This window comes from Bubalus bubalis, chromosome 17 (assembly GCF_019923935.1).
Source record: "Bubalus bubalis isolate 160015118507 breed Murrah chromosome 17, NDDB_SH_1, whole genome shotgun sequence".
In the NCBI taxonomy this organism is placed as follows: Eukaryota; Metazoa; Chordata; class Mammalia; order Artiodactyla; family Bovidae; genus Bubalus; species Bubalus bubalis.
Window position 1 is genome coordinate 47,403,405 of NC_059173.1, and position 144,179 is coordinate 47,547,583.

Sequence of the window (144,179 nt, forward strand, 5' to 3'; positions counted from 1 at the left end):
AATTATTATATTGATTCAAGATAAGTAACTATGAACATACTAAAAAGAAATAATTATCTAGTATATTGAAAAGGTATCTGTAAATGAAAGCTTTATTGATATAACAAGAAAATAATTTCCTACCCAAAAATTATACACTGAAACATATAATTTTATACACATATACATTTAGAAATATACAATATTATATATGAATTATATATTTTTATTTTATAAAAATATATATCTTATATGCTATAAAAATATAAACATGTTTATAAATATACAAATCTATTCTAAACAAATAGCTGGAGTTTGGTGTTCAAACTCATTGTTTTCAAAATTATTAAAAAAGATACACTGTAAGCATTTACTATACATTGACAATGTAGTAATAAGCATAATAAAATTTTACTACTAAGCTATTAACTTTGAAGAATGTGCCATGGACTGGAATTCCATAAAGGAGCAAAGTCTTAGCCCTTCTCTACCACAGATGAGTTTAAAGACTTCTAGTTCTTTAAAGATGTTCTAAAACTGTATTATTATGCCACCTTCTATGAAAATTCTTAGAGAAATTCCTCAGGATTTCATTGGGAGAATAAAGCTATAATTCAGCTAAAATCCACCACTTTATGCTATTTAGGACTATACACAAGGAAATCTGGGCACTCTGTGACTACACTCTGAACACAAAAGCAGCATAAGGAATTAATTACAAAGAGATGTGCATATATACACACTCTGTAGATGCACATATAAATATATGTAAGTATCGTGTTCATAATGTTAAAAATGTTTTACAGTATTAGGGCTCAAATTATATTTATAGGTGGAAATTGTTGCAAATATGTTACTGAATTATCAGGTAGACTCTGCAGTGTAAAGAGAAAAGGTCCATTTAGAACATCATTATCAACACACTTCTGAAAAAAGTCAAACTGAAGTGTGTATGTATATATGTGTGTGTGTGTGTGTGTGTGTATATCAGATCAGATCAGTCGCTCAGTCATGTCCGACTCTGCGACCCCATGAATCGCAGTACGCCAGGCCTCCCTGTCCATCACCAACTCCCGGAGTTCACTCAGACTCACATCCATCGAGTCAGTGATGCCATCCAGCCATCTCATCCTCTGGCGTCCCCTTCTCCTCCTGCCCCCAATCCCTCCCAGCATCAGAGTCTTTTCCAATGAGTCAACTCTTCGCATGAGGTGGCCAAAGTATTGGAGTTTCAGCTTTAGCATCATCCCTTCCAAAGAAATCCCAGGACTGATCTCCTTCAGAATGGACTGGTTGGATCTCCTTGCAGTCCAAGGGAGTCTCAAGAGTCTTCTCCAACACCACAGTTCAAAAGCATCAATTCTTCGGCACTCAGCCTTCTTCACAGTCCAACTCTCACATCCATACATGACCACAGGAAAAACCATAGCCTTGACTAGACGAACCTCTGTTGGCAAAGTAATGTCTCTGCTTTTGAATATGCTATCTAGGTTGGTCATAACTTTCCTTCCAAGAAGTAAGCGTCTTTTAATTTCATGGCTGCAGTCACCATCTGTAGTGACTTTGGAGCCCAGAAAAATAAAGTCTGACACTGTTTCCACTGTTTCCCCATCTATTTCCCATGAAGTGGTGGGACCGGATGCCATGATCTTCGTTTTCTGAATGTTGAGCTTTAAGCCAACTTTTTCACTCTCCACTTTCACTTTCATCAAGAGGCTTCTGAGTTCCTCTTCACTTTCTGCCATAGGGGTGGTGTCATCTGCATATCTGAGGTTATTGATATTTCTCTTGGCAATCTTGATTCCAGCTTGTGTTTCTTCCAGCCCAGTGTTTCTCATGATGTACTCTGCATATAAGTTGAATAAACAGGGTGACAATATACAGCCTTGACTTCTTTTGCTATTTGGAACCAGTCTGTTGGTCCATGTCCAGTTCTAACTGTGGCTTCCTGACCTGCATACAAATTTCTCAAGAGGCAGGTCAGGTGGTCTGGTATTCCCATCTCTTTCAGAATTTTCCACAGTTTATTGTAATCCACACAGTCAAAGGCTTTGGCATGGTCAATGAAGGAGAAATAGATGTTTTTCTGGAACTCTCTTGCTTTTTCGATGATCCAGCGGATGTTGGCAGTTTGATCTCTGGTTCCTCTGCCTTTTCTAAAACCAGCTTGAACATCAGGAAGTTCACGGTTCACATATTGCTGAAGCCTGGCTTGGAGACTTTTGAGCATTACTTTCCTAGCGTGTGAGATGAGTGCAATTGTGTGGTAGTTTGAGCATTCTTTGGCATTGCCTTTCTTTGAGATTGGAATGAAAACTGACCTCTTCCAGTCCTGTGGCCACTGATGACTTTTCCAAATTTGCTGGCATATTGAGTGCAGCACTTTCACAGCATCATCTTTCAGGATTTGGAATAGCTCAACTGGAATTCCATCACCTCCACTAGCTTTGTTCGTACTGATGCCTTCTAAGGCCCACTTGACTTCACATTCCAGGATGTCTGGCTCTAGGTCAGTGATCACACCATTGTGATTATCTGGGTCGTGAAGATCTTTTTTGTACAGTTCTTCTGTGTATTCTTGCCATCTCTTCTTAATATCTTCTGCTTCTGTTAGGTCCATATATCTTTATCGAGCTCATCTTTGCATGAAATGTTCCTTTGGTATCTCTGATTTTCTTGAAGAGATCCCTAGTCTTTCCCATTCTGTTGTTTTCCTCTATTTCTTTGCATTGATCGCTGAAGAAGGCTTTCTTATCTCTCCTTGCTATTCTTTGGAACTCTGCATTCAGATGTTTATATCTTTCCTTTTCTCCTTTGCTTTTTGCTTCTCTTCTTTTCACAGCTATTTGTAAGGCCTCCCCAGACAGCCATTTTGCTTTTTTGCATTTTTTTTCCATGGGAATGGTCTTGATCCCTGTCTCCGGTACAATGTCACGAACCTCATTCCATAGTTCATCAGGCACTCTGTCTATCAGATCTAGGCCCTTAAATCTATTTCTCACTTCCACTGTATAATCATAAGGGATTTGATTTAGGTCATACCTGAATGGTCTAGTGGTTTTCCCTACTTTCTTCAATTTCAGTCTGAATTTGGCAATAAGGAGTTCATGGTCTGAGCCGCAGTCAGCTCCTGGTCTTGTTTTTGCTGACTGTATAGAGCTTTTCCATCTTTGGCTGCAAATATGTATGTACATATACACATATGCATATAAATTCTTAAAAAGGTTCCAGCATGCACGCATGTGTAGTCATTCAATCATGTCCTACTCTTGCAACTCCATGGACTGTAGCCCACCAGGCTCCTCTGTCCATGGAACTTTCCAAGCAAGAATACTGGAGTCGGCTGCTATATCCTTCTCCAGGTATCTAATCTCCTACATTGGCAGGCAGATTCTTTATCACTGTGCCACCTGGAAAGTTCCTCAAAGGTTTCAGAGGTCCTCCTTATTTGGATTTCATTACTTAGAAACTCTCATCTAAACAGGACAATGATAGGAGCCAAGAAACCAAGGTTCTAATTGCCATTTTACCATTATTTCACTTTGTCACTTGAAACTAATCAATTAAACCTGTCTGAATCTCAGCTACCTCCTTTTAAAATTAGGAACTAGATTAGATGATTTCTATGGTTGCCTCATGCTTTAACAGTCTGTGATGCTGATTACATTCTGGCTTGAGACCAAAAATCTTTAGTATAAGATAAGAGATACCGCTTAATGACACTGTGACCTTTATAAATGATATTCCCACAAATGTAAGAGGGGCAAAAGCTTGAAGGCATAGGATGAAAGGCTTATACTTCTCCAGGGAGCTATATAGTTCATCTCCTCACTTTATTCAGGGCTCTGTTGAAATATCCTCTCATCATAAAGGCCTTTTTTGTTCCCTGAACATCCCATGTAACCAGTCACCTACTGTTCTCTGCACAGTACAATTTTTTATTTTTCTTTCTAACATCCCTGGCCACAAAGTATTTTACATTTTTAATATTTTGGATGTTTATAATCTTGTCACCAATGTTAACTCCATGAAAGCAGTTTTGTTTTGTCTTGGTTTAATTCACAGCGCTTCGAATAGAATAGTGCCAAAGGTGCTCAAAGTTTGCTGACTGAATGATTGATGCTTTCAACCATAAGTTCATGGACATAACTGGATCACAGAGGTGTGCTGACACTGAGTAGAAGAAAATGATGCTGGAAAAGTAACTTGCAACATGGCTATAGAAGGGTTGGTATAACATTCAAAAGCAGATCTAACAGAACTTTTTATGATGATGGAAATACTCTAGATTGGTGATGTCATGTCCTATTCAGTAATCACTATCAATTCAGTAGTATGTCATCTCAGTGCTTAAAACGAGGCTGTGATTGAGGAACTCAATTTCTTTTATTACTTTTTAAATTAATTTTAAACTTAAATATAAATAGCCACATGGAACTAGTGGCTACTGTATTGACTTATGAAGTTTCTTAGGAATTTGAAATTTAAGACAACAGGAATCTATACAAGGTCTTCTAAAAGAAAAAATAATGGGAAAGGAACTATATTTTTGAAAAATGATAGTGAAAGTAACATTTAGAATGAATTGGAGTAGAGAGAAACTGGAAAGAAAAATGGCCACATAAAAACTTTAAAAAATCTGAATGTTAGGAACTGAGATCAGTTGAACGGAAGGAAAAGATATGACTGGGAAACATCAAACAGGCAGAATCAATAGGACTTCAGTGTTTTTAACTATGACCTCATGTTTGCTGCTATAGGTGATTAGATGGATAACAATATAACCAACAAAAGAATCCAGGTAGTGGAGAAAAACCATACTTGTGCTAAGTGACATTTACTTAGGAAAAAAAAAAAAGTCAGGTCATTTTGAATATGTTTTAAATCCAGATACCTACATCTCAATTATGGCCCAGAAAACACTGTAAATTTAAAAAAGAAAAATATTTGCTTGCTTTCCTAGTTTGTCAAAAACAGAAAACAAGTCCAAAAAAGTTTGTATTCAATTTAACATTGACATTAAGTTAACATTGACATTAAGTTAAAACTGTTTCTACTTAAACTCCAATACTTTGGCCACCTCATGCGAAGAGTTGACTCATTGGAAAAGACCCTGATGCCAGGAGGGATTGGAGGCAGGAGGAGAAGGGGACGACAGAGGATGAGATGGGTGGATGGCATCACCGACTTGATGAACATGTGTTTGTGTGAACTCCGGGAGTTGGTAATGGACAGGGAGGCCTGGTGAGCCGCGATTCATGGGGTCGCAAAGAGTCTGACAGGATTGAGCGACTGAAATGAACTGAACTGAACATTGAATGTATATGTATGTGTGTTTGCATGTATGTGCATATACATATATACATGCACACACAAACATATTCAAGTTTTGTAAGTACATGTAGTTCGAAAAATAATTTAAGATCTAAGATGTCATCAAATAATCCATTTTGTTCCTCTTTCTTGTAAAAAGCCACCTAGGACAAGCAGCCATGTTTTTTGTTGTCTTTTTAATGGAGGAATATGTTTTTATTTTAGGCTCACATCTCAACAGTGAAACCCTTTCTATCACAACACAAGAAAAATTTCTCCCATATTGGCAACTATTTTTATATGGTTGGCAGGTTTCAATGAATCTGAGCATGAATAAAACCCAACGACTCCACCGGATGAAAAGCTCATGAACTTCTGCTTTTAAAGATGAAGTAGAAAACAACTGTCAGATGTAAGAAAACCAAAGAATGATTTAATATTTCAGCAACAAAGAATGCTTGACCCTTATGTGCACTATTAAAATCTTCATATAACAAACTCATATAATGGGCCAGTCAGAATTTAGAAGCAAATAAAGTTTCTTGGCAGACTGAGGATTTTTGCCATCTGTATCTCAAAGCAGAAGGAAACATATCCTGCGTTCAGGCTTTGTAATAAGCATATGAAAGTCAAAGGTGCGTCTGTATATCCCAAGTGAAGTAAAAATGAAAAGAAATGCCTGCAGGGCTCATGTTCTGAATAAAACTATCTATATTTTGAGAAATTTCACTCTCTATGGACTTCTAATGATTACAACAGCAGGAGATGGAGCCAAAGAGACTCAAAGCAAATTGAAAAGCATGATTTTAAGAGAAACCCCCCAACACCCAGTAGAATGATAATATAGATTTACCCAGATTTCAATCTATATCCACTAGTAAGACATATATTGAGACAATAGCAGCATGATAGAATATAATTCATCTGAGAAACTGATACATAATGGCCACCTTTTCTATTTTTCTTCTTCTGAAAGAGATGTGATTATAATTATAAAGCACAAAAATTATTTTAAAGAAGCATATGTACACTAGGATTGTAAATCTGGAAGCTACTAAAAATCTTCAAAATGAGATATAATACTAAAATATGACCATAGGTAGGAGAATGTGCAGAAGAGAGTTTACCACTTACTAGGTTAATACAGGTCTGACAGATTCAATCTTATTTTGAGTAACTAAATTTTCATTAAAATTCTGTTTTATATGGATATTAGAGTTCTTAAGAATTAATTAAGGCATAAATTGTTCATAGCCTTAGCTAGAAGGGAAATGGAAATTAGAAAATCTCACAACTGTGAGCATATTTATCTGAAGGTACTCTATTAGTACAGATCTTGTATTTTCTTCAGAATTTATCAGTTCATTACTGTATTTCATCTTTTTGTGAAAAAAATATATCTTTAGTCAAAAGATCGATATTCTCACTTTTTTAACACTACCCTTTCCCATCCCATAAGCTGAGAGGTGAAGCTTTCCTCATTGGCTTGGGTTGAGTATGAAAATTTGAAATCTGAGACTGTTTTTAAAGAATTATAAATGCAATAAAACTATGAAACTATTTTCAATATTGTTGGTAATTCAGGATATTTAAGTGAATACTTCAGGGAATATACATGCACACCTATGGAATTATCAGATAACTAAAATTTTATCCAGCACTATGAGCTATTAAATATGTGAAAGCAATGTGAACTCAACATGAACTGCTGATGAGAGCTACATTGCTACAATGGCTTTGAAAAACTGTCACCATCTAATAAGCATATATCTCACATAAACCTGCAGCTATACTAGAATATATAAAAAAATTACTAAGACTATTTATGATAGTCAAATACATATATATAACACACATATGCACCAAAAGAAAAATGAATAGCTTACGTTGTAAAGAAAATTAATGATAACCAGTCAGTAATATATATGATTCTTGTTGCTGTTGTTTAGTCACTAAGCCATATTCAACTCTTTTAGACCCCATGGACAGTAGCCCACTAGGCTCCTCTGTCCATGCCATTTCCGAGGCAAGACTGGGGTGGGCTGCCAGTTTCGTCTCCAAGAGATCTTCCTGACCCAGGGATCGAACCCATGTCTCTTGCATTGACAGGCAGATTCTTTACCACTCTGCACTGAGCCACTCTGCCTGCTAATGTGTATGATTCTTACAGGTATGATGTTAATTAAAGGAAGCATAACACAAAATAAGATATACAATTGTTTCATTTACATAAAATTCACAAATATATAAAACTGTATTATTTTACTACATGAGTAAAATTTTAAAGGAAAGTGAGGAAGTGATTCTCATAAAGTTCTAATAATCTTAGGGATAGGGAGATGATTACTAAAGGAAACAGTGCATTTTCAAAGTGCTTAAAATGTTCTATGTCTCCATACCAGGGGTGGCTACTCAGCTTATCACTTTATTATTATTAATTATAGTGTATTTCATGTATCACGTATTTCTCCATATTTTTGTTATATTTTACAATTTTAAAATGTTCTTAAAAATTCAGCCTTGATCACTGTTATTGGTTAAACAGTGGTTCCCCCAAAACATGTCCACCCAGAAGCCCATAATGTGGTCTTATTTGGAAGATGGGATTTTGTAAATGTAACTAAGATAAGGATCTTGACAGAAAATCACCCTGGATGAGGATGGGTCCTAAGACCAATGAGAAATGTCTTTATAAGAAACAAAAAAAGGAAAAGAGACACAAACACAGTGAAGGTGACCATGCAAAGTGGAGTTGCCAACCCCAGTTCTGTTGGCAAAAGCCAAGGAAAATTGTGAGCCACTAGAAGCTAGAAAAGGTCAGAAGGATTCTTCCCTGGAGCCTTCAGAAGGAGTCAACACCTTGACTTTGGACTTATGGCCTTCACAACTGTTGAGAAAACAAATTTTTGTTATTTTAAGCTACTAAATTTGTGGTCATTTGTTACAGCAGCCCTAGCAAATGAATGCAGGCATTCTGTAGACAGTATTATAGAGTGAGTCCTATAGATCTGAGGCTGTGGAATTGGCCTTGGTTACAATTCTGAATCAAGCATTTACAAACCTTGGACAATTCATAGTACCTTTTACTTCTAGTTTTCCCATGTATAGAATGAGAATAACATTATCGACTGGAAAATGTTGCAGTAAAGGGAAAATTAAGTAATTTAAAAACCTTGATACACTGCTGCATATGAAGGGCCCAGATAATTACACACACTTATACCTTCTCCTCACAATGAGCTACAAATAATGAACTGTTCTTGAGGTAAGACCATCGTATGAGATGAATGTGTTAGATAACTGTTATGATACTATAAATTTAAATTAAATTAACTTGCCTTGGACTCATTTCAGGAACACCAAGCAGTTGGTCCCAGCAGAGGCTTAATTCCATGAAGTAAAGGTACTTCTCTAGTCTAGTTTACACCTCTGGTCTCTGTTACTTATTTATATTTGGACTTATTCTGCTAGTATACATCAGGTTTCCCTGGTGGCTCAGTGGTAAAGAAACTGCCTGCCAATGCAGAAGACCCAGGTTTGATCCCTGGTCCAGGAAGATTTCCTGGAGAAGGAAATGGCAACCCACTCCAGTATTCTTGGAGTGAATATTCTCCAGTATTCTGGAGAATCCCATGGACAGAGGAGTCTGGCAGACTATAGTCGGACACGATTTGGTGACTAAACAACAAGAACAAAATATACATCCGTCTTTCACTACTAGTCAGTGAGAAATGATACCAGAGAAACAGAAATAATCTCAATACATTCAAAGAATCAGGCTTTTAAGCTAAACTTTATACCATGAAAAATCCATTTAAATGAAGATTTTAGGGAGAAACAAACTGTTGGTCCTTCCCTAAGAAGAAACCACCCTTTTTTTTTTCTTCTTCTTCTATTCTGTACACTTATTTTAACATCTAGTGTAATAACATAGTTCTAAAGAATAAAACCATCTGACAATATAGTCACCAACTACACAGACATCTAGGGCACCTTCTTCATATAGACAAAATTAACTGCAAGAAAACATTACCATAGGGTTTCCCTGGTGGTTCAGACGGTAAAGAATCTGCCTACAATGAGGGAGACCTGGGTTCAATCCCTGGGTTGGGAAGATCCCCTGGAGGAGGGCATGGCAACCCACTCCATTATCCCTGCCTGGAGAATCCCCATAGACAGAGGAGCCTGGAGGGCTACAGTCCATGGGGTCACAGAGTTGGACATGACTGAGCACACACAAAACATTACCATAGTCATTATAAGTGAACTTTTATTTAAAATTTTAAATGATCGTATACAAAATAAAGCTAAATATATTGAAATGTAAAGCCCTCCCCTTTGAAGCAGTGTTTAAAAAGTTTTTCTCCACTGAAACCTTACAAATATACTGTCCTTTCTGACTAAAACCATCTATTAACCTTCACTGAGCTCCTTAACTTCTTTTTTTTAAAGAGAAAGTAGTAAGTTGGATGGCAGTTCAAAGTTGAGATGCTTCATAAATAAGATAGTAAGGTGGGTTGGGGTTATAAGTTGACATAGAGGCTTAGAGTAAAATTCTCAGCTTTGGAATTTAGCAACTCTGTGTCTCAGTTTAAGTTATTTAATCTTCCAGGCCTAAGTTAATTCACTTAAAAAATTAAGATGGTAATAACACCTATAGCAAATAGTGCATATAAAAGCATTCAGTTCAGTATCAACAGCATCACTTAATAAATATTAATTGGTCATCAGTCTTACCATGTCCTTCTTTTTTTTTTTAACTCACCTCTTTCTGAATTCACTTTAGTGTCCTCTCCCACAAAACCTAAACTTCTGGACTACTGTCCCTACCACTCTCACCTTTCAGGCAAGCTTCTTGAAGGATTGGTCTCTCTTTTTAGAGCCTCATCTGCCATTCATTGCTCAATCCACAAAAATCTGACTTAAAAATAAGGTTTTTAATATACATACTGTGATTCACACATATCCATATTTGCAAATGCAATCTATACGCCAGTGACTTAATTTAGGACTGTTAGATGCATACTCCATCCTCCATTCCCTCACTTTTATTTAAATATAGTAAGTTATTTTTAGCCTGCCATGATACCACACAGAATAAAGGACCACAAATACAATCAAATTGTGGTAAAAGAGATGAAAAAGGAATGTGTTGGAAGTTGACAAGGTCTTTTTCTAAGGGAGGAGGTATGCTATCCTCCTCTCTTCCTTTGTTTTACTACCAGAGACACCACTGTGATTAAGTGTCTACATCAGAAATTTTGGACCCTGTAGAGGACTGCACAACCTGGGATGGCAGAATAGAGATGCAGAAGGAGCCTCAATGACATTTTAGAACTCATTTCAGGCAATGTTGCCTTCCATCATGCTCTTCCACAAGATTGAAATAAATTTATTTAAGCACATGTGGTAAGAGAATATTACTGTTCTGTGCAGTTGGGTGAATCCAATCAATTCTATATATTTAAACCAGAAAGTGAAAGAGGAGAGTGAAAAAGTTAGCTTAAAGCTCAACATTCAGAAACTAAGATCATGGCATCTGGTCCCATCACTTCATGGCAAATAGATGGGGAAACAGTGAAAACAGTGGCAGACTTTATTTTGGGGCGCTTGAAAATCACTGCAGATGGTGACAGCAGCCATGAAATTAAAAGACACTTACTCCTTGGAAGAAAAGTTATGACCAATCTAAACAGCATATTAAAAAACAGAGACATTAATTTGCCAACAAAGGTCTGTCTAGTCAAAGCTTTGGTTTTTCCAGTAGTCATGTATGGATGTGAGAACTGGACTATAAAGAAAACTGAGCACCGAAGAATTGATGCTTTTGAACTGTGCAGTTGGAGAAGACTCTTGAGGTTCCCTTGGACTGCAAGAAGATCCAACCAGTCCATCCTAAAGGAAATCCATTCTGGGTGTTCATCGGAAGGACTGATGTTGAAGCTGAAACTCCAATACTGTGGCCACCTGATGCAAAGAGCTGACTCATTTGAAAAGACCCTGATGCTGAGAAAGATTGAGGGTGGGAGAAGGGGACAACAGAGGATGAGATGGTTGGATGGCATCACCGACTCAAAAGGCATGAGTTTGAGTAAACTCCGGGAGTTGGTGATGGACAGGGAGGCCTGGTGTGCTGCAGTCCATGGGGTCGCAAAGAGTCAGACACGACTGAGTGACTGAACTGAACTCAAGCCAGATCTCTCTGAGGAGCTCCAGTCCTATATATAGGTTGCTATTTAGTATTTCAAAAGAACCTCAAGGTTAATACATTTGAACATGTGTCTTCTCCAAACTTTTTGCTTATATTTCCTTTCTCAATTAACCATGCAAAGACCTGCCCACTTATTCAAAGTGTGCATAGTCAAAAGCGAAATTCCCCTGGCCCATTTGACTGTAAGAGATTAGAGGATTCTGCTCTATGAAAATTAGCCCAAAATAAATGATCTCTAGACACTGATATTTAAGAATCCCCAATTAAATGACTCTCCCTAACATAAGGGATGTGCTGCATTCTCATGCTGACCTTGCACACACAGCATCCAATCAACCCTTTTATTTTGAGCATTAAATCAACATTTTAATTCTGCATTTAAACTGACTGGATGAGCACCACACATAAATAATTCTCGAAATGAAAAGAGTGAATAAAATCAATAAAGAGAAAAGCAAAGGGAATTGGGGGATGATGCGATGATGATGAAAGAAAGCTCTCCATTGATAGTCACTGCAGAATGGAATAAGATGCTAAAGTTGGAAGTAAAAAAGAAGAAAGCAAGAAAGAAACTAGATTACCTGATTTACATGATGTATTTGTACTGAAAGAATTTTTGGCACTTCTGAGAATTTGGAGTGATAAGGATATACAAACTAAACACATAATAAGGCAAGTGATTAACTCCAGATAAAGTATCATATAAGAAACCAATTATATTCATAATATATAGTATTTAGCTCAGATAGAAATACTTACAAACACATATTAATGTAACGACTGAATAACATTTTAACCAAAAGTTATGATAAACCTCTAATGAAACAATGGAGGTAGAGAAAATGTGTTTTCATATGAATGAACAGACTGCTAAAAAAAAAAAAAAGCTTCTACTCTGGGACATTAATGGATACGTAGAATGTAAAACTGAGAAATCCATGAATAGAAATAGAAACAAGCCATTTAGATATATATGTACAAATACCAAAAGAAAAATCCTCTAAAGTTCAAATACTTGCCCCTGATGATTGGGTATCTTGAGTGAGGAGAATAGGAGCAGAAAAACTCAAATTTTTGCACAGTGTACTATTTGGTTAAGATGTATAGGTGGCTCAGACAGTAAAGAATCAGCCTGCTGTGCAGGTGACCCAAGTTTGATCCTTGGGCTGGGAAGGGAATAGCAACCCAGTCCAGCATTTTTGCCTGAGAATTCCATAGAAAGACGAGCCTGGCAGGCTAAAGTCCATGGGGTCGCAGAGAGTTGGACACAGCTGAGTCACTAACACATACACACATACACACGCTAATTCATTACAACTGAAAAAATTAAAAAATAGTTATTTTTAAGAAACTATAATAACTTGAAATATGTTATCTAAAAGACAACTATTTCTTAGGAAGATAAATGCTATAATTAATAAGTGAGTTGAAACTGTCATATCAAAGTGATTGAAAAATAATGCTTTGAACATTTTCAACTATTAAAACTTTGAAAACTGCTTGATCTTGAAGTATTTATACTTTTCCTCTCTAATTTTTTATGCTATCTATTTGCTTGGCATGCTTTTTTCCACTGTGCCAAAATAGTTCAATGTTAGATTCACATTTTCAGAAATTCTAAATTAATCAAATGTGAATTACTACATAATACATGCTAAACAGCAAAATTCCAAATGCTGGCAAAAATTCTGCCTTTGAATCAATCTCAACTGTAAAGGAGCAAAACTGAAAATAATCTCCATAAAAGTCCAATATTTTATGACAAAAACAAAAAAAATTCACTATAAGACCAAAAAATATCTTCAGTATCTATCTCCGCTGAGGTAAGAAACGCAAAACACGCTAACAAAATGTTCCCTCACTCTATCACTTATGCATTATCAAGAGATTTCAAATCTGCAATTTATATCCCTCCTGTCATGTGTTAATTTTAAAAACAGTTACTCTGCTTTTTTACTAGAGTGAAAGGGAAATGAAAACCTTTTCGCAACTGGCCTAGTATAATGCATTTGCAAAGGTGAAATCTTAAAGTGAAATGGAATGGGGCACAGGAAATCAAAAGAGTTTAAGGATGTAACTATAACCAGGGATTAAAAGGTCATTCATTTTTGCAAAAAATCAAAGCAGTCTCTGACGCATCTAATTAATGAATAAAATTCTTATTTCTTTTACAATAGACCTTTAAACTATTTCCACTCAGCAGTCTCGAAATGATTTCACTAGGAGGTACTGGAGTTACTGAGCTGAAATGGCAGCTGCTGTTTTTCTCGGTTTCCTTTATTTAGTAAAAGGACTGGTAACTTTACATTTGGTTTCCACACACTTCTCCACTGGCAACTCCCCTCTGTTTTGTCTCTCCCAAAAAAGTTTAATCTAATTTAGAGTATTCAAAGGGGAAAGAATTAACTTTTCTAAAAGTAATTAAAAGCATGATGCCTTTTATTCACTTGCTTCTAAATTAGGACTGCCCTTTCAAAGAAATATTAAGCTGAAACAGATAAAGTTCATCTTAGTAAATACTACAATTATCTAGGGAAGGAAGGATCTATATGTGAGACAAGCTCTTATACCTGTGGTTTAGCAATATCCACATGAAAAGAAGATTAAGCAGCTCTCAAACTGCATTTGAACTGTTCAGTAGATGTCAGCATATTAAATTCCTTACTCTTAAAGATCAACGAGATATATTTTCATATTTGAATACCTTCTTATCATAAAAATACATTCGGTGCCTTCCTGGTAACAAAACAGGATTGATATTGATCCTAGATTTGACCATAGATTTACAGGCTTCAACAAAATATTACTCAGAAGAAAAAATACACTCTGGAATTTTTTTTAGTGAGTCATTGTGGAGAACATAACGAAATCAAATAAAGTGGAGAGACATGAAAAAAGTAAAAAATGCTCTGATTCAATTAACTAAGGGCAAGCTCCCTTAGACTTTTCACAACTAAAGATTCTTCTGAGGATACAACTACGCTAATTAAATAGGTACCTTTGTGCTTCTTAATTACTTTCATCTCTCCCAGAAAGGTATTATATGAAATTTCACAACCATTCTACAGAAGCTAAAATACAATACTGAAAAAAACTAAAACACAGTTTCAACTCTATGGATGAAATTAAGTTAGAAACTAGACATCCACAGGTAAGTATGTATAAGATAATTCTACATATGCTGTAATAAAATAGAACTCATTGTGTGTAGGTGGAAGAGTGATTTACACATCAATATTTGAATGTTTAGAAGGATTAGAAATGCATTCACTAATTGCATTGCAAATCTATAAAGTGTAAGAAATTCTTTACAGAAAGAAAACAGGTTGTTGCAGCAAACCAGTAAGACAGAAATAATACAACTAAAAAAATAGAGTGAATAAAATATATAATGGTATAACTGATGCATTCATGTTTAAAAATAAAATCATCCCTACAAAGTAATTTTATTTACAAAAGAACCTTAAAAATTTCACAAACTACTTAAATATATCAATGTGAACAATTGTTATTAATAATGCAATTTGTTATTAACTCCATATAAAGGACTACAGAGCTGAAATAATTCTGAAATGTATTAAAATGTCTCTGTCTTATTAAGAGGAATATAGGCAACAACATGTAACATTTTCTCTGTCATCATTATGAATATCACATATGTAGCACCTAACTGAATTAATCCAGTTTGTGTCTCTGCTTCCAAACCTAGTGAGACTTCTATGTATGTCTTCACAATTATCCATTTCCCCTTTCCTATATACAGCTGTAATCCAGAAAGAACTAGTTATTCTCAAATTAGGTATCAAGACTAACCATATCACAGTTCCACTTTTCATACGAAAACATTTTTATCCAGGACTTTATAAGTATTTAGCACAATGTCCCAAACATAAAGGAGTTCATTTCATATTAATATTTTTTAATATGTGAGTACATGAATGTATGTAGTTAATAAGCAAATAAATAAGCAAGCGTGGGAGACAGGCATACTGATAAAATCAAACAATGAAATTTTAGCAAGAAAAAAACCATCCAGAGCACTACAAGCATGAGCATTTTATACTTACAGATTTTGTATGAACAGAGGACATAACTTGTTCTAAGACCACTGCTCGTCTAGGTACATACCTGAATGAATTGAGAGAAACCTTAGGAAACCTTATAGGCAACACACCCTATACTATTGGCAGACAGCACATTCTAGAAGAGTCTATCATATTGACATTTAGCTTGTTGATGCATTTTTCATTACAACTTGAAGGCAAGTCATATTTTTGTAAAGGTCAATGGAGGTAGGCACTTAAAGCACTCAAGTTTGACAAAGTTATTCATCATCAGTTTTTCTAGGAAACGTACTTGCTCAAATGACAGTCACTAGACATTGCTTTGCTTTTAATTTCCTTTGTTATTATTGTTTAACTATTCCCCATGGAAGATAAAGGTTTTGTTGAGGCAACCAAGAAATTCTTCTAAAGTCTCCTGCTGGGGACTTAATATCCTAAACCCAATTTTCCCCTCCACCAACACATCTTTAAATACTACCTTTTGTTGCTGGTGGGGGGAAAAAAAAGCAACTTTCAAAAAATTGAAACCTACTCTACATCCCATGTAGACATCCCTTTATTTTTAAAACCTCCTCGTCATTAAATGACAGAGTTGTTTTAGTGGTTCTCCCCCTAATTTAGTGTTAGGGGCAAATTGCCTAGTGGGAAAACATTCAATTTAGTGGGTAATGAGAAATCTACTTTAAAGCAACTCCTAAAGGAAACCTTAGAAAAGAACATCTCAAGTTGTGTTTGTTTTCTCTTGTCATGACAAAACAACCATAGCCAGTTACTAAGAACTCAATCTATTTCATGTCTGAGTTCTATTACCCTCACAAATTTGAGAAGGAAAAATTGATCTCCTTAATTTTAAATTAAGAGATACTCTTAACTTGTTCTTCTTTTCCTATTCTCCATGGCACTTTTCACTTTCCAACATACTGGTTTATTTATTTATTACACACACACACACACACACACAAAAGCAGTTGCGAACACCTGTCTATTTTATTCATAATGTATTCCAAACACCCTAGTACATCATGGTGGTGGTGAGTTGCCAAGTAGTATCCGACTCTTTGCGACCCCATGGACTGTAGCCGCCAGGCTCCTCTGTCCGTGGGGAATTCCAGCCAAGAATACTGGAGTGGGTTTCTATTTCCTTCCCCAGGGGATCTTCCTGGACCAGGGATCAAAACCGCATCTCCTGCACTGGCAGGCGATTCTTCACCACTGAGCCACCAGAGAAGCCCCGAGTACACAGTAGGTGCTCCATATGTATTTCCTGAATGAATAAATGAATTAATCAACCAACCAAAATGTTTTGCCATTTTTCATTTCAAATTCAAGTCATATGGCACATTACATGCTATTAACTTTGGAAGGACCCTATATTTGATAAATTTGAGTTCACAAAAGAAAAGATCTAAAATCTAGATTATAATACAGCTCTATGTAAGCACTATGTAAAGAAACAACCTAAAGAAATGATCTTTTTGTTTTGTCTTAGGCTCTAGCTAAATATGCAAAATAAGTCAGCTGTACTTATATTGCAATATCTGCATCTTAAAGATATTTATTTATTTTTTATTAAACCTAAGCATCAATAGTGAGAAGGATTGAGATCTCAACCAAAACTTTCTTAGGGAGACATATCCAGTGGGACTAGGTTAGCACTAAGCATATCTGTTTCAAGTGAAAAGATACTCGTACTTAACTTGCTATTTCACTCAGAAGCTATCCAGGAAAGTAACTTAATCAAAAACAGGCAAGACAAAACCTGGGGCCCATTTCATTTCTCCAGCCCAAAAAGGAGACTATGGGTTCACCTCCTATTTTAGCAGATGTTCATGCCTTCATTTTATTTTAAAAATGAACTTAACTCAATACATTTAGCCAACGTCTCCTTGGGTTTCTAGAGGTTTGTTTCTGTTTCAAACTCCAAATGCCTAAGAGCACTCAGACTTCAGAATGCTGGAGAACTTACACCTCATCAAAAAAACAATAAATTTCATTGGAAAGTACTTTGAAAATACTCAAGTTTAGAGAATTTATCTTACTGACTTGGAAAAGGGCAGGGAAAAAAAATTTGAAGAAACAGTTTCTGAATTTCTTTGTCTGATTATTTCATTTTGTAATTCATCATGCTTATACATCAGCTTGAGAGAACCAAATGATCCTAAAACAACTGGCCAGCAGTAAAGTGAGCATTTGCAAGTAAGCACATCTTCTTGAAAATTATAAGCTACATATGGGCCAATAATTGCACAGTAATTGAGTGCATTAAGATAAACAAATTGTGGCAGAGAGGACAAAGCCAACAAACAAATAGGAAATACTGGAGAAAACATAAATCCAAAGTTAGGATTGCTTACTTCTCCATGTAGTAGTGTGTAATGTCAACCCTACACTGATAATTACTGTCTTGATCCTGGGTAAGTATCCCATCTACTCAGCTCTCAATGTTCTTCTCTATACATGAACAATTTGAATTAGATAAAAAGATTTTAGTTTAAAAGGGAAAGGGGTGTGGTATTTCACAAAGTTCAGTAAGTAAATTAAAACAACAGGAAAACTGCAAGACACCAGGTCAGACCTGCTTACCTCTTAGGCTCTCAATTCCACTATCCCTGCCCTCCCCCTGCCACTCCTACCCCATCTGTCTGTGGGTAACTTTCAGGAAACCCTAGATGCACTTTGTGAAAATCTCTGAAAGAAATGGTTTCAATGGACGGCTAACTTTCTTATTCTCCATGAGGTGCCACAGTATGGCTGTAGATCATCAATTTAAGCTTATTCTGTTTTGCTACATCATTCATAATTGTATTATTGTTCTCATGAATATAATGCATTTAGAGTGGATAGCAGGCATAAAGAATAGCAATTGTGTACTTAACATGCTCAAAGATAGCTATCCCACCTCAGGACAGTAAATCAAGAAAGTATTGCATTTTTACAACTTAGCAATCAAATCGTATTTGCCTATAACTTTTATAACAGAAAATGTAAAGAGACAATAAAAATTTATCTGTCTTTGGTTTGATATATAATTCTGAAAAATGCTTTCAGCATTAAAATTCTGATTTTAATATTAAATCAACTGCTAGGTGAATATTATACTCTTTCTAGTGTATCTTTATTTGATAACATTAAAAATAAACTTCTTAAAAATGTTTCAGAATAAACCTGATACTTAAAACACTTTTTTTTTAATCTAATGGAGTTTATTTCATGCTCTTATAGTGACAAAAAAAAGGAAGGAGGGGTTTAAAATGGGGCTAAAGAGACAAAAAGCTAAAAAATAAATTTGTTAACCAACTGAAATATCTTCTATATACGTGCAATAAAACATGGAATTTAGCTGTGTATACTGCCACCTATAATTCACCAAACTATAACACATTTCTCTCAAATAAAAGAAGGAAATGCACAAATGCTCTTGAACACAAGAAAAATTCTGCAGTGACTATGTGACCATCAGCAATTTAAGACAACACCATATTAAAATAATGTCCTTAAATGCCATAGCCTTTTTTTCTCTATCCATTTTATTCTTAATTATTACAGTTGAAATAAAACTCTAACAGTAATAACATTTCTGCCTTTACATCTAAGACTCATCTTCATATGTGGGCAAAATTTAAGAGCATAGAAATAAAAAGAAGAATTCCTATTACAATTTCCATCTATGAATCAGATCTCATGTTCCCATGCATGTATATCCTTATTTTAAACACAAAAACATTACATAGTTATGAGAATGCCAGCTAAATCCAAACTACTCACTTAAGGAGGAAGAAGAGCAGGTTTTCAGAGGGGCCTTTATTTTTAAATTGTAATTAAAATGTCCCATCTCAACAGAGCTTATTTCATAAGTGTTATTAAAAAGAATCATGGTAAAGAATAGATCTTTAAAATAAATAAATCATATGTTCTAGGATGATATCTACTCATTCCTGCCTTTCCGAGATAAACACAGTCTTAAATTATTTCAGTTCTATTGACAGAAGAAATATAGTTAATCTGACAAGGAATAATACACTAAAATACAAATAAATGAAGAAACAGAAACTTTTAGAAAAATACAAATGTGAATTCAGTAAGAAATAACCATACAACAACCAGTAACTTAGTTTTTTCTATCAGAAGAAATTGTCAAAACTATCTATGCATGTTAGAAGCATTCTCAGCATTAGGAATCTGAAAAACAGGTCATTAAGGATTCTCCCACTGAGAGAGGGCTTCCCAGGTGGCCTAGTGGTAAAGTATCTGCCTGCCAATGCAGAAGACACAGGAGACACCAGTTAGATCCCTGGATTTCTGGATTGGGAAGATCCCCTGGAGAAGGAAATGGCAACCCACTCAAATATTCCTGTCTGGAGAATCCCATGGACAGAGGAGCCTGGTGAGCTCCAGTCCATGTTGTCGAAGAGTCAAACACGATGAGCACACAACTGGAAGAAGCCTCTTCCTAGAGTTTCTAGAACCTCAGTATCAAAAACTGGGATTTTTTTTTTTTTTTTTTTATCCAGCTAGTGAAGAATATATATAAAGGTTAACAGTCCTAATTCCTTCTCTTTCCAACGTCAAAAGGGACCCACCATGCTGTTAACAGACATGTCTGACCTGTGAATCCTTGAATTCCCCTTCCAGAATCTGCCTGTGTTGTGACCATCAGCAGTTCCGGTGAAGACAGGCTACTGAGCAGCAGCTTCCAGCAAAGGATGACATCTCTGCTCTAGGAGCGCTTCCTGCTTCTGCTGTCCCTTAGATACTGAGGTTTCTTTTGTCTTTGTTTTTGTTTTTTCTTTTCTGCTTTCTGGAATAAATTTGAACAACAGGACATTAAACACTTTTAAGAAACTTAACTGGAGGGATGTAAATCCTCTATATGTGAACGGTGGTTTTCAATTCTAAATGAAAAAGCGGTATAAAAAGGATCACCTCACCAACTTCCCTCAGGAAAACAAAACTTGGGTACTGCGAGACTGAGTTCCCGTAAATGCATGATTTACATAAGACAGAAACTGACCAATGAACAGCTGCCATCAATCCTGCTCAAGCCAATGAACTTACCGCTTGGACTGCGGCTGGGCTCCCGCTGCGGACTCTCTACAGACTTGAGCCTGGGTTGGTGCAGTTGGCATTTCCCAATTATAATTCTTCTGCTGTTCTGGAATGAACTCAATTTCTGGTAATTCAAGCTTGACTCAGTTTACTTCATTATTCAGGCTGATAGATACTACTGTAGATCTAGTTATTCCGTGGTTTTATATTTGAATTAATGCTCAAATCCACCCGGAGTTCATTTTTGTATATTGCATAAGATGAAAAAGTCAATCTTTCCGTTCATCACAGACATGGAACTTTTCCATTGTAAATCAAGCAAACATATAGTATCCTCCAACTCTGATCCATCCTGTTTCACTGATACATTTTTATATTTTCTTATATGGAAAAATACAGTTGTATCTACTGTGCCCTTTTTCTTTCTTATGTGTGTGTACTTTATATTTACACTTAAACCCTTTCATTCTGGTCAGCTAATCCTGGTTTTATTAGCCTGTGAAAAACCTCTCAGATTATTCTTAATCCTTCATGTATAAAATAATTCTGACCTAATTACAGAATTGTTTCTAAAGTCCATCATATCTAAGCCATAAACAATACAGGTCTGTCAGTTATGAAAAAGGAAACTGGGGAATAAGAAAAGGAAAAAAAATACACATACTATGGTAATCAACAGTTCTTTTTGGAACTGACATCCCTTCATTTGAAGAGACTTGAAGAACAGAAGCTAAAAGCAAGACAGTGTCCTCTCTGACTTAAAATTCAGGACATTCATTGCTTTGAATCTAGCAAGTCAATCACCCTTTCTTTTAAACTTAACTCCAAAACATTTATAAATTATAATATCTCCTGATTCTACCTATGGCAGCAAATGTCCTCCTATCTCAGTCATATTTACTTTTAACATCTTAACATTCTAATCCTGGGGGACTGCTTCTTAGCTTGCCATTCTGACCTTATAAAAACAATAAAACAATTCAGAATACTAGCCATTGTACTTATTCTAGTTATAGTTATACAGTCAACATAGTAGATACGAAATAAGATGAAAACTAGAAAACAAAGAACATTGTAAGTTGATAACATCACTTTTGAGTAGTAGCAGTTCTGAGAGAGAAGGAATGCATTTCATGAGTTGTAAATGAGAGATCAAATGTTTTGAACACACTTGTACAGTGAATTTTCCATTTTAATTTGGGTTTCTTCTGAAATAACCCACTTCAAAGACCTTTCTCAAATACAGATGATTAAGAATATAGCCTGTGGAATTGAGTATAACATCTTAGATATATTTTAAAGATGAATAAAGTGGAAAGTTAAAACGTCAAGCATTCATTCATTTAGTCAGCACATCTTTATTAAGCATTGGTAATGCAGCCAACAACACTATCAAAAGTGGGACCGTTCAGCTGAGTGTTTGTTAGCTTCCTTGGGCTTATGCAACACATTTCTCCCTTATTCACCTAGCAGAATGAAAATATGTTTTTGTTAAATTAGATACTTGGTTAGGTAGTCTAACCAGACAAGGTTTTTAAAGTATTTTGAGAAAAGCAGCCATCATCACGTCACTATTAAATTACAAGCAGCAGCCAGGATTCTCAAATATATATGCTAATGAATAAGCAATAATATTAGGTTTTATTATAATTCTAAGGCTGAGCACTGGCTATTAGCCCAATCCATACCAAAAGCATTACTCAAGTGTGAAAGCTAAATGAGGCTCTCACCCAACTCTGCTGACCTTAAATTTGGCCAAATTCTTGTGGGTGGGGATAAGGAGGAATAAATCCAATGAAACAAAATTGAAGCTGCCTTGAGATTCATGGGGTCGCAAAGAGTCAGACACTACTGAGCGACTGAACTGAACTGAACTGGCATCATAGATGTAAGTAACTGGGTCCAAAGTCAGGATGTTGGCCTCAAATTGAAAAGCTCAATTTGCTGTTTTTATGATCTCCATAGAAAAGCTTTTTGCTATCACTATTTTCACTTCTTTACTGTGCAAGTCCCTCTCACCTGCTTTAGATATGTTTTTTCGGCTAATCTGTATAGTACTGCTGCCTTTAAAATCATAACACAAACTGCCCTTTTCTATAAATCTTTGCTTAATTGTTTTTATTCTAGTCTTTTCTATATTTCCCATGCACTCAGCATTCATAGTCATTAGATGTTTAAATGTATTTTTATGCCATTTAATGAATTTATCTAAACATTTTATATGCATTCTTTATTTATCAAATAGATGAGGAATCCTGGAGAAATATATCCATGATTTACATTTATTTTCTATTCTTTAGGTATTCATATGGCTCTACTCCTATCACACCAGCACCAATGCATTTTTTTTCTAAAAGTATAATGAGTTACTAAGGAGAATACTAATAACAGCAATGCTAGACACAGATATAGCAAAAGAGGAGAATGATAAAGAGAAAGGCTTGAGGCTCAAAACTGGTCATTCTAATAAATTCATTCTATCTTAAGTGATTTTTAGCAATTTGTTTTTAATCTGGAGAATTTTTGTACCCATTGACATGATATCAGTTCAGTTCAGTTCAGTCGCTCACATGACTATAGTAGTATATACTGTATTAAGGAATTAGAGGGAAAATAGTGACTATATCAAATTAGAGTTTTTTAATCCTAAAATGTGGACTTTCTGGTGGCTCAGACAGTAAAGAATCTGCCCGCAATGCAGGAGACATCCTCAGTCTGGAGGATTCCCTACAGAACGGTATAGCAACCCATTCCAGTATTCTTGCCTGGAAAATCCCATGGACAGAGGAGCCTGGCAGGGTACAGTCCATGGGGTCACAAAGAGTCAGACACGACTGAGCAACAAACACTTTCACACAATCCTAAAATGTTGATAATTATAGAATTAAAACAACAGTATTTTATAATGAAACACCATGTTTTCATTTAAATGATTTTCCGAATCTACACGTATGTTTTTATCATATAAACTAAAACATATAGAAAATTCAAACTTATCTAGAAGAAAATTAAAGTGTTAAAACAACGCGATTATGAAGAGAAGCTCATTGATTTTTTATATTTTGATGTTTAATTAACATTTAGCTAGTTTGATCTTCACTTACGATTTGTGTTCTCTTTAAAATTATAATATCCTGCAAAATAAGGACAATGTAAAATTGTCCTCAAAGTAAATACTTTAGTATGGATTCCATGAAGAACAAAAAACACCAAGAAAATCAATATTAATTATTCTCAATAAATATTTAAGGACTATCTCATTCAAAACATCCTTGCTATAATATTAATTAACATTTATTAAAAGTCTACTATGGGCTAAGAGTTTTACATATTATCATTTCAATTTAAGCCTCACAATGACTTAACAAGGTCAATTTTTGTCATATTTTAACAGATGTTTAGGATGTTTAACACACTTTGATAATGTTTCAAAGGAGTTAAGTAATTTGACCAAGCTCAGATATTTGCAGAAGCAGGGATTTGAGCCCAATTTGGTTTAATTCTTCATAATTTACTGTATCATCACCCACCACAGTTAGGTGCCTTCAGAAATAAGTAACATATAGAACCTTTCTTAGAGGGCCTACATTACACATACTCTGAGTTATTGGGCACATTTCTAAAAGAAATATGATATTTTTCTTCTATCAGTACTTATTACCAAAATAATAATACATATTTTATACTTACAGTAAGTAAATAAGACTCCATCATCTTCTTCCTTTGGTGATTTCTTCCTATATTTAAAATTGTTTTTAAGTCATTTCCTTTCATTTCCTGCAGGCACAGATTATCAAATAAATTTCATTGTTTGATTTTCAGAAATTTCAAATTTAAACAGTCTTTTTGGAGTAACATTGAAGAAATGAATATGAAAATGATGGTTGAAATTTTGCTTAACAAAACACTCTTTCCCTTTTAAAAATCAATTCACAGATACATACAAAAAAAAAGAATATTTGTGCTGTGTAAAATGGGTACATGTCTTAGTTCTTCCTAGCTTTTAACAATCTCTAATAAACTAAGTGAACAAGCCAGTACTTCTTGGACCATTGATCAACTTAGTATATGTTTCAGGAATGGATGAAGTAGAAGTGCCTTCCTTTTGGATATGGTTGTATTATCAGTTTCTATTTTCAGTCACTAAAATCCATGATTCCCATGCCACACACTTCAAATGTGAGAAAGAGATGGATGCTTCATAACCTCACTTGTAAGAAAATGTATTCAAGTTTTGGTCTCCTAATAAATCTCAAAAAATAAAAGCCTCCTCAAATATGTTTATGAACTTCTCCTTGGCTCAACTCAGTGAAGTACTAGCCATTTTGACTGGTCTAAAATCAGTACTTCTATTTTACAAAATCTGGATTAAAGATGAACTTTAAAGATTGAACTCCATCTTTAATCTGTAAATTAATTCATTTTTTGTTTTACCTCCAAAGTAAATCCAATCAGATAGACCAGAGGAACATCATAGTGGAACCTCAACCTGAGAGCATCAGAAGGCCTGGATTTGAATTTTGTGCTAATCTGCTGAGTTACTTAAATGCTGAACATCCTGAGTATCATTTATCTATAATGTTGGGATGATATTACTTGTAGACATGGGCGAAAATACTACAACTTATCTAAGAATGCTTGACATATACTGGCTGTTTAAAAACCACTTTGACCTAAAAAACAAAAACAAAAACAAGAAATTGCAATCAAATAAAGCATTTTACAGTATCGCATAGACAAGCCTATTTAAATAAGACATCATGGAAATCAGGTTTCTTATAGAAAGAATTATAGTAACCAGCCAAACTGAAAAAGATACTTTTCTTAAACTGAAATATCTGTTCTACTATTTGGTCTGTTTACTATTATAATTCTAATTACCAATGTAATTCTCACTCTACATGTGATAGTGTCTCTGTGGTGCCTGTCTCCAGTAACATTTTCAAATCCTTTAGAAAAGAATACTATGACTTGTAACCCTAATTACAATTTGAGTAATCTCATTCTGTATTCATAAAAATCAAGGGGCTTCCCCTTGATGAAAACAATTAATACTTGCCAGGCAAACACTAGTATTTTGCTGACTGTATCAGTGTCAAAAAAGAAGCAAACTCACTGGGGAAGAAAACAGAATCCTAGACATCTTTTCTCCTACTCATATAAACTTAATCAGGGCTTGCAATTAAATTTTTGAAATTGTTCTATATCATCCTTAATGTTTAAAGCTTCATTTCTACCTCTGGGCCCCATCAGTAAGTAAAACCCACATATCATCCCTGTTAGCTGGTTTTTTAAAATGTGATGTCTTATAGTTTTATTTACAATCCTAATCACATCATTGATTTCAGTAATCTTCAGTAAGAGTAATTATTACTGCTGTCAAAAGCAGAGGCTTGGATTCAAGTTTTTTCTTTTCCTTTTAAAAAAAAATAAACCTGGATAATTAAGATAAAGCTTAATAATGTGACTCTAGAGGAAACTCATTTCCTATGATTGACTGTGTAATACAGCAAAGATAATGTCTTCACTTAAACTTCTACACATACCCCAAAATACTTATATGAGCCACAAATGTTTAAAAAAATGCTAGGAGTAGTCACTCATCATAACACAGAAGTAACTAATTTTCTTTTTCATATAGGCACCCCCACCAAATTCTATCTGATTGAGTATTTTTCTGTAATTTAAGACAACAATAAATCTATCTTGTCTACTTAATGCCCCCCAAACTAAGGCACATGACACTTTTACTAACTGAGGTGTGTCTTAAGGACACTAAGAAAAATTTAAAAATAAACAACAGGATAAACCAATATAAAGAGATGAGACATTTTGAAGAAATCAGATTTTTCAATATCTAAGGCAATTTTTTATAGAAGGATAAGATGAGGTAATGCATTTTGATTTTCAGAAGAACAGGTCATGATGTAATAAAGATTGTCATTCCATATCAGATCTCTTTATTTACATTCTGAAAGAAGGTGTGGAGCAAAGCATAAGTTTCCAAAGGTTTACCTATTTTTCACTAGAAGACACAGTATGTGAAGGAGCTGACAAGTATGTGAGTGTACTCAATGTTGATCACCCACCCCATACTCAGGAAATATATTTGGAAACAGTATCAAACACTATTGCCTGATTTTAAAATACTCCTGGACTTCTTACTGATCAATACCTCTTAGAGAAAGGATAAGAGTATAGCATCTGAACTGAAACAGTATTATTAGAAAATGATATTTTGAGCATTAGGATATATAATTCATGTTGCTTTCATTTGCTCAGACTATTGTAAAAAATCCATAAATCATTTTCTTGTTCATGTATTGCTTAAGTGCAATTTGTCATTTTGCATTAAAGGGCTGCTTCAGCTCATCAGTGCTTTTAATTCACTGTTTAGAGTTTAACAAAATGCTGGCCCTGTCTGATAACGGAAAAGACACTGAAATGTGAATCCCCATCAATATTAACAAGGTTAAACAAAATGGAGAAAACGTTTCTACATTGAATATCAAGTAACATTTAATAGCTAGTATTCTCAGCCCCCCAAACAGGTTGGTTTGGTCTCCATTGGGTTCCAAGCATTAGAACACAGTAACTAAAGAGTTACCTGAATGCTTATAACATATAGCATGTATATGCTATAAATCTTTTCCAGCCAACTCTCATCAACACTCACTCTCCTGGAATGAACCAAAACAAACAGTATGGCATTGGTTCCAAAGCCTTGCCTTCACACCTCTGAAGTTAGGTTACACTGCTACAAATAAACGGATTTCATGGTTACCCATAAGAGCTGCCATACAGTCCAGATCCTTTGCGTTTGCTCTCTGCACTGTGCTTGCTGGGAGTAATATAAGTGCAGTGAACCACCCAGCTCAACCCTGGCAGGGGTTTGGCATTTGAAAGCCTCCTTATTGACAATTTAAATTTTATTTCTTCTATTTCTTTAAAAAAAAATTCTCTCAAAGCTCTGGGCACACTGCAATAATAAGAGGATTTAGAAACAAATTGCTTTCAAGTCAAGTTAAATCACTGCAAACACTCATTCATCCAAATGCTAGTTAACAAACTTGTTTCCCTTCCGCCTTTCCCTGAAAAGGGCAGGGAGGAAAGCAGCCCCGTTAGTTTCAAAGTTTGTAACTACTGTGTACAGAAAACGTGACTGTGAGATTCTTAGCGCCCACCCTCGCCTGCTGCCCTTAGAGGACAATGAAATTAACAAGGATGGTTTATCACTCACACACCAACAAGGACTTCTATGAAGACTGATTTTGATAACCAACCCTCCAAATAATAGTAATAGCTGCTTTCCCCCATCTGTTTTAGGATACAGTTTCCGTTGGCCCGGAGAGTTGGCGCTCCTGGAGGGGACGTGGGGAGGGAGGAGGGTTATGTTAAAGATTGCTTCTCCCCGCCGGTTTCAGTTATGAGGGGGGAGGGGGTGAAGGACGCTGCATATAAGATATTCTGTACTTCAAAGAGATTGTCAGCCCCACCACCCGGGCTGTTATTTATGTAATCACGGCCTCACTAAATTCTGGGGTCCGCCGAGTGAAAAAGCAAAGGGGGAAATCTGCTCCATTGACACAGCAAGGAAGAAAGTACACGGGTTTTAAGAAGGCATTTTTTAAAGATAGATTTAAAGTGTTGTTTTGTTCCTTGGGTGATGGGGTGGGGCTGTTTAATGGTTCCAGGGTAACGAGGCAGAGAAGGTTGCTAACGCCAATGTCTGAATCGTGGCCCGGGACAACATGCTCTTGCAATTACCCTTGGCTGGAGCGACGTAGAGGGAGGCGGACCGAGGGCTCGTGCTTGTTCTCACAAGAGGAAGACCCCGTCGTCACCCCGCCGATTCCAGGGCGCCTCGGAGACTAGAAGTCAGAGAGGCGAGACCTCTAGAGGACCTCGGCCGGCTTCACCGGCGCGGATCCTAGCCTCTGCGACCCAAGAAATCCTGCAGAGCCCCCAACAGGCCGGCCCAGCCGAACCAGAGCCCCAAAGCAAAATTCACTGGCTTGTCCTGTGCGGCTTTCGCCGCTAGGAGACGCCTGTAACCCACGTTTGTGGAGAGAGTTTCCCTTTCAAACACAACTGCTTTCAAAAAAAAAAAAAAAATGCAGCTCAAGTATTACAGTGGATGTAGTGATTATTTACAGGCAAATCTGGCCATCTCTCCACGTTCTCATCTCCACCTCTGGAAGCTCTCTGGCTCTAAGCGAATGTCCAAAGTCTGCTCAAACTTCATCTACGTTTTGAGAACACAATCCCCCTCCCGCAGTTTCTGGATCTGCATTGTCATTCAGCCGCATGCTTCTCACACGCAAACACGCGCGCACACACAAGTGTTTCCGTACGTACAAATGAAATATTAGAAAATTACCGTCATTTTAAAAATGTTCCAGGATTATTCTGATGAGTCAGCTTGAAGACCTCAAAACATTTCATTTCAATCCTGCAGATCTAAGGAAAAATCAAAAGGGGGGGGGGGGGGGAGAGAAAGTACAGATGCAATGCCATTATTAATATTCAGATACACTATAATCTCCTTTTCATTGATCCACAGGTCCTTTTAAAAACTGACGCTCCATTCTCAGCTGCAGACGTGACGCTAAAATCATTTTAACTGCGGCGGTTTTCGCTTGGCTTTGGCCAATCGTCAGTTTACTGCAGCTGGAAAAGGATTAGCCATTTTTGCTGGCATCCTTTCCTTCCAACCGCTCAAAGGCTGGACCTATCTCCATGAAAGAGCCAATGGGGGCGGGGGGGGGGGGGGGGGGCTGGAGCCGCAGACAGGCACTCAAGGGACTCGCAGAGACAAGCCTCAGTCTATGTTCCCGGCCATGGCCACTCGCCCTTCTTAATTCCCTGCCAGGAGGGAATGACAACATACCTCAGGATCGGGTAAATGACTCTCCTTTTCCCCGCAGGTTGTGGCGGTGTTACTCCCGGGTCATTCATTACCAGGAAGCCGCAAGGGATCTTTCTATCTTGTAGCATAAGAAGGCAACTCAACAAGGGCTGCATTGGTTGAATAAACAACCCCCTACAGCCCATTAATTAATACACAATTACGCTTTAAAAAATCTTTTTTGGAGAATTAACATTGAATCCACTCTAGCATTGAAGAGTTCACGCTGTATTTTAACTTCACAAGAACTGGGTGCGTTTACGCGCCGCTTTGCCCCGGCGCTTCGCCGAGAGTGAGCACTCGGAGCTCTTCAAGCGCATCCTTCGGGGCCCCGGAGGTGTTGGAGGGATGCTACGTTGGGGCTTATACAGAGCGGTGAGCGGAACCAGGCAGGATGGATGCGAGCGCCGTGGATGGATGTGCAAGCGCGTTTGCAGATACTCGCAGCCTCACACACACTGGGGCCCCGCGTGTGCACGGCCCCAGCCCACGCACCTACCCTCAACCCCGCCCCCACACGCGTTCACAGCCGTCCCTCTGCCCTCATCCTGCGGTCTTGCTCCAGGCTGGGCAAGAATCGGTGCTCGGGTCTAGTGTAGGGAGGAGGGGGAGATCGCCAATTGTCAGAAAAAGCAGAAAAAAGCCTGTGCGCGCCGCCGCTGCGTCGCACTTGGCAGGGGGAGGCGCAGGGATATTCGAGGCGCCTTGCAACGAACGGCAGAGCTCCGTGCCCGAGGCCAGAGAGTCAGCGCTAGGCTGGCGGGCTGGAAAGCAGAGCTCAAATGAAACTCTTCAGTCGTTGATCAAAGGGCTCACAGCTCAAACCAGGTCTGTAAGCCAATTAAATTTTGGTAAGATACTGTGGATGTACGTTTAGGAAGGGAAGAGGCGAGTATAAAGCGTCTGCACGTCTATAGGAGCCGCCAGCGTTCATCCCTGGGCTTGCATCCCCTGGCTGTTTGGGACCCACCTCCCCTCCACACTCCAGCTGTCTAACCCCTTTTCCCCGCAGCCCCTTCAGACCTTCACACTTAGTTTGACACAGCCTACGCCATATCTGTTTTTAAATGTCCTGCTAATCTCCGCCAGGGTCCCTTAAATTGGTAACCCCAGCCAATTAGTGGCCCCTCTGCAACTTTTTCCTGTTTTTCTCGGTGACTTATTTTCACGATCAGCAGCAAGGAAAACACCTTAAAGGAAAAAGAATGTTAGCGTCATTGGAAACCCCGCTCCTGGGAGAGGATACCGCTGCTGCTATTATGTTTTCGCATTTGCTGATGCAAACAGGGAAACCTCTCTATTCCCTCTCCGTTACCTGCGGCTGGGGACTGGGAACTTTCCGAGGCAGAGTCCCCAGCTAGCACCTGGGGACCTGCCGGGCTGTTCTCGCTCTCACACTCACACTCACCCCGGCAGCTCAGACGCGGGTTCCATCCCGCCCGGCCCGGTTACTGCGTGACGCGCCTTCTTGACGGCCAGTTTGTCCAATTAGTTCTGACTCGGTGGGTGGTGCTCCTCGGCGATTGGTTGGCAGAATGAGGGCGCTGCGCAAAAACAGAGAAGCGGAGCGCTCGGAGCTCAGAAACTGCCAGCCGAGATCGCAGGCTTAGGGCTGAGGCAGGAGGAGGAGGGAGGAACTGAAAAGCAGAGAGACAGGTTAGAGGAAAGAAGAGGCTTGGGAAGGAAACAGCAAAAAAGAAACTGCTCCTCACAGTTACTGAGAGGCAAACGACGGTGGAGATGAGGACAGAAAGAGGCAAGACTATGACAGCCAAAACAGACAAATAGAGCGAAAGAGGAAAAAATGCCAAGAACATCCATCCGGAGAAATGAAGAGAATGAAAGTTTTATGCTGCAGAGCCATTCTATGCTTTTCCGGCACAAAATTCCCTCGCTGTTTTTAAGCCCTTTTGCATTTGCCAGCCGTTGACAGTAAGAGGCATGTTCAGCGGTGCCAACAGCATCTCCTCTTCCTTCTCCTCTTCCTCTTCATCTTCCTCCTCCTCCTTCTCCTTTTCCTCCTCCTTCTTCTCCTCCCATCAGCGAGAAGACAAACCGAGGACAGTCTTGAAATACCGAAATTTCCTCCTTGGGATTTGCCAGCGCCGCGTTGCGCCAAGACTGTCGGAATAAAGGACGCTGACTATTGTATTATTATTTTATTAATTGGTCAGTGAGAAGATTACAGATGAGGAAAGGGGACGCCTGTCACCCTTCCTGTTCTAAGATTTAAAAATGAGGTTGAATTGGGGGAAACCCTAAAATGAAGCAAAAGAAATAAGATTTGTAAGGACAGAAAGCCACAGGAGCCCCCCCCCCCCCCCCACAGCGCACTTTTATTTGTATTTTTTATTTGAGATTTTTTTTTTTTCCCGTGGTGGTGGGGGAGGTGATTGGGTGGCTGACTGGCTGCGGGAAGCTGCTTCCTTTCCGTTTGGAGATGATTGTGCTATTATTCTTTGCCTTGCTCTGGATGGTGGAAGGAGTCTTTTCCCAGCTTCACTACACGGTGCAGGAGGAGCAGGAACATGGCACTTTCGTGGGGAATATCGCTGAAGATCTGGGCTTGGACATTACAAAACTTTCGGCTCGCGGCTTTCAAACGGCTCCCAACTCTCGGACCCCTTACTTGGACCTCAACCTGGAGACCGGGGTGTTGTACGTGAATGAGAAGATTGACCGCGAGCAAATCTGCAAGCAGAGCCCCTCCTGCGTCCTGCACCTGGAGGTCTTCCTGGAGAACCCCTTGGAGCTGTTCCGGGTGGAGATCGAGGTGCTGGACATCAACGACAATCCCCCCTCCTTCCCGGAGCCGGACCTGACCGTAGAGATCTCTGAGAGCGCCACGCCGGGCACCCGCTTCCCCTTGGAGAGCGCATTCGACCCAGACGTGGGTACCAACTCCTTGCGCGACTACGAGATCACCCCTAACAGCTACTTCTCCCTGGACGTGCAGACCCAGGGGGATGGCAACCGATTCGCCGAGCTGGTGCTGGAGAAGCCTCTGGACCGAGAGCAGCAAGCGGTGCACCGCTACGTGCTGACCGCGGTGGACGGGGGAGGAGGGGGAGGCGGAGAAGGAGGAGGAGGCGGCGGCGGGGGAGGGGGCCTGCTCCCCCAGCAGCAGCGCACCGGCACGGCCCTACTCACCATCCGAGTGCTGGACTCAAACGACAATGTGCCCGCCTTCGACCAACCCGTCTACACTGTGTCCCTACCAGAGAACTCGCCGCCTGGTACGCTCGTGATCCAGCTTAACGCCACAGACCCAGATGAGGGCCAGAATGGAGAGGTCGTGTACTCCTTCAGTAGCCACATTTCGCCCCGGGCACGCGAGCTCTTCGGACTCTCCCCTCGCACCGGCCGGTTGGAGGTGAGCGGCGAGCTGGACTACGAAGAGAGCCCGGTGTACCAAGTGTACGTTCAAGCCAAGGACCTGGGCCCCAACGCCGTGCCTGCGCACTGCAAGGTGATAGTGAGGGTGCTGGATGCTAACGACAACGCGCCGGAGATCAGCTTCAGCACCGTGAAGGAGGCGGTGAGCGAGGGCGCGGCGCCCGGCACGGTGGTGGCCTTGTTCAGCGTAACCGACCGCGACTCAGAGGAGAATGGGCAGGTGCAGTGCGAGCTGCTGGGGGATGTGCCGTTCCGCCTCAAGTCTTCCTTCAAGAACTACTATACCATCGTGACCGAGGCCCCTCTGGACCGAGAGGCGGGGGACTCCTACACCCTGACCGTGGTGGCTCGCGACCGGGGCGAGCCTGCACTCTCCACCAGTAAGTCCATCCAGGTGCAAGTGTCAGATGTGAACGACAACGCACCGCGCTTCAGCCAGCCGGTCTACGACGTGTATGTGACCGAAAACAACGTGCCAGGCGCCTACATCTACGCGGTGAGCGCCACAGACCGTGATGAGGGCGCCAACGCCCAGCTAGCCTACTCTATCCTGGAGTGCCAGATCCAGGGCATGAGCGTCTTCACTTACGTGTCCATCAACTCCGAGAACGGCTACCTGTATGCCCTGCGCTCCTTCGACTATGAACAGCTCAAGGACTTCAGCTTCCAAGTGGAAGCGCGGGACGCCGGTAGCCCCCAGGCACTGGCTGGCAACGCCACGGTCAACATCCTCATCGTGGATCAGAACGACAACGCTCCTGCCATCGTAGCCCCCCTTCCGGGGCGCAACGGGACTCCGGCGCGCGAGGTGCTGCCCCGCTCGGCTGAACCCGGTTACCTGCTGACCCGCGTGGCCGCGGTGGACGCAGATGACGGCGAGAACGCCCGGCTCACCTACAGCATTGTGAGGGGTAACGAAATGAACCTCTTCCGCATGGATTGGCGCACCGGGGAGCTCCGTACAGCGCGCCGGGTGCCAGCCAAGCGCGACCCCCAGCGGCCTTACGAACTGGTGATCGAGGTGCGCGACCACGGGCAACCTCCCCTGTCCTCCACCGCCACCTTGGTGGTGCAGCTGGTGGATGGCGCTGTAGAGCCCCAGGGCGGGGGAGGGGGCGGGGGCGGGGGGTCAGGAGAGCACCAGCGCCCCAGCCGCTCCGGCGGCGGGGAGACGTCGCTAGACCTCACCCTTATCCTCATCATCGCGCTGGGCTCGGTATCCTTCATCTTCCTTCTGGCCATGATCGTGCTTGCCGTGCGTTGCCAGAAAGAGAAAAAGCTGAATATTTACACGTGTCTGGCCAGCGACTGCTGCCTCTGCTGCTGCTGTGGCAGCGGGGGGTCGACCTGCTGTGGCCGCCAAGCCCGGGCGCGCAAGAAGAAACTCAGCAAGTCGGACATCATGCTGGTTCAAAGCTCCAACGTACCCAGTAACCCGGCCCAGGTGCCGGTGGAGGAGTCCGGGAGCTTTGGCTCCCATCACCACAACCAGAATTACTGCTACCAGGTCTGCCTGACCCCCGAGTCCGCCAAAACCGACCTGATGTTCCTTAAGCCCTGCAGCCCATCGCGGAGTACGGACACTGAGCACAACCCCTGCGGGGCCATAGTCACCGGTTACACAGACCAGCAGCCCGACATCATCTCCAACGGAAGCATTTTGTCCAACGAGGTAAGGCTGAAGCGAAAGGACCACCATCTCTCATCTCCTCCATCCGAAAGCCTCCTCTAGCCCGGCCCTTGTATCTATGGTGCACTGTGTATTTATTTTTAGGATATTAGCTTATTTGTATCTTTGTGGGGGCAGGAATGGAAAGCCGCCTCTCCCACCCCTTCCTGTGTATCTTAAACTTCTTGTCGTCCCTAATTTTCTGCGCTCCACCCTTCCACATTTATTTTCATTCCCCTCCTTTGGTGCTTTGCCACCTTGGATCCTCCTTCTTCCCTCTGGCATCTTTCCTTTAAAATCCTAGTCCCCCTCACCCCACCCTACCCCACCCCAGTCCTTTCCCTTCTTAGAAAGCTGGGGGTAAAGGAGAAAGTGCCCGAGGGGAGAGGGAAATGCAGGGAGGGACCTTCTGGCACTGGCAAAGGTCTTTTTTTCTCTTTGCATTTGTCCCAAGCATAATAAAGTTAATTGTTTGGCTTTGTTTATCGATGCCTTCAGTCGCGTGTAAAAGTAAGCTACAGATTGTTTAACTTTGCATAGTTGTCTAAACTCGAATGCATGTTTTAGTGAATGAGTTATCAGATCCTTGTTCTCTGAACTCGGGTTGCAAAAAAAAAAAAGCCTTCAGTTCTACTCTGGACAGCATTTACAGACGTTCTTGAAGCCCAACGCCCACACAGTGTGAATTTGAATGAAGTTGCTTTGGCACAAACCCCTGTAAGCGTAAACTCACGGAAAGGCTTCAACAGTTCTTGTCTTACATATTCCTTTTAGCTAATAATCACCTTCTTGCCATCGTTTTTGATGAATTACTGCTGTTGGCTTTCTTTATCAAAGAATTTGGCATGTCAATTCCGATTTCCTTTTTTAAGTTGGAGAAGTGGCAAAGTTGAAAGGAGGGAGGGAGAGGGAGAACAGAGTTGATTTCTGTAAAAGAAAGTTTGGACCGGAAAAGGTGTGTGTGGGGTGGTGGAGGCGGGGAGGAGAATGCAGAGTGTGTTTGGAGGGGGAAGAATTGGGGCCAGGAGGGAAGCGGGTATTATGAACTCCTTTCTTGGCAGGTTATTTTATTTATTTTGAGTCTTAGATATTATTCATTGACTTTCATGAATATTTGTACAGCTCATTTGTATCTTAAGCACATTTTGAAAATAAACAACAAAATAATTCCATAAAATATCCAACCTTTTTGCTTATTGAGCGTGCTGTTTTTCTTGTGTCAACCAGTATGCACCTAAACACTTTTTTTAGGCCACTGAAAGAAAGACTGCAGCGTATATCTAGGTTGACTATTGGAGACAATAGTTTATGAGGGCCAGCTATGAGGTTATTTGCATTCTCTCTTTAAAACACACACACACACACTTAAAATTGGCCTTTTATTTGTGTATTTTTTTAACCTTTACTGAAAATCTAGATATGCAAAATCTGCATATCTTCTTGTCTTTACTAGCACTAGTCTTTATAAAAACTAGTCTGAGGTCTTAGAACAGCTTAGAAATTCCTTAAAAATGTACACAATTCCTTAAGCTAGAAATAGTTCCTAGCCTCAAAATCAGACTGTTAAACCCATAGCGTTCGAATGCTCTTGATTTATTTATTTTTTTTCTAGACTAAACACCAGAGAGCAGAGCTCAGCTATCTAGTTGACAGACCTCGCCGAGTTAACAGGTATGGACTCCTTTTTTTTTTCCTAGCTTCGTGTATAGACAAATTAGGACCTACTAAAAGTAGGAATTAGGTATATTATTCAATATCAAAATAGAAAATGATAAAATATTTCCAATTAGGACAGGATATAAATATTGATTATATTAGGTTTTCTAGACAATAAATTAAAAAATATTGGTGTGTTTCTTTTATATACAACCACTAAATATATTTGAATATTTTGTCAGTTTACACTCCTACGCTGCTTCTGATAATCTTTCTAACTATTCCAGACATATACATATATATCTGTCCTATGAAAATGATATAAGCATATGCTTAGCTCCAATCATAGAATAATGATTGAACTTTACATGCCTTAAGGGCTCAAACTGACTGCTGATGCTCAGTGTTGGAGAGTTAGGCTTAAGGTTTTAAAAACTAGCTTTAAGCAGAAATCAAGAGCTATAAGCATCTGCAGCACCATAGGTGACCATGTGGTGGCAGAAGAATGTTTTCTGTGTTTCTTCAATCTTTTTTATTCTAATATTCACATTTTTGTACTTCTAGTTCTGCATTCCAGGAAGCCGACATAGTAAGCTCTAAGGACAGTGGTCATGGAGACAGTGAACAGGGAGATAGTGATCATGACGCCACCAACCGCGGCCAGTCAGCTGGTAAGTGTGATTAAAGGGCAATGCTGACTTTTATAGTGGATTTTTTAAAAATAAATCCTGAGAGGATGATGTTATAGGTAGTTTTTAGTGTTAGTAAACCTACAGAAAACTGGTGTCATCCTATGTTGACAATTGTATACTCAAAGGGACTTGTAATACCGTCTAATGTTCCTTTAGAGAATGAAAGTTAGAAATTCATTGTGGAATACGTGAGATCATGAAACTTTTCTTTTTTATGTCATATTCTTTCTGGGAATTATATTGCATACAAAGGACATAGATTTCTCACCTGGTCCAGTCCCCAGTCTTCAATCAATTAAGCTATTATTAGACTTGCTTATGGATGAAATAACAGAAGATGAATGAAATTGGTCTCAAGAAGATAAGTGGATGACTGGGAACCAAAATCCAAATTTTCTCATTTCCAGAGCAATGCATTTTACATTCCACTGAATATTGAATGAAAAAAGGAATGGTGATTAAAAGTCATGAATAGATTGAAAGCCGGATTTCCAAATCTGGGTTCTTAGGCTTCAGGACATTAGTAAACATTTGATAATGTCCATTTTCTGAAGCATTCTTCATATTTTCAACAGGATCCATGTTCAAAAGTTGACCTCTGGGTGTATTTGCATGTAAGCTTGAAGGTATTCCCTGATAGGAGTTACAATGTGATACATATTTTTTACTTTGTTTTACTTTATTTTACTTTACTTTTCTCCTGTATACATGTCCCCTTCAAGTTTTATAGAATCCTGATAACTCTAGTTACTAATAATTAAAGAAGACACTGAAAAGAAATAAAATATGTACCTTAATGAAAACAGTTTCACAAGGTTTGGATTTTCTTTCTACTTTGTTTGCATATCAGTTATGAAGGATGCTTTTTGAATTTTTTTTAAAACTTTTTCTCTTTCAACTGAGTTTTGTGTTTTATCTGACACATAAAGCAATGCAAAGGCAAGCTAGCTTGTGTCACTTCTAAAAAACGCCCATCATTGGACTGTTTGGAGGTTCAACTTCATTCACTTGAGCTTTTAAGGTTTATTTTGGTTAGTGATTAAGCCATAGGGAGATAGGGTTCTCATTTTCAAGGTAACATTGATCCTCGAGAGCACCCATTCCTTAACACACTCCCTGGACCTCTGAAAGGTGTTGAGGCAGCGTGTCAAAGGGCAGTACCCGCCCCACCGTCGCCTGGCAGCAGTTGGTGGCTGCAGGCCTCTCACTTGGCTCATGTGTGGTGTGTCTGAGGCTGCCTCGGCCTTGGGAAACGCAGGCAAGAGGAGGGGGAGAAAAGACTGCTCAAGGGTCTCTTTATATTGCTGCAAGTCATTAATATGCAGACCTAATGAGACTTGAGAACTGCCAAGAATCCCCGGAGGTCCCTGCCCCTTGCGGGCCTTCACGCTAAGTGAACAGAGCATCTATTTAGTGTCTGGGAACCTGACAACAAACCAGATCCTGCCAGAAGTTTATATTTGAGTACAAAGTCCCTTTCATTTTTGGCCTATATATGACATATGATTTATTGTTATCTTTTAAAAGGTGTACGTTTGGAATTGCTCATTCCTATTCTTTTTCAGTTTCTGATTTCATAGTCAGCCTTTTAAAGCTTTTGAAACAAAATGTTTAACATTAAAAAAAAGAAAATCCCCCGCTGCATGTTTCCTTGTGGGTATATTTTATTCCTTTCCCACTCCCCCTTACTTTTCTTTTTTTTTTTTTTTTCTGTAGCACTCCAGTCTCAATGAACATTTCAATTAGTTTAGTTCCTCAGACATAATGAGCCATAATAACTTAACTGAAGAAAGAGAAAGGAATAAACATCTGCAAAAAGTGCTAAATTTGGAAGATGGATGGGAATATGTTCTTATCAATGTGCCTTCCCAGCGGTTCTTTTATTTCGCAAGCACTCAATGTTGCCATTTTGGTAACATTACTTACAAATTATTTGAGATGTCAAAACATTTGAAAATGTTAAATGCTAAATTGTGTTTGGAAAACATGTTTAAAAGCAGGGTAGTTTTCATTTTTCTTATTAAAATGGAAAATTCTTTTTTTCTGTCTTTAGGTTTTTAACATGTAAAAGTATGACAGAATTAACAATCTGTGGATCTATTTCATTAGCATTTATAGGGTTACCACAACCTATTGGGCATAATGATAGTTGTTTTTGAATTGTATTAACACACTTGTATTAAGAAATAATTACACATTTATGAGCTGAATTGCAGTCAGATTTAATATATCTAGTTTTATTGTTAAAATGATTTTACATTGTTTACCTTTTAAAGTATAAAACCCTAAATGCAGAGAATTAGGATGCCTTTATTTAATGACTTTTTTCCAGTCCATTCTTTGTTGTGTACTATAAACTTCACACCAAGTAGCTAGAGTTAATTTCCTAAAAGTTAAGCCTATCTCAGGCAAACAGGTACATCTGCTTTATTTCCTTATACAACCAGGAAATAAAGGATGATCTTCCAACCAGGATGATCTTCCAAGTTTGCAATATTTAGAGAATATTCTTCATAGCACATCTGTTTCCAGGGTTAGGATATGAAAAACTTTTGAGCTAATAAGCAAATCCCACTCAGCTTTAGGTTTTAAAGGGGAGAGTTAGACTATCAGGGGAAAACAACACTGAAAAGATATGAATTCTGAATTCTCTAGTTTATACCTCATTTCATGTTACATAGTATACACTGTTTAGCTTAGTTCTTCACCTGTTTAAGCTTCCTAAGTCTTTATTTATTCCCATTTTCATTTTCCGTGTTAACATTAATTTGTATTTATTTATTTGGATATGCCTTCCGTTTATTCTTCTATGAACAGTTTTCTTTTTTGTTCTTTCTCCCTCCTCCCCACTTGCTTTTCTCCTCTCTAAGCCATTTGCAGTCACCAATCTTGTTCATAGAAGGGCTTTAAACACGGAGGCAGCTGCACAGAGAATCACATAAGCTTTTTCAGTTTTCCACTGCACCTGGCTCCATGTGTGGAATTCTTCGACTTGACCACGGGTCTGTGGCACTTTCTTTCTATAGCCTTGTCAAGGTGCTTTCCGTTTTTTTCAGTACACTATTGATGTATTGGTTAGGTATGGCAGAAGTCCAAGGAGATGTGGTAAATGCTTGCATAAACCATCACAAGGGGAGAAACTGATTAATCACAGCTTAAATAGCCAAAAAAAAAGGCCAAAGTGAACTTAAAACTAGTATATGTTCAACTTTATAATACCATTAGATTAAAAGATAGATTTTTTTGTCTGATTTAAATACTGATACAACATTTTTAGCTGTAGAGTCTTAAACATTTTAGTATTATCCGAGGTAGATCTAAGGAGATCTGTTTAGCTGTAAGTAGTTGTTTCCACCCCACCCCCATTTATTAAGTACACAATGTGCACACTAAGATTAAATTTGAATTTATTTTTAATAATTGACCTTCTTAAAATGTATATTGAAGAAGAAAACCCTCATAAGTTAATGTTACTTGTTATAGTTTACCTGAAATTTTTCAAATTTCTCTTCTTCTAAATTTTTCGTTTATTTAAAAGACAGGTTAGCTTCTAAATGTGTTTATTTCTTAACTAATTATTATGAGACTTGTACACGACACATGGTCAAAACTTGACTATAAATTTAAAAAGTGATTTATATTGTCAGTGTTTTCATACTAGTAGAAAAACATATATCATGAAATAAATTAAGCCATTGTACTACTACTGCAATATCAATAAGAATTTTCTGCCTATCATAAAGTTAAAAATTTCCCTTTCTCAACTCCAATAAGAATTTAGATATTGGCACTTAGCTTCTGGCTTTATAAATAAGGTAAATTTATACCATAGTCTGAATAAGCAAAAGCTTTTTGCTAAGATTTCTGGTGAAAATATGAGCTACAACTAGGTAATGCAGAGACATTTACAATTGAAAAAGATATAAAAGAAATATTAAGATAAAATGGAGAAAAATATAAACATTGAAATATGTTAATAGTGAGAAAATTTTGATCTGCATGTTTTGATTTTTTCATAGATGAATTATGTTGTAAAATCTCTGCTCCCAAACCAAACCAAAAACTACAGAAATTTTGGTGATTATTGTTAATATCTCTAATTTCTCCAGTGTTAAATAATTAAAAGAAGACTTACAATTTCCTCAAAAATATGTGTGTTGATTTTTTTAACTAATTTATCATATTTGGGGAAAAATACATTTTTTGAAGGCTTGTTACATGAGAAAGGTCCATGTAATTTTGTTGTATTGAATTCATCAGAAAACAGAACAAATTGACTCTAATTACATTTTTGAAATCACAGTTTGTTCTCAGTGGTAATATCACAGCCTCTGACTATAAGGGATCAAGTTACTTGCTAGTGTAAAAAGATGTATTTTAAAATTTGTCTAAATATATCTCTATATAACATGCAGTCTATCACTTCAGCTGTCGTGCCATGTAGAACAGACCATTTCCAAGAAATGGAAAAAAATAAATTACAAGAAATTGCAAATAAAATCTGTATGTTGAAATGTTTCTTAAGAATGACCAAAACTTCATAACTCAGGTGTGGCCTGTACTTTTCTGCTATACAAGTCTCACAGGTTCTAAAATAAGGGCATTTGAATGAGAAAAAAAAATGATATGACGTTGAAGTTATTTTCTCTTGCGCCTTCAACCTGAGATGTTAAAAATTTCCAAAAGCAGTGTGAAAGATACGCATTTTTAAATGTCCCATGTACTGAAATACTTGGCATTCCGGTCCTTTGTGCAGTCACTGACCACCACAAAACTTAAACATACCTCTGCTTGTCTGGTCATTAAAATACTATACTTAATGGGGACTAGTGATATATGAAAAAAGATAAAGTCATTTTCATCTTTCAGTGGCTCCCTAAGGTGAGGCCAGGTAATGGGCACAATTTATTTGGTTCTCAAACTATACATTTGAGATGAAAAAAAAATTTTTTTGTCAATGAACATTTCTAAAACTTATTTGAAATTTATTGATATACTTTTTATGTGATTAAAAAAATTGTTTCTACGTCTGATATTTTCCTCATGAGAAATTAGTACACTTGTTTTGTTGGTAAAACGTGTGAAACATATTCACGCACAAGGTGTGCCATCTTCCCTCTCCTTGTACTTACATAAAGCTGTGTTATCACTATGGGGATCCCACTTTAAAAGGAGTAGCTCATAAATTTATGAGGAACATTATGTACAAGTGTTGTTCCCCTTCCAGGCAGGTAACACTATTTATCCAACAGAAAACTTTATCATATTTCTCACTTTTCTTGTTATGCACATGATAATTTTTTTGTACAGGTTTTCAAGTCAGAGAACTTTATTTCATCATCTAAGGGAATTTTAACTAGCGTCTAATAAGTCAAAGAGGCAGAAAACCATATACTTCAAGAGAAGAAATTTAGCACAATTGAGTATCAACTAGCCATGAAAACAAGTTCTAATAAAAGTACCTTCTAACATCTCATAAAAGTACCTTCAACTATCTAAAAGATAATTCAGAAACTAGATCATTAAAACTTTTCTGTGTGATTATCATATTCAGAATTATAAGAATCCTTGGGTACAGTGCTCAAAAAGATGTGAAATACTATTAATGGTCTCATGAGGTGTATTTGAAAGGGTTTTATCAGTTATGTGATGAAAAATTGTATTAATTCCAAATTTTACATTAGTACCCATCTTTATCAGGATCCGGTAATATAATTCTATCTTAATATTTGAAGTTTACCATCAACTTCAAATTTAATATGATATAAATTTATTTTTAAAATAATTGCCCATAATTGACTTTTAATGGTACCTCCATCTATCAAAAAGACCTTTTATTCCTTATCACACTATAAATAGGGAGTGTTTAGAGTACAGTGCATCAAAATACAGATCTCTCTGGTTCTATAGCTTCTAGTTACCTGCTGTGTCAGTGTGCATCAGGGATATTCTTCTTCCCTTCCTCTTTTTTTTTTCCCTAATACCTATCGCCTTATAGGAATAAGATAACTTAACTTCCCTGGTGTCTAGAAAATAGTTGACCTGTTTTACTTGCTGATCTTAGTCTGATTCCTTATCCCAGCTTCAACTCACGTTTATATTCCTTAATAATGCACTGATCAGTAATTTAGTTCTGGGTTTATGCATGACAATTATCAATAGATTATTATAATCTAAGTCAGATTTAGTTATACATGCTTGCTGCTGCTGTTTAGTCACTAAATCCTGTCAGACTCAGTGTGACTGCGTGCACTGTAGGCTGCCAGGCTCCTCTGCCCATGGGATTTCCCAGGCAAGAAGGCTGGAGTGAGTTGCCATTTCCTTCTCCAGTAGATCTCAGTGCAAGGATCAAACTTCCCTCTCTTGCATCTCCTGCTTGGCAGGCAGATTCTTTACCAATAAGCCACCTGGAAAGCCCCAGCATTATACACAGTTTAATTTAAAATGTAAAAAGTCATTATAACGTGAGATTAATATATGATAAGAAGTTTGGTGTTATTTCTTTAAGCAATTTACATAATTAACTGTTTTAAACTCCAAAATACTTGAGGATAATCTGGGGGCTTAGTAATTATGAAAAATTTATTCCTTTGTATTATATAAAGAGCTGTTAAAATATGCATATAAAAAGTAAATTATTATGTGTCAGGATTTTACAAACTAAAACTTGCTCAAGAGCTCAAGTCACTCATAGTATTTATAGAAGAAACAAACAAGTGTTTTCATTACACTCTCTTGATTAAAAAAATAATCCTTGGTTTTTTCACACCAGGCATTTCATGCATTTGAGAGTTTCTGATGTACAGAATAATCACTCTTTGGTTATTTCTAATCGATCCTATTTTTAAACATATTTAATAAATGCATTGCTCTGTCTAGAAACACATTAAAATGTGATTTTTGTTTGTGTGCTTACTTTTTTACATAATGCTAGTTATCAAATTGAATAACAGATAGTATTCTGTAGTGCCCCAAAATGATATTTTGCTTAAGAGACTGAGTGAGCTTTCTTGGGTCATAAATATCATGTTTAATATTCTTGTCAGTATACAGGAGACAATGAAACTTGAAGATGTCATTTGAAATCTTGGTATTCTAGGATCAGTAAGCAAACATTTCTGTGTTGTCTGGGACAAGTGTTTTCCAATATAGAACAAGTAATAAGGTATTCGTCAATAGTGTCTGCAGCTGACTCACCTTGCACTTGGTTACCTTGGTTTCACTAATTACAGTCATTTATTCTGGGCTTGTCTAAGTGGTAAATGATAAGCAGTTTGTAGTAATATGGACTACAAGAGTGTCACTGAAAAATAACTTGTAGAAAGTCATTTTCTAAGATCCTAAAAAAGCATGCTCTTGGCCACTCTTGTTTTATTCTTATTATTTATTGGTGTATCAGTATGTATGCCATGTGTCTGTTGAATTTCACTTTTTATTTCAGGTCTAGATCTTATTATCTAAATATCATCACTCATGCTTCCCATATTTCTTCCATTTTTGTCTCTAAGGAAAAAAATATGACTTATCATCATTAGAAATTACAGGTAATGAAGGCTTTCCACTTGGGTTTTATTTTTTCTGTTACAAATTTCACAGATTTTCTTTTTCTTAATATTGATTCTCACTATTTTCTAATTATTTAAATAATTTAGAGTCAATATTTTCCCTCAACATCCTGACAAGTTCAGAAACATCTATCTCAGAACCCTGTTTGCCAAGAGTCCTACCCTTTACAAAATAATATAAAGCGATTTGGGGCTCCTGTCAGGTTAACACAAGAAAAATCTGTTAAGATACCTTTACCCATTACTCTTTACATTGCCTGTAATTTTTCACTCCTAAGCCAGGAAGATTCCCTGGAGGAGGGTATGGCAGCCCACTCCAGTATTCTTGCCTGGAGAATCTCACGGACAGAGGAGCCTGGTGGGCTACAATTCATAGGGTCACAACGAGTCGGACATGACTGAGCGGCTGAGCACAGACACAAGCAGCTGGTCATGTTGATGAAGCCTCCATCCGTAGCTTCTCTGTTTTCTGCTCACAGGTATGGATCTCTTCTCCAACTGCACCGAGGAATGTAAAGCACTTGGCCACTCAGATCGGTGCTGGATGCCCTCCTTTGTCCCTTCTGATGGACGCCAGGCTGCTGATTATCGTAGCAATCTGCATGTTCCTGGCATGGACTCTGTTCCAGACACTGAAGTGTTTGAAACTCCAGAAGCCCAGCCCGGGGCGGAGAGGTCCTTCTCCACCTTCGGCAAAGAGAAGGCCCTTCACAGCACCCTGGAGAGGAAGGAGCTGGATGGACTGCTGTCTAATACACGAGCGCCTTACAAACCACCATATTTGAGTAAGTATTACATAAAAGGCTGTATCAAAGTCTTCCCTTTCAGGAAATAAAATTCAACATGCCCTTCTTCTTAGTAAAAACAGAATTCACGTTGTTTTCAAAAACAAAGATAAAAGTGACTCTGGGATGCAGGCAGCACTATACAATACAGAAACGAATATACTTAACAGGAAGACAGGTTCCTGGGTTAGTATATTAAATCAAACATAATTTCTGATGTTGTTGAAAACATTTTTCGAATGATCTTCATATTTCCTTTGAATATCGCTCACCTGTTTACTTGATTTCCATGTGTTTTGAAGGGCTTATGTAATTGACACAATTCACAGAGAAATTTTGTTTTCTTATCGATACCAGCATTATTGCTTAGTCATCCTTTTCCCATAAAGACATTAAACATGTTAGGCTAAGTTCAGAATACATTGCAGCCATCAGTTTGATAATTTTGCATAGTTTAGTAATATGTTGGCATGGATTCAAGTCACTTATCAGAATCAGAGGAACTACATGATGAAAGCATATCACTACAGCAATATTATTCATTTGATTACAACAATAGGTTCTTCTTCTAATATTGAGACTTTGATCATTGTACTCAGCTCTTTCGATTTGGGGACCCTAGCCTCTAAGTGGATTATTTTATACAATCAGCTGAAAAACAAATGCTTTAGGATTATTTAGTATATTTTATTTGAGGGTCTTGCTAAGGAAATTATTCCATTTATTCTCTGCTATAAAGGAATCTTTACTTTTTAGTTAATGGTTAAATACCACTGATGATTCAATATTTTGATCAAACAACATCAACTAATATTTGATAAGAATGGAAATTATAAAAATGTAATCAAAAGATGATTTTTATCTTGTACAGCAGATCCAATGTACGTGTCATTTTCTTACTTTCATCTTCCAGTGCAAAAAATAAAAATAATGGAACTATAAATTAGAAACAAAAATGAGCCACTGCAGATATATCATTTCTTTTATGACTTATGAAATGGGATGAAAAAAATACTTAAATGGAAGAAAAAACTAGAAGAATTTAGCCCTTTTATGTAAATATGAAAGTCATGGATTAAATATATGGAGGATAAGGATCTGACTACAACTCTGGATATTGATAATAAGAGTTAGTTATTATCTTACTGTGAATGGCAGATTCAAATGTGAATCTGCCATTGAATACATCCATTCTGATAGCAACAATGATCAAATTGTGTATTTAGAAGGATTGCATTCAGTTTTTCAAATTACTTAGGAATAACATAGTATATTAGCATTTCAGAACCAAATAATTATGAATTATTGATATTTGTTTTGCTTCATTTTATAAAGTTATGAAATATGAGGGCACAAATACTTAAAGTATTTTGTTGAACTATCTAACAAAATATCTTATAGATGTAATTTGGATGCTAAAGTCCTAATGTTTAACTTACACATCTGCATACACTATGATTTAAAGCAGCTTAAAATCAAATTTAAATAAATAAGGACTATGATTCACTCTTTGCCCCTCAAACTAAATTCTGGATTTAAAATTTTACTTACCAAAGTTTTCCAAATTTAAAACAACATAGTCTCACTAGTGTTTCACTTAAAGTAAGAATATACACTACAAAAGTATATTGTCAGTAATGTCAAGGCAAAAATTCAAAGTGTATATGATTCAGACTAATTCAAATGTGTATTTCTAAATAAATATACAATATTTTCTGTTAGCATATATTACATGGTAATTCTACATTAAATATAGTGAGAAATCAGTTCACCCTCTTTAACTCTTAGTGAATACCAACCTTGATGAAGTTTCATTTACATTATAGAACTGAAATTTTGAACATCTATAAAAGTCTTTCTCTACTGACTAGTTTTTCTTTTTAATTTTAAAAATCATGGTAACATTTTTTATTTGATAAAAATTTTAATGCTGCATATATTATAATGCTAGTGTCTCTACTTTAGGAGTCTAGTATTTTCACTTAGATCCTTGATTTCAGGGATTATAAAATATGTTATCAGTTATATGTACTGCTAGAAATCAAAGAATGCATGTATTATTTTACTAAGAAAATTAAGATTTTTTTTTGCATCTTATCCAGATGTGTTTTATAATCAATTAATTTTGAGTAGCAATTTATGTCTTCTGTTTTAGTCAGCTCAGCTCACATTGCTCACAATTTAGGGTTTGGGGTAAAGTGTGACCAGGATGAAAAAGAAGCAGAAAATTAGCTATTTTGCTGTTTTTATTTATACTCTCCTCAGTTCTTCATATAACTTTAGTCATATCTGAACATTTTTTAACTTCCAGTGATTAATGTCATCTTAGACACACAGTTATCTTTAAATTACCTTGTGCCTCTGACTTAATAAGCGTAGTCAATTTATGCTTAATTTAACTATACAAACTAAATCAGAACCATCCATTCCTGAGTATTTTGCCCCCAAATTCACATAGTGGTAGCTGTTAATATGTGTATTATGTATCATCAGAAATGAAAATATTCTCATCATCTAAATTGAAAAGCATGTCCCTTATGTTACTAAAGAAACTAAAAATTAGCACTAAATACCTTTTTAAAAATCAAGAGTGTTTAAATAATTCTTGAGAAAGCAGTTTTACTTTTGCTAAACATACATTTAGTTTTTAAATGAACATAATGTACATTTTGATGTTAAAAAAAGTAGCTATATATTTAGTTACTTTTGTGAAGCCCTAAAAAAAGCCTTATGAAGCTAGTACTATCATTTAGAAATGATCCCAGGGAAATGATGATACACTTAATAATACAAATGAGGTCATTGCACCCAAGAACTTTCCATTTCTACACCTCTGATTGCTAGAGTTAAAATTAAAAATTGGAGGAAAACAACTTTTACCCAAAAGTGTGTATATACATGTTTTAAAAGCATACTTTGTGTTTCTAAAAAACTACCTGTATTCAATTTTATTTCTTCATTTTTCTATGTATAAGAAAAGATCCATGAAGAGTATATATAATGCACTTAATGAAATGGAACTTTTTAATCAGGAGTAATTTTGAACTTATCTGTTAATACTTAACATCATTAGTCATGAGCGCTTTACAGCCATGCCTTCTCTTATTTGTGTTATGTTGTAGATTTCTAATACTCTAGTAAGGATCAAAGGAATACACTGAAAGATTGAGAAAATAAATGTAAACATGTAGAGTATGGTCATACAGTGTTTAGATTTTATTTTAAAATGTTACTAAATTTTAGCTTAGCTTTACCTTTAATTTTTACTAGAATAATAAAACATAACTAACTTTTAATAAAAGTTAATAATTGTTTCAACACTTGCTAAAATGAAATAAAAATATTCTCTGGAGTTTAAAATTCCTTATATTCTTTCATATGGAATTCAATAATTTCTTTAAAACTGTTAACATGTGATTTAAAAATAACGTGTTTCAAGTGACACGGTAAGTTAAACATAAAGCAATCTAGATAGTCCAAGCAAATAAGGAACATAAAAGTAATTTAAGTTCAAGAATATAACTGGTTAAAGTTATATCATTAATGTAATTTAGAAAATCCCAATATTTAAAATAATATATTTAATATTGGGGACTTCCCTGGCAGCTCAGACGGTAGAGTCTGCCTGCAGTGCTTGAGACCCAGGTTCGATCCCTGGGTTGGGAAAATCCCCTGGAGAAAGAAATGGCAACCCACTTCAGTATTTTTGACTGGAGAATCCCCATGGACAGAGGAACCTCAGTTCAGTTCAGTTCAGTCGTTTAGTCCTGTCGGACTCTTTGGAACCCCATGGACTGCAACACGCCAGGCTTCCCTGTCCATCACTAACTCCTGGAGTTTACTCAAACTCATGTTCTTTGAGTCGGTGATGCCATCCAACCATCTGATCCTCTGTTGTCTGCTTCTCCTCCCACCTTCAATCTTTCCCACCATCAGGGTCTTTTAAAATGAGTCAGAGGAGCCTGGCAGGCTACAAAGAAAAGTTGCAAAGAGTCGGACACGACTGAGCGACTTCACTTTCATTTAATATTATTTTTGTAGTCTTTCTTGCTCATGATTTTGGCTTCACATTTTGAACATTATCTCTTCAGATTTTTTTTTTGTCTGGAAGCAAGTATATCTTTCAGTTTAAATCAGCCTAAACAATACAGTACTAAAGATATAAGGATTTGTGTTTTGGAAACCTATTGATTTCTTGTCAAAAACATAATCGTTCGCTAAGAATTGAAGATAATTATAAGATAAATGACTAATGAAGTTTCATCTAAACTGTATTTGTGAAATATTTCTTTTATTTGTTTAAGGAATCATACAAAATAAATTATATCAAATAGAGTGAAAAAGCCTACATTGATATGATTTTTTAAAAATCCTGAATCCATGAAATTTTCTACAATCCTAGGACTATAGGAAACCATCTTTTGAAAAGTGTTGCAATTGATTCTGTTTTCATATCAAATAACATTTAGAGTGGTCCAGATGTGTCAAAAAATCACTCTAGCTGTCTCCTGACCTAACTGTTTTTGCCTACTTTGGAGCCCTTTTGAAATTTCAACCCAATTCATATATAACATAGTGTTAAGAAAAGATGTCAGAATTTGGAAACATTGCATTTAAAATACTGCTGCCACTTTAACCTAGACTTTTCATTGGTGACCATCATTTTAGGAAAAATTCTTTTTGGTATCTATATCATTTCTACCTAGAACTTTTTAAAATTGTAGAGTATGTTTTGTTGAGTCACACCTTTTCCAATCCTTTCATTATTTCAATCTGCCCTCTGAGTGTTAAAGTCAAGATTGTGTAGGAGCATATATAGAATTCAAAGTAAAATGACTTTTCTTAGCAGTACAGATTACCCTTATATCCTTGTATAGTGTTTTCTTTGGGATTTGTATATTCCTCTAATGTCATAAACATAGCATCACTTTACCAAATATTAAATTCCACAAAAGGTATTTTTATATGTGGCCTTTTTAACATTTTTGTTTTTTAGGTCCTTACATTACTAAATGAATGGACATCTTTTTCAATATTTTTTTCCTTTTTTTAAAATGGATATATTTGTTTCTGTCCACTTTTTCTTCAAGTTGTACTGCTTTAAAAAAAAATATCCTATTTCTGAGATTTTTGTTCTCTCACTAATCTTCATAAAAATACATCTAGATTTGTGAGCCTAACTAATTTATTACTTTTTTTAGTTTATCTCTTTGTGACAAGCCTCTGGTCTTTGAATAATACCAGTCTTCCTATTTTTCCATTAAATTCTTTTATTTTGTAATTATAAATTAATCTCTCATAGTCAAAAAAGTTTACTCACCTCAACTCTGTGAGCAGGAAACATATGACAACTCAAGATCAGAAGAAACCTGATCTAGTTCATATTCTCTATATATCTACTGTTAGAATTCAATGTTCACTGAATTTTATAATATTGCACTGTTTTGAAAAATGGTAATCTATTCACAATTCATATCATTATTCCAGTTAACTGATGCATCAGCTGACTGGAACCTTCCTATACTCTAGATAAGTGAGATGTTATAAGATTATATTGTTTCTTCTCCTTTAGTTGTTGAGTAATGATCTTCTGTAACTAATATGATTTAAAGTGAAAGATATAAAAATCTTCTGAGGTGCAGATATGAAATAGAGCAGTTCATTTTAAATCTATATATCTGACAATTTCTGTGGACAATTTGCATTTTACTTATTTAGACAGCAGTGCTTCTCTTACAACATGTCGTTTAAAAATTTGTGCCTTTGGGTGAAACTAGTTAGTAGCTGATACTCTCTTGGCATATTTAGACTCATTATGCACTATGCATATTATAAGTGCAAAGTAATTATGTGATGAGAAATGAATTAATGGATGAATAAGTGTTATTAAAGTAACCAAATTTTCTTTAATGCTGTCATCGTATTTTAATTTACACACACGTCTACACATAGTTTTGATATCTCTTGGAGAAGGAAATGGCAACCCATTCCAGTAATCTTGCCTAAAAAATCCCATGGACAGAGGAGCCTGGCAGGCTACAGTCCGTGAGGTCACAAAAGAGTCAGACACAACTGAGCAACTAAACAACAACTACACACAGTTTTGATATCTCTAGGCAAATTATCTGGTAGCTCGGCGGTAAAGAATCTGCCTGTCAATGCACAAGATGGGGGTTAGACCCTGGGTTGGGAAGATCCCCTGGAGAAGGAGATGGTAACCCACTCCAGTATTCTTGCCTGGGAAATCCCATGGACAGAGAAGCTTGGTGGGTCACAGTTCATGGGGTCACAAAAGATTTGGATATGATTTAGCGACTGAACAACAACAGGCAAACTCTCTTTTTTCAATTAATAAAACATGTTTTAAATTGCTTAAATTTATCTCTAAATAGTGTCTATAAGCTTTTGTGAGGGAAGACAGAGTTCGAACTCATTCAAAATACTGAAATACACCTAACCAAGGTGTTTTGTGAAATATGATGTTTTTTTTAATATCTTAAGATTTTAAATTTCTTTTGATTTATTCAAAGAATTGAATTCATATCCTAAGGAAGAAATATATTTGTTTTTATTTCTTAACTCTCTTAGAATTTTAATTGCTCCCCTTTCTTACCAGGTCTGTAAAACAATACTTTACATGTTTTACTTACTAGCAACTTTCATACATAAGCTTTCATCTTTCACATTTTTTAAAGCTAGTATATCTTCCTTTCTTTGCTCTGTTACAGTCACTTATTCTTCTTACTTAGTTCCCAGGTAGGAGGTATTTATTTGTGTGTTATTAATTACATTTTTCAGTTCATTGATACATGGTTAAATAAAATATTGAAGGACATACAGAAGAGAAAATTAATAAAACTAATTTATATATTTTACACTGCTTAGTAAGCGATTCTTTATCTACATAAAATCATTCTTTTTGTGCACACTTTGCATTTTATTGAATTAACATTTAGCATATTAATATTATTTATATACCTCATTTTATATTACAGATCATTTTCATCCTCTTTCTTATTTTGTACATTGGAAGTAAATCCATATAAGCATTTGTCCATCACGTGAGCCTAACAAAGGAAGATTATCAATTAAAATATAAATAGAATTATCAATCAAAAGGAATATCTACTTGGGAATTTTTCCTGCCTCATCATTCTGAAGATCATGGGTCAAAACTTAAATGCATTAATTTATAAAGATATTGTATATAAGTCTGGAATTTACAACTTCAATTGCTTATAAATATCATTAAACATTGTTCAATACTCAATGTGCCAGACTTTTTTTGAGTGAGTCTGCGTCTTCTGATATCCTTTTAATAGAAATTAGATAGCATCATTTAGACAGTTTAGAAAGTGTTTTGGACCATAGCATTCATTGTTCAAGATTAGATAATACTACTGAGTCAAGACTAAACTCAGCATAATGTGGATCCACTTAATGCTTCCTAAATAACATTAATAATAATAATCTTGGAAGTTTTATATTAAAGTCCAATAAGACTCCCTGATTACTGCATTAATGATTTCTAATAACCTACATCAGTTTAGGTGGGGACAGTATAGAAGATTTGAAAGATTTAACCCAAAAATGTAATCACATAGAAAATGACATGAATAAAAAACAAGTCATAAGGTATAAAATTTACAGGAAAAAAATCAGGTCTTATTTCTTTGATACAATACACAACTTTATGTTTATACATTATATCTAGGCACTTCTAGGTACGTCTTTCTCCTAGAGATAGATTATTTTTAACTAGGGATTAAAAGATTATATGTGAACTTTATTTGAATAAAAGTTTTATAACCTGTACTTTAAAGTGCTATCTAAAGCTATCAAGCATAGCTTTTAAGTCATTGAGTTCAACAAGTGATTATAAATATATTTTCTGTGTCCTATTTTCATGATTCTGTTGTATGGATACAGTTATGCATATATATATCCCATAGAGAAGCATTATATTTTTAAGTTTAATTTTTAATTGTATCTATTTCCAGAGAAAGAATAAACAAGGATTATGCTTAGAATAAGAGTAAATTTATTTAACTCACTGCTACTTCATTATCAGAAGCTGTTTAACATGATAGTGTAGTGCTTTTTGAGGAATAGATGAGTGATACAATCAAGTTTGGTTGTTCCTTTATTTTTTTAAACTACTAGTTGTACTTTTGAGGACCAGTTCATATTGCATCATGTAGCGAAATTAACCATGACTCTGCAGAGAAAACAGATGTCTATATTATAAGGAAGACATTATTTTTACTGCTTGTAAAAATGTTGTAATCAGTAGGGCTTTTTTTCTTTTTTAATGTTGATGTCGACTAGAATCCCACACAAGATTCTAATATCACTTGTGTTGGATGTTTAACTGTATATTTTACACAAAGTAGAAAATTGACATTAGTTTGTCATCAAATATTCCAAGATTTATATATATGCCAGTAACTATGTTTCAGCTGAAATTTGGATAATTACTGTATTATTCCATAAAAAGCATATTTGTAAATGTTTTTGTCAGAAATTTCCAAAATAAGTGTTCTGAAAGATAAGAAAAACTTAAGCCTAGAAGTAATACATAAAATAAACTCAATATCAAAGGTATATTTCCTGGGTTATATTGTTAATCATCCTGGGTAAAGAAATAGGGTAGGACGCTTCTCTCATACCTAACTAAACACTGTTGGGCTTTGTCTCAAAGGGCAACATATGGTAGGAAGTTTTTGAGTCAAAAATGGCAACAGTAGATACAGTATACATAGCAAGATGTCTTGATGATGTACACTTGATGGTGTATTTAAGATAAAATATTTTCCATGTAGGTTTAATTGAAATGGTGGTAGGTCCTCAGATAAGAAAGTTAAATGTATAGTTTGACAGTTGCTATCAGTTTATTTTTAGAAATATCTAGAAAACCTAGAGATTGACCTATAGAATTATTGTACTTTTCATCTTTAATAAATCTGATGGCAGAACTAATCCCCTTGCTAGTGACTAGTAATGTGGTTTTAAGTTTTATTTACCATAGAATTGTTCATCAGACGGTTGCATTGGAGGTCATGAATCTAGATCTGTCCTGGGGCAGTATATATTGGTTCTTGATTTATCTCAGTCTTTTTGATAAGAACAGTGGTAACAGAGAACAATATTATGTAGAACCCATACATCCTACTAAGTTATGTTTTTAAACATTTGAAATGATGGATAATTTCAAGCTTATTCAAAAAAGAGAATAGTTTACTAAACTCTCCACATTCTCCAGCTTAAACAATTACCAATTCTCGGCCAAATTTGTTTCATCCAAAAGCTAATATACTTCCTCTTCATTCAGATTTTGTAAAGCAAATCCAGAAACCCTACTGTTTAATCCATAACTATTTCAGCAGGTTTATTAAAGTTTAGCATAACCACAAGAATACTCTCTCTCCTTAAAAATTTTCTTGCTATTGTTCACTGGTCATTGTTCAAACTTCCATAATTTTCTCATAACTCTTATTTGCATTTATAATTAATTTTATTCATGATTAAAATCAAGTTTGTTGATGGAAACCCATCTTTATTTTAAAACTTTGATTAATATATGATATGTATATTGGACAGACACGGCATAAATAGTGCAGTATACTTGAGTTAACTAGAATATAATAGCTGGTTATTCTCTCTGATAACATAGGGAAAGCAAATATAGCTAAAATATATCAGTGTGTAAGCTAAAAAGACAATTTACTTAGGATATATTCTCCTTGGATATGATTTCTCTTACTATCTTCGGAGTTCTTACCACATCTAACATTTTTAAAGTGCTTGATATATCTCATTATATCTTCTTATTGAAACATAATCTTCTGTTAATTTTGCAGTGTTTTACAGAAACAAATATTTAAATATGTTGACTTGAATACCAGATTATGACAACAGAGTAGAAAAATTGAAATGTCTCTTTCACATTTCTTTGAGTCTGGATTAGAAGATCATGGCAAATTGGAGATCAAGATGCTTAAAGGAGATACTGAATAAAGTAAAGAGATTAACATTTTGGAAAATAGCATATCTGAAGAGAGTCTAAAAGGTTTGAAGGACTGCAAATTGAGAAGAAAAGAGGATCGGTAACAAAGCAAATGTTAAGTGTTTAAACAAATATGACACAGATAAGATAGCGATCAGTTAATCTGTCTTTATTGAGAGCAGAAAAGAAAAAAAAATGGATCTATATTGAATCCTGAGAGATTTAAATGACATGCTATGGTAAATATTCTGACGCTGACATTGGTATTTGCTCCTGAGAGATATGAAAACACATTACCTAGAAAGCTTTACAAACTACAAACGTATGCATATGCCAACTGTGATTTGGTGGAATAGCACTTTCTAGTCCTGTGATGTATTCCCGCAGAATGCGTTTCTAACACTGGGCCTGGTTGAAAGGAGTGAAGGCATGAGGCTCAATTTTACTAGGGGAGAAAAGAAAGGCAGTTGAGAAAGCCTTGTGCTTTTATATATTTCCTTCCCTTCCTGTTTCTACATAGATGACTTCTTATCTTTTCTACTTTGGAATTTTGGAAAGGAAATATTTGGTTTCTTAAATCCTTTTTTTGCCCTCTCACACCTGGAATTGCAATGAATGATTAAATGTCTAGGAACAGAAATTAAGAAATCATGGTTTTAGAAGGAACCTTGGGAAAATAATGCAAAATCTGAGTATGAAAGTGTCTAGTGTATTTTATGTATGTGCAATAAATACCATTGGGTTTGTCTATTAAATGTATGTATTATGACTTAAAGATTTAAGACTTCTTATTATATAATAATAATTTCTAAAAAGAACCCATGGCTATAGATTTCAAATATCTATATGAAGATATTTTATTTTAAATCTCTTAGTTCATCAAATATTGATCTTTTCTTCATTGAGTTGGCTTGTTTCTCTTATAATAAGAATTTTCTACTTTAGGTATTATATTTTCCTCTATTGAGCAGTTTTAAGGAAAACCCTTGGTGTTAGTTACTATGACGTGGCTCACAAATAAAATGAAACATCCAGCATTAGTGATTCAAGATCAAGTCGCCTACTCTCCTTGAACCTGGTAGTGATATATGCTTTCTTAATTATTTTGGAAGATATAGCAAACAGGCTATATATGATCATTATATCTTGGGTTGATTACTTTGGAGAGTAAATTAAGATGTAGCATTAGCATGGTAATGTGGAGGCATGAATTCATTACACACTTAAGAAAGGAAAAATAAAGGGGAATTGTGTTAGCTAAACATTAATGCTAGATTTAATAATAGTAGCAGCTACTACTGAATGCCTATTTAATATAGGCATGAGAAGATGAAAGAAGGTGATAGTTATTCTCATCAGTCAAGGGTGATAAAATAAGCTCTATGAATTTCAGGTTATAGTACATAATTTTATAATTATTTTAAAGTATTTTATGATTATATAAATCCACTCAGTTTTATATAGGTAAAGGGGGTTTAGTATTAGACAATGTAGCAGTAACTTTTTTTGGTAAAATGGAGTGAATTTTAACTCCTTTGAACTTGAATTAAGCTGAAGATTTGAGAAATCTACATTTAAAAATTATATTATGAAATGATGGGAAGATAATTATTTCTCAGTTATAGCAAAATATTGACTATTTAAATGTTACTGGGAAAAGTATATATTTTTAAGTGCAGGTTTACTTTAGAATTGATTTTAGGAAAATACTTGACATTGAATAATTTCATTTTCATTTCATGCTTAAAACTGAGCCTGAAATCTAGAAACACCATCCTGGAGAAGTTAAATTATTTTGAGTTTGGAGGAATTTTGTAGGAATGTTTGTAGGAATTCTTCATGAAAATTGTGATTTCAAATGCTCATAAAAAGTGTGCTAAGGTATCTAGTATGAGGGAATATTGCCTTCACTTTAAACAAAAACATTTAATGTAGTTCACAAAGGGCATATTCTATTGCTTTGAAATTAATTTTAAATCTGTGTCTTTTAAAAAACCTTTTAAAGTTTTTCATATTTCCACTACTTTATAATTCTGAGGGGTAGACATCCATAGGTCCTATTGTTTGTAATACTGTTCTTTAATGCCACGGCCATTTATAACTGTAAAAAGGTTTTTAACCAGCTGTTTTAAACAGGTCTTCCCAAACAGTGTGACCCACATTCAAGAAAACTTATTATTGAAAACCTGCTATACTGCGGGCATGGTGGTCTTCAGTTTTGTTTGCCCTAGATCTAGATTATATGAATGTTCTGAAGACTGGCCAAATATGAAAATGATTTTGGCTCGTGAACTCATCAGAGTGATGTGAAAATAGGATCGATATCATAATTTAAAATACAGATGTAATAACTGAATCAACTGAAGTACTCCTGGAAGATATCCAGGGGAAAATACTATGAGAACTCTGATTGAAAATGTGTAAAGGGCATCCAATCAGCTTTATTACTGGTGATCACAGCCTCGGGCATCCTCACTCTGTAAGGACACTATGCTTCACGCACAGATCAAATAACTGAGTTTGGGTCATCTCAGTGACATCTACTCTGGGCCGTGTTAGAACCATGCAAAAGCATTTTTAGTTATTGATATCCCTCCACTCCATACCTCATAATACCTCATACAAACCTCCTTTGAAATAATTTTGAAAAAATGAATGAACCAATCTCAGGCATACTATAATGCCAATGAAAAGTTTTCTTCTTTCTTTATGAAGCTGTTCACCTGGCTGAACTGTGGTGTCATTGTTGTTGTTGTTTAGTTGCTAAGTTGTAGCCAACTCTTTTGTGACCCCATGGACTCTAGCCCACCAAACTCCTCTGTCCATGGGATTTCCCAGGCAAGGATGCTGGAGTGGGTTACCATTTCTTTCTCCAGGGGATCTTCCCGACCCAGGGATAGAACCTATGTCTTCTGCATTGGCAGGTGGATTATTTACCCCTGAGCCTCCAGGAAAGTCTGTGGTATCCTTAGTAAGTACTTTAAAAATACTATAGTCTTATTCTTTTCAGGACAGGTTTTTCTAAGCATCACTAATTTTATTCATTTTGACTTTATGATAGTTTGGAATGATTAATTTCACAAGACATCATTTTCTGATTTTCTTCTCAAAGTATGCATGTATTTCCTTTGGACCCTTAGCTTTCTACAAAATTACAAGAGTGGATCTTTATTCTGATCCTCATGTCAAAGAAGTGAGGTGTACTTAATAGCTCCAGTTAGAGAGCCAGTCTGCCAAGCTTCACATACTGACCCAACCTGTTACTAGCTGTGTGACCTCTGTAATTTCTTTAACCTTCCTAGAACTCATTTTCCTCATCTGTGACATACATCCTCAAAAGCTCATTGTGGAGATTAAATTATTTAACATACTTAAAGCAGTGAGTGCCTGGCCCAAAGGAAGCACTCATTAAGTGTTCAAAGCAACCATATATTCAGTTAAAATTGGAACAATGACATCAGCCTGAGTATGGAGAAAATTTAAATTCTGGGTTTAAATAGAACTAATTATGCTTTCTTTTACTCCCAGAGAAAAATCAGACTCCAAATGTTCTTTTCATGATATATCACTATTTTACATCTGCAGTATATATTCTTTCACATAATACATATGCTTTAAAAGTACAGTATGACTATTTTTCTTTTTCATCTGTGAAATCAATGAAACGCGTAGAAGAGAACCAAAAGCATAATGCACAGCAAATACTAAAGTTTATTTGTTTCATAATGATGTTAGTCACAAAGCATGGTTATAACTTTTAACATTTCATATTCTCATTATTTTACTTCTGCATTTCCAGTGAGTGAAGATATTGATTATGTACAATAAACAGTAAAAATAATCTGACAAAGAATACTCTTTTTTGGAACAACAGATTTGTATTTCATACAGAAAGCAGCAGAATATATTTGATGATTGTAGAAAAATAAAGAACATTTTTTCAAGTCAAAAAAATTTAAAAATTATACAAACAGATGGCCATATCCAATTTGACTTTATCTGAATTTTGACAATGGTACTAACCCTTTAGAGTAAATTCTGGCCTTGGGCAAGATATTGTTAATTCAAAGAGTTCTGATAGCCCTGAATGAGAGACACAAATGCCCTAAAATTATCACACAAAGTAAATGTAAAGAGTCTATTAGTGTGGAAAATTGGGTCTTTCTATAAGATATGTTAGGTATCTATGTCTGCCATAAATCAGTCTTTACACATAGAAGCTCAAAGTTTTTCCTGCCTCCTTTTTCTTCTTTAAAATCCTGTTATCTGGTAAACCTGATTATATCAGTCAGCCTTATATTTATATTTTTATACTTTTGTCTTTCAAAGTCAGAAAGAACTAGAAAATGATGTCATAAGCGCTTTTGACTAATGCCTGAAAAAGCTGCTCAAATTTTACTTTTTGTTTATGGCTTATTCACTGGACTCTCTCCAGTATAATTCTCATGATTTTATGATTCTCTATGTTTGTTGTTCTGCCTTCCACAGTGTTAGTTGCTCATTGGTGTTTGACTCTTTATGACCCCATGTTCTGTAGCCCACCAGGCTCCTCTCTCCAGGCAAGGATACTGGAGTGGGTAGCTATTCCCTTTTCTAGGGGATCTGCCTCACTCAGGATTCGAACCTGGGTGTCCTGCATTGCAGGAAGATTCTTTATCATCCGAACCACCAGGGAGGCCCATAGATATCATTATTTTCCTAGAAAGCAAGAGGCCTAATAGCTAAGTTGTTGTTAGGTGCCCAGTTGCATGCATCATATGTGCTTATTTCTTTTTATATTTGGCTCCTATGAAAATAAAGTTTTCTTATCTTTTATAAAATAGTGAAATTTTCCTGCATTTATAGTGCTGTTTCCCAGCTATGAAAGAAATGACATCTTAAAATAGATTTAGCTTTTTTTCACCTAATATATTCATGAATGATATTCAACTATCAACTGTATTAAGCATTGTCTCTCAAAATGCAATGGTTCCCAATGATTCTATGTTCTAAGTTTACTTTGCTAGAATAAAATGGCTTTGGTTATCTTCAGGAAAGATCCCTAAAAGCAGGGGTCCCCAACCTCCAGGATTTAATGGCTGGCAATTTACATAATAGAAATAAAGTGCACAATAAATGTAAAACATCCTCCTCTACCCTAGTCCATGGAAAGTTTGTCTTCCACAAAACGAATTCTTGACACCAAAAATGTTGGGGACTGCTGTCTTAGAGTGTAATCAAAGAAGAATTTATAGAATTCTCTTTGGGGGCCAATATTGGAGCACTATGTGATTTTTAACTGATAGACAAAAAGTACAGACTTTCATGAAGAAAAGTATGGGATTAGAAAGCAAAAAATTATGAACTGAATATTCTAGGTTTCTAAATCTTTAAACAAAATCCAGGGTTAATATTGGAAGTTAGTTTGAAAGTCATGTTTTGGATAGATTCAGACATGATTTAATGATAATACCAATAGTAATAGTAGCTAACAATTGTTAAGAACTTAATATGTTCCTGGCATTATTCTAAGAACTTTTCAGACATTAATGCATTTAAATCCTACAATGGCCAACTAAAATAGGTATTCTTACTGTCCCCATTTTATAGATTATAACATTGAGAAACAAGAGATGGTGGGGAGCCAGCCCATGGTGTATGTCAGCATCTGATTCTAGTGTAAACATCTCTAACCAATTCACTGTTAAATCTCTGGCTTAAGAAATTGGACACTAGAATGAAGTCAGCATGGATTTGTTGCATGAGGTTTAATTTTTGGTGTTGTACTAATAGAGAGTTACTGCCGTTTCAAACTTTGTGGTAATATGGGCCCAATGGAGAATGAAAATGAAAGGATTAGAGAAATTTTGGGGAAAAAAAAAGTTTAGCATTAGAATTCTAAATGTAACAATAAAAGGTAAAGGAAGTATTAATAGTTATCAGGGATAGTTCTCAGGGCTTCCCTAGTGGCTCAGACAATAAAGAAGATAAAGAATCTGACTGCAATGTGGGAGACCTGGGCTTCTATCCCTGAGTTGGGAAGATCCCCTGGAGGAGGGCGTGGCAAGCCACTCAGTAATCCTTGCCTGGAGAATCCCCATGGAACAAAGGAGCCTGGTGGGCTACAGTCCATGGAGTCACAAAGAGTCCAACATGACTGAGCGACTAAGCTAAAGGGTAGCTCTCAAGTCTTGAGGCTGGATGATTGGAAGAAGATTGCATCTGCAATCTCACAGTTGTGAGATGGTGTGAAAAACAAATGTGATTTCTTTTTTAAATTAAGATACTTAGACATGAAAAGTAGACACTGTGAAAGATGATAACTGAAAATACTAGTAGGTTGAGATATAATAGAACTTATTTTTGCATAGGAAATATTTGATCTAATGTATGTGTCCTTTAAGATGGCTCAGTGGTAAAGAATGACTACCAATGCAGGAGACATGAGTTTGATCCTTGTGTCTGGAACATCCCCTGGAGAAGGAAATGCCAACCCACTCCAGCATTCTTACCTGGGAAATCCCATGGACAGAGGAGTCTGGTGGACTACAGTCCATAGAGTCCCAAAGAGTTGGACACAACTTCGCCAGTAAACAACAGCAGCAACAATGAAAACTTTAATCACTTTAAATATGTTATTTTAAATGCCATGATTAAAACTGTCCCTGTGTTATCACAATTTCTGTGAGTTGCAGACCAGATGCTTCTAGGGAGTGATTTACTTTACTTGCGAATGTCTCTCTGTGAAAAAAGAAACCCTGAAGCAGTATTTTATTTTAAAAAATATTCACCAAAATCTTTATGTAAATCATATATAAATCTTATATATGATTAATATCAGTCTGTGATCCTTATAAGCCTAGTTTGTCTTTGTCAAAATTTATGAGAAAAAAAATGTCCGATGCTTTTCTAGAGGTTCCTGGTTTTTATTGCTGTTGATGGAACCAGAGGCTTGAGGTTGTTGGGATGGAATGACTTCTTTTAGCAGCTCATAAAACTGCTTTTTTTCTGTCACAATTATGCTTAGAATTGAGTTATCAGCCACGAAACATCCAGGCAGTCATTTTGGCTGCAAAACATTTTGTCACTCTTGGAAGATTTAGGGTGATGGAATGCAAAGTATTTCCAGATGTGTGAAGTATAAACTCTGGATCCTTGCTTTTTCTCTGTGAGAAGACACAAATATGCTTTCCTTTGCATTCCCTGAACCCAGGCATTTCTTCCTAATTCATCAAAATTAATGAAAACCCCTCTACTTTTCTGTTTGACTTCCGTTGTCAAATAATTAGAGAATATATTTACATCCATAAACATTTGACTGTAATATTCTCCACTTTAAGAATGTTGAGAGGCTTTCTGTTTTGGCTGCAGCAATTCACATTTTTATTAGCTTTAAGGGCTTTTTTGTTTAAACCCTGCCTGCATTTTTTCTTTCATGCATTCAATGATTGCTGGCTCCTTTATATACCACTTTTCCCAGGCCCTTATACTTTGGCATGCCTTTCTCCTTCTGGAATGCTCTCTCATCTACAAATCCACTCCCCACCGTGTCTGCTTGGACATGCTCTCATCAATCAAGATTCAACTCCTTTTACTTAAATGGGAAGTCTTCTCAGACAACGATATATATATATATATATATATATATATATATATATATGTTCTCCTTGTAACTTCTTATAGGTTTTATATGTAATTGCTGTTTTTAAAATATCCTGTAAAACTAGTTAAGCTATTAAAAGGGTAGATCTCTTAGATAAGAAGCATGTGTACCTATTTTCAGTTCAGTTCAGTTCAGTTGAGTTCAGTCCCTCAGTCGTGTCCAACTGTTTGCAACCCCATGAATCGCAGCAGGCCAGGCCTCCCTGTCCATCACCAACTCCCGGAGTTCACTCAAACTCACGTCCATCAAGTCAGTGATGCCATCCAGCCATCTCATCCTCTGGCGTCCCCTTCTCCTCCTGCCCCCAATCCCTCCCAGCATCAGAGTCTTTTCCAATGAGTCAACTCTTCGCATGAGGTGGCCAAAGTACTGGAGTTTCAGCTTTAGCATCAATCCCTCCAAAGAAATCCCAGGGCTGATCTCCTTCAGAATGGACTGGTTGGATCTCCTTGCAGTCCAAGGGACTCTCAAGAGTCTTATCCAACACCACAGTTCAAAAGCATTAAGGTCTCAAAACCCAGAACTTTGTCTGGAGTGAAGTAAATACTGAGAAAGGCTTATTAGGCTACATCAATGAATCAATAGATGAAACATCCTTAAACCAAAAAAGCAAGTGCATTTTTCTCTTCTTAGTTATTTAGCTATCTCCCCAGTTAACATAAATTAATATAATTACAGTAATCTCTGGATGGGAAAACAAACAACTCCCCCCAACATAACCATTTCCATTCCTAACATACACTGTCCTGGATTTCATCATCTTTCCACCTTCCATGATTTTCATGTTCTTTTATGCTGGCCTTACATATTTATTCTTTTCTGATTGGATCAATAACCTCTTAATCCTCATAGTTCAGTATCACCAACTGCTAATGTCACTAGTCTATATCTTTTTAATTGTCTGTCACATATAATTCACAAACATATATATGAACCTCAAGTAAAAATAAGGTAATCTTATACATGAACATAAAACACAATCCACTACAGAGAAACAAGTATGAGCAAGAAATTGTGGATAACTCAGGACAACTATGGCTAGACAAAATTTTTCTGGCTTTCCTGTAGGTTTTTCGGGTTTTTGTGTGAATTTTTAAATCTTTGTTATTTTTGCTTTTCATCATTATCACGTAAGTTATTTTCAAATTTTTTCTTTATGCCATTGTGGCAACTAAAGAATATCTCAGATGCTCTTTTTTAAACAAAGATGCAAAATTTTTATTTTGCTCTATGAGAACTTTAGTATCAGACATGTAGGTACATTCATACTCTAGTCATATTTTATTAATGATATAGATATGTTACATATAAATATACGTTATTAATACTATTTAACCAGAATCTCTTACTGCCTTAACAAAGGTTAGTTATTTAAAATTTGAACTTGTTCCTAGATTTATTGTGATACTTTCCATAGATAGTAAATGTAATACATGACTTTTCCTTTTATTTTTTACTTTTATTGGGTGGTTAAATATTTGCAGTAATTAGGATAAACCTTAATCAAACACAAAGTTTACAGTTACGGAATGTAATATAACTGTTTAAGGATTTAAACCTTGTCATTTAATTAGAACATAACTAAAATGATTTTTAATGTTTAACAAGCATGATAATAATCTTATTTTAGCAATTTAGCATTTTTGTGATGTTTTAAAGCTGGGTTTTATTCACTGCTTATCAGTTTTCAAATCTCTAATTATCCTATTCTAGATTAATTTGAAAGGCCAAGAGGGAGGTAGTTTAATGAGTTTCCAGAATAGAACTGAAATGAGAATGTATATTTAGGTTTAATTTTTTAGAATAAATAATTAAAAATTATACTTCTTATGGAAAGAATAAAGAACATTTAATCAAATATGCTATAGCTACCTCACAGAACAAGTATCTGACTCAAAATCAGAGTTAAAATTTAATTATAAAACAAAAAAATTTAAATGACAAGATTGTATTCATGTATGATCATAGATAACTTATTTTTATATTTTATTTTTAATCTCCTTTTGAATTCCGCCATTTTAACTTTAAAATCATTGTAGATGGAAATATGTACAAATTTATTATATGACAGAGTGCTATGGAATAATTAGAGACGATAGTGTAATATTTTTCTAGGAAACACAGCATAACATTTTCCTAAGTGATAACTAGTATCATATGTGGGATCTTGTAACTGATGTTTTGAGACTAGGGTTGCCAGATTTAGCAAGTGAAAATACATGATACCCAAATATTGCATGGGGTATATAAACAATTATTCATTGTTTTTTTCTGAAATTTAAATATAACTAGACCGTCTGTATTTATTTGGCAACCCCACTCAAGAAGTTATTGATGCTGATGTCTATATTCTTAGATTCCTAACCCGTTCGGTGTTTTTTTTTTTTCCCTAGATACAGAAAACTAGTGGTTAGCTTTCACTTTTCAGTGTGTTAGCATTTCAGTCCTCTTCTGACCATGTACTTCCTGTTATTAATTTGTTGTTTGTTTTGACATAGAAGCAACTGAATGATGTTAGGGGAATTCAAGTATATTAAATAAATAGCCAGACTTTTACACACAGTTTCTAAGTCATGTATGCTGTCTCTATTTTTTTTATAATAACCCTGTAAACGTCATGCTATTAGTATAATATTTTATTTACCAGCCCAAAGATTTTCCACTTATTTTCATAGCTTAGCTATCTAAAATGTTAAATTATTTAGAAATCTTATCCTTGTTTAAGTAGGCTATTAGTGGTTAATAAATTAGATACATGGCTGTATATTTCTAAAATGAAGATCTTATGCATTTATTCTTAAATTTTTCCCATCTTTCATTGCTGAAATGTATGCTTGGTTTTCACATAAAAGATGAAGTTGTGCATGTCACTAATGGTTGGTTTAATATTGTGATACAGTGATGTTGGCTGTTGTAAATAAACCTATACAGGTACAACATCCCTATTCTTAGAGGAGTGACTAATGCCATGCATGAATTTTCCAAACTTTTGCTTGGAAAATTAATGTTATTTCAGCCTCACAGGGAAGTAACTAATTTTATCTCCCTATAATGTTGTTTTGAAGGAAACTACTTGAAATGTCAGTAAATATTATCAACTCCATAATTTTCAAAGAAAAAAAAAACCTGAACCATTTATTCTTTAAAGAAGCATATGGATATCTTGCTAGAAATTAGATTCACATGATAATGGTATTTGTCTAAGTTAAATGAAAGATCCTTTGTCATTTTTAAAGAGATAATTGAGTGGATTGCCTTCACAAAAAATTTCACAGATATTTCTTTATTGCCATGTAAAGAATATAATTTTCAAATAGTCGTGGAATAAATCATAGTTTCTTTATCTTAGTACATTGTGGTAAAGTTTTCCAGAAATTTTTCAATGACATTATGAACATGGAAACATTAGAGTTTCATTTCCTAAATATGTGCTTAAGTAGCTTCAGAGATTTAAAAAATAATTCTGTCTTCAGACTTGATTGTGAGATACCATTGAGGCAAGGGGGTTTTGTTTGTCAAAGAGATGATGGCTAAAGATTTCTGGGTAGGATCATGTCCTATTACTTTTTCCTCCTCAGGGAATATTTGTTAAGCTTACAAGGCAAAATTTCTGACATTTCTAGATAAGTTTGTAACACATCATGAATCTATAAAATTTTATGTGAGTACATCATTATGATAAAATTTTTAAGCATATATTTTAATGTCAAAGTTTAATTCTTTAGTGTTTAAAAATGATATTTAAAATATTGACAATTTTTGTGTCTAGATGATTACCGTGTGTTTTTAAATATCTTGCTTAAATCAATTCAAATAATGATAAAGTATATTGTCTAATTAAAGGAGTTAATTACTATCAATATTTTTTCTTGTAGATTTAAAAGCACTCATTTAATATAATTAATCACAGACAAAGATTTTCAAAGAAAACAAAATTGAGTTACTATTATTACCCCTACCCTGTTAAAAGTATTAATGATAGTTGACTAAGTTGCAGTAACCCATAGAATAGATATTTCTTGATGAAATATCTTATTGCCTTAGTAGGCTTCCCAGGTGGTTCAGTGGTAAAAAATCCACCTGCCACACAGAAGACTCAGGTTTGATTCCTGGGTCGGGAAGATCCCTTGGAGAAGGAAATGGCAACCCAGTCCTATATTCTTGCCTGGGAAATACTGTGGACAGAGCCGTAGGGCAGGCTACAGCCCATGGGGTCTCAAAGAGTAGGATACGACTTAGCAAAAGTATCTGCATCGCCTTTAATAAGAATATAGTTTTAAAGTATACATACACATACACATTACATATAAATCACATACACACAAATATACACAAGTATGTAGAAACTTCTAGAAGCCTATGGATCCTCTATCAAGAAGAATTTCATGGTGTTTCTGGAGACTCTCTTCCTCAAAGCTATGTGAAGGTAATGGTATTCTGTCATAATTTTGGACTGTGCTTGTAGACAAATAGAAGCCCGTATTTTCAAGGCTATTAAATCTAACAACAAAACAGGCTTTAAAAATAAGTTCCAAGCAATACTAAATTCTGAAATTTTCACAGGTAATAAACTATGGACTTTGCATAGTGCATGAACTCTGCTTCACCTCAAGGGTAACTTCCAGCTTATGAAATTAATTCCATCTTTGCACAAACCATTCTTAATAAGCAAATGATGTCCAATTTATTTTTATTTTCTAATCTTAAATTGATATATGGTTTACATCATAACTAAAAAATAAATGTATTGGTAGCTAGATTCTTAGGTAAGATGGTGACTATTTAGGGGTGTCAGAGTTTTTAGACCTAAAGTGTCAATGTTTATCTCTTATTTTAGAAATGGTTCATTTTACTCATTTATTGATGTACATTTGTAATCCACAAAACTACACTTGCCGATTTCTTATCTCTTAAAATACCCTTGGGTTTATCTTTTAATTTAATAGATATTTAATAACTACAAAGCATATTGTAAGCGTTGCATGCCTATATAGATTAAACTAAAAAAAAAAAACACTTGGTTGTATGACATATTTCTTATATGAATGTTCTGAAGGCTTTTTTGAGTCATTTATTTCAGTTTCCTTTCTAAAAGATTAATCAGGTTTACAGGTGGAAATGTCCTTCTCCAAATGAACTCTTTCTAGATATATTCTATAATCTCTTAACTATGTCAAAGTAAAATAAAGAGGTATATTGTTTGATGAAAGGAAAAAAAATAAATTTAACATGAGGGTGGTGTGAAGAATATGCAATAAATATAAGAACTCAAGATTACATTGCTCTGAGCTAATGTAGTTAGAAAGACAATCTATATTATACTAACAGAAGGCTTTTGGTCTTTATAATTCATAATAAAGCATAGCATGTAATGGTTTTAATTATATACATATCTAACTTAAAATATTTTTGTAATTTTTGAGAGGGGGAAACATAATATGAACAATATGCAACTATATTGAAAAAGAAAAGCAATATGGGGAAGTGGGAAGATAAAAAAAACAAAACAGCAAATTTTAATAGTTAATGAACTATGCTCATTTCAAAACTTCAGGGTTAAAGAGAAAAAAAAATTCTTTAGAGACATTTTTGAAGAGAATCTTCAAAAATGGTTTGAGAATGAGACAGAGGAAAGTTAAAAGAACTGATTATTCAGCTGGAAAGATCTCTAATGGGGGCTTGCTTTTAAATGCTCTTTCAGTTTATCATAGGCTATCATACAGGGAACAGAGAGCAGATGTTTCAGACTCCTACAAGGGGGAACGGGCTTAAACTCTTGTGTGCTAGGTTGACTTTATACATAAAGAAGTGTCCTGACCGTGAGACTCATGAAACATTTGAATGACCTCCCAAGTCGCTTACTGATCTCAGCTTCTAGAAGTATTTCACTGTAGTGGAGAGTCTCAATCATGTGGGATATTTGAAGGCTGTTCTTTCTTTCAGTGGCAGAAATAGATTAGATCACTTCTTAAGCTTTATTTATTGCTTTAGCTTCTGTGATCTACACTGTCATAAAGTATAAAGGGTATTATGCTTCTTGTTATGAAAGCAGAGGAATGTGACTATCCAAATGATTAAATTGTCATTTTAATATATCATACAAAATTATTTTTCACCAGACTATTATTAAATGATATTATGCTGAATAAATAGAATACCACTAGTGATTTTTTTCAATTATTTTTGAAACATACATATTTACAGTCATTCTTCTTAAGTCATTAGAATTTTTAACTGTCCAACAGTTTAATATCATACTTTACAAATTACTAAAGGCAACAACATGATTCTCCAATATAAGAAAAAATTTGCATCATGGAACTTTCATTGAAATTATACATATATGCTGAAAATATACATATATACATGGTAAATATATGCATACATATATGCTAAATTATGAGAAGATGGGTATTTGAATCTCTTCTACATTAATAATAATTTTTCATATGTAGTTAAGACTGTAAAATAGCTGTCTTAAATGTAACATTCTTATGACTCATTATGAAGAATAAATGCAGTGAATGAATCGAGGTAAAAAGGAATGGCAATCATCCTTTTCCTATTACTTTTGATTTGACTGAAAGTAAAATATTTCATTCATATCAAGTGATTAAATCCCCACATATGCTAATGAACAGCTAAGGAAAAATACATTTGTGAAATGAAAAGAAAAAGCAGAAATTCTTCAACTATGCTTTGATAATTCCAAAATATATATAGAATACATCAGAAAGCATAGAGATTCAATGTATTTGACCCATAGTCTCTAGCCTGAAATGTAACAGATGCATTGACATAATAGTTAATACTGTGGAACAACTGTCCTTGGTACAGAGCCTAAAATGTAAAAAGATTGATTTTTCTTTTTTATTATGTGCTGCTTGTTCAACCTTAATCCATACAACACCTAAAGAATAATCATTATTCAGTATTCAAACTTCTTAAAAGTTTTGAAACAAGATGTATATAACTGTAACTTTAGTAAATAAAACTTTTTATTTTCTCTAGCTTGTCTAGCAATCCTTAACATTTAGGAAATTAACTTTTGAAGTAAAAGAAATCTTCCCTCTCCATTCTAATTTCTTCTGACCATCCACCTCAGTCCTTACACTTGTCTTATTCACATTTGCATTCCTGAATTAACACATAGGTGGGAAAAGGTAAATGTAATGAAAGGTGGTTTATATTATTCAGAGCACTAGTGGAATAGGTGCACTTTAAATAAAAGCAGCACACATGTAACCCTAAGCAACAATAAAATAAACCTTTTAAGCTTTTGTTTATGTTTCAGATATTAATTATAACTGTGAACTATTTTCATAACACTATTTCTTTTGGTACTCTAAATCAAATAAACATATAATATCTATGCTAATAGCTTTTTTCATAAGTGATCTTTTAACCTAATTAGAAATATTTTACTGATTTAAACCTGTGTTAGGTTCACTAATTTCTGTATTTATACTAAGATGCAGATTTTCAGTATAATTCATTTGTTTCACATAAAGTGTTGGCTTATAGGTTGAAATTGGAGAAGGAAATGGCAACCCACTCCAGTGTTCTTGCCTGGAGAATCCCAGGGACAGGGCAGCCTGGTGGGCTGCCATCTATGGGGTCACACAGAGTTGGACACAACTAAAGTGATTTAGCAGCAGCATAGGTTGAAATAGGTTATTCCTGACTTTCTTCTGGTTTTGAACTTTGTAGAATGATGGTTCTTATAAATCAATAGTTTCTGTTTTATACTGTTTAAGAAAAAACTTCAACCTGTAAGTAATATCTCCAACTTATTTTGAAAACAAAAATTATATTATTTGTAAGATGATGGTATATTCTGGGTTGTCGGAAAAGTGCAAGAGTATGTCTTCTGTAGTTATTAATACTGCTCTCTTTCAGCCACACAGTTGTTCAGTTTAGACAATAAGTTATTTGATCACAACAACTATATGTTCTAATTCATTTTATAAGCCCAAGTTTCTATGATGGCTAAATATTTTAATTTCCTGGAGAATTTTAAATCTTGATTGATATATACAAAATAAAGCATTCATTCATATTTATCAAGTTTATCATGAAGCAGAGAATTTGAACGCAAAGGCATATGGAAAAGTAGGATTTGATTTTTCGAAAAAAGCAAAGTTTCTATTTGCTCTAGAGTATTATGTGTAGCATTATGACCAGGTAATTTATAATAGCTACCATGTGGTCCCCTGTTACAGCTAACTCATTTTATAATTCATAATGTTATATATTATAAAATACATTTTGATTATTTTCAATACCAGTTAGTACACAGAATAAGTATATGCTTGTTTTCACTTTCATTTCTGTCAGTGGTGGTACCTGATTTTTATAATTTTATTTGATGTCTTTTCTAATAGGTGAACAAATGAAGAAATGCTTGATGATCTGGTCAGGAACTGAGTTTTTGAGGAGAAATAAATAAGATAGCAAAAATAAATTAAGAATAACATATAACTTGAAAATCTACTTGAAATGAGTAGAAATACTGTACAAGAGAAATTGAACTCATCAGCATGTTCTTACTCTCGTAAGAAACAGTAAAAATATAACTATCCACCGGATTGAAACAGTTCAGTTATGCTATTTAGCATAGCTCTTAATTTCTAATGAGAGAGACATACATGTATATTTTAATCACAATTGAACTATCTTGATTTTTAGCACATTTTTATTATATATCTTATGTGCCAGATACTGAGCTAAAAGACACAGTTTCTCTTCTCATTGTGCTCGAGGTCAAATATTACAAAGATAATGAATAACTGGGAAGAAATAGCCTTTATTTTTTACAAATAAATAAAAACAAGATCATAAATCTACATGATTGAATCTGGATATTCTGCTTCAAAACTCAATAGCACATTCAATAATATCGTTTTCTCCCCTCCGCCTCTTCCCACTTTAGGAGAAAACTGATTCCTTTGAGGGGATACATTTACCTTAAAAAATTATAGGCCATAAAAAGATTTGATCTTTATATGATTCTAAAAAATTAAATAAAACAAAACTTAAAAATGTGAATCATCCTTTAATTTTTAACTACATAAACACTTCCTGGTATAGTTTTCTCTTATTATATGTAGATTAAGAGTATGAAATATAGAGCTTATTAAATTAAATATATATGTAGTTATTCATAGATATACTGAAGACTTATTCTGCAAATGTAAGGACTACAAATTTTTCCTCTATTCTGTGTATAGATAGTGAAGTGGGAATTGTTTTATACATAACCTTAAAAAGTTAATAACATAATTGGAGGTTGGTATTTAAAGCTCACATTTCACTTGCAAAACCGATTTGTATAAATGTCAAAATTGTCATTTTCAGAAAGTCAAACAGCAGAATAACTATGACTATTAGAAGCCAAAGGGACACGGAAATATTTTGCCATCACAGGGGTCTTTTACGGGGATACAACTTGTTTCTTACTGTATTTGTTTCTTTTACAATAATGTACAATTCTAACCACCAAAAGTCAGGCTGTTTTTCTTAGAGTATTTTTCTTTTCTTTTTCACAGCACGGAAAAGGATATGCTAGTCAATTCTACAGGACTTACCTGAAGCAGCATGATTTGCACAAAGTCGACCAACAAAAGCATCAACTTTTCAACTTCATTTATCTTGGCCATCCAGTTAGTTGTGTGTAACTGAGTATTAGATTGCCGGCAGAGTATCATGGCCAATTATAGGACCTAATTGCTCTCAGCAGGCCTGAGAAATGAGTTGAAATGTGCAGAACTGTAGAAACTTTAGGCAACTGATTTTGCCTCTCCGATCAGTGTGTGCCTGTTTACAGCACTATATATCTTTTCTCTCCAAATGTCACTGAGCCCTTTAGATGTTTATATTCACCACGAGAAGCCAGTCATAAAGATAAAGGAAATTTGTGCATTATAAATGCAATATCACTGTTTTAAACTTGACTGTTTTATATTATTTTTGTGTGATCAAGTGTTCCCCAAACTATTCCAACTTTACAAGAGAGATTGTGATTATGTTCTTTTCACCTGTGGGTTATAAAAAATGTTGTATTCTGAAGACCCACAAAATATCAAAGACATTCTGTAGTTTATACACCGTGTTGCAAAGTGTTTACTGTACTATTTCAAAGCTTCTAAATAAATATAAAATATATATATTATATTATATAATTTTCCTAAAATGTGGTACAACTCAGTTGGTTTTTAAATGGATTCATACAATCCGCATCATATAATAAAATAAAAGGTAATTCAGGGTCCCAAAGATAAACATACGAAGGAAAAGAAAATCATTAATAGTTTCCTCCCAGTTTTCATATCTTTTTCAGCCCTGTTTTTCCTTGTTTAAAAAAAAATGAAGCTCCAAGCTACAAAATTTTGTCAAGAACTCGTACTGAATTTTCAATGCCAAAGATATAGCTGTCGATGTTATCAAAAGAGCACTGAACATGTACTCTCAAAATATCTAACAATCTAGATAATCTCAATTCTACTTCTATGGCTTTGAATTTAGAATCATTTAAAGCTTTTATAAAGAATCTATACATTTACCTGTATTTGTTGTTAGCAAAAAAAAAAAAAAAAGCACTGGTGTCTGTACATTTTGTGGTGTAAAATATGTAGCTGAAAATTACTATTTTAAATGGAGTCCTCAATCATACAACTCACATAGGATTTTATTTTGCATAGTTTTGCATAGCTTCATGACTTCTAATAACACATGCTACACATATAAAATCTATAACTCTATATGAATATATAGAGATACATAAATAGTTAAACTGGTAAAGAATACCTATAAGATATAAAGGATCTCTAAATTTAAAACAAATAAATTTGGTATAGAAACGTGGTACATTACTGTTTCAGCATTATCTTATGTGTGAGAATTATAGTTTAAATGTAGTCATTATTTTATTAAAGAGAAAATTCTTCATGAGTCAGCCTTGAAAAGTGAAGTTTTCCTTTTATGTTTATGTTAACAAGTTGATTATTAAATTTAGTAATCTGCATTTTCCTCTTTTACATATATTCCTTTTATTATACTGCTGTTTATTGCTTGTTAAAGTACGAATAAGAAAGGGAAAATCAGAAGATGTGAGATAACCCTCTAAGCAAAAACCAGCTTTGTCACAGTTCTTCTCTAAAAAACTCCTTCAACATTATATCTAAATACTTTCCCAACCCAAATTGCAGACTGATTCTGAAATATTTTCCTTAATTTTAACTGATCACATGTTCAATGATAGTTTGAGCCAGACTGTTATTAAAGAACAGACTAAACTTGACACATAACAAATGTCTTCCACTTAATTTTGTGTCATTTGAATGGGGATATTTTCCTAGATTTATCAATAAAATGCATATAAATATGCATATATATTCCTAGGTCATTGCTGTGCATATTTGAGTGATATCTTGGTATCACTTATTTGTCTTATCAAAATAGATATTAGTATGTCACAATCCCAATCAATTTATGTAACAAAATAATCTATGTAATGTTCCAGGCTTTGGGGGACCTTTTAAAAATATTTGAAGCTAATCCATCACATATGACACAAAAAGCACACACTTTCACTAGAGGCAGCAGTAAAATATTCTCAAAACTTTTGCATTACTACGTTAATATTTTGGATGATAGACTATTTTAGTAAGAAACTATATGTTTTTAAATAATTTAACTGGACAAAAAGTCTGTTCATTGTAATTGCTTTTTAAACAAGAAAATTATTTTCTTGTTGAATCACTCTGCTTTAATTAAAACATTTCACTCACAATTTTACAAATATGGGGGGAAGCCCACATCCATCAGACTTATTACATGCATTGAAAATATGTTATACTCTAAGAGTTATACTAATTTGTCTGACCAAAACTTTATTTAATCATTTAGTCTTTCATATCATTGAATATAATCCCCCTTGAATCAACTTCTCATATCATATGTTTGTCTGTTTTTTTAATATATTGTAGTAAACACATACTAATTTGCATTTTAGTTCTTAAATTTTATGATCTTCTAAAACAACAAATTTTTTGCCTAATCTGTGATACAACTAGAATGATTTAAACATGAAATATTAAGTGATTAGTTATTAATCTATTCATTGCAACCAGCATAAATCTGAAGTTACAACACAGTAAGCTTATGACTTTATTAAATTGGCCAAAATGTTAGCTACCAGTGAGGGGGATTTTAAGATGGAAAGATTCAACCAACCAATAATGAAGCTTTCCAAATGAACATTTACTAGGTTTGTATGAAAAGAAAATTTAGAATAAGTTTTCTATTTAATCTAGCCATCCTTATATCCAATCTTCCATAATTTTATACATATCAATGCAAAACAATATCCAAATTATTAGACAATATTTCATCAATGAATTATTTCAGAAAAGAATAATCATGACATTTACTCCTTGTTAACATGGTTAGTTTTAGAGTAGTAAAAAGTCGATATTTTCCTGTGGAAACAGTGTCTTGATGTTTCAAAGGTATGTCAAATGACAATTTTTAGAAATATTTCATCCATATATAAAATTCTAATTTTTAACTTGTGAACATAATTTTGTGAAATCATTTTAAATAAGATATTTAAATATTGCATCAGAATTACTTTACAGATATAAGACGTCTGTATCATTACAAGCATATCATCTATCTTAGTAAATACTAAGGAGATATGAATATTTATTTTATGAAGATATTAAATGCAATGCCTTTATCAAACATTGCAAATTAAGTGCTACAGTAGAAGGTTTAAATATTTTAATTATTTTTTCTTAATAGTGTTATAATTTGCTGTCAGATCTTTTGTAATATAGAAACCCTCCTGCATCTCCAGTAAGAGGAAGAAAGAAAATCCTTACAGTTTTTGACATAAACTTCAATAGCTGTGCATTAATTGTACCATTTAACTTCCAAAAGTTATTTACTGGAGTAAAGTTCATCTTTAATATAATTATTCAGTCAGAATGTTGCAAGTGTTCAGCAAGATAAAATAATTCATGTCACTGACTGATAATAGTACTGTTATTTGTCATTGCATGTGGGTTTTTTTCCTCCCCTTTACATTTCTGTGTGTGTTTAATATCCAAGGAATTCAAAAATACTGAAAACATTGATATACTTGATAATTTTTCTGAAAATCTTATATTTTTCATATTGCAATTTCTTAGGTTATCTTTTTCAACTCAAATTTTGTAGTGGTAAAGGCTTTGCACTTAACATCCTTTTTATGTTCCTTTTCAACAAGGAAAAACAGAAAATTACAAAATTCCATATTTTTTATGCCATGGAGTAGTAATATTACTTTATATATTGTTAGCATTTCAAGGAATATCCCTCAAACAAAACAACAAAACCCTAAGACAGTAATTTGAGAAACTACTGTTAGGTATTTTTATTTTCTTCTGAAACTTGGCATAGGTTTTAGATTACAGCGTTCTATGAGAATGGGTGGTGGTTGTTGTTTGTTGTTTAGTCACTAAGTTGTGTCCAACTCTTTGCGACCCCAGGGACTGTAGCCTGCTAGGCTCCTCTGTCCGTGGGATTTCCCAGGCAAGAATACTGGGGTGGGTTGCCGTTTCCTTCTCCAGGGGATCTTCCTGACCCAGGGACTGAACCTAAGTCGCCTGCATTTTCAGGCGGGTTCTTTACCACTGAGCTACCAGGGCAGTCTGTGGGTTGCTGGGTGCCGCCAGAGTATTGCAGGCAATAATATGACTAAAATTCTAATACCTTTAGTGTGCATGCATGTATTTCTAACCACTGCTATTTTTAAGTATTTGTTAAATTAGAAAAATGGCTTTTATTTCTTGAAAACTTGTCACATGCTTAATTTGAAGTTTTACACTCGAGATGTTTTTGAGTTGCATGAGAATAATGCATTAATAATGCAAAAAAAATTAAATTTTCACATGAGACTCAAAAATTTCTGAGTGACAGAACTCAGACTTCCAATACATTCATACATGCTGGAGCTGAAAGTAAGCAGGGAATTTCAGCTCTAAACACATTTTTGAGACATTTATCTGTGAGTGAAAACAGGGTATTATAACAAAAGATGAGTTTAAATCTTAACTATAGTGTTTGTTACTGTGAATGCTATAATAATACATAAGTAAAATGAGTGTAAATGTAATATATTATTTTATACTGCTGTATACATATGAAATAAATAAAACTAGGATACATATTATGCCATTTTTCCATGCATGGGTCTTCCACTTACGCCTGTGGGAGCTTTCAATAAAAATCAGTGGCAAAATGTGGCCCTAAGTATAAAAACAACTAATGTTGATTTAGTAATTTTAGTCTTAATATAACAGGTCTAAGGGGACATCTGTTCAAAACCAAGTCTTATTTGAAGCAACATATGCTAGGTTTAAAGGATTTCACTATATTTATAGTTTTGAAAGTAGGCATTTAGTTCCATATGAGTCTCATGATAGCCTCAATGAATATTTCATACATGTATTTTTCCACCTAATGTTAAATTTTCTTTTTAATTTTTTTAAGTTGTAGTAATACAAAAGTCCACAAGGATTAAAACAACATTATATTTAGGATATGAGTGTCTTCAAGCAATAAAAGAAAAAAATTTTATCTGAAATTTTAGAAGCAAACAGTTTCATATTTAAAGTCAATGGAAACATTAAAAAAAAATCATTTGGGTATCATTGCCCAAGCTGAAAACATGAATTAAGGTATAGAATTTTCTATAATGTAAAATAATCTGAATGAATCTTATAGAAATTTATGTTTTTTAATAGCTAAAAAGTAATAGAAAAAATGTGTGCTTCTTAATCCCATGTGTGGTTTGCATAAATTATTTTCTTGAGTTCAAACTACACACATCTGGACAGAGGTTCATGTTATGAAACAAAAAGAGAAGACCAAGTATATGAACATGTAGTAAAGCCAACCTGATAATGGAAAAGAACTAATAAAATATGCAGGAATGATGGTTCTCAGTTAAATGTTAACAGCTATAACTACAAGTAGCTTTGGTTCCCCTGTGCACCTGGATCTCCTATCCCTTACTATTATCTGCTCTGTGAATCATATCATGTACTCGTCTATTTAATCCAGATTATGAATTTTCAGAGGTAAAGTTAAATTTTATTAGATTCTCAACATATATTAAGGTTTGACAATGAGGGGATGTAACATGGTAATATCTGTCTTCAAGAAAATTCTATTAATAATTTGCTTTGGGAACCAAAGATATAAGAGGAGACTATTAAATAGTAAAATGATCAAATAAGTCAGTGATCACATTTGTGGTCAAAACCCAACATTGAGTTGTGAGAGCAATTCAATATATTAAGGTGGTAGCATAAGATCAAAAATAAGTACTTAGGACACAAAAAACGTCAGTTCAGTTCAGTCGCTCAGTAGTGTCCGACTCTGAGACCCCATGGACTGTAGCACACCAGGCCTCCCTGTCCATCACCAACTCCCGGAGTTTATTTAAACTAATGTCCATTGAGTCAGCGATGCCAAACAACTATCTCATCCTCTGTTGGCCTCTTCTCCTCTCACCTCTCAACTAACCCTAACCCAGCATCAGGGTCTTTCCCAATGAGTCAGTTCTTCACATTAGGTGGCCAAAGTATTGGAGCTTCAGCTTTACCATCAGTCCTTCCAATTAATATTCAGGACTGACTTCCTTTAGGATTGACTGGTTTGATCTCCTTGCAGTCCGAGGGACTCTCAAGAGTCTTCTCCAACAATTCAAAAGCATCAATTTTTCGGCACCCAGCTTTCTTTATAGTCCAGTTCTCACATCCACACATGACTACTGGAAAAACCATAGCTTTGACTAGATGGACCTTTGTTGGCAAAGTAATGTCTATGCTTTTTAATATGCTGTTTATGTTGGTCATAGCTTTTCTTCCAAGGAGCAAGCATCTTTTAATTTCATGGCTACAGTCATCATCTGCGGTGATCTTGGAGCCCCCAACAATAAAATCTGCCACTGTTTCCATTGTTATCCCCATCTATTTGCCATAAAGTGATGGGACCGGATACTATGGTCTTAGTTTTTTGAATGCTGAATTTTAAGCTAGCTTTTTCACTCTCCTCTTTCACTTTCATCAAGAGGCTCTTTAGTTCTTCTTCACTTTCTGCCATAAGGGTGGTGTCATCTGCATATCTGAGGTTACTAATATTTCTCCCAGCAATCTTGATTCCAGCTTGTGCTTCATCCAGCCTGGCATTTCACATGATGTACTTTGCATATAAGTTAAATCAGCAGGGTGACAATATACAGCCTTGACATACTCCTTTCCCTATTTGGAACCAGTCCATTGTTCCATATCTGGTTCTAACTGTTGCTTCTTGACCTGGATACCAATTTCTCAAGAGGCAGGTAAGTGATAGGGCCCACATGGGGTCTCATTGATAAGATGGCTCCTTACATTGACCTTGCAAACAGATTAAAATCACAGTGATCTGTGAGACTGACCAAATTGTCCAAATGGCATGCTGTTATCTCACTAGAGCCTATCTTCTCAAAGCTATGAGACCACTAGATTCCAGACCTCTGGCTATGTGACCATCCCTTCAGAGAATTTTTCATTGATGGGATATAAGAAGGACTCCATCAGAAAGGGAGGATGCCTGTTCTCCTTAAGAGCCAGTCACCCTCTCTTTTCCCTCTAATAAATTTCCCTTTTCTTGCCTGACTGCCCGGCTTGCTCTCTTTTTCTCTGCACTTGCCTTAACATTCTGGTGCTGAAACCTGGGAGGGAAGATCCACCGCAACTGGGTGGGCTCCTCTCACAAGCCCAGCTCCAGTGGTCCCCTCGCTCAGACCTTGCTGAGAAACTGAGTGAGCTCTGGGACGTGACTCTCCACTTGCCTTGTGACTGACATCCACTCACCGGCCCACATTTCATCCAAGGGTCAGTGAAATCCCATTCCCTCGGATCCTCTCTCTCTCACCTCTTTTCCAAGTCCTAGCACTAGGCGGGAGGATCCCCATGGCCCTCAGGCCCTCTGCCTTGTGCCCCATCTGACTTTGGAATAGGGGGCACCCATTTCAAAGCAGAATATTATTACTCTCTGAAAAAGTCCTGAGAATGGGGATGCCTTTTTTCTAGGACTTTTCTCCTCACTTTCTCTTACCTTTGTCTAACCTTCCTATTTGGCCACAATGGGAAATTCTCAAACCCAGCCCTCAAAATCTAATCCTCTAAGATGCCTTCTCCAAAACCTAAAAACCTTGGGCTTCCAAGGGGAGATAAGACTAAAAAGACTTATTTACTATTCTAACACTGTCTGGCCTAAATAGAGACTTGATAACAGGTCCCAGTGGCCAGAAAACAGAACTCTCGATTATAATACTCTACGGAACCTCGAAAACTTCAGCTGCTGCTACAAGGGTAAGTGCTTAGAAATCCCTTATGTTCAGGTTTTCTTCGCTCTCTGCTCTCTGTGAATCCTGTTCTGCTTCTCAAATACTCTTAGCCCACTCTGGGCCACATCCTCCTAATAAAATGTCTCCCGTTCCCTGTTTAGACTTTTCTTCTTCCTTCCACCCTTGGGACCACAGCCCACACCCTATAGCTCCCAATCCCCTTGCAGCAGCTCCAGATCCACCTTTTGGATTCCACCTTTCTGGAATCCTCCAGTTCCACAACCTCTACCTTAAGTCCCCTCCTCTCTCCCTCCTTCTCAGCAGGCCTCTTCCATGGCTGTAGCTCCCAACACCCCTCCCCAGCCTGTGCCTGAGATACGCTAGGAGACCTCAGCCCCACCCTCTACCCTGAGGGTCCCAAGGCTTTACCCTGACCTCCCTAGATCTCCTCCCCACAGGTCTGAACAACTTTAAATCAGGAAACTTCACCGCAGGATCCCTCTCCTTCCCTGCCCCAATTCTCCCTTTACAGGAAGTAGCTGGAGCAAAAGGCATTGTTTGGGTTCATGTCCCATTCTCCCTCATCGACCTATCTCAGATTGAAAAGCATCTTGGCTCTTTCTCTTCAGACCCAGATAATTATCTAAAAGAATTCAAGTATCTTACCCAGTCTTACGACTTAACCTGGCATGATATTTACATCATACTTTCCTCCACTCTCCTGGAAGAGAAGGAATGAGTATGGCAAGCCTCTCAGGTGCATGCTGATGAGGTACATACTAAGCCTGTAGGGGCAATGGCTATCCCCCGAGATGATACCAACTGGGATTATCAGGCAGGGAGACCTGGATGAGCATATGATTGCTTGCCTAATTGTGGGCCTTCAAAAGGCAGGGCATAAAGCCCATAAAACATCAACTTTGATAAGCTCCGAGAAATAACTCAAAGACTATATGAAAATGTGGCACAATTTCTAGCCAGGTTAATGGAAGCGCTACAAAAATATACAAAATTAGACCTCACTTCAGCAGAGGGCACCATTGTCCTTAACACCCATTTTATCTCCCAGTCATCCCCAGATATCCAAAAGAAACTAAAAAAAGCAGAAGGCCCTCAAACCCCTCAATGAGACCTTTTAAATTTAGCCTTTAAGATTTTCAATAACCAGGAAGAATAGGCAAATCTAGAGAAGGCCCAGTGAGATCAGGCCAAATACCACCTTTTAGCCACTGCCCTAAATGGCTCCAAGCCTCCATCAACCAACAAAGAAAGGAAGCCCCCTGGGCCCTGCTTCAAATGCAGAAAACAAGGCCACTGGGCCTGCTTATGCCTAAAGCCAAGGCCCCCTCCAGGTCCATGTCCCAGCTGTGGCATAAAGGGACGTTGGAGGGTCCACTGCCCAAATCCCCCTCCAGGGATCCGGACATCCCCTCCTAGTCTTGAGCAGCTCTGCCCAGCTCTGCCTAGCCTCCTTGGACTTGCCACTGAAGACTGAAGGTACCCAGGGCCAGAGGCCCCAACTCTCATCACCTCTATGGAGCCCAGGGTAACTCTTAGAGTGGCAGATAAGCCAGTCTCCTTTCTCATTGACATGGGGGCCACTTACTTTGCTATGCTTGCCTACTCAGAAAAAAATAAGGTCTCTCAAGTCTCTATTTGGGGATTTAATATCTATGCCATGAATAACCAAGCCTCTATCTTGCACACTTTAAGATACCCCTTTTTCCCATTCTTTTCTCATACTCTCCAAAATGCCCCACTCCTATTCTTGGGAGAGACCTTCTCTCAAAATTCAAAGCCTCTATTACTATCCCAAGCCCACCCTCTGATCTAGCCTGCTTACTGCTCCTTAACACCCACCACTTCTGACTTGTGTCTACAATAGGTTCCTTTCTGTTTTTCCAGACAAAACTCTATGTGCAATTCTTACCCCCAACTAGGAACTATACCGCCACACCTCTGTAATCACACTTCACATTTCTCTTTCCCTTCAGGCTGATCTATCATGTCTCAGGAACAGCAGGACATTCTCTTACTTTCTTGGGGAGACTCCCTTCTGCATATGGTATAAATACTCCTCTTGTAGAAGCTACACTAGAGAGTTCACTGTCAGTTTCAGAGACTACTAACAAGTTCCCAGAAAGACACCTATTTGCTATCAATTTCAGGTGTTGTCTTCTTACTCATGGAATATTTTTCTTATGTGGAACCACTACTTATTTATGTCTTCCCACTAACTGGAGAGGAACATGCACCCTGGTATATCTGGCCCCAGATATTTCTATCGCTCCTAACAATCAGACCCTTCCTATCCCACTAACTCATAACAGGCCCAGACAGGCAATTCAATTCGATCCTCTATTAATTAGTTTAGGAATGGCTGCTAGGATTGGGACAGGGACTGCAGGACTCACAACCTCTTTAAATTACTATCAAAGCCTTTCTAAAGACCTCACTGACAGCCTAGAAGAAATAGCTAACAGCCTTATCACTATCCAAAACCAGCTAGATTCCCTGGCAACCATGGTCCTCCAAAAAAGAAGAGGATTAGACCTCACAGCAGAAAAAGGAGGCCTATGCCTATTTTTGGAGGAAGCCTGTTGGTTCTATGCCAATAAATCAGGCATTGTGAAGGAAACAGCAAGAAATCTGACAAACAGCCTCGAGAATACGCCAACACATTAGCAATACATGGGAAAACTGGGTAAGCAATTGGAATTGGATGTCCTGGGTCCTACCTTTTCTAGTTCCTCTTTTATTTACCCTAATTCTAACTTTCCACTCATGTTTAATGTGTCTTTTTTCAAAATTTCTTCAGGATCGCTTACAAGCCTTCACCAACCAAACTATCCACGAGCTACTTCTAACTCAATCTGATTATCAAAAACTTCTCAAAGCTGTGAGACCACCAGATTCCAGATCTCCAGCTATGTGGAGAATATCCCTTCAGAGAATTTTTCATTGGTGGGTATAAGAAGGACTCCATCAAAAAGGGAGGATGCTGTTTCTCCTTAAGAGCCAATCACCCTCTCTTTTCCCTCTAATAAATTTCCCTTTTCTTGCCTGACTGCTTGGCTCACTCTCTTTTTCTTTTGCACTCACCTTACAGTAAAGTGATTTGGTATTCCCATCTCTTAAAGAATTTTCCATAGTTTGTTGTGATCTACACAGTCAAAGGCTTTGGTGTAGTCAATAAATCAGAAGATGTCTTTCTGGAATCTCTTGCTTTTTCTATGATCCAATGGATGTTGACAATTTGATCTCTGGTTTCTCTGCCTTTTCTAAATCCAACTTCAACATCTGGAAGTTCTCAGTTCACATACTATTGAAGCCTTACTTGGAGAATTTTGAGCATTATGTTGCTAGCGTGTGAGATGAGTGAAATTGCACAGTAGTTTGAATATTCTTTGGCATTGCCTTTCTTTGGGATTGGAATGAAAACTGACCTTTTCCAGCCCTGGGGCCGCTGCTGAGTTTTCCAAATTTGCTTGCATATTGAGTGCAGCACTTTCATAGCATCATGTTTTAGGATCTGAAATAGCTCAACTGACATTCCATCACCTCCACTAGCCTTATTGGTTGTGATGCTTCCTAAGGCCCACTTGACTTTGCACTCCAGGATGCCTGGCTCTAGGGGACTGATCACACCTTTGTGGTTATCTAGGTCATGAAGATCTTTTTGTATAGTTCTTCCGTGTATTCTTGCCACCTTGTCTTAATATCTTCTGCTTCTGCTAGGTCCATGCCATTTCTGTCCTTCACTGTGCCCATCTTTGCACGAAATGTTCCCTTGGTATCTCTTGATATACTAGAGATCTCTTAAAAAAATTAGAGATACCAAAGGAACATTTCATGCAAAGATGACATCAGATCAGATCAGTTGCTCAGTTGTGTCTGACTCTTTGCGACCCCATGAATCGCAGAACGCCAGGCCTCCCTGTCCATCACCAACTCCCGGAGTTCACTCAGACTCACATCCATCGAGTCAGTGATGCCATCCAGCCATCTCATCCTCTGTCGTCCCTTCTCCTCTTGCCCCCAACCCCTCCCAGCATCAGAGTCTTTTCCAATGAGTCAACTCTTCGCATGAGGTGGCCAAAGTACTGGAGTTTCAGCTTTAGCATCATTCCTTCCAAAGAAATCCCAGGGCTGATCTCCTTCAGAATGGACTGGTTGGATCTCCTTGCAGTCCAAGGGACTCTCAAGAGTCTTCTCCAACCGTAATAAAGGACAAAAGTAAAAAATGTAGCATTGAAAAATATCAAAACATCATTTGTGATAAAAGCCAATAGTTCTTTGTGAAATATTTTTTTCAGATACATGTGTGAACTAGGTCACTCTGTGAAATGTATTTCTTACTGTGAACATTGCCCTAAATGTTAGAAAAGCACTGCACCATATGATCTGTATTTTAAATTTAAACTTATTTAATGGCTGTGAAAAGACAAGCAAGATCTTTTTGAAAAGTTACTTCACATCTGAATGTTTACCTTTTAAAATATGGGGAAGTACACTAACTAAGCTGTAGAAGAGAACTGGGTGAATTGATGTATGCTAACACACAATAAGTGGCATATTTTATTATTATTTCTTCTATTGCTTTATACTTGGTTACCTAAAGTATGGAATACAGTCTGAGAATGGAAATAATTACTTTCCTGAAATTCCAGACTGCTTCAGAGTTTTTATTTAAGCAATACTAATTTCAAAACTTCAAGATGAAAATATACCTAAGTTTAGTACCCACTCATCAGCCTGGGTGCTCTTTATTTCTTGGTGATATGGTGTCCAGGAAATCAAAAATCACAGCCACTGACTTTGAGTCATCTCTCTCGACCCCTTTTTGACAATCTCAAGTTGCTGTCTGTCCATACTAATGAAAAGTGTATAAGTATGATTGCCCTGATCTTGGGTGGCCCCAGCTTACAGTGGCTTAGAGCATGGCCCAGGTTCCCAGCTGGAGATTGAGGTTGGGTCGCAGTGGTAAAAGCACCAATGTTTAGCCACTAGACCAATGGTCAGTGGTAAGGGCCCTGGCTCTTGGGCTTTGAAGAAAAGAATTTCCATAAAGACAGAAAGTAGTGAAGAAAGTAAAGTATTTATTAAGAGGAAAAGAGTACAGTAAATGTGGATAGACATGGGGGAGACTCAGAGGGAGAATCCCTGAGCCATACCCTCCTGACAGTTTGAATTATTTCTGTGGGGCATTTCTTCCAGGTTTCCTTTGGTTAATCATTTTGATTAGCCTTGTTCATAGTCCATATTTGGTATATCTTAGGATAGTCCCAAGAGATGTGCATATCTCTTAGCCAAGATGGATTTTACTGAAAAGGCCTGTGGGTAGATCATCCCTTGGCATCACTCCCCTTTGGCGTCAAAGAAACCTTTCTGTGCATGTGTGGTCAGGAAGGTCTCCTGACTTCAAGAATGAGAAATGTATGGTCTAAGCAGGACCAATGGCACCCCACTCCAGTACTCTTGCCTGGAAAATCTCATGGACGGAGGAGCCTAGTGGGCTGCAGTCCATGGGGTCGCTAAGAGTCAGAAGTGACTGAGCGACTTCACTTTCACTTTTCACTTTCATGCATTGGAGAAGGAAATGGCAACCCACTCCAGTGTTCTTGCCTGGAGAATCCCAGGGATGGAGGAGCCTGGTGGGCTGCCGTCTATGGGGTCTCACAGAGTCTGACACAACTGAAGCAACTTACAGCAGCAGCAGCAGTTTTGATCTACAGGAAATGAATCTCCAACTACTTTTCTCTGGGGGCTGGGGAGTCACCTTATCTCCTGCCTCAGCATTAGGCCATATATACTTGATTTTTTAACCTGACCCCAATGCGCTTTCTGAATATCTTTATATTTCCATACAAATAAATGAGTTGGAATTAACTGCCTGACAGAATCACATTTTTTGCATCTGACTTATGTTATAAAAGTGAATGTGGGCAGTATTCACTATCTGCTCAGTGGAAATTGGATTTCTTTGTAATCGTTCTAATTGTAGACTTCTTGAAGTTGTCCTTTCTTAGCTAGGCAGACTGTGTTCTCCAGAGTTGTCCTTCGGCTCTGCAAAAAGTTTAAACATTTTTCTCTCTTTCTCTTTAATCAATTGGAAGGTTTATGTTCTTGTGAAAAATAGGATTCAAATTTTATCAGCGAAAATAAGGCAATTCTTATTCATCTTTGACTAAGTTAATGTTTCTAAGGGAGCATTTATAGTTTAAAGAAAATGTATTAGTCCATGTAAAATTTTCTATTGAGAATATTGTGTAGATTAAGATACTTTTGTCTTATTTCCTCTTAACTTATGCACTTCTGAGAGCAGTGGATAATCATTGGGCGACTCCTCAAGGAATCCACTTAGGAGTAAGGTACATTTAATTAAAGTGCCATCAGGTAGTCTGGAGCACAATTCCCATTCTCTCCCATCCCCTAATCAGCATGAATGACTCCTCTTAATCATGACAAAGGGAAGAATACAACTGTTGACAGGGTGAATTGCATAAACCTGAAATTTTGAATTTTATTCTGAAAATGTGAGACTTCTGTCACTCTCAGTTATGTTTCCTAATTAACAATGGATCAAATGGCCATTTTCAAAGTTTTCTGGCAATTATTTCTCTCAAAATTGATATGTGTGTGTGTGTATGTATGTGTGTGTGTGTGTGTGTGATGGGTAGAGGTGTTAATTGACACCAAAGAAAGAAAAAGGTTTGCGGGGAAGATAAGCTTATTTGTAGAAGAGTCTGATAATTTTATCATTCAAGCTTTATTAAGCTTGTTATCCAAATGGGACCCGATCAGTCTTATGTATTAAAATTCCCAGAGAATTTTAGACTTTTACCCTTATGTCAAATAAAAGTCACTCCACTGTATTCTACTTTATTCTTTGTGTGAAAATTGATGATTATTATTACTTTTTAAATGATATTTCCTCAGTTAATTTTTTCAGTAATTATGTTTATTTGGAAATCATTCTATAAATATGTAATATGTAAATTATAAATATTTTTAAAGTCTACTCTTCTTTTCACATGGAACTTTGGCTAGTTCTTTTGCACTTTTGCACTTGATCAATTTAAAAAGGATACAGATTAAATCAAATCCTCTGGCTCTTCCTTTTTTATTTTTTTGTGACATACATACATGTCATTGTCCAATGAAGAGAAAGAAATGCAAATAAAAATAAATAAAGGAAACAATAAATGTAAAAAACTTATTTTGTAACCTACCTTTGCATCTGCATTCAAATAATGTTTTTAGCACTATTTTTGAAAAAGACGGGCTTCCCAGGTGGCTCAGTGGTAAAGAATCTGCCTACCAATGCAGAAGCTGCAGAAGCTGGTTCGATCCCTGGGTTGGTAAGATCCCCTGGAGAAGGGAATGGCAAACCACTCCAATATTCTTGCCTGGAAAATCCCATGGACAGAGGTAATTGGTGGGCTAGAGTCCATGGGGTAGCAAAGAGTTGGACACAACTGAGTGAGCACGCACGTACACATCCTGCCTATGAAGATGAGACAAATGCAGACCAATTGGTGGGAGAATGTAACCACTATCTTAACTCTTCTCACCTAGACCCTTTCTCTTGACTCAGAGTCCTCAGTCTGGGCTAACATATGCTTCCAGTCCCTGTGTCTTATTTTAAGTTGAAATCCTAGGAGCAACTATACTTAAAAATACACAAATAAGTTAAAGCATCTAGAACTTCATTTTATATTTTAAAATTTCAGTGCTCTCCCTGCCACATGCTCATCTGTAAGAATGATTCTCATGTATAAGACACCATAAAATTGGAACTAAGAAACTAAAGACAGTTCTGACTGTCCTTTTAGGATTTATATTTAGAATGTTGCTTTAATATATGCATTTCTATTCACTTTAACAACATGCTAGTTGGCAGTGAATAAGCAAAACTAGAGTCACACAAATATGAGAACATCTCCCTGAGAAATCATATTCAACAAACTGCTGCTTCACCAAGAATAGGTCTGAATAACCTGATTTTGTAAAATCATCATCATCCCACCTAATAAGTTCACCCAGGGGAGCTCAACTTGCTTCAACTGATTTAGTCAAATACTGAAATATACATAAGGTAGAAAAAGGGTAGTTTAATCATCAGCTATCCACCCTATTAAGGAAATCAACCCTGAATATTCCTTGGAAGGACTGATGCTGAAGCTGAAGCCCCAATCCTTTGGCCACCTGATGCGAAGAGCTGACTCATTGGAAAGGAATCATGCTGGGAAAGATTGAGTCAGGTGGGGAAGGGGTCGACAGAGGATGAGATGGTTGGATGGCATCACCAACTGTATGGACAGGAGTTTGAGCAAGCTCCTGGAGATGGTGAAGGACATCATCCTTCACTAACTGCATGGACTGCAGCATGGACCATGCTGTAGTCTATGGGGTCACAAATAGGCATGACTTAACAACTGAACAACAGTCCACCCTATTGATGAGGGAGAGACTTCCACCCTAGGGTTATAGAATGAAGAACACATGACATCTGAAGCTGGACAGACAGATGAAATTGACAACAATCTATTAGTTATATATTCTCACAGTTTGGGAGAGAAGGACACCACACAAAACACAGGACCTCCGTGTTTTTACACTCAGGGATAGAAGGAACACCAGAAGCTATGAGAAATTGACTTTTTTTTAATATATATTAAAAGGAATGGTTTCTCCTTGGTTCCTACTGGAGGATGTGATTGGCTTGTTTGAATTCACTGAGGTTGGCAAGGAAATGAAACTTACTGATAAGGAGAACACTTTGCCTAAGGGATCTTGTCTTTGAGTGGAAAATGAGGAAGGTGAGTTTCTGCCATTAATGGCACTCCTGGTTATGCCAGCTGTCAAAGCAGCACATAACACTGGGCCTTAATTTTAGTTCTTATACTATAATTAACTACTTGATGCTTTGCCATCAATTTTTATATTGGTGATGAGCTGAGATTTCCAGGGAGTAGAAGTGCCTCTTTAGGATGTGAAGTAGCCACTTGAGGAGGAAGACCACATAGTGAGGTGATTTTCAAAAACATGAATTTTAGAGGTCTTCCTTTTATGAACAATAAGGGAAACGGAGGAACCTCTGTGACATTGTATGGAGAGTGCTTGTCCCCAGCGGACATGGCTTCAGCGTGATCCATGCCTGTGGCAATAGCAGGAGGTCCTTGTGCTCTCCTTGGTGGTGGGGGCGGGGAGGGGGGCGGGGAGGGGGGAAATAGGACGGGGGCGGGGTATTTTATCTCTCAGTTTAACTGGCTGCCTGGGGTTTAGATGGGACATGAAAGTGCATTGAATGACTTCTTCAAAAACTCAACATTGTCTATTTTGAGAAGTGAAAAGTATGCCTTGACGACTATCTATGATCATTGGAATTCTGAAGGTAATAAACAGTGTCCTGGTGAGGCCTTGAATTGGGGGCTTAGTGCAGATAGTGACATCTTTACCTTTATTTAAAGTTTAGGTCTCTGTGAGGCAAGAGATTTTCAGAGTCCTTTACCTCTTTTTATTTTTTTTAATTAATTTATTTTTGGTTGTGCTAGATCTTTGTTGCTGCACGCAGAGTAGAGGACAGGCTCGAGAGTTGTGGCACACAAACTTAGTTGTTCCATGGTTATGTGGGACCTTCCCAGACCAGGGATCAAATGGGTGTTCCCTGCATTGGCAGGTGGATTCCTATCCAGTGCACCACCTACGAAGTCCCAAAAGGAACAACTCTCATGTAGCACATATGTGTGTGTGTGCTAATTTGCTTCAGTCATGTCTGACTCAGTGCAACCCTATGGACTGTAATCCCCCAGGCTCCTCTGTCCATGGGGATTCTCCAGGCAAGAATACTGGAGTGGGTTGCCTTGCACTCCTCCAGGGGAACTTCCCGACCCAGGGATCAAACCCTGGTCTCCTGCATTGCAGGCAGATCATTTACTATCTGAGCTACCAGGGAAACCTGTGGCACATACTAGTTTATTTTTAAAATGTACAGTAAATGGGTATTTACTGGCCTGGGTCTCTGGTCCTAAGGTGACTTCTGGTGTGTAGTCAACTGTGCTGACCCTCAGGTCCCTATCTTATTAAGAACATACTGGATTAGGAATGGGAAGCAGCAACATTCCACTGAGCTCCAGCACATATAATGGTGACAATATGGTACATAAACTGTATAAAGTCCCATTAATGTTCACTCAGTTGCTTCCAAGAGACTCTCCGGGTTGCCAAGGGGGCTGGGAGTACGCTGACCTCCTCTAGCACTGTGACATCTGACAAGGGATTGAGGAGAAGTGAAGCTCTTCCTCCTGCAGGGTGATCTGTTAGAGGGCCCGAGTTTGGCTCCAGGCTGTAGAAAGGAGCCATGATCACTGTGCAGAGCTGTTACAGTGCTGGCTTCCATAATGTGAGGAACAAGGGCCAGCTTGGAGTGGGGCATAGATGTCCAGGGTCTGTGAGAGACTGTTTTCTGAACAGCTTAGCATATGGCCAAGACTCATCACTCCAAAGGCAAATAGCACAAGGCCAGGGGGGCAGTTTCCTGTATGAGAAGATCATAGGCAACTTGTGGCCTCTGTACATGGTCCAGACACACCAGGAGCCATGAGCAGAGGTTGCTAAAGTCTCTATAGTGAAGGAATCTCTGAGGACACTAAAGGGAGTACATGCAGATTTCAATCTGAACAGGTTCTAGACTTTTTGTTTTAAGGTTCTCCAATAAAGTTGGGCTGATTAGTAAGCAACTGCATAAATGGGCTTAAGTAAAATTGTAGATAAGTAATACATGGCCTCCCAAACTCCTGAAGACCTGAAACATGTTGGATTGTATAAACATTGTAGGTACTGAGAAGGATCAATTTCTGTTTTTTGTTTTTTTTTCAGTTGGGATGGGGCAACCCTCAGTTTGCCAAAGAATTTTCAGAAATTTAACAGAAGTTCCAGGGCCTACCACTCTGGAGCGAGCAATGCACATTCCCTTTTTGTGAGCTCCTTTGTGAGAATTTGTATGTCCTAAACATATGTGTGAAATGAATCTCCTCAGATGTCAACAGTGTAATACAATACCTGTGCTCCTGGAGAAGGCTGCATGCAATTTCTGTCTTAGCAGCAAGGACTGTGTGTGATAGCAAGACCACTGGGGTCCCATGGGTAGCCTGATAAAGGTATATTACTTTGGAGGTGAAGGCAGCATGTGGCTTAGAGTTTGTCGAACTAGCCATTAAATAAAACATAATAGCCAAATCCCTAATTTTTGTCCACGAGGTTGCAAAGAGTCAGACACCATTGAACAACTGAACTGAACTGAATAGCAAAATCTGTAGCAGTTAAATAGGTACGGGTTGTCGATTGGATTAAATCAATAATTTAAAAAACTAGGTACTGAGAACTTCCCTGTGGCTCAGACGGTAAAGGATCCATCTGCAGTGCAGGGGACCTGTGTTTGATCCCTGGGTCGGGAAGTTTCCATGGAGACGGGAATGGCAACCCACTCCAGTATTTTTGCCTAGAGAATCCCATTAACAGAGGAGTCTGGCGGGCTACAGTCCATGGGTTCACAGAGAGTTGAACATGACTGAGTGACTAAGCGCGCACACACACACACACACACACACACACATATATTAGCTTTTGGGCATGGGGGTCTTACTGGATTGAACCACAGCATTAAGGTTGTAATCTACCATGTTTGTGTGTTAGTCGCTCAGTCGTGTCCGACTCTTTGCGACCCCATGGACTGTAGCCTGCCAGGCTCTTTTGTCCATTGGATTCTCCAGGCAAGACTACTGGAGTGGGTTGCCATTTCCTTCTCCAAATCTACCATGAGGTGCTATTTATTTTAAATTGGAGTACAGTTGCTTTACAATTCTGTGTTAGTTTCCACAGCACAACCAAGCAAATCAGCCTTATGTACACATATATCCCTTCCCTCTTGGAATGCCCTCCCACCCACTCCCCTGTCCCATCCACCTAGGTCATCACGGAGCACTGAGCTGAGCTCCCCGCATAGCACAGCAGGTTGTCACTGGTTATTTTTACACGTGGTAGAATATATATATATATATATATATATATATATATATCAGTTTCAGTCTTCCAATTCATCCCTCCTCCCTTTCCCTCCACTGGTCCATTCTCTATAGTTTCATCTCTATCCCTGCCTGGCCAATAGATTCATTTGTACCATTTTTCTAGATTCTGCAGATGAATGGATAAAGATGTGGTAGGTGTACACAATGGGATGCTATTAATTCTTGCCAGGTTTAAGAACAGGCCCAAATTCAACTTGGGAATAGGGTCCATGGGGTTCCATTTTTTAGGCCAATTTTAATGCCAAAGACTTATTTTAATTACAGTATACTACTCATTGTGTCATACCATCCATGCCCACTTTAGGACTGTGCTAAAATAGGGCAGCAAGTGCTACAACCATGGGAAATTTAGGAAAGTTAATGGTTGGATGATTAAAGTGGAGTTCACCAATTTGTCCTCTATTTTCTATGCAGTCATTCCTCTAAAATTATAAATGCTTTTATATTTAAATTTGGTGGGATTTCCAGGATAACTGCCATTTAAGTCCCAGTTTTGATTAAAGTCATAAAGTTTTGCCATTTGTTACATTTCAACAGATGTTAGTTAATTCAGAACTTACATTATAGACACACAAAGCCTCATCTTTTTGTTGTATATATTATTTTAGCAAAATTTTAATTTCCAAGGCCAAATTGTGTACATTTGTTTAATTTTTTTTTTGTTTCTTCCCCTACCCATTCCTTCTTTTCTTCCTTACTTCTTTTTTCCTTCTTTCCTTTCCTGTTTGTTTTTTCTTTGCCACTGGATTCATTTTGTTGGTGGTGGAGGTGGAGAGTTCTTTCTATCCTGCTCTTATTTATTTTTTTTCTTTTACTCCAGAAAGCCTCAAATGACTATCATCAGTATTGTAGCCTCCCCCAAGGCATTACAGAATGCAAGGATCCCCTTAGAGGCACAGAGGTGCCATGGATGTTTTTCCCCTATCATCCCGAGAATCAGGATCTTTGTTGCAATGGAGAAAGAGAAAACAGAGTGGCATAGTAGAAGAATTCCAGGCCCAAAATCCAGAGGTCAATTATTTAAAATCCGCCTTTGCTATATTCCTATGCGCTTCCTTCTGTTTTGTTTTTCCTTTTCCCTCTGTATAATTTTTTTCAATATATTTTCGATTTATAGACATGTTAAATAGTCATGACTTTCAATGTTTTCCTCTATCTGATCACCCTTGGGACAGCCCTTCTGGGCTGTTGAGGGGAAAGAGCTTGCAAGCTGCCCACCTGTAGGTATCTATCTCCTCCTCCAGAGAGCATCAAGCAAAGTCCCTGGGGTCAGGGACCGCTTCCAGTAAGGCCATTTTGTCTACAGTGTTGATTAGGCAAACAAGGCCTGTGATCATATTACCCCTTTGGCCTACTGGTAAGGAGCAGCACTAAGAAAAGCCCGGGCACATTGCTTAGGGGCTTTTTATCAGTAAAGCAGTTGTGTCACTGCCTCCATTTTCTTGGGAAGAGCAGGTACCCAATGCTTCTTCTACTTAATCTCATTATTATTATTGTTTTTTCATCAGTCCCTGGGCTGTGAGTTACCACAGATATGCACACTTTGGGCTCAGGAGAATACATGGGACAGCAACAAGGGAAACAGTAGCACAGATTACCTTACCTCAGTGATTCTTGGCAGATGATCTGAGTGCCAAGCTTAAGTCTCCATAGATGGTGATCTCCTTCCTTTCCACAAAATTCACAATGAATCATACCTAGGTCCCTCCTGAGGGTGTACAATCACAAATAATATCCATAGTGGCTGTCCCAGGCAGCCAGTGATGGTTACTAAGTTAGATGCAGCAATCAGCAAGCTCTAGCTTATCCTTGGTAAGGGGAACTCAGGCACCACCTGACCAGTTAAGGTGCTGTGTTGCCTTTTTAGCTGTGTGAGAGCCAAAAAGAGACTGAATCTGAAAGAGCCTCATGCCAAGCTACAATTAACAATTCTGCTCTTGAGGACAAGATCCTTTTAATGTGGGAAGAGAGGGTAACACAAGAAAAAGGCAACACGACACCCAACAGGCCAAAACACAAGGTCACTCTGCCAGCATTTGGCTGTTGGGTCCCAGGTAGCCTGCCCTGTGCCATAAAACCACTCATCTACATAACAGCAGTTAGTTCAAGTTGAGTGTGTGTCCTTGGTCATGGTTGGACCATTCTGTCAAAGGTTGTCATACTTGCCTCCTGTTCATCCTGTTGGTGAGGGAAGGAGTCCCAGCATAGTGTCAGAAGGATGGAGAAGACCAAAATCTTCAGGAGCCTTCAAAGAATTTAGCTTTTGGTCAGGCTTGATTCAAGCCAAATTTGTCAGATGTGACTCTTAGATTCCTTGAAAAGTTTTCTATATTATCTTCCAAAGCAGAATATTTCATAAATACACTTTTCATGAATTCATGTGATTTGATATATAATCATTCCCAACCACATTGCAGGTACTTAGTAACTCTTTCAGTGGGTACTTAGTAACTCTTTCAGTCTTTAAATGCAAGTCTTTCAGTTTTAGGGGAATTTTTCTGAATTATTTGTTTCATCATTTTTTTACCCTATTTTCTTCATCTTTTTTTGATTCCTTATTTGTAAGTTGAAACTCTTTCACTGACCTGTACATTTTCTTCACTTTTTCTTCCCTATTTGCTATATTTTAAAAATCTACTTTCTGGGAGATTTTCTCACATTTGTCATCCAAGTTTCTATTGAGCTTGTTATTTAGTTACTTCATTATTATTTTAAATCTAAGAGATCGTTTTGTTTTCTGAATATTTCTTTTTAAAGCTATTTTGAACTCTTTCATGCAGGCAATGTGCTCTCTTGGTGATCCCACATTAAACTGGTGTTTCTGCCTTCCAACCTAAGAATCTCTATTTTTACCTCCTTAAAGAATATATCTTCTATCTTCTAACCAGAGGGGATAATTGACCACCTGCGTGTGTGGTGTTGATGAGGGCAACTTGGAAGTCTAATGCTTCTCAATGACACTTTTGATCCTTCTTTTTATTTTTATATTCACTCCCACTTCAGAACTAATTTATTCTATCAATTCCTGAGCCTTTGGAATTTTCTATGGGATAAATCAGATTTCTTCTCCACACTCTAAAGTTCCAGTTAAAGATTAAATATTTTCAAAACAACTGAGTCAATTATAGTTTATTGATCTACTTCTAAACTTCCAAAATGTTGTTGGGATTTCCCTATAGCTCAGATGGTAAGGAATCTGTCTGCAATGCAGGAGACCTGGGTTCCATCCCTGGGTCAGGAAGATCCCCTGGATAAGGGAACGGTAACTCACTCCAGTATGCTTCCCTGGAGAATTCCATGGAAAGAGGAGCCTGGTGGGCTACAGTCCATGGGGTTGCAAAGAATCGGACATGACTGAGCGACTAACACACACACAAAATGTTGTCCCTGTTGTTTTTCTTCCTTATTTGTCTTTTATTTGTTCTTTTAGGTTTTACCTCTAATTTTTTTATTTTAGTGAAGTTTTAGGAAGAGTGAAGGTTAGTGCATGAATTCATCGTTTCTCTCTCTTTAAATGGAACCTTGAAATGAGCTTTGGGTTCATGAGTGAAATCTTATGAGTATGACAGAGAATGTCATGAAGATTCACTAGATTAGTGAGAGTTTGTGGGATTCTTGATGGTATATTTTTTGTTGTTACTAAGTCTGTATGGAGGGCACTGATATGTTTGACATTTGGTCACATTTGGAAATTGATAATCTAAATACAAAATATAAATAATTTATTTCTTTCATTACAAATCAATAAATGAGATCACAAAATATAATATATGATCCAATTTTCCCCCAAAGCAGCTATTATAATAAATTATTTTTCATTTTGATTAAAAACCATTTTATCCTTATCTTGAGATTGAGTGGAATTTTAGTTCAATAATGATAATATCAAATGTGATATGCATTTGTTATATTTGATATAGATTAGAATGGTGATTATTTGTACAATTGTCTTTAAGGCTATAATTACACACAAAAATTCAATTTAAAGCCCGATAGAGCTTTTCTCTCATTACTTTGGTTTACTCAGCATATTACTCTAGTTTGAATAGCATCTGAAATTAGTGTCCAAATAGTATCAGGCAACTTGCAAGCTTCAGTACTTGAGGTCAATTTAATTACACTGTGCATGACAGAAACTAGGCCATTTGGGTATTGCCTTTGCCACCAGCAATTGACACCTGAGTGTTAATGAGCTGGTAATTAAGAGCTGGCACATACAGACACATTTTACTGTTTGGGACTAGGATAACCATATGCTACATAACTTCAGTGCTAAGTATTTTGTTAGCTCCAGAATTTACACAATTCTGTTTGTGAGGGATTTATTTTTTATCTCAACTTTTTTGTAGTAAAAAAGGACAGTTATTTTAAAGATTTAAGGAACCGTACTCACCATTTCCAAGTTGTGAAACTTTCTGTAACTAGCAGGATTGTAATTGGAGAGCAAATATACAAAACAAAATAAACTTGCAAAATTTGTGTAATAGCAGTTAAAGTTTAAAACCACATTTTCAGGACTTGTATTTTGGAAATTCTTTGGTGATACTAAAAAAAGATACCAAAAGTGACTTAATATGAGTATATCTCAGTGGGGAAGGCATCCTCTAGGATGGCCCATAATGATTTCTACCACCCGGTAATCACACACTTGTGTTTAGAGGTTCACAAGTGATTATCCCTTCCCTGAAGGTAGATGGGAGGGAGCAATCCACTTCGAAGAGGGCTTCCCAGGTGGCGCTAGTGGTAAGAACTCACCTGCCAATGCAGCGGACAGAAGAAATAGAATGTGGTAGAGTGAGGGATGTCACTTCTGACATTAGTTATAAGAGGTGATGGTTTCCATCTTGCAGACCTTCCTGTATCGTCTCTCACTCTCTGTTGGATTGCTTGTGGAGATGTCATAGAGGCAGCTCTGTGAGACCCAGATGGCTAGAGATTGAGGCCTGACAACCACCATGTGAGTGAGCCTGGCAGTGAACCCTTTCCCTCAAGTGAGTTCATCTTCAAAGGACACCAAGCTCCTGACAAGAGCTTGACTGTGGATCTCAAGAGAGACCATAGTTAGATGCATCCAACTTAGCTGCACCAAGAATTTTTAAACCCCAATTGCGGGCTATAGTCCATGGGTTTGCAAAGACCCTGGATATAACTGAATACATAGTACACACAGACACACACACACACACGTGATTATGAGATAATAATATGCTTGGGGATATATTTTTATGTAGCAATAGATAACTAATACAATATATAAGAGAGAATGCTAATGCCTGCTACACAGTGCTAAGCATTGATTTTTCTGTTGTGATGTGGCCATTTTCAATAAGTAATTTGTATAATATATTCATACCACCTCATTGGTTTCCGCCTCAGTTTTCAGGTATCCATCCCCCTTCTCCTCCCTACCTCACAAAAAAGTCCCCATCAGTTTCTGTATTCATCTTCTAGAGGCTAAGAAAAAAAAAAACAAACTTCTTATCAGATAAAAAATGTATTAACGTTAGTGAATTTTAGTTGTGGGAATTACTTCTAATTTTCTTCTTTGAAAGAGTTTGCATTTCCATCCAACCCTCTGTAGGTCATATAGCCTTTTATATGCAGATTGGTATAATTATGCTTTGAAATAGCTTTGAATTCCCTGTAGCTGAAACTGAGAACATGAAAGGCCAAATGTTATATCGAACTGAAGGATATAAAAGTGCACGTACATCAGTCCAAAATGAGATATAGAAATGAACAGCTCTTTACACAGTGATGTCAGTTTTTGACAGATTATTGAAGGATCTTTATAACTGCCGCGACTTCCTTGGGTAGGATGAAAACTCCGCCTGGGGATAGGCTTATCGGTTTGTATTTTTTATTCTTTCAGTACCAAAAGGTGAGTAGATGTTAAGTGAAACAAGAGAAATACTCTGTGACAAAAGCTTTAGCTCTTTTCTCCGAAGATGACACCTGGCCCCAAATGGTAAAACACAGTGTGATCCGATGATGGAATCATCTACCCAATCTGTCACGCTAGAGATGGCAGCCTAGATGAGGAGGTTACATTTTAGGAAGTCAATAGAAAACCCACATGGCAATCCTCACCTCCGAAGAGATCCCAGTGACAGACAAGGGCCTCCTCTGCACAGGAGGAGAGTTTATTGTGCAGTGGCAGATGCATCCCGAGGATTTAAAGCACCTGCATTCTTTCTTATCACCAGCAGGAAGATAAAAGAAACACAGTGAATTTTTGTATGTTTAAAACCTTGAAACCAACACCATGTTTATTAAAAACAGATTCTTAAAAAAACCTGAGTTTATACTGAAAGAGTTCATACTGAAAATTTTCCTGTGAACAGTTAATATCCTGACTGCTACAAGTTAAGTGAAAGTACCTCTTAGAATTTTCTTTTGTATCAACTATGAATAAAGATTTTTTTCCCCTACTTAAACAGCATATCTTCTCCTGAAATTATAATGCAAACAAAAGAATGGAATATCCACCTCATCTAAGTTTGTAAGGTAGAAACAAATATGTCTTAAAATTGAAGATAAAAATGCTTAAAATTCTGGTGTTTCTAGAATGTACAGATATTATGTACAATTGAAATCATAACAAGAGGGGTTAAAACATTGTTTCACGAAATATATAGTTCAGACGATAAAGAATCTTCCTTCAATGCAGGAGAGCCAGGTTTGACCCCTGGGTCGGGAAGATCCCATGGAGAAGAGAGTGGCTACTCACTCCAGTATTCTTGCCTGGAGAATTCCATGGACAGAGAGAGGAGCCTGGTGGGCTACAGTCCATAAGGTTGCAAAGAGTCAGATACAAATGAGCGACTAACACTTCCACTTTCAGACACTTTGAAATTATACTGATTCCATCAGAACTGAGTAGGTTACGCATGTAATACTTGTGTATTCAACCTAGTCCAGGAAATTTTACTGTGTTTGGCACTTTGCAAAGCAAACCACTTACTAATTTGCAAAGTAGTTGTTGAGAAAAACGTAATTGTTAATTAGCTCTGACACTGTAATTTAAATAATCTAAAATGCCTCTTTTCTGAAATAATCAGCATGAATTTGAAAACAATTAAAGGCTTTAAACATATAACTCAATGTAGACATTAGGTTAGTACCACTCTCCATTAACTTCGATACTGTAGATAATATTATATACAGACAGTGTGTAAAGGACAGTATGCTGTCTCTGAAATTATTTAAAGCTGGTGTTTTATTCTAGTTCTACCGCTTAAAATGATGTGGCCTTGGTAAAGTTTTGCAGTTAATTTGGAGACTGAAATCAGTTCTCATATCTAAATTAGGGTCATGAATTGAATTTTAGTTGGAAATGATGTTAGACAAAACAATCTCCATTTTGTAGGAAGAATCTTCTATGTTCTGGGAAGGGGGAACATACTCATCCAATAAATTCACATGCATTTCTCTGTTCAGTGGAAGTTTTGGGTAGAAATAAAAACACACAACATCCTCCCCCCAACTACATTCTGAACAGTCTACTAAAATGTTTATAGTTATTAGTGATAGGGAATAGCAACTTCTACATTACACTGGCAGGTGTTACAGGAAAACTTTTCCTGACAAAGATGATAAAAATGCATCTCTACCACAAATTTTTATACAAATCCAAGCTGTAGCACAAACCAAGATAAACATAGAGGACTTGCCTTAAAATCAAAACTAAGTTGCAGCGAAAGCTAATGTTTATTGGGTGTTCCATGTGACAAGTATCGTGCCTGTTATTACAACAGTTATATGAAAAAGATGATCGTTTTAACCCATTTACAGATGATGAAACTCTGAGAAGCTTATATACTTGTCTATTAATTATAAGGGTAGTGAGTGTTGGAGCTGGGAGCTAACTTCTGCCTTAAGGAAACCTGCTGTTAGCTACCTTAAAGTATGGAATAAGATAAAATAAAATGAAGCAATTAAGCAAATAATATTTCATTAGAAATGTACAAAATAGATTTATCATATACTGAGTTTTAAAGAGAAACTATTTTTAGATACATAAATTCCTCTCACATTTAAACCCCAAAGCCTTGTGATTTAAACAAAGCTTATGCTTCAAGTATCAGAAATGATAAAAAGACTTTAAGATATAAATGGTAGGTTGTATTACTTTTTCTCACATTTTCAAGCTATAATAGTATGTCTCACACTACACTGAGTGTGTGTGTGTGTGTGTGTGCATGCACGCTCCTGTGTAAAATGAGATTGGGATTGGATGGTCACAATATTGAAAATAAAATACTATAGACTAGCATATGATGGAGTATACCAGAGTAAAATAGGATTTAGAGATCTCCTTGTCTAAAATTCCTAAATCAACATTCAATGAACCCTTACCTAGATTGAAGGTGGGAGAAAAAGGAGTATAAAAATGTTCATTTTCAACAAATGGATGTTCAGCCTAATATTCCTTACAATTGACCACAAAAATCTTTTTTCTTTTCCTACAAAATGAGCATATCAAAAGGAGAGTTTTGAGGTACAAACCTCAGGAAATGTTAATTTATCATTTCACATATTTTGTGGAAGAGGAAAATCAAGCCCTGCGGAGTGTGAATTAAAGTCTTGTAGCAACCTAGTTGCAGAAATGAACTATCCACAGGCAGTGCGTTTTATACACATGTCAAACTTTGGTTATAAAATTAGATGGTCTGGGTTAAAATCCATTTTATAATACTTTAAATCTGTGTGGCTTTTGCAAAATCACTTAAGCAATTTTTTTTTTTTCTTTGTAATTTGCACCTGTTGATTTAACTTTTAACACATTCTATGTTTTGATTCTTATGAAATTTATGTTATTGAACATATGCATAATAAGTGTAACATCCATATTACTTTTTTATTGTAGTATGCTATGTGTGTTTATATGATAGAAGTGAGAAGAAACATTACAAGGCACTTTGTGCTACAGATTCTATATACCTCTTTTTCCTAAATCTTACAGACAGAGGTCTAAGATTTAATTTTGTTTTATGAAGAATATAGACACTGTCCTATTGAATTTTTACCTTAAAAAAGCAAAACTTTGGGCACTACTTAAAAAAATTTCATGTCTGACACACTAGTAGTAATCTGGCAGTAATTAAAATGGTGACATGGGCTTTGAAATCCATGTATGTGGATTCTAATTTTGGCCAAATGACTCATTGTAATGGACAAACACTGACTGTTGGAGGATTAAATAAGTCCCTCTGTAAATAGCATTTTTAAACAATATTTGAAAAACATATCCGTTGGTTCTGATTATCATACTTGCAGCAATGATTTTTCTTCTAGAAGTCGAAATGAATCAGACCACTTATCATGGACTTAATAATGTCAGTGGTGTTTGAATTTCTACTGGAAGTCTTATTGGAGAAAAATATTGAAAAGAAGGAGATGGATTGTTAAGTCTACATGAAGATAATAGAAACGGTTTATCAGTTTAAGAATATTTAAGAGTAAAAGAGAATCCAAAATGACTATAATTATGACAAGGGTGAAACACTTTAGAATCTGTTTTTCACAAGTTTTACTTTTTCAGAAAAATAGTGCTTATCTTCACCTGACTACCTATTTCCTCTTCAATAGTACTGATTTGATAGGAGTTATGTCAATAGATGAATGTTATATTTGAATTTTATCTAACTAGACCTTAAATAGGCTTCCCTGCTGGCTCAGACCATAAGGAATCTGCCTGCAGCGTGGGAGACCTGGGTTCGATCTCTGGAGAGAGACCTTAAATGGGCTTTCCAGGTGGCACTAGTGGTAAAGAACCCACCTGCCAGTGTAGGAAATGTAGGAGACGTGGGTTCAATCCGTTTGTCAGGAAGATCCCCTTGAGGAAGGCATGGCACCCCACTCCCGTATTCTTGCCTGGAGAATCCCATGGACAGTGGAGACTGGTGGGCTGCAGTCCATAGGGTCACAAAGAATTGTCCATGGGAGTTGGTGATGGACAGGGAGGCCTGGCGTGCTGCGATTCATGGGGTTGCAAAGAGTCGGACACGACTGAGCGACTGAACTGAACTGAACTGAACTGAAGTGACTTAGCACGCACGCACACCCTAAATATTCATGTAGAAGAGCTTTAGCTGAGTGTTTGGTTTGTAACAATGTTGACTTTCATAAAATTATTTTATATTATTAACATACACAATTTCAACCACTTGAATACATTGTTTTTATATGGTGTACAGGGAACCCGGCAATGCATCTGTAAGATTATGTCTACAAGAGAAGTGCCATGTTTTAAAAGTTCATCTTAAGTAAAGGAATTATTTGGAAGTTGGGGACTGTTGAACAGCAAAGTTTTTAAAATATTTTGAATAGTACCAATGAAAACAAAATTAAATGATTTTTATTTCCCTTTCTGCATATGTAGATAAAAAACTTTTTATTGATATGACTTTTAGAAAATTGCTTAGGGGTGTAATTTCTTTTACATAGAAATATAATGAATACAGGCATGGAATTTATTTTTATTTTCACTTACTGATATGTTTGAACTCTCATAATTTCTAAAATCAGAAAATTAAAAAAAAAGTTTTTACAAAGTTATGTGTAGAATATATACACCCATATACTATATTTTAGGTGTTGCTGCTGCTGCTGCTAAGTTGCTTCAGTCATGTCTGACTCTGTGACCTCATAGACGGCAGCCCACCAGGCTCCACTGTCCCTGGAATTCTCCAGGCAAGAACACTGGAGTGGGTTGCCATTTCCTTCTCTAAATATTTTAGGTGTATGTGTGTATAAATACATACACAAACATAAATATAGAGACTCCTGTATTATATTTATGTATCTTTATACACATATATAATTTATAGATGCTTCACCAAATGATCTAAAAGTATATCTATCATCCTTCAGAAACCATGTGAAAAAACAATGCTCTTTGTTTAAAAACAGATTATTAGTAATCGATGTGCATGTAATCAAGGCCAATAAGGATCTCTTTAAGACACTGATAAATTGTATTCATTATTTATTCTTCATTTAAAAAGGATTGAAAACACACCTTGAGGGAGAGGGGGGATTTAACGTAAGCATTTGAAGGAATCATTTTTCCCTTTTCTAATAAGGAGCTTTTCTAACATGATTTACCTGATTAATATTTGATGTGAACAATTATCAGTGATAGCACATCATGTAACTATTTTTTTCAAGTTTGAATAGTTCATGCAGAGGAAGAATGCACACATTCCCAATTCAAAAAACAAGAAATATGAAAACAAACATAAAACTAGATTTAAGAAATTTGTTCTGAGAAATATTTTTCACTAAATTTGGTTTGTCTTACATAGTTTGTTAGATTTTATCAAATCATTTAACACATAGTGTAAATATTGCTCTGCAATCTCATTGTGGTCTATTTTCAGTTCCTTTCCTTTTCGAAAGTTATAACTACTTTTCTCAAACCTGAAATCCAAGCCCGCCTCACTCACACCTTTCAATGGATGATCTTACTTCTGAGTTCAGAGAAATAATTTAGGCATCATAAAAAAAACTTTGCAACTTCTTCTAAGAGTCTCATAATCTCAACATTATCAGTCCCCATCCTTACATCTTAAAAGGAAAATTTATTTCACCATTTGTATTAATCAGGACTGCTGGGATTACAAGCCACAGAATGTCAACCCATGTTGCCTTAACAGCACTTTGGCTCAGGTAACTGAAAGAGCTATACATGGGTTCAAAGATTCAGATAAGAAAACAAATTGTCTAATTCCAAGGCTGATGCAAACACCAGTGTGTTTAAGGTCATTTCTTCCTTCCTGTCTGCTTTCTTTGAAGTCATTCTCCATCAATCCTCTCTTTAACTTCCTCTCCAATGTTTTATACCCTCCATATATATATATATATATATATATATATTCAAACTTTCCTAACTTAAAACTATATCCTTCCATATCTAGATTCATTTACATGTGTATCAATACACTCACTTTGTTTCAGTACACCCCAACGGAAGTACCAGGTGTACCTTTACCTCAAACCCTCAAGTTGAATATATCTGAAAACTAATGTCTCTCCTTGGGCCCTACAGAACTTGTCCTGGGTGCTACTAACTTATTTCTGCCACAGAAGTATTAAGGTATTTTTTAAAACCAACATGACTCATAATTTAATGTCTGAGTACCCTTGGCTTCTAACTCCTCGGGCTCACTGTTTAAGAACCTTTCAGGCTTCACTTCTAACTCATACAAGCCAAGGCCTCCTCTTCAGTTCAGTTCAGTTCAGGCGCTCAGTCATGCTTGACTCTTTTTGACCCCATGGACCACAGCACGCCAGGCTTCCTTGTCTATCATCAACTCCCTGAGCTTACTAAAACTTATGTCCATTGAGTCAGTGATGCCATCCAACCATCTCATCCTCTGTTGTCCCCTTCTCCCACCTTCAATCATTCCCAGCATCAAGGTCTTTTCAAATGAGTCAGGTCTTCACATCAGGGGGCCAAAGTATTGGAGTTTCAGCTTCACCATCAGTCCTTCCAATGAATATTCAGGACTGATTTCCTTTAGGATTGACTGGTTTGACCTCCTTGCAGTTCAAGGGACTCTCAAGAGTCTTCTCCAACAGTTCAAAAGCATCAATTCTTCAGTGCTCAACATCTTTAAGTCCAACTCTCACATCCATCTATGACTACTGGAAAAACCAAAGCTTTGACTAGATGGACCTTTGTTGGCTAAGTAATGTCTCTGCTTTTTAATATACTGTCTAGGTTGGTCAAAACTTTTCTTCCAAGGAACAAGTGTCTTTTAATTTCATGTCTGCCGTCACCATCTGCAGTGATCTTGGAGCCCCCCAAAATAAAGTCTGTCTCTGTTTCCACTGTTTCCCCATCTATTTGCCATGAAGTGATGGCCCAGATGCCATGATCTTAGTTTTCTGACTGTTGAGTTTAAGCCAACATTTTCACTCTCCTCTTTCATCTTCATCAAGATGCTCTTTAGTTCTTCATTTTCTGTCATAAGGGTGGTGTCATCTGCCTATCTGAGGTTATTGATATTTCTCCCAGAAATCTAGAGTACAGCTTGTGCTTAATCCAGTCCAGCATTTCTCATGATGTACTCTGCATATAAGTTAAATAAGCAGGGTGACAATATACAGATTTGACATACTCCTTTCCCTATCTGAAACCAGTCTGCTGTTCCATGTCCAGTTCTAACTGTTGTTTCTTGACCTGCATACAGATTTCTCAGCAGGCAGATAAGGTGGTCTGGTATTCCTATCTGTTTAAGAATTTTCCACAGTTTGTTGTGATCCACACAGTCAAAGGCTTTGGCATAGTCAACAAAGCAAAAATATGTTTTTCTGGAACTCTCTCTCTTTTTCAATGATCCAGTGGATATTGGCATTTGATCTCTGGTTCCTCTGCCTTTTTAAAATCCTGCTTGAACATATGGAATTTCACAGTTCACGTACTGCCTATGCCTGGCTTGGAGAGTTTTGAGCATTACTTTGCTAGTTTGTGAGATGAGTGCAATTGTGCAGTAGTTTAAACATTCTTTGGCATTGCCTCTGGTGGGACTAGAATGCAAACTGGCCTTTTCCAGTCCTGTGCCCACTGTTGAGTTTTCCAAATTTGCTGGCATAGTGAGTGCAGCACTTTCATAGCATCATCTTTAAGGATTTGAAATAGCTCAAATGGAATTCCATCTCCTCCACTAGCTTCGTTTGTAGTGATGCTTCCTAAGACCCACTTGATTTCGTATTCCAGGATGTCTGGCTCTAGATGAGTGATCACAACATCCTGATTATCTGGGTCATGAAAATCTTTTTTGTATAATTCTTCTGTGTACTCTTGCTACCTCTTAACATTTTCTGCATTTGTTAGGTCCATAATATTTCTCTCCTTTATTGTGCCCATCTTTGCATGAAATGTACCCTTGATATCTCTAATTTTCTTGATGAAATCTCTAGACTTTCCCATTCTATTGTCTTCCTCTCTTTGTTTGCATGGATCACTGAGGAAGGCTTTCTTATCTCTCCATGCTATTCTTTGGAACTCTGCATTCAAATGGGTATATCTTTCCTTTTCTCCTTTGCCTTTAGCTTCTCTTCTATTCACAGTTATTTGTAAGGACTCAGACAACCAATTTGCTTTTTGCATTTATTTTCCTTGGGGTTGGTCTTGATCACTGTTTTCCATATAATGTAAAGAACCTCTATCCATAGTTCTTCAGGCACTCTGTCTATCAGATCTAATCCCTTGAATCTATTTGTCACTTCCACTGTATAATTATAAGGGATTTGATTTAGGTCATACCTGAATGATCCAGTGGTTTTCCCTACTTTCTTCAGTTTAAGTCTGAATTTGGCAATAAGGAGTTCATGATCTGAGCCACAGTCAATTCCTGGTCTTGTTTTTGCTGACTGTATAGAACTTCTCCACCTTTGGCTGAAAAGAATATAATGCATCTGACATCAGTGTTGACCATCTTGTGATGTGCATGTGTAGAGTCTTCTCTTGTGTTGTTTCAAGAGGGTGTTTGCTATTACTAGTGTGTTCTCTTGGTGAAACTGTATTAGCCTTTGCCCTGCTTTGTTCTGTACCCCAAGGCCAAATTTGCCTGTTACTCCAGGTATTTCTTGACTTTCTAGTCCCCTATAATGAAAAGGACATCTTTTTTGGGTGTTAGTTCTAGAAGGTCTTGTTGATCTTCTTATTGGTCAGGGCATAGACTTGGATTACTGTGGTATGGAATGGTTTGCCTTGGAAATGAACAGAAATCATTCTGTCATTTTTGAGATTTCATCCAAGTACTGCACTTCAGGCTCTTTTGTTGACTATGATGGCTAATCTCTTTCTTCTAAGGGATTCTTGCCCATAGTAGTAGATATAATGGTTATCTGAGTTAAATTCACCCATTCAAGTCCATTTTAGTTCGCTGATTCCTAAAATGTTGACGTTCCTTCTTGGCGTCTCCTGTTTGATCACTTCCGATTTGCCTTGATTCATGGACCTAACATTCCTATGCAATATTGCTCTTAACAGCTCAGACTTTGCTTCTATCACCAGTCACATCCATAACTAGGTGTTTTTGCTTTGGCTCTGTCTCTTCACTATTTCTGGAGTTATTTCTCCACTGATTTAAAGTAGCATATTGGGCACCTATTGACCTGGGGAGTTCATCTTTCAATGTCCTATCTTTTTGCCTTTTCATACTTTCATGGGTTTCTCAAGGCAAGAATACTGAAGTTGATTGCCATTCCTTTCTCCTGCTGGTAAGTCGCTTCAGTTGTGTCCGACTCTGTGAGACCCCATAGACGGCAGCCCACCAGGCTACCCCATCACTGGAATTCTCCAGGCAAGAACACTGGAGGAAATGGGTTGCCATTTCCTTCTCCAATACATGAAAGTGAAAAGTGAAAGTGAAGGCGCTCAGTCGTGTCCGACTCTTAGCGACCCCATGGACTGCAGCCTACCAGGCTCCTCCATCCATGGGATTTCCAGGCAAGAGTACTAGAATGGGGTGCCATTGCCTTCTCCAATTCCTTTCTCCAGTGGACCGCATTTTCTCAGAACTCTCCACCATGACCCATCTATCTTGGGTGGCCCTACATGGGCATAGCTCATGGTTTCATTGAGTCAGACAAAGCTGTGGTCCATGTGATCAGATTGGTTAGTTTTCTGTGATTGTGGTTTTCATTCTGACTGCCCTCTGTTGGAGAAGGTTAAGAGGCTTATGGAAGCTTCCTGATGGGAGATACTGACTGAGGGGCTAATTAGGTTTTATTTTGATAGAGTTATGTCTCCTCTCCTCTTACTAAAGGCCATTTGCAAGAACGTGAAGCCACTATCTCAACATAATATCATTTCCTTAAACTTAGAGGATAGAGCTGCTTGCGTTGAGAGGCTACTGTGATAGGAGGATAGACAACAAAATCTTTGGATATTTAGGTCACCATTTCAACTACTGGTGTTCCCCATGTATCTGTTTTATATCTAAGGTACTAAACTATATTTTAAATACTTTCACTGTGAAAGACTATTTAAACACCATTGCTTTAAAAAAATTTTATTTGTTTATTTTTGACTGTGCTGGTTTTTCACTGCTTCTTGGGTTTCCTCTAGTTGCAGCGAGCAGCGGCTTACTCTCTAGTTGTGGTGCACAGGCTTCTCATTGCGGTGGCTTCTCTTGTTGCAGATCATGGGCTCTAGGCATGTGGGCTTCAGTAGTTGCTGCACGTGGGCTCATCGTTGTGACTTGTGGTCTCTAGGATGTGGGCTGAGTTGCTGCACTGCATGTGGAATCTTCCCGGACGAGGAATGGAACCCGTGTCCCCTACATTGGCAGGCAGATTCTTATCTACTGCACCACCAGAGGAGCCCTGAATATCATTGTTTCACTGGGTAAAATATAAACAACATCAGTTCATACTCTGTCCAATGAATTTAACCTTCCTTTTTATATTTTTGCTTTGTATTTTTCAGTCTAGGAACCCTGTATTTTCCATGGAACAACCCTCCCTCAACCACTTTGCCCCTTACACTTGATGTTCTTTTTCTGTGGAACATGCTCAGTCACATTTTTATTTGGTGAACACCTCTTCATCCTTTACTCCTTTATGATGCAAGTGTTAATTTCTCTGACATCTTTGCCTTCTATAGATAGGTGTCTACACTTCTTTTACTTGATTCCCCTCTACTTCTTCTGGAAGTGACATGAAAGTGAATCCCAGCATGATTTTTGCCTTTATGGTGTCTATAATCTGGAGATATCTGAGAATCTTAAACAAAACACTTAGAATATCATCGGAGAAGGCGATAGCACCCCACTCCAGTACTCTTGCCTAGAAAATCCCATGGATGGAGGAGCCTGGTAGGCTGCAGTCCACAGGGTCGCAAAGAGTCAGAAACGACTGAGCCACTAACAATTTCACTCTCCCCTGCCTTGGTCTGGATTTTCTCTAAATCTCCTTCTGAGCAATTTCTCCTCTTCAAACAGATTCTTTTTTTTTTTTTTCCTTTTTAGGAACTGTATATATAGCCAGTCCTTGAAGAATAGTCCATCAGAGCTCACAGATTATTTTCACTGAACCCAGATAACCTGGGATTCCAAGTTCCTTCTCCAATTGCGTGAAGATGAGCTCCAGGTTGTCTCTGGGCTGCTGTTTCCCCAATCCTCCACCAGATTGTGGACCGGTGTTGCCGATATAGGCTAGGGCCACTGGCTCTCTCTAGGGAAAGCGGCACTTTCCACAGGTGCAAGTAGCAATGCCAGTTCCTCGATGAAGAGAGAGGCTGAAGTGGAACTCTGAAGACATAGGCGGGCGGGGGCAGGCCGATTCAAGCAGCCGCAGGAGGCGCTCCCCACCTCCTGCTCGCAGCAGCTGCTCCAGCTGGGCCAGGCCGCGAAGGCGCTGCCGCATGTTCTCTGCAGGGAAGAGACCGAACAGAGAAGTCTGGTAGAGTGTCCGATATGTAACTGAGGAGGAAAGCATCAGAATCTTCCGCAAGGATGAGGTCAACATCCCCAGATTACAATACATTGCAATAGATAATAAAGAGAAATTGCAAAAATTGGCCAGGAATTCCTCAAATTCTCAGGAATTTCCATGCCATTTAACTTTGGTCACAAGTTTCCTCTATTGGCTTCTGTGGTGGCTCAGAAGACAAAGAATCGGCCTGCAATGTGGGAGACCCAGGTTTCATCTACAATTGCTTTATAAAAAAAAGCACAGCCTGCAAGTTGAGCATTATGTTTTATTCATGCTTCCCAGGTGGCTCCCTGGTAAAACAATCTGCCTGCCAATGCAGGATTGCAGGTTCCATGCCTGGGTTGGGCAGAGCCCCTGGAGGAGGAAATGGCAATTCACTACAATATTCTTACCTTGGAAATCCCAGGGACAGAGGAGCCTGATGGACTACAGTCCATGGGGGTCGCAAAGAGTCAGACACTGAGCGTACACACGTTTTATTCATTGGACATTCTTAGGACTTCAGGCTCTGGAGATGGCATCTGAGCTCTGAGAGATTGCTCCAAAGAGGAAGGAGGACAGGATGTATAGGATATTTTTGCAAAAGAACCAGGTAGTTGGAACATCGGAACATCAAAAGATTATTGTTAACAAAAGAAAACCAGATAGCTCAAGTAAAGCAATTTAGCACTTTTCCTTGTATGGGAAAATGGAGGAGTGTGGGCTCACTGAAATCATTCTTTTGATATACACCCCAGCTATCTGGGGCCAGTATCCTGTGTTTCCTCATTTGGAGTTTCCTCAAGGCTGCACCATAAGGAGTGGCTTCAGGATGAAGCCTGCTGAAAGATGGGAATTCCTTGTTTCCTTCCTGAGTTGCCATTCAGCGTCTGTAATGTGATAGTTGATGGCTGTGGCATCCTTTGTTTACTGATACGGCAGGCAATAATTTAGTTCTCATCCTGAATACATATTTGAATTCTCAATAATTGTGATACAAACATTTGTTGAACATTGATTATCTCTCAATCACTGAGTTAAACAGTTAATGTTTCATTCTTACAACACACACTATTGGTCAGATTACCATGAGAAGGAAAAAAGTCCCTCTAGCTATGTTAAGCAGAAAGGAATTTATTATATAGATTAAGTATCTCACACAATCCTTGGCAGGGTTAAGGAAAGAGAGATTGCTGATTGAAATAACCCTTTTCAAAGCTATACAGTAGGAATGAGTTTCTCAGGGAACTGTTGTCTATGTTCAATACATGCATCAATAGTACACCGCCATAATCAGCAAACTGCCTCAATGAGGAAGCCATCGTAACTTTGTGTATGAAAAACTTTAGTAAGCAAATCACTTCTACATAAACAAAACAAACACACCTTTTGTGCTTACGAGATACATGTTAGCATAAGGCCACTAAAGAAGAACTTCTCTGTATAAGGAGGGATCGTGTGCTATTATTTCCTAAAAGCTGGGAATATATGTGTCTTGAGCAAATTCTCTGCTTTGAGTTTTGCAGTGAGCTCCATAGTATACAAAGCATCCTTTGAGTTTGAAGTCAAATCTAAAATGGAGCATACTATGAGTAGCCTGATGAAATTTAAATAGGCAACAAATGTTGACATTTTCCCCCTCACCAAAGTTAAGCATCAATGGTAATTGATCTACATACTTCAGATCTAAAAGAAACCAATGCACGATACTGGATGCTTGGGGCTGGTGCACTGGGACGACCCAGAGGGATGGTATGGGGAGGGAGGAGGGAGGAGGGTTCAGGATGGGGAACACATGTATACCTGTGGCGGATTCATTTTGATATTTGGCAAAACTAATACAATTATGTAAAGTTTAAAAATAAAATAAAATTTAAAAAATAAATAAATAAATAAAAGAAACTGCTAATAATGATATATTTGTTGATTCCTTGAAAAGTTAACTGGGCTTTTTCAGAGACAGATTTTTTTTGAGACTTTGTGTATTACAAATAATTTGAAACCATCAGTGTTATTTCATTCATACACATGAAATAGTACAACTTGATATCTTTTATTATTTACTCTAAAAATATCTTGGGTCATCTAATAAGTTGAGGACCAAATAATGTGTTCAACAAGAGAGCCTGCTAAAAATCTCTCATGCAAATCTGCCTCTGATATTATGTTTGTCATTTCACATTCACTAAATTTCTTTACATTTTCAGACATTGTATCAGACTACATGTCCTTGGCAAGTAACATGATGAGATATATATGACAAGGCCAACATAGATGACATCATTTCTGATATGTACAAGAACCAGAGAGAGAAACAGAGCTGCCACATTGATTAATAATGATGTATTCTCAAGTTAATATTCTTTAGTGGACATCATTAGAAATTTACTAAAGATTTTCATAGGAGAAAACAGAGCAGAATGTTTAATACGATGTAGTGTCCATGCTTTCTTTTGAAAACCTCCTCTAACTATGTCTCTTTTATAAATCTCTCTACTCTGCCTTCCAGCCTCTGTGTCTTTGCTCCTTTTCTTCAAAGCCCAGTGTTTTCTGTGTGAGTATCCTTCTCTGGGATAACTTCCATGAGGATGCAGATTTAGTTTGTGATCTGTGTTCAGTTGTAATTAACTCTCTGTAGTAGGTTTCAAGATGGCAAGGGTCTTCTTTTATAGCAACATTATATTGCTTGTTAAAATGGTAAAAAAAATTTCCAAAGATTTAAGATTTGGTACTTAGAAATAATGAGTTATATAACACTTAGCTGTAAAAACTATCCATTTACATTGTGTAAGAAAAAACTGAAATGAGTAGAGTCAGCTGGATACACTCTTGCTTCATATCTTACACAAGTCAATTATAGACTGAGTGCATAATTTAGAAGAAAGTTATGACCAACCTAGATAGCATATTGAAAAGCAGAGACATTATTTTGTCAACAAAGGTTAGTCTAGTCAAGGCTATAGTTTTTCCTGTGGTCATGTATGGATGTGAGAGTTGGACTGTGAAGAAGGCTGAGTGCCAAAGAATTGATGCTTTTGAACTGTGGTGTTGGAGAAGACTCTTGAGAGTCCCTTGGACTGCAAGGAGGTCCAACCAGTCCATTCTGAAGGAGATCAGCCCTGGGATTTCTTTGGAAGGACTGATGCTAAAGCTGAAACTCCAGTACTTTGGCCATCTCATGTGAAGAGTTGACTCATTGGAAAAGACTGTGATGCTGGGAGGGATTGGGGGCAGGAAGAGAAGGGGACCCAGAGGATGAGATGGCTGGATGGCATCACTGACTCGATGGACATTAGTCTGAGTGAACTCCGGGAGTTGGTGATAGACAGGGAGGCCTGGCATGCTCCGATTCATGGGGTCGCAAAGAGTCGGACACGACTGAGCGACTGATCTGATCTGATCATGCAGTGTCTTTGTGACTTTGAAGTAGATAGGATTTCTTAGATATACTAATGATAAATGGAAATAATAATTTATACTGCATTAAATTATTTGACCTTCCAGATGTTCAAGCTGGATTTAGAAAAGGCAGAGGAACCAGAGATCAAATTGCTAACATCTTCTGGATCATCAAAAAAGCAAGAGAGTTCCAGAAAAATGTCTATTTCTGCTTTACTGACTATGCCAAAGCCTTTGACTGTGTGGATCACAACAAACTGTGGGAAATTTTTCAAGAAGTGGGAATACCAGACCACATTACCTGCCTCCTGAGAAATCTGTATGCAGATTAGGAAGCAACAGTTAGAGCTGGACATGAAACAATGGACTGGTTCCGAATTGGGAAAGAAGTACGTCAAGGCTGTACAGAGTCACCCTCCTTATTTAAATCATATGCAGAGTACATCATGAGAAATGCCAGGCTGGATGAAGCACAAGCTGGAATCAAGAATGCCGGGAGAAATATCAATAACCTCAGACATGCAGATGACGTCACCCTTATGGCAGAAAGTGAAGACCTAAAGAGGCTCTTGATGAAAGTGAAAGAGGAGAGTGAAAAGTTGGCTTAAAACTCAACATTCAGAAAACTAAGATCATGGCATCTGGTCCCATCACCTCATGGGAAATAGATGGGGATAACAATGGAAATAGTGAGAGACCTAATTTTTGGGGCTCCAAAATCACTGCAGATGGTGACTGCAGGCATGAAATTAAAAGACACTTACTCCTTGGAAGAAAAGTTATGACCAACATAGACAGCATATTAAAAAGCAGAGACATTAATTTGCCAACAAAGGTCCATCTAGTCAAAACTATGGTTTTTCCAGTGGTCATGTATGGATGTGAGATTTAGACCATAAACAAAGCTGAGCACTGAAGAATCAATGCTTTTGAACCGCTCTAAGTTGAAGTGTTGAAGAAGACTCTTGAGAGTCCCTTGGACTGCAAGAAGATCCAACCAGTCAATCCTAAATGAAATCAGTCCTGGATATTCATTGGATGGACTGATGCTGAAGCTGAAACTCCAATACTTTGGCCACCTGATGCAAAGAACTGACTCATTGGAAAAGACCCTGATGCTGGAAAAGATTGAATTCAGGAGGAGAAGGGGATAACAGAGGATGAGATGGTTGGATGGTATCACTGACTCAATGGACATGAATTTGAGCAGGTTCTGGGAGTTGGTGATGGTCAGGGAGGCCTGGTGTGCTGCAGTCCATGGGGTTGCAAAAAGTTGGACATGACTGAGTGCACTGAACTGCATTAAAAATAGTAATATCAGCCTTCATGAGACACTGAACATAGGGTTACAAAGCACCCAACAGAAGGAAGATGATTTCACAGTACATGTATCCAAATAAAGTACTTTTATCCAAAATAAATAAAGACCTCCTAAAACTAATAGTAAAAAGACAGAAATTTGGTGGGTGAAGGTTTCAGCAGACAGAAGAAAAAAATCCAAATGACCAATAACAGTAAACCTATGAAAAAGTGCTAAGTAAACTGGTCATCAGACATTGTATAATTCTGTTTTGAATAGCATAAGAAAAGAAGCAAATTTGAACAATTGTGTAACAGTTCAGGTTAATGGTTATCATTTGTTCTGTAATACCTGAAAGGGGATCAAAAGGAATTCTAGAATGCTAGGATAATTCCATTTCTTGATCTGGGTGCTGGTTATTTCAGTTCAGTTCAGTCACTCAGTCATGTCTGACTCTTTGCGACCCCATGGACTGCAGCATGCCAGGCCTCCCTGTCCATCACCAACTCCCAGAGTTTACTCAAACTCATGTCCGTTGAGTCCGTGAGCTGTTTATTTAGGTGTGCTTAATTTGTGAGCCATGAAATTAAAAGATGCTTACCTCTCGGAAGAAAAGTTATAACCAACCTAGATAGCATATTCAACAGCAGAGACCTTACTTTGCCAACAAAGGTCCATCTAGTCAAGGCTATGGTTTTTCCAGTGGTCATGTATGGATGTGAGAGTTGGACTGTGAAGAAAGCTGAGTGCCGAAGAATTGATGCTTTTGAACTATGGTGTTGGAGAAGACTCTTGAAAGTCCCTTGGACTGCTAGGAGATCCAACCAGTCCATTCTGAAGGAGATCAGCCCTGGGATTTCTTTGGAAGGACTGATGCTAAAGCTGAAACTCCAGTACTTTGGCCATCTCATGTGAAGAGTTGACTCATTGGAAAAGACTGTGATGCTGGGAGGGATTGGGGGCAGGAAGAGAAGGGGACCCAGAGGATGAGATGGCTGGATGGCATCACTGACTCGATGGACGTGAGACTGAGTGAACTCCAGGAGTTGGTGATGGACAGGGAGGCCTGGCGTGCTGCGAATCATTGGGTCGCAAAAAGTTGAACATGACTGAGTGACTGAACTGAACTGAATTTGTGAGCAAATCTGTGATTATGACAGATGCATTTTTCTATATGCAGTTTAAATTAAAGCCAAAAGTTAAAGAAACTGAAAGAACACAATTACTCATTAGACACACACAAATAAGGCTTTTCTCAGAATGCTGGATAATTTTGTTGTGGGGATAAAATGCATCAGATGTGCAAACAGGTAGTAGTCAAGAAAAAAAAGTGCAAAATACCTGTGATAGAGATGAATCATTTGTGTACAAAATAGCATAAAACATTTACTCTGAATTAGAAATACCTCTTATTAAGTAGAGGGAAATTTTCTCTCATATTAAAACAATGATGCATGCCACTTCCAGTTGGCTCCCAACTCAATAGCATTTACAATTAGTTGTCATTTTTGATTTTTTTTTTTAATTACTGAAAATGTAAAGAATGGAGGGATTGTTCCTGATGGAGTTATACGACTGACAAGTTGTCTTCTATTTTGTGCTAGGTAGTCATATTCAGTTCTGCTATTGATTGAAGTTCTGTGTTGTAGGTATAATATACTCCAGGACCTGTGTGTGCCAGAAACAGAACATGTTCTGATTTCCTAAATTAAATTGCACTTGACTCTACTATCACTTTTACCAGAGTGACTAGATGTCCAACTCATGTAGACTCTTCCTCCTTTGCTGCTGCTCTTCTTTTGACAAAAGCTGTAAGTTGTGTGTATATACTCAGATCAGTAGAAAAACATGTATACTTAACAGAAATTTTTCTGTTGCTCTGAAAGTACATACATCATAATTACTAAATCCAGCATGCCCTTTGATTTTGTTTGTTAAGTTGATATTTTGATGGCATTTAAAATATTTTCTCACCAGATGCTTACTTGTTTTTTTAAATTGTATTCTGAAGAATTATTTTTTTCTGATTTTCTTAGGTCTTTATAATTTCTCCATCTAATTTTTTAAAATGCTATCTTATTCAGTGTTGGGATTTCCCACAGTTCCTTTCTGGATCTTATTTTTATCTTACCTTATATCCTATGTCTGAAAAGTATCTCTACACGTTCATATTTTTAACTGATACCTATACTTTCGTATTTTCAAGACTGGAAATTTATCTTATGTCAGGAAGCATTTAACAGGAGGCTTCCTGTGTGCTGTTTTGGATATGTCATAAATCCTCTGTTCCTTATTAATTCCTGAATATTCAGGAATTAAGTGGAGTGGCAAACCTCTCCCAGGGCTGAGGAATGCAAGCATTTCCTTCGTTAGTTTTTCCAGATGATGATAAGTAACTATTTACGACCCTCTCCTTTTTATGAACCATACGATAAAAGTGATTATTTATAACCCTCTTCCTTTGATATGGATTGCCTTATATTTCCTTGATAATTTGTAAGTCTGGACTTTTGATCTTTATCTTTGCTGAAAATAGCTACCTTGTAAGACAGTATATGTACCCACACTATGTTGAATAAAACACATTTACTCCATCAGAGCTTGGGTCCCTGTGTCTTTCTCTCGCTCGCTCTCTCCCCGGCTAATTCTCTGGAGCGTAGAAACCCGTCGTGCTCACTCTCCTGCCCGGGCTTCTAAGAACCTCTCAAGAAGTCTCACTGTGCCTTCACCCCCTTGAGAGGGCGCCCGGTGCCTTCGTGAGCAATGCAAGCTCTGTGTCAAGAGCTTTATTGGTTTTCTGCGTAAACCAAGGAGTATCAGCCTCTTTCTCTTTTACTTTCTTATTGTCGACTCCAGACCACCAGGTTCCAGTCCATTAAAGGACCTCAACAATCTTAGTTCTCAATCCAGGATTATCTGCTGCCTGATGATCATTATTACATATGGTATCTTACTTTTCTATAGTCACTTTAATCAAGATGAATAAAATTATTTTCATTGTTAAACCAAAAGTTTTCCTCCTTCTGAAATGTGTGTATAAAATTAACTTTTTCTTATAATTTATCAGTAAAACACATTCTAGACCCACATCTCTTTAATGTCTGTCTCCTACCATCCCAGTCAGTTTGACTTAATTAAAGTTTCCTTCACTGTTTCCCATAATTCACTGCAATAATTTTTTTTTAACTTGTTACCAAACCTCATCTCTTTCCCTTTTAATCCATCAGCATTAAACTTGTGTTTCAAAGATAACTATCACATTATTGATTTTGCTTAATTTTATCATAATTTCCCCATGTTATAGCAGGTAAAGGATAAACTTCCTCCAATGTGAAAACACTCCTTTCAGCCTCATCTTGTGCTACTTCCCACCATATGCTATGCTCTGTCTACTAAGGGAGAGTTGTTTACCATCTCTTGATGTCTCCTTGTCTCATTCCAAATTCGTTCTTCTTACCTGGAATGCTTTTCTTCTGTATGTATTTTGAAAATTTCTACTCTATCTTTTGTTTTCAGGCAATTATCACTTGCTCTCTTTTCTCCCTGATAGGTTTAAGTGTACAAAAGGTGTAAGCTGTACAAAAAGACAAAATCCCTGCCCTCATGGAGACAGCATTCTACCTAGAACTGGAGACAAAATAAATGAATGAATGAATAAATAAGAAAATCACATGTTAATATACATGCTTGGAAATAAAAAAGGTTTAGGCAGTGGAATGTAACTGGTTGGGGACAGAATTTAAAAGAATAAGTCTTATGTTTGAGTGCAGAACTTTAGCAGGGGTTTTGTACTGGTTAGTAATGACATTTAAATATAGTTTTTTTTTTTTTTTTTTTTTTTTCTCATTCTAGAATTCTAAAAGTAGGCTGTTGCTACAGTGGTTTAGCAGTTCAATGATGAAACCATGGCTTAATTATCCTTAGCTTCTTAGCTTTCTACTTTAAACTTATTGCCTCATGGTCACCTGATGGCTCCATTCATCTCCATTCATCCCACCACTGTTCAAAGAAGAAAGAATTACCTCTTATTGAATAGTTACATGTCTGTTTTGGGAGGAGCAGTGGACTTCCCAGAAAGTGTACAACATATTTTTACTAACATTATATTACCAACAACTGGGAAATATGTATGCACTAATAATAAAAAGAGTTTAAGAAACTATAGACTTATTGTTACATTTGGCTTGAAATAAGTATGATCTCATCTTCTATACAGAATTTTGAGCAAGAAGATAGGGAACAAGCGTACTGAGTAGGCAACTGTTAGTTAAAGCTGTAGATCTAAAGGTTGAGAAACAGTTGGTCATGTCAAGCATCCCAGATGGAGAGAAACTCCAGGGGAAAGCTTTTGTGTATCCAAGGAATAAAGTAAGATTACTGTGGCCTGATAGAAGTGAGAAAGATGGGGTTTGGTAGGTGATGGATTCAGAGATACAAAGTCTAGATAATATCTATTTCCTTCATGGGATCTTCAATTAGTCAAGTTGAAGATCTACTTTTTATGCATTTCTTTATTCTAAGCACCTTGCAGAGTTCTAGGCTAATAGTAAGTCTTTTTTTTTTTTTTTTTGATGAGTGAATTTTGGGTAACACTTAATATAAATATATCAAAGAACTCTGTGATTTACTTTTTTTATAAATAGTTTAAACTGTATTCACAGGAACATAAGTAAATTGGTCAAAATCTTATGATGCATAGTCTTTGTTTTAGCATCAGTTCAGTTCAGTTCAGTTGCTCAGTCATGTCCGACTTGCGACCCCATGGACTGCAGCATGCCAGGCCACTCTGTTCATCACCAACTCCAGGAACCTGCTCAAATTCATGTCCATTGTGTCGGTGGTGCCATCCAACCATCTCATCCTCTGTTGTCCCCTTCTTCTCCCACCTTCAATCATTCCCAGCATCAGGGTCTTATCCAATGAGTCAGTTCTTTGCATCAGGTGGCCAAAGTATTGGAGTTTCAGCTTCAGCATCAGTCCATCCAATGAATATTCAGGACTGATTTCCTTTAGGATTGACTGGTTTGACCTCCTTGCAGTTCAAGAGACTCTCAAGAGTCTTCTTCAACACCACAGTTCAAAAGCATCAGTTCTTCAGTGCTCAGCTCTCCTTATAGTCCAACTCTCACATCCATACATGACTACTGGAAAAACCATAGTTTTGACTAGATGGAACTTTGTTGGCAAATTAATGTCTCTGCTTTTTAATAAGCTGTCTAGGTTGGTCATAGCTTTTCTTCCAGGAGTAAGCGTCTTTTAATTTCATGTCTTCAGTCACCATCTACAATGATTTTGGAGCCCTTTAAAGTCTGCCACTGTTTACACTGTTTCCCCATCTATTTGCCATGAAGTGATGGGACTGGATGCCACGTTCTTAGTTTTTTGAATGTTGAGTTTTAAGCCAGCTTTTTCACTCACCTCTTTCACTTTCATCAAAAGGCTCTTTAGTTCTTTACTATCTGCCATAAGGGTGATGTCATCTGCATATCTGAGATTATTGATGTTTCTCCCAGCAATCTTAATTTCAGCTTGTGCTTCATCCAGCCTGACATTTCTCATGATGTACTCTGCATATAAGTTAAATAAGCAGGGTGACACTGTACAGCCTTGACATACTCCTTTCCCGATTTGGAACCAATCCGTTGTTCCATGTCCAGTTCTAACTGTTGCTTCCTGACCTGCATATAGGTTTCTCAGGAGGTAGGTCAGGTGGTCTGGTATTCCCATTTCTTAAAGTATTTCCCAGTTTCTTGTGATCCACACAGTCAAAGGCATTGGTATAGTCAATAAAGCAGAAGTAGGTGTTTTTTTGGAAGTCTCCTGCTTTCTGTGATCCAGCAGATGTTGGCAATTTGATCTCTGGTTCCTGTGCTAGCATAGATTTCTCTAAACTTAATCATATTATTTGAAAACACAAAGGCCTACCTTTCATTGTCAATTGTTCTAATGTTATAATTTCTGCCTACATATGTTATTTTGTTTTGTTTGGCAAAAGAAGTCATATGAAAAATATATCAGTATGTTGGTCTCAACTATCAAAAGAATTTCACAAATTCTGTTTAATTTTAACTGTGGAACTGTGATCATATTTGATATTTCACAGCTGTGAGAGATTCACAAATATCTTTGTTCAATAATATTTGATTAAAAAATTATAGATTCTGATTTTTAAAATTGGGCACTGAATTTTGAGTAAATGGTCTATTTAACCAAATGTTGCATTGAATGTATGATGCATTAGCCCTATTTTAGGTGGTGTGCAGTTTTTAATCATATGACCTGAAAAGAAATGATTGACCCTATTATTTTCAAAAGTAATATGCTAAGTTGCAACTAGTTTTACACATCACATCAAGCAAGACATATTTTTTCTTTGTAATTGTTCTTTACAGTTCTTTTTAAATACAAAGTACAAGGTCCAATGAGGAAAATATTAGCAGTAATTTTTCTTATAGTCATAATGAACAGCTATTTGTGGAAAAGTTGATAATATGCTTCAGTTTATTTATATTCAGTAACATACTATGTGTTATAACATTCAGAAAGCTTTTGTGATTTATTTATTTTTCAAGATCTATGGAACCACTCAATAGTTTCCATTTTCTGTTTCACTTCATTAGGACCAAAATACATTTACATATATATATATACAATTTTTGGTTTAATTTTTTTCTTATCCATCACTAATTGAAAATGTCTGGTAAATTTTGTGTAATTAATAAATTTTTATAAAACATGGAGTTATTTTCAAGGTTCCCATGCACCTTATACTGAATTATTTTGAAAGTATAATTTTTGTTTCTTGTGTCTCCCATCTGATCTTCTTACATTATCATTCTATGATCTGTTTCCAAAATAATGCTGGGAAATGGAGTGTTGATTTCTTCTTTACTAAAATATATTTTCATTATTTTTGAAGTAATGAAAACATTTCTATTTTTGTTGAGTTAGCTGACAACACCTTTTCCCATTATTTTATTTTTAGCTGGCTAAGTTTAAACTTGACTGTGTGCCTTTTAAAATTCAAAGTGAAATAATCAGACCATTTTACTTCCATTTGCCATCAGCTGAAAGATTAGGTACTTCAACTAGAGGACACTATAATCAATAATGACTAAATTTATGCCCAAGATGACCATCCTTGAAGATATCTTTTTCCTTCTTGGAAGCATAGTTAAGTCCATCATAAATTTGGCCAGGAAAAATACCCTTGATTCTGTTTAAATATCTTACTCTCCTAGAGTCAATTTTTATGGAAGGGAGGTAAAATAGTAAATCACAAACCATTAGTTATGAAAGGTCAATCATATCTTTTGAAAATATTCTACTCTACCACTTAAGATCTAGATAGTTTTTATACATAGCCAAGAAAGCAAACTTTTTGCATTTTCATTCTAATGGAATCACCAAAAAGTGCATAATAAAACTTGGAATTTTCAGGATAATTTAGATTTATATTATTTTCCTGGATCAAAAAATTAATTCAGTAGGCCTGTACTGCCTTTTGTTACTCTATTATAGTTTCAGTCTTCATATTGTTCCAGAGTGTATGTCACAGTACCTGGTAAGTATTAAATAATTATTCTAATGCTTATAATAGTTCTAGATTCAGAATCAATTGAAGATAAAAAGCAAGATTTTACTGTGCTCACCATACTCATTCTAGAAATATGAAACTATTTTAACAGTTGAAATACAGAGGAAATGTAGAAGTGACACAGTATTACTCTCTTATTACTGAAAGCCAGGCCTGTTTATTCTCTGTAAAAAGCTATAGTCAGGTAGTCTGCAAACAGAATCATGCATATTTATTTTTTCTGACTACAAAACTTCCAAAGTACTTCATTAAGGCATTATTTTTCTCAATTAAACATTGCCATTCCCTTCAGTACCATAATGTATGTCTTTATAACTTCTCCTTACCCCTTCCCTTTTCAAACAAATTAAAGTATGTATTTCTTTTTGTTAGTCACAGACATGTTCTATCCTCCCAAATTAGAATACAGCATGTTCCAGTGAAATATTATTCTGTTCTTACCTTCTTAACACCCCATGGTGTGTTCTAGTGGAGGTGGTCCGTGTAAGAGTCCTTCATATAAGTAAGGACAGCTTGGAGAAGTACATTAAATTATCTTCTATACACACTGAAGATTTTCTCTATAATCTTCTATTGCTGTGTCAAGTTTTCAATCATTCTACCTAACGTTAAAATCTTCCCCAAAGAGCTGCCTCTTAAATTACATTGTTCATAAGTGTATGCACTCTCCTAGCAAAATCTTGACCATTGCTCATGATGGCAGGAAAACTGTTGGATTCTTTCCCTTCGTTTTGCATCAGTATATCAAAACATTATATCATGACATAATTTAAATGTTAGCTTTTTAATTTATAATTGTGTCATCTGGCATTACTGATTCTCCCCTCCTCAAAATACTCTCCTCTCTTGTATATATTCTCCTTTCATGACAAAATACTCTCCTTTCATGACACTGCCTCCCATACTTTCACATATTTATCTCTGTCTGTGATCACTCCTTCTCCTCTGTTTGTGTACTTTCTTTTTTGGGGTTTTGCTTCTGGTGTTAGTCTCCCTTTATTCTTGCTGGCTTTCCATAGTCACAGTCATATCGTAAACTATCATCAGTATAACTATACTTTATGGGTTGCATTTCAACCTTTCTCCAAATCCTTCCATCCTACTAGACATCCCCGTTTGGAGGGCCCGATCTTTCTTCCATCTTTCCCTCAGCACTTCCAGGTGAATGAATGGTGTTATCTGTCTCCAAATGTTGAAGTCTGAAACTTGGAAGCCCCTCTTTATCCAGCGTCACTGTCTTAGTTCAGGGAGTTCACTTAGTTTATTCAACTGGCTCCCTTATTCTTTTATTTCTGTCTCTAATCTCCTATGATCTTCTTTTGCCCTACTACTGACCTTTTCAATTTATCTTTAAATATTGCCACAGTATTTTCTATAATATGCCAATTAGATAGTACACTGTTTCTCTTGCCTGGACTATCCTGTCTTTGGTTATTATTTTCATGTAAAATATAACAAGCCAGGATGTCTCTAGAACATCCCACTTCATGTTTCCACTAAACTTTGTATGACTGCCACTTTATTGAGTGTAAAGCTCTGGTTGTTATTCCTGTAGTATGACTAGACTCTATCACTGGACAACAAGGTGAGGCATTATCCTCTGATGCCATGCCTTACTAAGTTGCTTCAGTAGTGTCCAACTCTTCAGACTGTAACTTGCCAAGCTACTCAGTCCATGGGATTCTCCAGGCAAGAATACTAGAGTGAGTTGCCATTTCCTTCTCTAGAGGATCTTTCATACCCAGGGATCGAACATGTGTCCCTAAACTGCCACATTGGCAGGCAAGTGTTTTACCAATAGTGCCACCCACCTTGAATGTCTAGTAAAGTGCTTGTGGCAGGTAAAGGCTCAATAAATATTAGTTAGAAATCAATGAATGCATGCATGAACACAAAAAAGAATGCATATGTTCTTCACAGCCAGAGACTCTTGTGATAAATAGCTATCAAAGACATTTCAGGTGTAGCATTGGGAACTTAAATTTTCTTAGTCATTCAAGAGATTTTTATACTGTAGATAAGAATGAATGCTATTTCAATTTACATGAAACATTTCAATTTAAGAATTTATTTAAGGAGTTCTTTTTTCAGTATGTGAAGTGCTCAGATTTCCTATTTATAACATCATTCCTCCTTATGTGGAATAACTTGGAAGATAATAAATGATGAACTAATTAGAAGACTACATGAAGAGTAAAAAGTAAGAGATGTAGATTCTTCATTCATTTATTTACTCAGCAAATATTCATTGAGTGTATACAGTGGGTCAGGCACTGTTAGGTTGTAGACGTACAATAGAGATAATATACTCCCTCCAAGTTTCCTTACAGCTGCAGATGTGTCTGGGCTTCCCAGCTGTCTCAGTGGCAAAGAATACACCTGCCTGTATTGGAGCCGCAGGAAATGTGGGTTTGATCTCTGGGTCGGGAAGATCCCTTGGAGAAGGCAATGGCAAACTTCCCAGTATTCATGCCAGATAATCCCATGACCAGGGGAACCTGGTGGGCTACAGTCCATGGGGTTGCAAAGAGTCAGACACGACTGAGCAGGCACAGATGGTCTATGAAGCTTCATACTCAGAATTCCCACTCAGATGTTCAATATGCAACTAAAACTTTACCTGTCTAAAACCAAGGTCTTGAAAACATTTTCCAAACTCCTATTGCTGTCAAAGTCTTTCTTATATCATTTAATGGAACTACTGTCTACATTGTTTCCCTTGCAGATATTAAATACCTGTAAGTCACTCTTTATTAATTTTTCTTCATATCTTAAATCCAATGCAACAGTGAATGTATCAACTCTATATTCAAAGTATTTTCTTTTGTTAACTTCTTCTAATTCATGCCTAGACTTCTACAGTAGTCCACTAACTAATACTTCCATTTTTGTTCACTAAGTATCACCCTTGTACAGAGACTAGAAAGTTCTTAGAAATTTAATTTGAACATATTCAGTTCAGTTCATGTCAGTTGCTCAGTCATGTCCGACTCTTTGAGACCCCATGAACTGCATCATGCCAGGCCTCCCTGTCCATCACCAACTCCTGGAGTCCACCCAAACCCATGTCCATTGAGTCGATGATGCCATCCAACCATCTCTTCCTCTGTCGTTCCCTTCTCCTCCTGCTCTCAATCTTTCCCAAGATCCCAATCGGGGTCTTTTCCAATGAGTCAGCTCTTCATATCAGGTGGCCAGAGTATTGGAGTTTCGGGTTCAACATCAGCCCTTCCAAAGAACACCCAGGACTGATCTCCTTCAGGATGGACTGGTTGGATCTCCTTGCAGTCCAAGGGACTCTCAAGAGTCTTCTCCAACACCACAGTTCAAAAGCATCAATTCTTGAGTGCTTAGCTTTCTTTATAGTCCAACTCTCACATCTATACATGACCACTGGAAAAACCATAGCCTTGACTAGATGGACCTTTGTTGGCAAAGTAATGTCTCTGCTTTTTAATATGCTGTCTAGGTTGGTCATAACTTTTCTTCCCAAGGAGTAAGTGTCTTTTAATTTCATTACTGCAATCACCATCTGCAGTGATTTTGGAGCCCAGAAAATAAAGTCAGCCACTGTTTTCATTGTTTCCCCATCTATCTGCCATGAAGTGATGGGACCAGATGCCATGATCTTAGTTTTCTGAATGTTGAGCTTTAAGCTAACTTTTTCACTCTCCTCTTTCACTTTCATCAAGAGGCTCTTTAGTTCTTCTTCACTTTCTGCCATAAGGGTTGAACATATTACCACCTTCCAAACCTCTTTTTTTCCAGCCAACTTCCAATGGTTTCTCTTTGCATCCAAATTAAAATTAGTTTGTTAAATAGTAGAAAGGGTCTACATAATATAACCTCTCTTTTCCCTCTGAATGCATTTTCTAACACTCTCCTCTCATTCTCAGAGCACGAACAACAGTGACCTTTGAATATTAAGCTTTGCCCTTGCTGCCTGTTCCACTGTTTCCATGAGTCTTTCCTTTACTAGCTTCTTTTTGTCAGTCAAACCTTAGGTAAAAAGTCACTTCTGGGAGGCCATTCTTTGATTCACTAAAATTCTAACTTACTTTTCATGAGTTGAACTTCCCAGCTGGCTCAGTGGTCAAGAATCTGCCTGCCAAGCCAAAGAAGTGAGTTCCATCCCTGGGTTGTGAAGATCCCCTGGAGAAGGAAATGGCAACCCACTCCAATATTCTTTCCTGGAAAATTCCATGGACAGAGGAGCCTGGCAAGCTACAGTCCATAGGGTCTCAAAAGAGTCAGACATGATTGAGCGTGCATGCACACACACATACACACACACTCACAAGTTTCTGGACCGTTTCTTTAATTTTGTTTCATAATAAATCATAATCAGAACGCATTCATGTTTATTTTATTTATCTACTTGGTCTCTCTATCCAACCAGTGGTATGGATAAGCACTATGCAAGCAGAAATTCTCAGTTTTATTCATCTTTTCAGTGTGCAGAAGAATACTCTTGTGAAATTTAAATTTTGGAAAAGATCTCCTAAACCTTAGAGAAGATACTTTGATGTTCATACTCTAAAATATTTGATCTCCTTTTGAGATTCTTTTTTTTCCCACTGTACTGGGTCTTCATTGTGGCATGTGGGCTCCAGTGCACCCATGGGTGCCCACTAATTGTGGGGCACTGGCTTAGTTGTGGTGTGTGGGATCCTAGTTCCCCATCAAGGATTGAATTTAGGCCCCCTGCTTTGGGACCACAGAGCCTTATCCATTGGACCACCACAGAAGCCCCCCTTTTGATATTCTTGATTTCCAGACCTGGAGTGCCTCTCCTATTGAAAGTATTCAGCTCAGGCTGAAAACAATTTTGCCTGCCCATAAAATTAGCTTAGTTGCCTATATAGAATTGCATTTGGTTAGATACATCATATGTATCTGTGTTCATAGGGTTCTCAAGGCAAGAATACTGAAGTGGTTTGCAATTCCCTTCTCCAGTGGACTATGTTTTGTCAGAACTCTCCACCATGAGCCGTCCATCTTGGGTGGACGTACATGGCATGGCTCATAGTTTCATTGAGTTAGACAAGGCTGTGGTCAATGAACAGTATGAAAAGGCAAAAAGATAGGACACTGAAAGATGAACTCCCCAGGTCAGTAGGTGCCCAGTATGCTACTGGAGATAAATGGAGAAATAACTCCAGAAAGAATGAAGAGATGCAACCAAAGCAAAACAACACCCAGTTGTGGAAGTAAAGTCTGATGCTGTAAAAGCAGTATTGCATAGGAACCTGGAATGTTAGGTCCATGAATCAAGGCAAATTGGAGGTAGTCAAACAGGAGATGGCAAGAGGGAACATCAACATTTTAGGAATCAGCAAATTAAAATGGACTGTAATGGGTGAATCAGATAACCATTATATCTACTACTGTGAGCAAGAATTCCTTAGAAGAAACGGATTAGTCATCATAGTCAACAAAAGAGTCTGAAGTGCAGTACTTGCATGCAATCTCAAAAACGACAGAATTATCTCTGTTCATTTCCAAAGCAAACCATTCAATATCACAGTAATCCAAGTCTATGCTGTGACCAGTAATGCTGAGGAAGCTGAAGTTGAATGCTTCTATGAAGACCTACAAGAACTTATAGAACTAACACCCAAAAAAGATGCCCTTTTAATTATAGGGGACTGGTATGCAACAGTAGGAAGTCAAGAAATACCTGGAGTAACAGGCAAATTTGGCCTTGGAATACAGAATGAAGCAGGGCAAAGGCTAATAGAGTTTTGCCTAGAGAACACACTGGTCATAGCAAACACCTCTTCCAACAACACAAGAGAAGACTCTATACATGGACATCACCAGATGGTCAATGATAAAATCAGTTTTATTATATTCTCTGCAGCCGAAGATGGAGAAGTTCTACACAGTCATCAAAAACAAGACTGGAAGCTGACTGTGGCACAGACCATGAAATTCTTATTGCCAAATTCAGATTTAAATTGAAGAAAGTAGGGAAAACCACTAACCATTTGGGTATGACCTAAATCAAATCTCTTACGATTATACAGTGGAAGTGACAAATAGATTCAAGGGATTAGATCTGATAGAGTATCTGAAAAGCTATGGATGGAGGTTCGTGACACTGTACAGGAGGCAGGGATCAAGACCATCTCCAAGAAAAAGAAATGCAAAAAGGCAAAATGGTTGCCTGATGAGGCCTTACAAATAACTGTGAATAGAAGAGAAGTGAAAGGCAAAGGAGAAAAGCAAAGATATACCCATTTGAATGCAAAGTTCCAAAGAATAGCAAGGAGAGATAAGAAAGCCTTCTTCAGTCAAGGCAAAGAAATAGAGGAAACAATAAAATGGGAATGACTAGAGATCTCTTCAAGAAAATTAGAGATACTAAGGGAATATTTCATGCAAAGATGGGAACAATAAAGGACAAAAATGGTATGGACCTAACAGAAGCAGAAGATATTAAGAAGAGGTGGCAAGAATACACAGAAGAACTATACAAAAAAAGATCTTCATGAGCCAGATAACCATGATGGTGTGATCACTCACCTAGAGCCAGGCATCCTGGAGTGCAAAGTCAAGTGGGTCTTAAGAAGCATCACTACGAACAAAGCTAGTAGAGGTGATGGAATTCCAGTTGAGCTATTTCAAATCCTAAAAGATGATGCTGTGAAAGTGCTGCACTCAATAAGCCAGCAAACTTGGAAAACTCAACAGTGGGCACAGGACTGGAAAAGGTCAGTTTTCATTCCAATCCCAAAGAAAGGCAATGCCAAAGAAAGCTCAAATTACTGGACAATTGGACTCATCTCACATGCTAGTAAAAGTAATGCTCAAAATTCTCCAAGCCAGGCTTCAGCAATACATGAACCATGAACTTCTAGATGTTCAAGCTGGATTTAGAAAAGGCAGTGGAATCAGAGATCAAATTGTCAACATCTGTTGGATCATCAAGAAAGAAGAAAGTTCCAGAAAAACATCTATTTCTGTTTTATTGACCATGCCAAAGCCTTTGATTGTGTGGACCACAACAAAGTCTGGAAAATTCTGAAAGAGATATGAATACCAGACCACATTACTGCCTCTTGAGAAATCTGTATGCAAATCAGGAAGCAACAGTTAGAACTGGATATGGAACAACAGACAGGTTCCAAATAAGGAAAGTAGTACATGGAGTCTGTATATTGTCACCTTGCTTATTTAATTTATATGCAGAGTACATCATGTGAAATGCTGGGCTGGATGAAGAACAAGATGGAATCGAGATTGTGGGGATAAATATTAATAACCTCAGATATGCAGATGGTACCACCCTTTTGGCAGAAGGTGAGGAACTAAAGAGCCTCTTGATGAAAGTGAAAGAGGAGAGGGAAAAAGTTGGCTTAAAACTAAACATTCAGAAAACTAAGATTATGGCATCTGGTCCCATTACTTCATGGCAAATAGTGAGAGTGACAGACTTTATTTTTTGGGGCTCCAGAATCACTGCAAATGGTGACTGCAGCCATGAAATTAAAAGACACTTGCTCCTTGGAATAAAAGCTATGAGCAAGCTAGAAAGCATATTAAAAAGCAGAGACATTACTTTGCCAACAAAGGTCCATCTAGTCAAAACTATGGTTTTTCCAGTAGTCGTGCATGTATGTGAGAGTTGGACTATAAAGAGAGCTGAGCACCAAATAATTGGTGCTTTCGAACTGTGCTGTTGGAGAAGACTCTTGAGAGTCCCTTGGGCTGCAAGGAGATCCAACCAGTCAGTCCTAAAGGAAATCAATCCTGGGTGTTCATTGGAAGGACTGATGCTAAAGCTGAAACTCTAATATTTGGCCACCTGATGCAAAGAACTGATTCATTGGAAAAGACCCTGACGCTGGGGAAGATTGAGGGCAGGAGGAGATGGGGATGACAGAGGACGAGATGGTTGGATGGTATCACCGACTCAGTGGATATGAGTTTGAGTAAACTCCAGGAGTTGGCAATACACAGGGAGGCCTGGAGTGCTGCAGTTCATGGGGTCACAAAGAGTCCTACATGACTGAGCAACTGAACTGAACTGAACTGAAGTGTCTGTGTGTTTATTTGCAGATTGCAGTGATTCTCAAGCATTTGGTCAGCAACTCTGAAATACTCCTGAAAATGTCTAAGGACACTGTTGAGCTTTTGTTTATATGGATTTTGTCTTTAGTATTTTCTGTGTTAATTAAAAGCAAGGGAGTTCCTGGCAATCTTGTGGTTATGATTTGATGCTTTCACTGACATGGGCTGGGTTCTGTCTTTGGTCGGGGAACTAAGATCCTATAAGACATGTAGCATGGCCGAAAAAAGGGGAGAGAAAAAGATAAAATTTTAAATACTTCTGTCGTAATTTACTATGAAAGTAAAAATCATTACATATTACCATAAATGATATGTTTTAATAAATAGTAACTTTATTTCCAAAACAAAAGAATATTGACAAGAGTTATCTTATTTCACAATTTTGTAAAGCTTTAATGTCTAGATATTAGCAAATGGATTCTTATAAGTGCTCCCACATTCAATCTCTAGCTCTATAATTCTGTGATTAAAGAACATAAAGTAACTATCTGGAGAAGGCGCACAGATGTGCAGCTGGAAAGGGGTGTTTTGAAAGTCTTTTCAGATGTTGTGGATATTTTTCTTTGATACTACACTAAAACTTTGTGAATTGTTTCTATGTTAGTGGCAGTGTAGGAGCTGAGTCAAAAGCATTTTTAAACTCATATTATTATAAAAGAGTTTTGACATTGTAGACCCTATGGAAGTGGCTCAGGAACCCCAGAGTTCACGAACTGTATTTTCAGAACCACAGGCATATAGAATCATGATATTTGAGAGTTGGTTTTATCATGTACAAGCATGGTATTAGGTGCTGGAAAAGGGACGGCTAGTCAGTTTCAAGGCCACACCACTACAACCATGAAAATGTTAGTTAGGTCAGGAGCTGAAACATTACAGGTTGTAGAACACTGGTTTCCACAGGGTGTATATTGTATTGGACTTAAGAAAGAAAAGATCTCTGAGCTCTCAAATTTTAATATTTTAGACAGTGATTTTTTTTTTTTTTAAACTGGAGGTATGGTGGCAGCTTTCAGTTAATAGATCCTTAGTTTTCAAAACTGCTTCTTAAATGTTATTTTTTTCATAGATCTGTAACTATTCTGGTCACACTTTTCTGGAGGAACTCTAATTTGATAACATTGTTAAAATGTGATACTCAAAAAGAAAAAAATCCAAAAGTGCTTTAGTACAGAGTATATCTTACATACATAAATAGTGTGAAGAAATTTAAATTTCTCATTGATTTGTAATAAATTGTTAATTGTACCCTGGAAAACATTATTTAATCTATGACTAACTCAGTTTTCTCATTAGTAAGATAATATTTTACCTAGAGATGACCTCTAGGCCCTTTCTGGTGTCTTCATGTATTTCTATGATATTATGCTATAGGGCCAGTGTCGCATATTACTCAATATTAATGATATTTTAATAATTTGTTATATAGTACTGAAAAAAATCTCATTGATTAATGTTTTACTTAAGTTACAATTAATATCATGTGTTGTCAGCAATACATTAAGTAGGCTATTATATTTTGGATATTATTCACATAAAATTGACTCAAAAATTTATAAATTAAATCAAAAGCTAGTTCATTCAATAATTGACATTTTTCTAAAACATTCATTTATTCTATTATTGATCAAGATGATCATTTATTTTAGCTTAGTTTCAATGACCTAAAATAAAAATGGAGAGAGTACATCTGTTTTTAAAAAATTGTTAAGCATGCAATAATTAATAAAAATCTTTTGGTACATAAAATTCCTCTTTATAGCTTTTAAGACAGTTATCATGGCTTTATTTAAATACTCTGAGTGCTACATAGTTTAGGAAGCCCTCATTGAATTGTTCTTCATTAGTTATGTTTTTAAAAATCTTTGTCTGAAGTCAAGTTCTGTCCAGTTATTACTTTGGCTTAATACTCCTAATGTGGCCTTTGGAACTACAGTGGCTTCTCTTCTAACAAAAAGTCCCTTAAGGATTTTTTAGGGATGATTAGGGATCAAACCTGTTCCCCTTACATTGAGAGTGCCGTCTTAACCAGGGAAATTCCAGAATGGCTTCCAAAAGTGTCTATGCTTTTACTAGGCAATAATCTAAGTTTCTGAATCAACAGACTAATTTATGAAGCTAATTTACACATACACATCTTAGGTTTTCTAATATAACATGATGTTAAAATAATTTCATTTTGAGACTCTTCTATTTACTTAGAAACTACTTCAGTGGAAAATTAAATTTTCAGATAGTGCTTCACTAATACTGCAAGGAAAAATATACTTCCTTTATTGTATATAACATTTTATGTAATCAACATTTTTACATCTTATACAAAGGGGGGAAAACTTATTTGTTGATACTTTGGTTATTGCTACTATCAATCCAATTTGTTGTGACTGGCACAAATTGTTCATAATTGCCATATACTAACAAAATGCTTTATTTTTATCTTACATTAAGTTAGAGATTTTTAAGGCTTTTCATTTGCAAACTATCTGATTTTAATTTTCTTCAAATCTATAACTCCTTTTAGGATGTGACTGACTTTTTCTTACTTATTGTATAGGAAATATTCTCCATTTCTATAATTTTGTCATTTCAAGAGTTTTCTACAAATAGATTCATTTCATATAGTATGTAGCCTTTAGAGGAAGTTAGAAGTGTTGATCACTTAGTTGTGTATGACTCTTTGGGACCCCATGGACTGTAGTCAGTCAGGCTCCTGTGTCCATGGGATTCTCTAGGCATAAATACTGGAGTGGGTTGCCATTCCCTTCTCCAGGGGATCTTGGTGACCCAGGGTTTTAAGCTGGGTCTCCCACATTTTAGTTAGATTCTTTACCATCTGAACCACCAGGGAATCCCCATGTAGCTTTTGGGGATTTTTTTTTCACCCAGAATTATTCTCTGGAGATTCATCCATACTGTTGCATATATCAGTAGTTCATTTCTTGATTATTTCTGAGTGCTATTCCATGGTATGGGAGTACTATGGTTTGTTTAGTCATTCACTCACTGAAGAGCATCTGAGTTGTTTCTGTTTTCTGGCAGTATGAATACAGTTGCTATAAACGTTTGTGTACAGGTTTTTATGTGAACCCAAATTTTTATTTTTTCTGAGCTAAAATCCCCAAGAGTGTAATTCTTTGGCTGTAAGGTAATTGCGTTTTCAATTTTTTAAGAAACTGCCAAACTCTTTTTCAGACTGTCTATATGATTTTATATTCTAGGCACCAAAATATGTGACAAGAGTTTCATTGTATCCATGCTGGCATTTGTTATTATCAAATGTTTTAATTTTAGCTGTTCTGATAGATGTCTAGTGATACATCGTTGGTGCTAAGTCACTTCAGTGGTGTCCAACTCTGTGCGACCCCAGAGACGGCAGCCCACCAGGCTCCCCTGTCCCTGGGATTCTCCAGGCAAGAACACTGGAGTGGGTTGCCATTTCCTTCTCCAATGCATGAAAGTGAAAAGTGAAAGTGAAGTCTCTCAGTCGTGCCCGACTCTTAGCGACCCCATGGACTGAAGCCTACCAGGCTCCTCCGTCCATGGGATTTTCCAGGCAAGATACATCCTTGGGCGGGGGTTAATTCCCATTTTCTTAATGCCTAATGACATTGAATATTTTTCCATGCACTTACTTGGCATCCATGTCCTCTTCAGTGAAATTTCTCCTCATGTCTTCTGCCCGTTTTCTAACTGATTTTTAAAATATATTTTTTCTGTTGAGTTTCAAGACCTCTTTGTATGTTCTAGACATAAGTGTCTTGTCAGATATATGGTTTAAAAACTTTTTATTCCAATCTTTAACTCACTTAATTTTTCTAGTTTCTTTGAGTTCAAATTTAGCAGTTTTTGCTCTTATGGCTAGTGCTTTCTCTGTTAAGCTACAGAAGTCTTTGCTTATAGTCCTAAATCCTTAAAAGAAATTTACTATATTTATATGTATATGCATATATATGTATGCACATATATGCATATGTATATGCATATACACGTATATGTATGTGTATATAATACATTACATATGTGTGCATATACATATATATACATACATATATGTGTCTATATATATGTTCTTGGTAATTAGCTAACTCTGATTTTTGGCCAAGAGAACCAAGGATATTGCTGTATTCTCACAAGAAATTACAAACTTCTTATGTGTGTGTATCAGAAGTTGGTGAAACAGATCTAGCTGAAAGTGATATTGGCAGTGAAATTCGGAGCAGAAAAACAATGCAATGACAGAGATGGGTTTGTGTTGGATGTAGGGCCATAATGACACTGAAGTGGTACAAGTATTATGATGAACAGTGTTACAGCAAATACACACCAATCCATGTGAGTCAATTGACTGTACTTTCTTACAAGAAAGAGGAGGGAGATAGATCCTTCAATTCACAAAGAAATGTGTACTATTTATAGATTTGTTTAATTAAACATAGTACCTGCCTCTTCCTAGCTACTACATGTAATTTATCCTAGTAGAAAAGATGTGTGTGTGTGTGTGTGTGTGTGTGTGTGTGTATGTGTGTTAGTCACTCTGTCGTGTCTAACTTTTTGTGACCCCATGGGCCATATAGAGCTTGCCAGGCTCCTCTGTCCATGGAATTCTTCAGGCAAGAATACTGGAGTGGGTTGCCATTCCCTTTTCCAGGGGATCTTTCTGAGACAGGGAATCAGACCCAGGTCTCCTGCACCGTGGGCAGATTCTTTACCATCTGAGCCACCAGGGAAGCCCAGAAGAAGAGACAGGTGTACAAAATATAGGGAACACCAGAAAGATAAATAATGATAAAACTGGCAAAGTCGTACTGTAAAAATATTGAATCAAAGGTGATGGTGATGTGGATTGCAGGTAAGAACTTCAAGCATGCCTGAAGCTTATTTCTTTTCCAGTTAAATTGCCTCCACTCCCAAGTGAGTGAGGGTAAACACTCATAGACTGGGATGGAGTTTAAGGGTTAGAGAAGGTTACCTAAATGAAACATATTGATCTGTCCTCTGCTCTGCTCTGTATAGCTTCTTTTGTAGAGAAAGTTTTTAAAAGTCCTTATATTAAAGTCTAACCTTTAACCTCTAATCTTTCATTGTTTTTGTTGGTTTTCTACAGTCAAATGTTGTCATTCCTGTGACAAAATTGCTATCAAGAAATAATCCAGAATGGCATTCTAAATAGTGACTGGCATGGCAAAGTGACTTCATTAGATTGGAGTGTAAAAGAACAGCTTCTCATGAGAATGTCATTGGAGTTAAAACCTGAAACAATTCATTCAGTACACAACAATTGAGTGAAAAATTCCAGGGAGATTGAAGCATAAAGAGGAGAAAGGAGAGCAGTATGCATGAAGCAAAATGTATAAAAGGGAGGAAGTAGAAGAGGAGGGAAGAAAGTGACCAGGGTTTTATATAGTGGAATAGTATTCAAGTGGCTGGGTAGAAAAAGGGTTGTAGGGGGTATCAACAAAGCTCCGTTTAGTCAAGGCTATGGTTTTTCCAGTACTCATGTATGGATGCAAGAGTTGGAGTATAAAGAAAGCTAAGTGCTCAAGAATTAATGCTTTTGAACTATGGTGTTGGAGAAGACTCTTAAGAGTCTCTTGGACTGCAAGGAGATCCAACCAGTCCATCCTAAAGGAGATCAGTCCTGAGTGTTCACTGGAAGGACTGATGTTGAAGCTGAAACTCCGATACTATGGCCACCTGATGCGAAGAGCTGACTCATTTGAAAAGACCCTGATGCTGGGAAAGATTGAAGACAGGAGGAGAAGAGGGCAACAGAGGATGAGATGGTTGGATGGCATCACCGACTCAATGGAGATAAGTTTGAGTAACCTCTTGGAGTTGGTGATGGAGAGGGAGGCCTGGTGTGCTGTGCTCCATGGGGTCGCAAAGAGTTGGACATGACTGAGCAACTGAACTGAATATGAACAGGGCCATCAAATAAGTGAGTTGCATGATATCAGAGGAAATCTGAGCTTAGGGTACCTGAATCACTTAAAATGGGCAGTAAGCATGTCTTCTCTTTGCACCTGAGGTACTCAGATTTGATTATACTGAGCAACAAACCCACCTGTCATTTGCCCGAGGGAGACATTATCCCATCTTCTAAGGCTTTACTCAAGACAAAAATACCAACTCTCCCTTCCAAGGTTGTTTACTATATAATACCTTTGAAAAACTGATGAAGAACAATGGACAGACAGAGCCAACGCCTCATCCATCAGAGGGGCAGAAATGTGAGAAACATGTGGTCTGACTTATTTTCAACCCAGAGAACTTCCATTACACTTCCAGAAGTTATGGTGGTCTCTGTGATATATTCTTTGTGTCTGGAACTTTTTGCCTTTTTGTTTTTTTAAAGCTTACTACTCCCTCTCTTCTAGCATGTCCCTTATATCTGACAAAAAATATACTATCATTCTTATAGTTTTCTCTAGGAAAAATTAAGCTTTTTTCCATTTGATTGATTTGAAGACTTGCTTTTTATAACCATTTTTAAGTAATTTGATATTCATGTACCTTGGCATAAGTTTCTTTGTGTTTCATTTCAAAGTGTGTTGGGTTTTTTGGATATGTGGCTTTATAGATTCAGTTTAGTTTAAAAAATCTTGGCCATTAGTTCTTCAAACATTTTTCTCTCCCACCTTTTTCTCCTCCCCATTGGAGAATACAATTATATTTTCTGCTCCCCATTGAAGAATGCAATTATATTGCCTATTAGGTGGCTTTTTGATGATCCATTCATTTCTTTCTTATTTCCTTTGTTTTTCCTTTTTGGTAATTTCTATTTCTGTTGCTCTTCAAGGAGCTGGTAAGAATAGGAATTATTATCAGCCCTATGTAATACACAGGTAGTGTCTTCGTTAATCTTTGATCCCACCTTGGATATTTTCCTCAAAGGCATGTCTAAAGAGTATTCATCTGTAGACTCAAGAGCATCTCTCGGCAGATCTAAAGGCTCCTCATTATCTCTTCTCTGATATTCTTCCTTCAATGGACTTCAGCTCCCTTGTTCTTTCTGGATTCTCGACTTCATCTCCTTCCCTTGCGGAAGCTATCATATTTCACCTGAATACTCTCTTACCATGGCCTTAAAAATGCAAATGCAAGGGCAACTGTGGAGTTTATCTTGCTTCCCACCCTCAGGGATTAGTGTTATTCATTGTCCAATGTCTTGAACAATCATGCTTCATGTATTTTGTCAAGTTTTTAGCCATTTCAACTGGGTGAGTTAATCCATTGCCTGTTACTCCATCTTGACTGGAAGCCAAGTTTCCTGGATCAGTCTGATCGCAACTGTTTTTGGTTAGGTTCCTATGAAGTAAAATGTAGACAGGGATTCAGATGAAAGTGACTTTTTGATGGACTATGTATTTGGGGGGAAAAAATCAACTTTAAGGGAGTGAATGGATTCTGACTTTTTAACAATTGTGTGCAAAGATATGAGAAGAGTAGAACCCATTTAACTTTCAGTAGAGAGAAGCAGGGTATACTCTGCAGGAATGAGAATTCAAAATTAAGAAACTGAGTAAACATTATAAGATTTCATTTAGATAGTTAAAAGACAGTAATAGCAAACATCAACATAAAAAACCATTGCCTCAATTTTCCCCATTGAATTGGAAGTCTGAGTGCATGTACTATTTTAAAAGCATAGATTCGCTATGTAAAACTTCATTAAAAAATCTTGTTAGATAGCTAACATAATTGTAAATTATATTCTCAGAATATATATATATTTAAATTTATTTCATAGTCATGTATCTAATTGTGTGTTGGAAGGAATGAACTTTTACATTTTGTAGGTAAGTGCCTCGGAGAAGGCAATGGCACCCCACTCCAGTACTCTTGCCTGGAAAATCCCATGGATGGAGGAGCCTGGTAGGCTGCAGTCCATGGGGTCGCTAAGAGTTGGACACGACTGAGCAACTTCACTTTCACTTTTCACTTTCATGCATTGGAGAAGGAAAGGGCAACCCACTCCAATATTCTTGCCTGGAGAATCCCAGGGATGGGGGACCCTGGTGGGCTGCCGTCTATGGGGTCGCACAGGGTCGGACACGACTGAAGCGACTTAGCAGCAGCAGCAGCAGCAGGTAAGTGCCTAGATAACTTTCATTTGTTTTTTCCTTATTCCTACAATTCCAGTCACAACTATGAGTTCTCTTTTAAAATCAATAAACTTTTATGTATCTGATTTAGTGTATGCTAAAGTTTTCAGCAAAAGTAAGAGATATGAAATTAAAGAATATTTGTGAAAACCAGATGTTATTTCTTATTGTTACTTTCAGATGTTTTCAGGTAATGTTCTAATTTAGTGTCTTTCAAAAACAGCTTTATTAGAAATATAATTTACATCACAGTCTAGTACCTAAATACATATGTAGAGACATAGAAATAAACATAATCAAAACATAAGTTTCATAAAGTACTTCTTGGCTCCACTACATGGTATTTATACATCTAGTATTTATTGGTGCATTTTCTGTTTTATAACTTTTTATGCTGAGGAAAAAAGAGATAATGTATGTCAAATCCACAGTTTGGAAACATGAATTTAATAAATGCCAAAAACAAGAATACTGTTAAGCAACTTGGACTTGTAAATTTTGTTTGCACTGTTCTTACCAACTATTATAATTATTCATCCAAAGGGTGAACAAATTACTAATTCTTTGGAAGAAAGATGCTTCTTCATTAAGCGTATTGTTCTTTCTCAGTAGAATGGCATTTTGGGCCTCAACTAATAAGTGGGTAATAGGTAACTCTAATACATATTAGTTAGACTTTAGTGAAATTCATTTTTAAACAATAAACAGAGATTCTACAAAGTTTTTCCCTTCAGAATAACAACAGCAACATACCTTTTACGTCAATTTACAGAAAATAGAAGCAAATTTATATGTCATTAGTTTAAAATACTATTCTTATCTGCAAATAGGAGCCCTTTTTATCTATCATAGGTAACTTATTTAACCTACCACAATTTTAATGCCTTTGATCATATTAAAATATCCAACTAGACCTCCAAGGAAAAAATGTTGCACAATTTATGTTTATCATTGTGCTTTCCACTTGGCTCAGTGGTAAAGAATACACCTGCCAAGCAGGAGATGCATGTTTGGTCCCTGGATAGGGGAAGATTTCCTGGGGGAGAAAATGGAAACCCACTCCAGGATTCTTGCCTGAAGAATCTCATGGACAGAGGAGCCTGCTGGGTTACAGTCCATGGGGTCGCAAAGAGTTGGACATGACTTTAGCGATTACACAGCAGCAGCATGTTTAACATTAAGCATAGGCTTCCAAATGAGTTAGAAAAAAATAGTTTTGAAAATGTTTGAATCAGTTTTATCAGCATTAACATAAGTATATTATCTTCCAGTGGGTTTATGAGCCATCATAATGACTTAAATATCACATGCTGATACACCATACTCAATAAACATAAACATATATCATAACACATATTTTTTTTGATCTATGATTTCTCCTTCTTTCCCTAGCAACTAGCTCTGTCGACCTGGCATAGATCTAGATCTGGCATATACAACTGGCATAGACTATGTACTCAATAAATAGTTTTACTTAATTGAACAGCACTGTAACAGTTTTATATAATCATATTCTCATAAATTATGACATACATTGAATGTTATATTGACCAAGAGGAAATAGCTTTGCAAAAAAGTAAAAACTTCAAGAAAGAAACAGTGCTATTTTAATGAGTTATTGATGAATTGCTCCAGGATAGCAGAAAAGCATTTATATACTGTAGCTAGTTTAAAGACAGGTGACCTTTTAAGGGATTAGTTAACCTTTCTGAAATTTTGGAGAGTTACTGTTTTGAAAGATAAAGGTCAGAGTAGAACTCAGAATGCAGTTATTGTCTCCTCTGTTTGTTGCTATGCCTCTTAATTTCCGATAAATTAATTCAAAGTGTTGAGTCTTCAGAAGTAGATCCAAATTTAAGATGAAAGAATGGAATTGGTTCAAGTATTTTTCAAGTACTAGAAATAATCAAAACACGAAAGCTCAAAATCCTAATTTACTGGTGAATTTTGTCTTTAATTTCATTTTGTCCTAAACGTTACTAAGACAAAATGTGTTGGACTGAAAGATAAAAAGCATGATGCTTGTAGCTATTATTTTTGCCCATGAGGCATGTGGGATCTTCCCCAATGTGGAAGACCACCTGCCGCCTGCATTGGGAGCGCAGAGTCTTAACAATTGGACCGCCAGGGAAGTCCTATTGTTTCTCTTTAAGAAAAATTTATCCCATCTTTCACCCCTAAAATCTTTATTCCCCTGCACTTAGTCATCATAATTCTTTTCCTATAAGCCCCTGAAGTTATAAACCCAGTGTTTGCATATTTCCTTAGATGTATTAACACCAAAAGGAAAATTGGGTGGAGTGTTTAGAAAACAGTGTATAAAATAGCACTGCTGTGCTAAGCTTTCGAATAATTGAAATACTTCAGGAAATAACGTAAAAATATTTTAACATTTATAAATTTTGGTCAGGTTGTGATAAGCAAAGGATCATTAACCTGACCTACATGCTTTCTTTCTTCTTTGTAGTTTCCTATATCCATATTTTAAAATGCATATAATTTGCTTCTTGACTTATTTATTTTCAAAAGAAAGCACCCTCTAGTTTAGAAATGAAGAAAATGTGTTTTTCTGCTATATTTGATGATATTTACAAAGAGGTCAAGCCAAATTTATACTACCTGAACATATAACTTAGTTTCTGATGTTTTATTCATACTTAACTGTGAAACAAATATAGATATTACACTTCCCAACTTAAGAAAGCTGAAAAAAATCATTGGGTAAAACACCATAGTGAAACAGCGATAGTCCTACTTGAATGAGCTAGCAGTATTTTGGAGATGGCAATAAACATACTGATAGAACTTTCAGCTATTCAAAAATCTGTCCATATTTTTACAATAAATTTCACTTTATATGATAATTATTCATTAGTTCTCATCATTTCAACATCAATGTAATCTTAAAAATGAAAGAAACCTTGATTGATGTTTGAATTGTCTGGACATTCATTAAATAAACACAGAGAGGAAAGGAGAAGAAAACTGAACTTAGGTGAAAGATATTTTTAATTAATAAGATTTTTTTCCAGTGTAATTCATGCGAAAGTCTGTTTGAGTGGTGGAATAGTATTAAAAACATGGGCATAATCCTTATTGGTACACAATTCTGTAAGAAGCCCATATTGAGGGCAACTGCCAAATCTATCTCTCATTGTTAAAAAGTCAGGTAGTAACTCCTGGTTTAGTAAAGAAATTCTTTCATCTAACAAATGTGATATCTCTGAATGTGAGCACTTTGTGCTTCTGTGCTGAGATGATCATACTGTATGAAATTATATCATATTCTAGGCAGCTGAATAGAGGGATGGGCAAAGACACAGTGGCAAGTTGGCCCACCATATGTCTTTGACCCTCAGTATACTTTTAATGAGTGAAAGTGAAAGTGAAGTGGGCAGTCTTGTCCTACTCTTTACTACCCCATGGACTGTAGCCTACCAGGCTCCTCTGTCCATGGGATATTCCAGGCAATAGTACTGGAGTGGATTGCCATTTCCTTCTCTTAACGAGTAGTGTGTTTAATTTTAGTTTTTGCTTCTATTTTTGAACATTTTGAACTATTTGCCATGTTTAATATTTTCTGATTATGTTTTGAGTCTTTTGAAGATCAGAGAAAAATATCTTTAAAATATTTTTAACATTTGAATAAAATTCACTGTATCTTACAATTACTTGTATGGGTTTATTGGATCCTCTTTATATCAAATGCATTGTGCTCAATTGTGCAGTCGTGTTTAACTCTTTGCCACCCCATGAACTGTAGCCCACCAGGCTCCTCTGTCCATAGAATTCTACAGGCAAGAATACTGGAGAGGGTTGCCTCTCCTATTCTAGGTTATATACATTATGGATTCTTAAATTCTTTTTTTTATGTCTTGAAACTTTTTGCTGTCATCATCTTAGGAATTATTTTATCACTTATCAGTTATTCTAAAACATGCTAAAAGAGATGCACATGAAGAGATGTCACCAGGTTACTATTCAGTTGCCCCAGGTATTGCCTTATTATTTAAAGAAGGTACGAAGGAAACTGATACCCTGCTTTTAGCTTTCATTGAACACAACTGAGAATTCAGAGTTTCTCATTTCCACCCATAAGAGCAAAGAGAAGAAAATTCGTGAGGTTAGAAGTTTTGTAACTCTAGAAGATAAAAACAAGGGAACATTGAATTGTCTAGAGCTATGACTCTGATGCTGGGAGGGATTGGGGGCAGGAGGAGAAGGGGATGACAGAGGATGAGATGGCTGGATGGCATCACTGACTCAATGGATGTGAGTTTGAGTGAACTCCGGGAGTTGGTGATGGACAGGGAGGCCTGGCGTGCTGCGATTCATGGAGTCTCAAAGAGTCGGACACGACTGATCCACTGAACTTAACCGATGCTGTCCCGTATGGCAGCCACTAATAGCCAGATGTAGCAAGTAAGCCCCTGCTGCTGCTAAGTCGCTTCACTTGTCTCAGACTCTGTGTGACCCTATAGACGGCAGCCCACCAGGCTCCCTCTTCCCTGGGATTCTCCAGGCAAGAACACTGGAGTGGGTTGCCGTTTCCTTCTCCAATGCATGAACGTGAAAAGTGAAAGTGAAGTCGCTCAGTAGTATCCGACTCTTAGCGACCCTATGGACTGTAGCTTACTAGGCTCCTGCATCCATGGGATTTGCCAGGCAAGTTGCCTTCTCTAAAATGTGATCAAATTAAGATATTTGTAACCTGGTGGTGGTTTAGTCACTAAGTCCACTTGGACTACTGTGACCCCATGGATTGTAGCCCATCAGGTTCCTCTATCTATAGGATTTTCCAGGTGAGAATACTAGAGTGGGTCGACATTTTTTTCTCCAGGGGGTTTTCCTGACCCAGAGATTGAATCCAGGTCTCCTGCACTGCAGGCAGATTCTTGGCCAACTGAGCTACCAGGGAATCCCATTTATTACATATAAACTACATGCAATGTTTTGAAAATTTGCATAAGGAAAAATCAAAACAAAACACCTTATTATTTATATTTATTTTGGATTGGAATGATAGTATTTTGGATGTATTAAATTATTTTATTAAAATAATTTTTAGGGGAGGGATAAATTGGGAGGTTGGGGTTGACATGTACACACTATACTGTATGTAAAATAGGGGCCTTCCCTGGTGGCTCAGCAGTGAAGAATTTGCCTGCTAATGCAGGAGATGTGGATTTGATACCTGGTTCAAGAAGATCCCCTGGAGAAAGAAATGGCAACCTGTTCCAGTATTCTGGCCTGAGAAATCCAATGGACAGAGAGGCCTGGCAGGCTACAGTCCATGGGGTCACAAAGAGCTCAACACTCCTTAGTGACTAAACAACAACAGCAGCAAGAACAACAATATGTATAAAATAGATATAAAATAAGAACCTACTCTATAGCACAGGGAATTCTATTCAATCATACTCTAATGACTATATGAGAAAGAATCTGAAAAAGAGTAGATATATGGATGCATATAACTGATACACTTCTATGTACAGGATAAATCAATACAAATTGTAAATCAACCATACTAAAATAAAAATTAATTTATAAAATAGTTTCATCCATTTTTTCAAACATTTTCAATGTGACTCTAAGAAATTTTAAAATCAGACATTTGGCTCATATGATTTTATTAGCACTATCCTAGGCTCTAACACTCATAGTGAAATTGACCCCATAAATGCAATCTCAGACTACGAATTTTCAGACTACAGTGTACTAGTTACATTTTCTCAAACTCAAGAATCAGTTTGTAAAATGTGTTTCCTAGTAAATATATATGATATCCTCATCCAGGTAGTCATTCAACAGAAAGAATCTCTTCATATAACACATTTCTAAAAGAACTGGACCATCCTTTTTTGTTAT

At 36.8% G+C, this 144,179-nt stretch overlaps 1 protein-coding gene and 1 long non-coding RNA gene across 4 annotated transcripts; both read left to right on the plus strand.

The window, feature by feature from the left end:
* Positions 1-31,017: 31,017 nt before the first annotated feature.
* PCDH10 (protocadherin 10) lies at positions 31,018-77,147 on the plus strand. 3 transcript variants are annotated; one of them, XM_045163166.1, is made up of 6 exons: positions 31,018-34,589; positions 36,199-36,257; positions 36,807-36,913; positions 44,443-44,478; positions 44,979-45,284; positions 52,280-52,554. In XM_045163166.1, the coding sequence occupies exons 1-6, from the start codon at positions 31,962-31,964 to the stop codon at positions 52,318-52,320; spliced, it is 3,177 nt and encodes a 1,058-aa protein (XP_045019101.1). In that variant the 5' UTR covers positions 31,018-31,961; the 3' UTR covers positions 52,321-52,554. The 3 variants fall into 3 exon arrangements, with proteins under 3 accessions (XP_045019101.1, XP_045019102.1, XP_006049895.2); XM_045163167.1 differs by lacking the exon at positions 52,280-52,554 and adding an exon at positions 72,481-77,147 and having other exon boundaries at positions 31,021-34,589; XM_006049833.4 differs by lacking the exon at positions 44,443-44,478 and having other exon boundaries at positions 31,032-34,589.
* A 2,131-nt stretch (positions 77,148-79,278) lies between these two features.
* On the plus strand, positions 79,279-83,379 carry LOC123330062. Its single transcript, XR_006545769.2, has 3 exons — positions 79,279-79,857; positions 82,818-83,016; positions 83,131-83,379. It is a non-coding gene; the product is annotated as an uncharacterized LOC123330062 (long non-coding RNA).
* The last annotated feature ends 60,800 nt before the right edge of the window (positions 83,380-144,179 follow it).

Bases quoted from the DNA above. Each gene is read 5' to 3' on its own strand.
- PCDH10 (XM_045163166.1), top strand. From the start codon at position 31,962: ATGATTGTGCTATTATTCTTTGCCTTGCTCTGGATGGTGGAAGGAGTC. The intron at 36,914-44,442 runs GTAAGTGTGATT...TTTGTCTCTAAG, and splicing joins CAACCGCGGCCAGTCAGCTG to GAAAAAAATATGACTTATCA. The intron at 45,285-52,279 runs GTAAGTATTACA...TTTATATTACAG, and splicing joins TTACAAACCACCATATTTGA to ATCATTTTCATCCTCTTTCT.